This window comes from Falco peregrinus, chromosome 16 (genome assembly GCF_023634155.1).
Source record: "Falco peregrinus isolate bFalPer1 chromosome 16, bFalPer1.pri, whole genome shotgun sequence".
In the NCBI taxonomy this organism is placed as follows: Eukaryota; Metazoa; Chordata; class Aves; order Falconiformes; family Falconidae; genus Falco; species Falco peregrinus.
The window spans coordinates 1,297,426-1,408,470 of record NC_073736.1 but is presented as its reverse complement, the minus strand read 5'-3'; the positions used below and the strand labels follow the sequence as shown (position 1 = coordinate 1,408,470).

The following is a 111,045-nucleotide window of genomic DNA, read 5'->3' as shown; positions in this document are numbered from 1 at the left end:
GGTCTGGTCATCCTGCGCTATCAGGCTGTTACCACCTCTGTGCAACGTTCGATTGTTCCCCACGTGAACCCACAGTGAGGACAGCAGCAGCGATGCTGCGGGCTGGTGACACAGCCGCTGGGGAAGGTCCCAGGCGTGACGGTGGCTTTGCACCTGGAAGGGATGGCGGGCGGAGGCGATGGGACATGCAGCAGAAGGGAGCGAGCGATGCTGAAGAACAAAAAGAACCATCCATGTCTTTAACCTCTTCCCCTGGAAGCTATTGGGACTGTCTGGAAACCCTTCCACAGCCATCAAAGGGTATTTCAGCTTAAAACAGAACAAAAAAACCAAAACCAAAGGTTGCGTAACTGAGGTATCAGTAGCTCTGGGTCGCTTCGACTGTCCGCAGTGCCGTGCCGCGCGGGCCAGCAGATCTTCCTATTTGTTTTTCCCGAGAGCTGCATCTACTTCTTCCTCTGGCTTCAGTGAGTGCCACTGGGCGATGGGCCGCCGGGGGTTGGCCAGCATGTCAGACCAGTGCCGCAGCTCTGTGCCCGTGGAGTTGCAGCCCGTGAAGATCTTGCCGATGGCTTCGTTCTTCCCGAGCTTGTCATAGTCCAGCACCGTGATGACCACTTGCACTTTCTAAAGAAGGAAACCTTCTTTAGAGGGGCAGCAAGGCGCAGCAGCCATGACTGCCCCACAGCTTCCATGCTGTCCCCAGCCCCGGCGGCTCGGCAGGGTACCCCAGGGATCCCCCAAGGCTGAGCCCTGCCATGGCCTGTTTTGGAGCAGGGTCCCCTCTGTGCCCATAGCTTCCTGCACTTCCTTCCCTGAGGAGCCCAGGGCTGCAGAGCCACCAGGGGCCCAGGTCATCCTGGTGTGGCCTCCTGGGAAAGGTCACCAAGGGCTTCTGTGGGGCTCGGAAAGAGCTGTGGGGTACAGGGCTTGATGGGACTGGGGCAAGGGACGTGTGCAAGGGCTAGGGCAGGACATGGAGGAGCAGAAGACACCTACCAACAGTCCAAAATGCCCCTAGGAGTACTGGGGGTCCCTACTACACCTGGGGTGACCACTATAGGACCAGGGGCAGAGCAAAGCTCCATTCCAGCCATGACCTGGTTGGGGTTGCACCTCCCATGGGTGCTGCCCAGCCTCCCACCTCTGCTCCTGCACCAGCTGCCATCAGCATCAGCCCAGACTGGGACTGAACATATTTCACGGGTGACCGGACCAGGAGTTTGGCAGGAGCTGCTCAGGGTGCTGGGAAGGCTGGGATATAGGCTCGGGCAGCTGTGGGACTTCCCATTGCCCCCACCCTGCCTGCCTCCCAGGGAAGTCATCGGACAAACCTGTATTTGCTCAAAGGGGATCTCAAAGCTGAAGGACTCATTGAAGTAGGGGTTCAGGGTCTTCTTCTTGACTGTGGTCTTCTTCTTCTTCAACCTCTTGCCATTCTGCAGCAGGTGGATCTTCACATAGGGATCTGATGGAGGCGGGAGGGTGCATTAGCCAGAGCTGAGGTGCCCAGGAGACATCATCAGCCCAGCCCCGGGAGAAGTCTCAGCCCAAGATGAGGTGCACCATGGGGTGTGGAGACCTCCATGACTAAAGGTGGTCTGAGGTTTGTGGATGGAGACCAAAGCCAAAATATTTGGGCTGGAGAGGATCTGTGGGAGCAACTGGCCAAGGGATTCAGCTCTTCTGCATCCTTCCAGTACCTAAAAGGGTCTACAAGAAAGCTGGAGAGGGACTTCTTGAGAGGGCATGTACTGATGGGACTAGGGGGAATGGCTTTAAACTGAACGAGGGTAGATTTAGAAAAGATATGAATCAATTTGTCACTCTGAGGGCGGCGAGGTGGTGGCACGGGCTGCCCAGAGCAGCTGTGGGTGCCCCATCCCTGGAAGTTCAAGGCCAGGCTGGACGGGGCTGTGAGCAACTTGGGCTGGTGGCAGGTGTCCCTGCCTGTAGCAGGGGGTTGGCACTGGATGGTCCTTAAGGTCCCTTCCTAAGGGTCAGGGGGCTCATCCCATCCCTATGTTCCCTCACCCCCAGCCAGGTCTTGGGCTGCCTCTGATGCAGGAGGTCCCAGGCACTGGAGGGGGCTTCCCCAAGCCCTGCCAGACCGATGGCTGCGGTGTCCTTCCCCAACAAAGGATGCTGAGAGCCCCACAGCAGGGCAGGAGGAGGATGCCTGTGAGCCAACACCCACCTGAGAGGCCACCGACATCCATCTTCTTCAGGTTCTTGGCCTCCAGGATGCAGACAGTGAGTTTCCCAGCTGTGGGCACGTACCGGAGGGAGATGCAGATATCTCCCAGCTTCTCTGGCTGCCAAGCGGAGCAGGGAGCAGGCATCAAAGCCTTGCCAGTGCATCATACTGCAGTGCTGGGACACGGTCCCACATACAGGTCCCCACCAACCCTCTGATGCAGGCAGAAGCTGGCACTCAATGCACCAGCACAAGAGTTTGATCACTTGGGTCTGGGGCAGGCCAGTCCCAGCACAGCACTCAAGAATTTTATACTCTTAATTTTTGTTATAGAAAGTCTTTCGCATGAGAGAACAACAGGGGCAAAGCCCACCCAGCGCTCATGGCCAGAATGTCCATGGAATTCAGGTGAGAGCCCACGGTGATTGCCACCCTGAGCTCACCCCATGGCCACCCCACATCTCCCCTCCAGCCAAGGGTTTCAGCTGGCTGAGGGCCTCACACTGGTCCCACTCTTACCTCCTCCTTCTCACCGCTCTGCAGGTCCCGCCACTCCTCAATGGGCTGGCCCAGGTCCACCGTGTTCATGGGCACCTTCACCTCACCGATAATGTCATGTTTGGAGAAGCGATCAAAGTCATAGATGGCCATCACCAGCGTCTTCCCGCCCAGCTCCTGGTAGGGGACCTGCACAAAGGGGGCCACCAACTGGGCTGGCAGCGGTCTCAGAGGAGCCCATGCCAGGACCACCTACTCCGAGCAGTCAACACACAGACAGAAGGTTGGGAATGGGAGACAAGGTCCCATGTTGTGAGTAGGAAAGGGCTCACCTTGAAGGTGAAGGTCTCGTTGAAGGCAGGGTTGAGTGTCTTCTTCTGCACTTTGGTCTCATACTTTTTCTTCTTGTCAGGGAGCAGGAACACCTTGACGTATGGGTCCGAGGTGCCACCCATGTCCAAAGCCGGCAGTTCAGCAGCTTGGAGGATCCCCACTGTCAGCTGGAGAGGGAAAGGGATGGCTTCAGCAAGGCACTATGTGCTGCAGATGCCAAGGGCTCGTCTCCAGCCCAGCATGGGGCCAGGTCTCCCCATGGCACAGCACCCAGCTCCCCCTCTCCCTCCCATGCCACCCAGGTCCAACAGCAAGACTTCTTTTCTAATGGCCTCCCTGGGCAAATCCCACTCTCCCACCTCCTCAGCCGAGCCCCAGCCCCTTCATCACCTGGTTCGCCTGGAAATCGTAGTCCAGTGAGAACTGCAACTTGCCCAGATTCTCCGGCTCCTTCTCCTCCTCCTCACCTTCCCCCTCTGTCAGACCCATCTCTGCATCATCATCATCCTGTATGTCCTACAACGGCAGCCGAGGTGTCCAGCTCAGTGGCAGGGTCACAGCCCAGCACCCCCACCCCCACACCACTGGGACCTCCGGCACCCCAATCCTACTGGCATGCCAACACCTGGGTTCTCCCTGTCAGGAGAAAGGAGATCCCTGTGCTGGGGACATACAGCACTGACAGAGCAGCCCTGGGGTGGCACCGTCCTGCCCATGACCAGGCAGCTGCCAGGGAGCCTCCAGTGCTGGTCCAGCCCAGATGGCGAGGGGGGGCTGCCTTGGGGCACCGGGATGGGAGGTCAGCTGCAGCGGGGGGAAGCTGGTGCTCGCAGGCGGTGGCTGCATGCCAAGCACCTGCTGCAAAGGGTGCAGGGACACCCCACCCCAGCCCGTGCTTGGGGGAGCACTATAACTGCTGCTAAGGGATTAGCAGGGCCATCTCCAGGCTTCATTGGCTTAGTAATAGAGAAATAACCTAATTCTCCTAAGGCAAAGCCACCCCTTTCCCTGCCTCTTCAAGGCATGGTCCATGGGCTGGAAGCCCTGGCTCCATCACCCCTCCAACAGGTCCCCAGGTCTCCCATCCCACCCTGGAAGCAGACAATGAAGAAGGAGGCTCAAGGCTCGTGGTGGCACCTACCATGGAGGGCATCCCGGGACGAAGAGGGCGCACACAGACAGGGCAGCAGGGAGGACAAATGGTGAGAGTGCCGGGAGGGAAGAGAGCCACGTTACAGAGAGCATCAACAAGGGACCCACGGCAAGGTGGGGCATCAGGGTTTGCGTGGCCCTGCCGAGCCCCAGGGGATGGCAGCCCTCACCCTTCACTGGGGAATCCCACCCCACATCGCCCACTGCTGTGGGGGCGTGTAGATGGGCACACGCTGGAGCATCTCCACTGAGCACTCACCCCTGCCTGCATGCCCGTGGTGCCCACATGGCTCTGAAGAGCAGGAATGGATGCCCCAAATCGCCCACCCCCTCCAAATGGCCCTGGGGCCATTGAAATGGCTGGGATCACCCCAAGCCCACTGGTACCAAAGCCTCCTTCCTGCTGCCCCCCAGGATGGGGAGACACCCCCAGCTCCGCTCTGTGCACCAGCCCCTGCCTCTTGAGCACTGGCTTTTTGGGGACCCCAAACCGGTGGGTGTTTTGGCCTGGCGGTCCTCCCCCCTCAGTGAGGTGAGGGCAACTCGGAGGAAGGCAGGGGGACACAAGATTCAGATGAACATTTGCTGGTTCAGTTGAAGCATTGGCAGGTCCAGGCCAGCTTGAACCTGGTCCCATCCAGGCACTGGAAGAGGACAGTGCTGCTGCCTCAGGTCCAGGTTCGTCTTTGCACTGTCCCATCCCAAGATCCTGGTGGCTCCATCCCTCTCTGCTACCTGAGCTATGAGTGCCCCAACACTGTTCATAACTCAACCAGAGGGATCGTTCTACAAGTGCAGGACAACATCAAGGACATCACCTGGTTGCCTGACTTCATGTCCTTCATGTTCATGGCATTCTTCATGCCTTTGCCTTTCTCCTTCTTGTTCTTCTTCTTCTTGCAGCAGCACTTCTTGCAGATGCAGAAGCAGCAGGTGAGGATGAGGAGTCCAGCTACCACCGCGATGGCGATGAGGGCCCAGGGTGGCACTGCAAGCAAAAGCCACGGTCAGCCCAGCAGCTCCCCCCAGCCCCAGCCACCCCACCACCTCATCCCACATGCTGCACTGGGACCAGAGCGGTGGTGGGGTCATGAGGAGGGTAACACCTGGAAAAGGAGGCAGCTACTCACAGGGGATCTTGTTGAGCTCATTCATGAACTTGTCCCTCAGCTTGGTGAACATGTCCTCCTTGCTCTCACCCGGCCCTGCAGCCTCGGTGGAGTTCTCCATCGTGGTCATGGGCATCGTGGTGGCTGTGGCCTCCGGGGCCATCATGGACGCTTGCTTGAACGTCATGGTGGGTCAGAGGCTCCCTGAAACACAACGTCACCTCCATGGTCACACAGGTCCCTGCTGCCCCCTCTCCTCCCCATGCCCAGGCTGTGTCCCTGAGCAGCCATCTGCACTGAGGACAACATCTGCAGTGGCAGCAGAGCTACAGCAGGGCAACTGATCTTCTGCAGACGTGCACAGACCACTGGGTTATGAGAGACCAGACACTCGGATTCCCTCACAAGGGATGGGAAGCCCAGCTGACCCCCAAGTTTCCTGGCCTGTGACAATTCCAAAGCCACCAGGAGCATCACCCAGGGTTGCAGCAATGCTGGTGCCAGCGCAGAGCAGCCTCCCAGAGACATAGAGGACACTGCTGGGGGGGGGGGGGGGGGGGCGGCTTCGCCCAGTGAGCCCCCATGGGATGAGGGAAGAGAGGTTTCCATCACCAGGAGAGATGAGCGAGGTTCATTTGGACGAAGCCAGCCCCTCCCTGCCTCCTTTTCCCAGGCCTGGGGCACCTGCAGACCCAGCACAGGGCAGCTGCCAGCCCTCGCTTTGTGCAGGGCCCCAGAGCTGCTGTGGGACCCTCAGGACAAACTCTCCCAGCTCTGGGAAGAGCTTCCAAGGAGAGGAGCGACACGCTGCTCTTCTTCCAGCCCCAGGGAGCTCTTGCAGGGCACATTTTGAGGATGGGTGAAAGCAGGGAAGTGCTGGCTCCACACAGCCATGGAGGGCTCAGCGTGCACGTCAAAGGGTCAGTCCTTTCACCATGTCACACATACCATGTCCTGGGTGTCTTGAGGCTCCTGTCCACCTCCTGACCCCCCAGAGCCCAGCTCCCTCGGGCAGCCCACTCACCGATGGGACCCGGGCAAGGTGCTCAGCTCACTGCCAGGGCTGCAGCACAGCCCGCCATGCTTAGCGCCCTCCACCCCAGCCCAGCAGGGTCTGCAGCACCCCCCAAGAATGGGGACACCCACCCCCGACAGTCTTGCAAACGTGGCATTCACTCCTGCAAGCAAACCTGGTGCAAACTGCCCCCCAACCCAGCGCCAGCCGGGACCCAGCTCCAGCCCTGCAGTGCCCCTCTAACCCCCGCAGAAGGCAGCTTGCAAAGGAGAGAGCAAGAAACGGAGGGAATTAATCGTGCCGGTAGGTTTAAGGAGAATAAAAGGCTAGCCAGTGGGGGAAGCAAACAGCCAAGTGGGATTGCAGATAATCGAGGAAGGAGTTTCTGGGGTCGTGTGAGCTCTGGCATGGGGGACTCCGTCTCCTGCATCTGTTCTCCCAGCTCGGTGAAGCCTTCTCACCCAGAGCATTGTCCCCTGGGGCTGGCTGCTCCTGCCCTTCCTGCAGCTGCATGGCAGTTCAAAGGATGCAGCCGCCAAGGTCCTGGATCTCAGGTGCATTCCTCCTCCTCAGCCTGCAGCTCTGAGAACTGCACAGACCATGTTCACCAGCTCCTCCTGTGGACTTATCCATTTTAGAAGTCGGTGGAGGTCAGCTTGCTTGGACCTGCTCTGCACAAAGTCCTCCAAACACGCTGCACATCTAAGATGCTCTCCACACTCTACCAGCTCATCTTCCTCCCCTTGGACCTTGGACATTGCCACCTTCATGCCCCACAGAGTGGCTGCAACTGCTGCAAACACCAGAATCAGCATCACACGGCCAGCTCCCTCTAACTCGGTGGCAGATGGCACTGGGGGGCTGGAGCAAGATGCTGGAGATGCCCCAGAGCCACCACATCCTGCTCCAAGGTGAATCAGGAGCTGCTGTATTTAACCCCTCTGAGGGTGATTTAATGCAGAGAACTACAAGGGCTCCCCAAAGCTGTCCAGTGGCAGGGGACACCCAGCCTCCTTTCATTTTTTCACCTGTTTGCTGGAGTCACCATTGGTGCCAGCTTCTCAGCAACCCAAGGGCCAGGCAGCACTGGGAGCTGCAGGTGTCCCTGCAAGCCAGCCTGCTGGGAAGAAGAGGTTGCTGTGGAGCCCGTTTTTAAGGAGTGACAGAGATGGGGACAGGACGCTGTCCCCTGCTTGCCACGTGGCCAGCAGCTCTCCAAGCCCTGTTACGATTTCACAGTTGCTTGGATGGGAGTTTTTACCTGGCTCAGGGTGGCCGGAGCATTTCCAAGCAGGGCTTTTCCTGTAAGCAAAACAGTACGAGGGGTTTTTCCCCATCACACCCCACACCAGCTGGGGTTTACCAGGAGCAAAGCAAAGCTGCCGGAAAGCTGCAGGCAGGCGAGGCAAGCAGATGCTGCCTGGGGCACTCTGGACACTTTCCAGCTAGATGCAGGTGAGGCAGCAGGTTTATTGCAACACTGGCTCCCTGACCTGACCTGTATTTCTGTGCAAACAGCAATCTCCGCCAAAGCAGGGCCGGGCGAGCTCTGCAGGCAGCCAGGTTTGGGAAGGAGAAAAAGGCCGGGCAGGGCTGAGCGCCCACAGCATGGGATGCTGCTGCCTGCCCCCAGCCCCAGGCGATGGCACCCAGGAGCTGAACAGGGTGATGTCCCTCTCCTGCCCCCCAGGTGCTGCATCCTGCACCCCAGGTCTGGGGCAGGTTCAGTCCTGGCTCTGTCCAGCCCCCACAGACACAGAGCAGGGGGTCCAGGCCACTGACACCCCAAAAGTTCCCATGAGTGCACAGAAAGGACAGGGTGTGCAAAGCAAGGGCGTCAGCGAGGCGTGCAGTGCTGCGGGGTGGGAGGACCCCAGGGGAGCACCTGGCTGCAATGCAGCTGGTGGCACCCATCCTGCACCCAGATGTGCAGTACAGAGTGAGCAGCACCCAATGGGGGCACCCAGCCGAGCCACCCCCCCTCCAGCACCCACATCCTTGGGCACCAAGCTCAGCGCCGCCCTCTGGGGTGCAGGGGGTCCCCGTGCCGCAGGCCTGGGGCTGCGGCAGCCCTGCTGCAGCGCTCTGCTGCAGCACAGCGAGGCACAGGCTGCGATTGCAATGCTGCTCACATCCTGCTGCACGCAACGCCACGGCCCACAGAGCTGCATTCCCTGGGGAGGGGGCAGCTGGGCAGGGGCACAGCGAGAAGCGTGGGGGGGCTCGGCACCTGCAGCGTGCCATGTGCTTCAGCCTGTGTGTGCATACGCGTGCAAGTGTTTGTGCATGGGGAGGGACGCAAATGCTTGTGCAGTGTGCGTGCGCAAGGCTGTAGGTGTGGGGACACGTTTGCAAGTGCTAGTGCATGGGGGGTGCATGCATGTCTGCAGATGTGCACAGGATGTGTCTGCATGTCTGTGCACACGCACAAGTGCTCATGCATGGCTTATACAAGCATGTATAACAGCATGCACATTTACACAGGTGCTTGTGCAGCATGCAAGCATCTGTGTGCAAGTGCTGACAGTTGTGTGCACATGGCCACACACCTGTACGAGCATACTTGCTCAGATGTGTCAGGGTGCAAGCACTTGTGCACGCAAGCAGCACTCGCGTGACTCTGCAAGCACTGTTGTGCATGGGTGTGCGTGTATGCAAAGGTGTGTGTGCCACTGCCTGCAGCCTGTGTGGGAGCCTGCATATAGACATGTTTGCACACACATCCTCTGCATGACGGCATGCACGTGTGTGCACAGCTGCTCACGGGTCACGTGTGCCCGCGGGTGCTTAACACGTGGAACACCCGTGCATGCGGGCATGAGCACATTTAACATGTATCTACCATGCAAACCCCTGCACGCCGCAGGGACGCTGAGGCCATGGGTTCACACACACACACACTGCTGCCGCGAGCAGCTGCTGATTGATTTCTGGAAATAATTTCTAACGCAATAAGGAAAACCCTCCCAGCAGGCGGGGGAGCCCCGGGTGGCAGGGGGGCCGCAGCAGAACGAGCTGCGGGGGTGTGAGCTGTGCTGCAGGCACTCAGCCAGGGGAAATGCTGCTGGGGGGCTACCTGGGGGCTTTGAGCTGCCGCCCAGGGTCGGGGGGCTGCAAGCAGCATCAGACCTCACTGTGATGGCTATTTTTGAACAGGGCAAGCTAATCAGCATCACTAATTGCTCAGTCACCTGCCCCAGCAGCCTGTGCTCTCCCACTCTGCGGTGCTCACTGAGTGCCGGCAGAGCTGGAGCTGGGGGAAACTGAGGCACGGGAGAGGCTTGACCCTGTTGCTGCCCTCTGCCCCCTGACTGGGTACCCTAGAGCCACCTGGGACCCCGCAGTCTCTGATATGGGGGCAGGGGAGGGAGGGCAGAACTTGCCCCCCAAGTGAGGGGCCAAGCTTTGCTCCCCGTCCTGCATGGCGGCTGGACTGCGCAGGGTGTGGGGTGCCTTGGGGCAGATGGGGGGCAGTGCCACGGGGGCAGCCTGGGGGCAGCCAAGGTGCTGCGTGTGGGGCAGGAGGGCACGCTGTGGGGCAGTGTGTCCTTGGGCACATCCCCTCACCTGCCATCCCCATCTCCACTCTGACGCTACCTCACTGGGTGTCCCTGGTCACATCCCAGGTCCCCCGCCACGCACAGTGCTGGTACAAGCCGGGCAGCCCAGCCCCTCGGCTGTGGGTGCAAAGCCACCCCCTGCCCCACAGGGCAGGTTCCCAGGCAGAAAGGCCTGTCCCAGCACCCTGCCCATGTCCCAGCACCCTGCCCCTGCCCAGCACAGGGCCAGGTCACCCTGGTGCTGCTGGGAGGGGGTCAGGGTGGCCGTGTGGCACAGGGGCCTCGGCTGGCAGCACTGCAATGCAGTCCTGCTTGGGCTCTGCATGCCGTGGTTGGGTTTTTTTTTTTTTTTTTCTTTTTTCCAATCTTTCTTTTTTTTCTCCCCCCTTCCTTTTTGCAAGTTGCGGCAGCCACTGGTGAGGGGCTGGGGTGGCTGCTGGATCCATCCCGGCTGGAGGTGGGAAGGGAGCTCCCCCCGCTGCTGTACCCCCTGCACCCTCAAACCCCGCTCAGCTGCCCCCACCGAGGACAGTCGCTGCCATTCCTCCAGGGCTGGAAGTCTCCTCTTTATCCCCCAGCTGCTTTGGAGCTGCCCCCCACCACCCCTCCGCCAGGACCCCAGTGTCTTAAGGACATAAATAAATAAAGAGGGTTATAAATAACCATTTCTATCAGTCCCTGGCCCCAGAACAAGCGTGGGTTAAGGCATCATTAATAAATACTGGCTGGGAAGCAGAGTGTGCTGGCTGGGAAGGGGCCCCCTCCTGCTGCTAACCCCCGGGGACCCCCCAGCGCCTTCCTGGGGAGCAGCACCCCTCAGGGAAAGCTGATGGGTATGGTAGGACCCACCCCACATCCTTCAAAACAGCCAGGAGCTCCCCACGGAGCTGCACAGGGTGGGCTTCACCCAGGAGACCCCACATGCCAGCTGGTGGGGAGGACACCCCCCCAGCACATCACCCACACACCCACATTACACAGCCCCTGCAGCGCGTTGTCCCCACAGCTCCCCAGGTGCCACCCCCTGACTCCCTGTACATTATCCTGCACCACCTTGCTCTGGACCCCCAGGGTGTGACCCCGCACCCTCAGTGCATTACCCTGAACCTCCAACCCATCACCCCCAGACCCCCTAACACATCCCCTCTGCACTCGGCAGCGCATTACCCTGTATCTATCCCCCAATGCATTGCCCCTCAGCTGGTGGCCCGCCAGCTGCAAACATCTGGCCTAGAAGGAGCCACCAGGTCCCATCTCAGCATAGCCCCCGTATCCAGCAAACACCACTCCAGGCTCACCCCCCATCACCACCAAAATCCTACCCTGACCCCCTCCCCAACCGCTCACAATCCGCACTGAGCCCAAAACAAGCCCCGTCGGGGTCGGGGCTTAGCTCCTTGTTGGTGTAAACCCCTCTGGCTCCACTGCCCTTGTGGGGCCTCTGCTGATTTACACCCGAGGGGGAGCTGGCTCCAGAGGGATGAGCCCCCCTTTCCCGTTCGCACAAAGCTGGCTGGGTTTTGTTTGCCAGCAGTGCCCTGAGGTCTGGCGGGGTGGAAATCCCAGGCTGGTGCTGGCAATCCCGTCTTCCTCCATCCCGGGGACGTTTCCCATATTGGGAAAAGCAGTTTTGAGCAGAAAAATCCCTTTCACAAGCCTTTCATCCACCACTCCACCTGCAAAAAGCTCCACCCCAGAGCCCCCCTTGGCTAATGCAGCACCTACCACATCCCACAAGCCAAAAAAAGGGGGATTTGGGGGTTCCCCACTGATGGTCCCTTCGGCAGAGCATTGCGGGTACCCCCTGCCCCCGGCAGAGGCTCCTCCACCCCCGCACCCATCGGCGGGGCAGGGCAGGAGGTGAGTGGAGAGGGGAGTTTATAGGGGATGGGGGTTTTGGGGGACCATGCAGGGAGAAGCAAGGTGTGTGGACAAGCAACAGAGGTCTTTGTCCACCAGCAAATCATCCCCACTGGGTTATGCAAACAGGAAAACAGCAAGGTTTACAGTATTTGCAGAGGATAGATTTAGATAAGGTATTATGGATAAATTCCTCACTGTGAGGGAGGCGGGACGCTGGCACAGGCTGCCCAGAGCAGCTGTGGGTGCCCCATCCCTGGGAGGTCAAGGCCAGGCTGGACGGGGCTGGGAGCAGTCTGGGCTGGTGGCAGGTGTCCCTGCCCAACGCAGGGGGTGGGACTGGATGGTCCTTAAGGTCCCTCCCATCCCCAACTGTTCTGTGAGTCTATTTAAAAAAAAAAAAAAAAAAAAAAAAAAAAAAAAAAAAAAAAAAAAAAGAAGTATTTCACCTCCACGATTGCCCACCCAGGGTCCTGGGGACCCCCTCCTCCAGCCCCCCACCCCTGCACTCCTGCCCTCATCAGCCAAGGTGTTGCGGGAAGGACCAGACCCAGGAAGGGGATCTGGGGACAAACTGGTGGCCCGAGATGTCCCTGGCCACAGCAGTGCCCAGGCGAGCACAGCACTGCTGGGGAGGGTGGACGATCCTGGCGGGGGGGAGGGACATCTGCTGGAAGCCCCCCCAGCTCCTCTACGGGAGCGGCTTTGGCAGCCGAAAGCTCTCCCCTCTGGGGAGGCGAAGCCCACTGTGATGATGGAGGGCAGAAAGCGGCAACAAATCAAGATTAATGAGGCTGAGGCAGCAATTAGTGCTGGCAGCCGCTGCTGGAGCACTGGGTTGAGCTGTGGGCAGGCAGGTAAGGGGGAGGTCGACCCCCAGCTCTCCCAGCCCAGGGTGCTGGGTGCTAGCTTGTCCTGGGAAGACCCCAATCTCAGCGGGAAGCTCGTTAACTAACGAAGGGCTGCTGCTGTCATGGGCCCGCAGAAATGAGTTATTGCTCCTTTACAGGATGGCAAAGCCAGGGCTGCAGCGGCTGTTAAGCCGATGGGCTCTAAGTTGTCCCATGAGGATGGAGACGTGGGGACCCCCAGCCGTCCACGAATGTCAGCTTTGGGAGCTGACCCCAAAACATGCATCGCCCCATGCCAGCGCTTGGGCTTGGATAATGAAAACCCCAAAGTGGTCCCAAAGGGGAGCCCCTTCCCTCCCCAGTGTGTGCCGACACATCCCTGTGATGCGACTGGGCGCAAGCTGGGATTTCAGGGTAGAGCTGAGGTATCGGGCAGTGCCCCAGCCAGATCCTGATGCCAGCAGCTGTCTTGGTCCCGAGGGCAGCAGCACAAGGGCCAGTGGGGGAGACCCCATCTCTGCCAGACCTGCTGGCACGATGCCTTTCAGACAAGCAGACCCCTCAACACTCCCATCATTTTGGGACCATCGCATCCATGCTGGGCCAAAGTTTCAGCTCACAGGAGTGAGATAGGAGAGTCTAATTAAGGCAAAAACATGACTTGGCTTCTAATGGTCATTTAACTAACAGAAAATTTCTGACAAGGGATGTGAGGTGGCACAGGGAGTTGGAGGCATCAGGGAGGAGGGGGATCTGGGGAGGGGTATACTGCAGAAGCCCAGTGCAGAGAAGGTCACAACACCCCAGCCCAGCAAACCTTGGCCCCATTCTTCTTCCTCAGCCCCGGCACAAATCTGTAATCGCTGCATTAGCGGCGCCTGAGCAGACCCCCGTCAGCAGCACCCCAGGCTGGCGCAGCAGCTCCCAGGGCTTGGGGACCAGTTTCCCCCCGGGACCCCCTTGCCGCCCACACCTCCCTCCTGATTTACACTGCCGAGGGCGAGAGGAGTTTCTGCTCCTCCAGCCTCGGAAGGATATTTATACCAGGTTGGGGAAGGGGAGCCGGCAGCAGCACCGGTGATGGGGGTTGGTGGAGCGTGGATGCTCCAGTAGCAGCAAGTGGCATCACGGGACACGACCTGCCAAGACATCACCCATGCAGAGAGACACCCCACGGGTCCCCCCATCCGAGCAGGCACTGTTGGCCAGACCCCCCGAGCCCCTTGCAGCCCCGAATGGTGCATCGCTGCCTGCCACTGGGGGAAACCAAAGTGCAGCACAGGGCAGCAGCACCTTCAAAGAGAAACCCCACAAGCTGAGCTGCCCCTGTGCAGGGGTGAACTGCACCATTCCTCACAGCTGTGCCAGGACCCTGCTAGCCTGCCGCTGCCAGTGCTAGTGACACAGCTGCCATGGTGACACAGCTGCCAGTGCCTGCCGGGACCTGCGGTGCTGCTCACCATCCCTGCATGGGACCAGTGCCGTCCCGCACCCTCCCTGCGAGAAATGCTCTGCTCACTGCCTGTCATCACCAGCCAGCACCTAGCTTGTCTAATTAAAAATAATGATGTACTTGGCAGTCCTGACTGCAGGCCCTTCCCCGGGAGACGAGTAATTTGGCGGGGTGGGATGGAGGGGGACCATGCCGGAGCGTTACATGGTTCCTGTGAAAATGTGATGAGCTGCCTGGGCGGTGGTGAGCATATTCCCCGCATGTCCCTGCAGCCCCACTCGGCCACAGGGTCACATCCAGGTCCCCACCCTCACCCTGAGCTGGAGGCACAGGGGACAGACACTGCAAGTATGGGCAGGGACAGGGACCCCCTGAGGAGCTTCTACCTCACTGCCCCAGGTGCCGGGATCCAGGTCCCTCATCACAAAGCCTTGAGGATGGGGACCTGGGCCCTGACTCACAGGGGAGATCTTGTAAATAAGAAATTAAAAAATAAATGCAAGGACTGGCAGTTTTAGAGGCTGGCACCTGCCGTTGATAGAGGAGCTGCTCTCATGTCACAGCAGCTGTGTTATTTACAGCAAAACCAAGAGACGTCTCATAGTTAAATGCAGTCTTAAAGGTAGCCTTCATTCATCATTCGGATACCAGATTAATGGCTTCTGATGCTCCCAAGGCAAAACCACCAGCTCCTGCTGCTGGAAGGCTGTGCCGAGCACTGCCGCGGCTCCCACCAGTCCAGCTGCACCAGCTGGACAGCTAAGGCCAGTGCATCCATGGTGCTGGGCATGCAACGAGCTGGGATGGGGGCGATCCCATCCTGCCCTCCCTGCTCAGCTCCCGAGCATCTCCCCCCACAGCAGCATCACGCAACCAAGCATCCTGCCAGGTCTCGGGGTCTCTCTCTGAGCTGGTGGGTGCCCATCCCAAAACATTGCACCCACCTGGGGCTGCTCATGGAGCCACCAGGTTTGTCCCTACCTGGGGACGCCTCCCTGCATGGGAACGGCCACTGGCACCCACCAGCATCAGGGTGCCAGGCCAGGCAGTTCAGGGATGCTCAGTGCCTTTGTCTCTAAAATCAGGACAGCACCGAGGTGAAGCAGGGGAAGAGGTGAGTGACAGCACGTAATGCCTGCGCTTGCTTCAGCGGAGATGGGGCCCACAGCTGGGTACTCAGAGCTTGGCACCCATGGGTGCTGGTTTCCCCAGGCCCACCTTTCCCAGAGGGGTCAGGCCCCAACCACCCTCACCTCCAGCGCTGCTGCTGCCCCAGCAGCAGTGGGAGGACGCAAGGAAGCTGAAACGGGGGCTGGTGCCAGGGCTCCCGCAGGAGCCGGGGCAGGTGCTGCAGCAGCCGTTCCCCACCGAGCCAACCGGCACTTCGGTGCCAGCAGCAAAGGGGACGGCGAGCACCTTCTCCCCACTTCCCACTATGGCGCTCAGCTCTCCACCTTCGTCTGGCACTGCTGAAATGCTTTGGAGACCCCACAGAAGGCAGCCACCTTGCTGGTCAGCTGGGAAGCAAAACGAGAGATCACGCGGAGGTACCTGCTCGTACAGCCCCGGAGCTGGGCACCGGCACAGGTCAGGGTACCCCTCCCCCCGGGCGTGCCAGGAGCAGCCCACGGCCTCTCCAGCCCCGGTGTGGTGGCACAAGCACAGTCCCCTGCCAAGGAGGTGATGGGCCACCCACGTCCTTCCTACCCACGGGGACTGCAGGCATTGCTCACCATCAGCCTTTCACTCTGAGGGTTTTGGCGTATGCCACCGCGGCACCCACAGAAAAGGCATCTGATAATCCTGGAGTTCACAGTCCCCTGAGCTGTGTGGATGCAGCCGTCCCCAAGGACACCAGAGCATCCCATACGGCACCAGCTGCCGCAGCCGACCCGGCGACCTGCCAGGCTCACCCAAACACAGCCAGTACCCACAGCCCACCCTTGGTGCGCAGAGCTGCAAACGGCCAAGAAGGTCTCCCAAGAAAGGGGACAGGCGCTGCTGGCACCCAGCCTGCTCCCCAGCGCCAGCAATGCTGCAGCAGCCGCGCCTTGCTCCGCCGGTGAGACCAGCACAGCTAAATAGGGCAACAGATGGTGATGGGCTGAGCTGTCCTGGCACTTCGAAGGCACCACACGGCCGAATCCTGCCCACCCGGGTCAGCACTGCTCTGCCTGCAATGCTGCCCTGCTGCCAGCATTCCCTGGCGATGGTCCTGTGCAACGGTGATGGCTCTTCATCAATATGGGAGGAGAAAAAAGAAGCCAGACAAGCTCATGGGGAAGAGCCAAAAGCCGCTCCAGGAGAGAGCTGAGACAAGGCAGATTGATTTGAGATGGAAGGGGAGCGCACACCCTGCACTGCTCCCAAGATAAACAAATGTGGACCAAATGAGCAGAGAGCCACGAGGCACCATTTCCAGGGGTGAAGCTCCACGTGCCTGTCGGGCTGCAGCCCCCACCGAGATCTCCAAAGCACCCAGCCAAGCATGAAGAGGTGATGGGCTGGTGTTAGAAATCCAGAAAAAAATGGTTGTCCAGCCCCAGGGAGTCCTCAGCAATGCTCACCCTTCAGCACCTCCCTCTCTCTGCCAGCCAGGGCTCAGGTCCCAGGGACTGGCTGCCTCCAGAGTGATGCTGGTGGCTGTTTGCCCAGCTCTGAAGCAGAGAGCCCTGGAGGCAGAGTACAGCCCTGCGTCCTCTGGGGCCACCCACCCTGGTGGCATTTGGGGTGAGAAAGGTGACGGCAGAGGCATGACAACGGTGGCATCGGTGAGGATGCAGCATCAACACCAGCCCAGGGGGATTTAATTGCAGCATGGAGCACCACCAAGGCCAGGACACCAGGAACTGACTCCCATGAATAAACCCTGTGCAGATGGGAAAAGCCACCGTGAGAGCCAGGAGACCAGCCTGGGTGATGGGCACAGCCCCTCCGTACACCGTGGGCACAGCAGGGGCACTGCTGCTCCCCCGCCCCTCCGAGCTGTGTCCCTACATTGCTCCAGGTGTTTCGGGGGCACAAGAGACACAGCGCACACTTCCAGGGCTGCACAGAGGAGCTGCTCACCGGTGTCCTGGGAAGGCTGTTTACCTCCCAAAATAACACAGAGACCCCAGCTGCCTGAGGAGCCGCAAAGCACCCTGGCTCCCAGTGCCCAGCACCCACCATCCCTTCCAAGGGTGCCCCCCGGCCAGGGCCACCCGATGGGGAGGGTCTCGGTCAGGCTCTCAGGCAGCACAACCCAGCAGCTGAGCCTGGCACAGCTGCACCGCAGCTCGTTGCGGCACCAGGCAGCGGCTGCACCAGGCTGCTGGCAGCGGCGCAGGCTCGCACGTGGGTTTTGCTTTCACCCCAGGCACTAACCCAGCTCCCGCTCAGCTTTGGGTCCAGGGGAAAACCTCCTAACTCTCCCGGGAGCAGAGCGAGGCAGCACCAGAGCACTGCAGGGCATCCACCTGCTTGTAAATCCATGCACAGCACTGAAATTTGGGGTTGTTTTCCCTCTTGAATCCTCCACTGAAGGCCGACAGGAGCCGCGGTGCTGCTTTGGGGATCCCCGGTCCCAGCAGCACTCGGTACCAGCGTGTCCCTGGGGACACGGTGTCCCGCAGGAGCAGGCAGGAGATGTCCCTCCCCCCACACCACAACATTGCTAAGCAGTTTGGAGGCTGGTCCCGGCGCAGTTTTGGCAGAATCGCTTCTGTGTGAGGCACCACAGCGGATTCACAGGCAATGTGGACACCTCGCCCCACACCAGCACTACCATGGTGTCGCTGCCAGATCAGCTCTGCTGACCGCCGGTGTATCTCGTATCTCGGCATCCCTGCTGCCCGCAGACACCCACCCACCCATCCTGTGGCTTCAGCCCAGCCCTAGAGCAGCTCCCCAAGCCCCACAGCAGCTGGAGAATCGCCCCAGGCCAACTCCAGCTCAGCGTGGGTTTAGGGGTTGGATGCACCCAAGCACAGCACCACGTCTGCCCCCAGCACCTCATACGTCAAGCATCTGCTTTGCTCCCGGCTTCCCCCTATCCCTTTGGGACGTGCCAGCCCAGCGCCCAGATCTTCTGGGCCCTTGCAGGGCTGGGAAGAGCCTGAGAGAAAAAAACAGCCCAGATAAATTAAAACACACCAGCTTTCCTTAAGATGCGCGACATGAAGGATGCCCCAATGGCACCAGGAGCCCTGGCCAGGCAGGTGGGGATGCAGGTGCCCAGCTGCCGGCAGCAGCAGTGATGGATTTGGTGCAGCCAGACGCTTGCCCATGCCGGGAGAGTGGGATGTGGGTCCAGACAGCAGCAATTTGGCGTAGCCTAGGACTGCCACACACACTGCTGGAGCCAGCTGCAGTTCCTCCCTCCCCAAGTCCTGGCGTGGGGGCTGCAGCACCAGCAGAGCCACCCTGGGGTGACAGGGAGCTTTGCCAGCCCCCCATCCCACTGTCCAGCTGGCAGCATAATCCAGGGGCACCACGACTCCTCCTCTGGGCACCAGAGCAGATGAAACATCTCTTGACTTCCAGCACACAGGGAGCAACGGCGCAGGCAGCCCCACCAGGATGTGGCAGCCCCCGAGCTCAGGGGAGGGCACTGGGATCCCACATCCCAGGGCTGGCAGGGACCGGCCAGTGCCAGCACAGGGCCAGCACCATCCCCACCGCAGGATGACACTGGTACAGGGCATCTCGGATTCCAGCTGCACGCTGCCTAATTTACAGTTTAATTAATAAATGGGGAATTATGTCGAGTTTATCCAATACTTTTGGACGCGTGATGTTATCAAAATCCCATTACTGATGAAGGAAAGCATGAAGAGCAAAATTAGCTTTGGCATCTGAAACACTTCAGTCAATGTGATAACACAATTATTAGGGCTAATAATCAAAGAGCACTTTGGGGAACACGGGCTCTGGTGAGAGCTGAGCCGAGGGCAGCCGGGCTTTCACTGAGGAGGGAAAAGCCGACCGCAGCCAAGGGCAAAAGCATTTTGCCAGACTGCACTTACTGGCAGCTCTAGATATTGGCACAGGCAAAGTGCCGGTGGCTACCGGGCTGAGGAGGAGCACAGCCAGGGACAGCGCTGAGCTGCACTGCCAGGGGCTTAGGGAAGAAAGCAATAGATTGGAAACCCAGCAGGCACTGGGTCCAACTCCAGGCTTCGGGCATCGATCCTGCCGGAGGACATCACGGCTGCCAGCTCGCGGCTCTCCTGCGCAGCCCGGAGAAGGAGAAACTCAAGTCATAATTAGGAGCTGCAGTCATCCGGCTCCCAGAGCTGGGGCTTTGCCAGAACTACCGGGAGCTGGAGGAAGGGCCTGCTCCCATCCCTCAGGGTGTGAGCAGGAGTCCCGGCTCGCTTCGGTGGCCTTTGGCTCAAGCCCAGTGATGGTCCCGGGGCTCATGGAACAGGAGGCAGCTCCCCTGGGAGCAGCCAGCAGCAAGCGCTACCACTGCGCTGTCCCACCGCACACAGCGGGCACGGCTTCGTGCGGACAACCCGCCGGTAGAAAGACAGCTAATTTGCAGCCTCCCATCCCTAACCATACATATAAGGATATATACATATAGGTATATAGAAGGGTATATATGTATATATTCATATGTACTCCCTTCTCCCGTGACTCCGGGCGGTGCCAGGCGCTGTGTGGCAGAGGGGTGCAGAGCCAGGGCTGCCGGTGGCAATGCAGCACAGCCGATCCTGGCTCACTGCTCCGCTGTCACCAGGCTAACGGGCAGCAAGGGACGTGTCCTTGCCCTGCAGAATCGGGGCACTGGGGCTCCAGGCCAGCTCCCAGCAAACAGGGCGCTAGTGCTCACCACAGGAGGTTGCAAGAGCCGGGCTCGGCGTCGGGTGATCGGGCAAGGTCAGACCCATTTCTGCACTTCACCCAGATGCAAGAAGGGGACAGAGCACTGCTCCAAGAGGGCTTTGGGATTTGGGGGGGTCAGTGGGGTGTTTTGCTGCATTGTGCTCTTCCCAAGCAAGACAGGCAACGTCCCGCTGCCACTGCTGGCCTCAATGACCTTGGGTGCATCACCTCCCCGGTGCCCCGTGCTCCCACAACATACGGCCCACCACGAGCCGCACTCCCTCCCACCAAGACCCCGCAGCCAAAAGCACCCGAGCGCAGCAAAGCCACCGAGCATCGGCTGCCCCAGGGGTGCCCCGGGGCTCCAGCAGCCCCCGGCAGCGCAGCCAAGGCTCTGCACTAGCGAGGAATAATGCAGCAGGCAGGAGACACTCCTGCCGGTGCCTGCGCTTCGTACGGCGTGCACAGGAGTGACACAGCTGCAGCAGCACCTCGGCACGCAATAATGGGAGCCTCCGCTCCAGGACTGAAGTTTTCGCTGCTGCAGAGGAGCAGGCGGGGAGTCCTTCAGCACCCTGTAGCCGCCACAGCACAGGGGGGCTTTGCTGCTGGATGCTCCGCAGTGGGTGACACCCCACAGCGGGTGACACCCCACAGCACCCGCTGCCCTGGCTGCTCTCACCGGGAGGACAGGAGAGCGCTGAGCCGGGGCTCTGCACGCCCCTGCCCGGTGCAGGGGGACACACAGGCGCCGGCACTGCTGGGGACCACGAAGCGATGCGTGACACAGAAGAGCGTGTGTCCCCCTCCCCGAGCCACAGTCACCTTGCCATAGTGCCTGTCCCCTGCGCAATGTGCAGAGCTCCCTGGGGATCGCTCCCGCCCCTCTCGGAAAGTAGGCTGCGGGGAGCAGCGAGGTGCGGGGCGCCACTCCGGCACGGCTGGGGGTGCCAGGGCTGCGGCACCCCGGCGCTGACGCCCCCGGCTCCGGGCCGAGCCCCCCCTCCCCGCCGCACCCCGACGGCACGCAGCGGGCGCGGGAAGTGGAGGAGGATCCCGGAGGTGCTGCAACCGCGGAGGGGAAATCCAGCCTGGAGAAGGGACTGGCTGGAGCTGGCTCCGGGCCAGGCCGCTACGGAGAAGCTGCCGGTGCAGCGGGGCCTGCGGCCGCCCACGGCCAGAGCCACGCCGCCCGCACCGGTTTCCAGCGCCGGGGCGCGCTGCCCGCACTGCACCGGGCACAGCTCCGCGCCCCCGGCCCCCCCCCCCCTGAGCCCCAGGGGCCCCCGCACGGATGCGGGACCGGAGCATCCCTCAGCACCTTCGACCGGGCGGCTCGAGCTCGGCTCCACACCCCGGGCGGCCTCGGGAGGGTCCCACACCCCTCGTGCCCCCCGCCAGCTCCGCAGCCCCCCGCACCGCTGGCGGCACCCACCTCCAGCCCACCGGGCTCTGTCCCCAGCGGTCTGCGGGGCGCAGCACCCCGCGGGCAGCGCCGGGCACGGCGGGGAGCGGGGATCCGCGCCCCGGGAGGGGGACCCGAGGGCAGCGCCGCCCCCCGCCCCACTCCAGCCGGGCCAGCCCGGCCGCCGCCGCCGCGCCCGCTCCCCCCCCCCCCGCGGGGACCATCGCGCCCCGGCGGCGGCCCCGGGACGGGCTGGCGGGAGCGCGGGCGGCCCCGTCCCGCAGAGCCCGCACCGCTGCGGCACCGCGGCCAAACTTCGGCGGGAGCGCGGGCGGGCACTTACTGGCCGGAGACGGGGCGCGGACCGGTGCGGAGAGGAGCGGGTCGGTGCGGAGAGGAGCGGGTCAGTGCGGAGCGGGCCGGTGCGGGCGGTGCGGGACACGGCGGCGCTGCGGCAGCCCCGGCCCCTCCGGGCTCGCGTGCGGCGGCTCCGCGCAGCCCCGCCCCCCGCCGGGAGGCCCCGCCCACGAACCGCCCCCCCCCCACGCGGCGGGGCTGCGCGGGGCGCGTGCGGTCGGGACCCCGCGCCCGGGGTGACCTGGCCTCCGTCGCCTCGCCCCGGGCACCGCGGGGACCCGCCAGCCCAGCCCGTCCCTGCGGTGCCTACCGGGGAGCAGGGCGGAGGCGGGGGCGGTGGTGGCGCCCCCCGCCCAGGCCCAAAGGGCTCCTGAGAACCCGCCTGGGTTTGGGGCCAAAACAGCAAGAAGAAGCTGATGGGGTTGACGTGAGGGGCCCGGCGGGAGCTGGGGGCGGTGGCGGCCGGTTCGCCCTCACTGTGGGTCCCCTGTCAGTGAGGTCTCGCGTGGGGACGGGGACCCTGAGGCACCCCTTGCTCCCCACAGATGAGCCGGGGGCAGGGACCCCGCGGGCTGACCCCACACCCACCCCAGCCGCGGGTCCCCCACCTCCGCGCCGCTGCCGGGACACAGCGGGAGGTGACAGGCAGCCCCAGCCAGAGCCACTCGAGGGGACTGGTGCCCCCGCGCCCCCGCAGTGGCCCAGAGCCGCAGCCACTGGCTCTGATGAGCAGGCACTGCCCATTAGTTAAATTAAAACAGAGGCTCATCAGCATTCGAGCTTGGCAACACAGGCAGAGGCGGCTCCAGCTGAAGGTGGGGGCACAGGCCAGCGCCCCGCGCCGAGGGGAGGGGGGACTGGGCCGGGGGGTCCACACGCTGCTGCCAAGAGAGACGGTGCCTGCGTGGGGAGCGGGACCCCAGGGTCCCAGCCCAGCTGGCAGCTGCGTCACCCGAAGCCACTGCGCACCCCAGGCCTGTGGGCACCGAGTGCATCCCTGGGCATGATGCAGCTGTGACACCCCAACTGCACCCCCAAAGTGGGATTGCCTCTGAGCTGGAGGTAAGGGTTTGGTGGGTGCACCGGCCAGTGGATAAGGAACTGGCTGGGTGGTGACATTCAAAATGAAACCAGTAACAAGTGGTGTCCCTCAAGGGTCTGTGCTGGGACCAGAACTATTAAATAACTTCATCAATGACATAGACAGTGGATTCCTGGCACCCTCAGCAAGTTTGTGGATGACTCCAAGCAGAGCGGTGCAGCGAGGCGAAGGATGCCACGGGTGCCACCCAGGGGGGACCTTGACAGGCTGGAGGAGTGAGCCCATGCAGAGCTCATGAACTTCAACAAGGCCAAGTGTAAGGTCCTGCACCCAGACTAGGGCAATCCCTACTATGGGTACAGCTTGGAGGACGGATGGGTGGGTGGGTGGATGAATGGGTGGGTGGATGGATGGATGGATGGATGGATGGATGGATGGATGGATGGGTGAATGGATGGATGGATGGATGGATGGATGGATGGATGGAGTGCAGCCCTGCAGGGAAGGACTTGAGGATATGGTTGATGAAAAGTTAGCTATGAGCTGGCAATGTGCACTTGCAGCCCAGAAAACCAGCCGTATCCTGGGCTGCATCAGAAGAGTGGCCAGCTGGCTGAGGGAGGGGATTCTGTCCCTCTCTGCTCTCGTAAGACCCCACCTGAGCACTGCATCGAGCTCGGGAGTCCCCAGTGCAAGACAGACATGGAGCTGTTAGAGCTGGTCTGGAGGAGGCCATGGAAACGGCCAGTGGGCTGGAGCAGCTGGAGAGGCTGAGAGCTGGGGTTGTTCAGCCTGGAGAAGGCTCCGGGGGGACCTTATGGTGGCCTGTCCATATATGAAGGGGGCTTATTAGAAAGACAAAGAGACTCACGGGTGCTGTTTCCCAAACCGATCGGACCCTCCCCTGCCTGTCACCCTTGAGACATGCAGCTGAGTTCTCCCAAACACACGTGTCCAGCTGAAATGGAAGCATCAGCATCGTCCCCGCGTGGTCCTTCTGCAACCCCCTGTGCCAGGGGACCAGTTCCTCAAGGCTTGTGGCTCTGCACCGTGGCTGTCCAGCTCGAAATCCCTGTGTGTCACCAGGTGCAGGGCCCAGCATGGAACCCTTCTGCTGCCTGCACAGGGCCACAGGCCAGCACAGGCTGGGGAGCACGCACAGGCCCCTCTGCAGATGAGGGGCCATGGGTCTCCAAGTGCAGCCCCACCCTCCAGGTTCAGGATTGCGAACTTACTTGAACTCACCCTTATGGAGAGGAGCCCGGAGCTGCCGGGAAGTGCCCTCTCCTGGCCTCGCCTTCGCCACTGCAGCCTGTTACAGCTTACCACCATCCTGACATTAATCAATGGCTCCTGGAGCATCTGTCCCAGCTCCAGCATCGCTCTCCGGAGTGGAAAACAGCTTTTGAGACACCCAGGGGACGACTGGGACCTCCCTTCCCCTCAGCTGGTATCTGCAGCCTCCTCCTCACCCCCCGGCGCTGCTCAAGGGACACTGTCACGTATCTGTCCCCCTGTGCTGGAGATGTGGGGTGGCACCTGTCACCACCCTGTCCCTTTTAAAGGGGAGATAGGGACTAACCCTGGCGAGGCGAAAGGGGCCTGGGGGGATGCCCACCTGCCCCGAGCCCACCACTGCCCCTGCACACTCCAGGTGCAACCTGTCCCTGCCGCCCCAGGGGGGTGATCCCCCCCACTGTCAGCATCTCGCGGAGCTGCCAGGACTTCAAGCCAGGAGCATTTCTGCACGCTCCAGGCTTCGCAGGAACAGGATCTTGGGAGAGGGGGTCTCGATCACCAAAACCGCCGCCAGCATCTTGCAACACAGCCAAGATTTCAAACCAGGAGCGTTTCTACAGAGCCCCCTTCCCCAGGTCTTGCAGGGGGGTGACCACCAAGGAAAGGGGTGGACGTGTGGTGCTACGAGCACAACTGTCCTACCCCTCTCCCACGCAGGGACAGGCCCACGGTCGCCGGGACACAGGACCAGCAGCCAGGCAGTACAGGAGATAACTTTATTGAATCCAATGGTGTTAGACAGACGACCGAGAAGAGACATGCCAGTTGGTGCGGGCAGCGTGGGCAGCAGGAGCTGACTTGGTGCAGGGCTGGATTTGTTTCTGCCTTTCGTAATATCCTCAAGCCTTTTCCTGGCTTCCTTTTATACTTCTTTTAAAATTTCTTTTAAGTAAAAACAACTAATCGTGGAAAGAGTCCAGATGGTGTTTGTTCCCTATGATTGTTCCCGCAGCTATGTACAACGTGGGGTTGGGTCTCAACATCAGGTATAAAATGGAGCGAGTTTACAAACTTGGAGGATGCAAGGAAAAAAGCAAAGACAAGACAGGCGAGAGCAGTAGAAATCTGGACCAAAATCTTAAAGAGAAATTTAAAAAGTGCTATAAAACCCCTGGGCAGGAATACCATGCAGTTAAGAAACACAAAACCCAGTCAATTACACAGATCATCTAAAACAGGAATTTGTCCATTTTGTCTTTTATTTAATTAAAAAAAGGTTGTTGTTTTTTTAATAGAAAAAAGCTAAAATTGTAAGGTTCAGGCCACTGGGCAGTAGCAGCTCGAGGGTGCAGGAGGGTGAGGTGCTGGCGTCTCCCAGCTCCAGCCCCCTCAGGAGGGGTCCTGGCGCTCCCAGGGGCCACGAGCACCTTTGGAGGTGGCAGGCACCCTTGGGGGGGGGGGGGGTGTGGGGGTGTGGTGACAGGCTCCTTCGGGGGTCACAGGCACCCTTAGGCATGTCGAGCACCCTTGGGGGTGGCAGGCACCTTCGGGGGCAAGAGGCACCCTTGGGGGTGACCGGCTCCTGTGGGGTGACAGGCATCCTTGGGGGCAGCCGGCACCTTCGGGGGTAGCAGGGGGATGAGTTAGTGCAGTCCTTGGACCCGTCCCCCCTGGGACAGAGGGGCTCAGCCCACAGACCTGGCAGCCCTGAGGGACACGGTCCCCAGGCGCCCCAGACAGGTGCCACGCCTGGGGACACGGGGTGCTCGGTGTAAGCCAGGAGGAATCCGTCAGGGCCCATCTCCTCCAGCTGGGTAAGGCCAGTGAAAGCCCCCGCCATGCACCACCATCCCAGCACACGCCGCTGCCATCAACCTTGCCCTTCCTGTCGGGTCTTCCTCCTGATTTACACCAGCGTGCTGCTCGCCTCCAGCACACCCCAGCTGAGCTTACGGGGCAATAGGCAGTGCCACGCTGGGGAAGAATGGGGCAAATCTGCAGGAAATAGGCTGGGGGACGCCCGCAGCACAGCCCCAAGTGAGCCGGTGACGGGGACAGTTTGATCCACATTTTGGTGGCTCTCTGGGCAAAAATCAGGCCCAGCCAAGGCTGCCTGCAGGCCATGCAAAGCGAGGGCGGGTCGTGAGCCCATGGGACTCCTCAGGGCTCCCAGGCACGGGACAGCCCCCAAGGGTGCATCGCGCCCTTCCCTGCCCTGGGCACCGGAGCCCCGAAGGGGGCAAGAGGGGCTGGAGTGGAGAGCTGGGTCCCCACCACCGGCCTCGAGCGGCTGCTAAGCCGGTGTCTTGTACAATCAGAAAAGAAGTCAGCACAGCACAGTTATCACTGAGTACAAAAAGAAAGAAAAAAAAAAAAGAAAGAAAACAGGAAACAAGGAAAGAGGCGCAGAGCAGGGCCCCACCAACTCACGCAGGGCATTCGACTACAGACCTATTTACAGCGAGTCCTTAGCCGACAGCGGCAACGCAAGAGAAGGCGAACAGACAGCCCTAGCGTCCAAGCCCGCATGGGGGGGGACATCCCTGTGCAAGGGGCCGGGCTGGCCGGCCACGGGTGGCAGCGGGAGACGGTGGGGAGGCTGTCGGACAGACGAAGTGAGCACCATGGGGCACACGCGCCACGGCTGGGATGTGCCAGGCGGGATGCACCGGCCGAGAGAGCACCAAGGGCAGCGGTGGCAGCTGCCTCCAAGCAGCACAGGCACGAAGGCCAGGTCTCGGAGGAGATGCCCATTTTGGAGGGTTGCGAGATGTCCCTGAAGGCCACACCAGCCATGGCACCAGGGCGGGGTCTGAGGCTGCCCAGTCCCCAGCCTGGCAGGGGCTGGGGACAGGATGGGCTCGGCAGACCTGGCCCTGGGGGGTCACGGCTCCCCAGAAGGCTCCCCAGGGCCCCAGCTGAATGCGGGAGCTGAGCTGGATGGCAGTGGAGAGGAGGGGGTGCCCAGAGCGCAGCTGGGCTAAGGGAGGGAGGTGCTGGCACCCTGCAGCCATGCTTGGGGCCAGGCAAGCAAGGGGTACTGAAAGCAGCAGCCCCAGCTCGGCCATGCTCAGGCCAGTGCCAGCACCCCGTCCCATCCCAGCCAAGCTGGCTTTGGGGACAGTCACAGGGCAATGCAGCCAGAGCTGTCGCCTCAGCCCCATGTGCCCCCTCCCCACACAGCCAGGGATTAAGGCACCGTGGCAGCACTGGGGCTGATCCCCTCTGTGCCAGGAGCACCCCCTGTGACACTGCAGGGTAGGGCCAGGAGGACATATGGCAGCCCTAGCCGTCCCCAGAGCATGGACATGGGGCACAGCAAGACCCTGCCACAGGGTGCAGGAAGGCACAGGGCCTCGGGGAGCCAAGGGCACAGGGACCACCCCAGGCATGGCTCACCAACCCACCCCCTCTAGGCCTGGCAGCGCTGAGGGGATGGGGCAGGTGGCCAGTTGCCCAGGGATGGAGCAGCAACACCCCTGCCATGGCCAGGCCTCGGCCACGGCTGGGTACCTTGGGGAGGGGATGCCCTGTGGCATCCTGGCCTGGCAAGACCCCACCCCAGGGCCAGACTCTGCCTTGTGCTTTGGGGAGGGGGAAGCTGCCAGGCCAGGGGCTGCTCTGAGAGCATCCCGCTGCCACTGGCTACCAAGTCCCAGCTCAGCCAAGCTGCAAGGCCCCGAGAGGTGGGTTCAGGGACTGGAGATATCCAGTGAGCACCAGTTTCATGACAGAGGTGGTTTGAGTGGTGGAACAAACAGCTGCAAAAGAAACCAAAAGGGAAAGGGAGCTGCCTACAGGGAAGCAGCAGGCACCGGGCCACGGGCTCCAGGCCAGGAGAACAAAGAACCAGAACAAAAAAAGGGACCAAAGTGAAGTCTGGACTCGGCCAAGGGAAAATGGGAGGGGGAAACAAAAGAAAATAACCAAAGCAGGGTTTATTGGGCTGTCCTGGTCGCAGCGGCTGCCATGCAGGTGACATGGGGAACGTACAAAGACAGCAGCGAGCGCCACACTCCTCCTCGGCCAGCACAAGGCAGGCATTCCCTGCAGCAGCGGCTCCGTCGTCACCTGCCCTCAGCTACGCCTGGCTGGGTGGAGAGGGAGCTGGAGACCCTTGTGCCCGCACTCTTGTCCTGCGGCCACACACTCCTCCCGTGCCCCCCAGCTTTGGCCCAGGTGGCTCCTGTGGGGTCCCTGCCCCACGCAGGGGCCTTCCTGCGGCTCCCGGGAGCAGGAGCTCGGCTGCATCAGTCGCCCTGGCCCCAAAGCCCAAGAGTTTGCAATAGAGACAGAAAAAAACAAGAAGAGAAACCAGGATTCTCCTACCCCCAGGGTCGCAAGGGGAGACGGCACCTCGCGCTCTCCCACAGATGAGCTGAGCTTCCCCACGTTCTGCCGGGACGTGCCAGAGCCCTGGTCCTCTGCTCGCACGCCAGCCCCACGCTCCGGGATACCAAAGGAAAATAACAGCAGCCCAGCGGGAGCGGTGGCTGGCGGCGGCTCCCCTCTGCCTGGGCTGGCATGTCTGGGCCTCACAGAGTTGACTGCAGGTCAGGATCCACCATGGTCTCACGGTCCGGAGACTCGATGTAGTTGGCGGCTTCCTGGAGCTTCAGCAGCATGGCCATCTGCAGGGAGAAGAGCATGGCACCGAGCCCCAGTGGGACGAGAGATGCCCTGGGGAAGCCAAGGCCACTTGGCCCTCCCTCCCTGCCCTCCCGTACAAACCAGCCATCCCAAGCAGCTCCTTAGAGGCTAAAGCAAAGCCCAGAGGTGCTGCAAAACCCATCCCTGTCACCAGGATCTTGGCCTTGGGCACAGCTGGGATGCTCACGGCTGAGCATGCCAAAGCAGCGCAGAGGGACAGGCCCTGGTGCATCAGCTGTAACAGCCCGCTCGAGGTGACACACGGGGACACGTACATGCAGACTCCAGCACAGCAGGGACATACCAGAGGGTCAGAGTCCAGGGAGCTGGGGGTCGTGTCCTTGACGGTGCGCTCCTCGGGAGGGGAAACGGTGCTGTGGGGCCCAATAGTGGGTGGGGGCAGGTGGTACAGCTTGGACTGGTCCTGCTGTGCTGATGGCCAGGGCAGGGTGTCCCGCACCCACTCCACGGGGTCCTCCCAGGCTGCCTTCTGCCCGTGGACCTGTACACAGGGAGAGCAAGCAGCAGCCACCCGTTCAGCATCTGCCAGAGCCGGCATCGTGGCACCCCGAGTGTCCCCAAACAGCGCTATGTCCCACTGAAGCCACAGGGCAGGGCAGGGCCAGACAGGTGTCGCCTGTGCCCAAAATCCCAGTGCCTCCCTTCTCCGTGCCCCATTAGACTGCTGCATCAGCACATCCCCAAGCACCGCTGGTTTATTTCCCCATGTCCCAGGCAGCTCTGTGTACCTTGAGCCCATCTTTTGCCCCCTCCTGCAGGTAAGGGATGATGGAGTTGTTCCACAGGTCAATGAACCAGGTCCGGAAATCCTCAATTCCAATGGGGCAGGACAGGAAGAAGCAGGGACCTGCGGTAGGAAGGCAGAGAGCGAAAATGGGAGCTGAGTCCCTTGGCTCCAGACACTGGCCCATGGCAGCACAGCACCAAGGTGGGCAAGCCTGGCTGTGCAGGACCTCCCGGGAGCAGCGTCTGGCAGAGCAAGCTCCCAGGCAAGTCACCAGGCTGCCAAGGTCCATGTACCCCCCAAAAGCAGAGCGAGGCAAAGGGAGACCTGCCTAGGGAAACACGGCTCTCCCTGCTCAAGGAGGGGTGCCAGTGACACAGGTAGCCTTGGTTGACACCATGGTGACAGCTCCCATAGGGCACAGCCAGAAATGCCACCCAGGGAAGAGGAACGCTTGTGTGCATTGCCCACCAGCTTCTGGTTGTGTGGGCTTGGGCAACACAGAGCAGCACAGCAGCTCCCAAAGCTCCTTTGTTTTTTTTGTCCCTGGGGGCTCCCAGCAGTGCAAGGCGCAGGAGGGAGGCACGCAGCAGGGCCGTACCGATGAGGAAGTCAGAGGTGCTGTGTTTTTCCAGGAAGGTGTGCAAGTGGTACCAGAGCTTGGGCACCCAGTCCAGCACACGCAGCAGCTCCTCCTTGTTGGCGTTGACATCCGTGTCTGACTCCAGGAGCTTCCGCCGCAGGTAGCGCACCAGGAAGCCGTTGGCTGGCTCCACGTTGTTCGAGAAGGTCAGCATCCTGGGGGAAAGAGTCAGCTGTTCGGGGCTGGGTCTCTGCCCAAGCCGCCAAGCACCCTCAAGGGGGACCTCCTAGCACCCCCACACTGCATGTGCCCAATGTTGGGGCAACAGGTCCTTCTGGAATGGCAGGCATGGGCCTGGGGATTGATCCTCATCCAGGTTCCCAGTCACAGGATTGTCCCCAGGACTGCCCCGGGGCAGAAGTGATGGCCTCTGTCCCCCGCTAGCCTGGGGATGGTCCCCAGGGATGTACGATAAGCACGTGATAAGTTTAGTAAATCCTTTGACACCATCTCCCACAGCATCTCCTGGAGAAACTGTCTGCTCGTGGCCAGGACGGGTGTGCTCTGTGCTGGGTTAAAAGCTGGCTGGATGGCCAAGCCAGAGAGTGGTGGGGAATGGAGTTACATCCCGCTGGCACCGGTCACACGGGGTGTCCCCAGGGCTCAGTGCTGGGGCCACTCCTGTTTAATATCGATGATCTGGATGAGGGGATCGAGCGCTCCCTCAGTAAGCTTGCAGACAGCCCCAAGCTGGGGGGAGCGTTGATGTGGGGGAGGGCAGGAGGCTCTGCAGAGGGATCTGGGCAGGCCGGGCCGATGGGCCAAGGCCAGTTGTAGGAGGTTCAACACGGCTCAGTGCCGGGTCCGGCACCTGGGTCACACCAGCCCCACGCAGCGCTGCGGGCTGGGGGCAGGGGGCTGGGAACTGCCCGGAGGGAAAGGGCCTGGGGGGCTGGCTGACGGCAAACTGAACGTGAGCCCCCCGTGTGCCCACGTGGCCAAGGAGCCCAACAGCATCCTGGCTTGTGGCACAACAGTGTGGCCAGCAGGACCAGGGCAGTGACCGTCCCCCTGCACTCGGCACCGGCGCAGCCGCACCCCCAACCCCGGGTTCAGTTTCGGCCCCTCACTCAGGAGGGACAGTGAGGGGCTGGAGCGTGTCCAGAGCCGGGCAGCGGGGCTGGGGCAGGGGCTGGGGCACAAGCGCTCTGAGGAGCGGCTGGGGGAACTGGGGGGGTTCAGCCTGGAGAGGAGGCGGCTCGGGGGGGCCCTCATGGCTCCCTACAGCTGCCGGCCGGCCGGGAGGCTGTAGCGAGGTGGGTATCCATCTCTTCTCCCAAGGAACAAGTGATAGGACGAGAGGAAACGGCCTCAAGTTGCACCAGGGGAGGTTTAGGTTGGACATGAGGAAAAACATCTTCACCGAAAGGGTGGTCAGGCACTGGAGCAGGCTGCCCCGGCCGGGGGTGGAATCACCACCCCTGGAGGTGCTCAGAAGACATGTAGATGTGGTGCTCAGGGACATGGTTTAGTGGTGGCCTTGGCAGTGCTGGGTTAATGGTTGGGCTTGATGATCTTAAAGGTCTTTTCCAACCCAAATGATTCTAAGATTCCCACCTGAAGCTGAGATGGAGGCCATGGTTTGGGGTCATCTTCACAGGCTGGTTGGTGGTCCCAATGATGTAGGGGCTGAGCAAGTGACAGAGAGAGACAGAATTCATAAGAAAAGCATGCTGCATGACCCCCGCCTGTGGCAGAGCTGATCTGAGCACAGCAGCCAAGCAGTCTCATCTCTACAAGCCCAGGGACCTTGCTGAGAGCAGCGGGGAGCATGCATGTGCCTCCTGCGCTGGTGGAGGGTGCAGTGGGGCTCTCACCATTTGTGGTATTTGCAGGTGAGCGCGCCGTTGACAAGCTCGCTGATGGAGCCCGCCTCACTGAGGTCGTCCAGGAGGATCACCAGTGGCACATCTGGTGCCATGCCCGTCTCCCGGTCAATCTGGTTGGCCAGGTTGGAGAGGTACAGCTGCAGGTCCTGCAATGAACGGGCAGGGTGTCACACATGGGGCCGTGACATGGCTGCCAACAAGGACCGCAGCACCAGGGTCAGCGGGGACACTTCTGGCTGCAGCATGCCCTCACCTTGCAGGACTGCTGGTGCATGTTGAAGGTGCTGACAATGCCCTCGGTGACGTCCCGACCTGAGCGCTCCACCAGGTACTCAGCCAGGCGGTTGGTCAGGTAGGTTTTGCCGGTGCCGCTGGGTCCCGAGAGGATGAGCCGCCGGTGCTTCAGCAGGAGGCTGATGTAATGCTGCATCATGGGCTTGGGGATGAGTGTCTCAAACACTAGGCTGTCCACGCACTTCTCCTTCAAGCCTGCAGGCAAGGGAGGGCTGAGGGTCCTACTCACATCCCACGACACCGTGAGATAGGGGGAGGGACAGTGACGGAGCCTCGCCATCACACTGACCTTTGAGTGTCACAACAATGCTGGTCAGGCCTCGGCGGCACAGCGGCAGCTCTGGTGGCTCTGTGTCCAGGACCCGCTTGATGTGGCTGATGCTGTAGCCATAGACAGACTCGGTGCTGAGCCCCAGCGTGGAAGCAGGATCCATCTTGGTGATGTAATCCTATGTGGACAAGGACAGGGCTGTTAGTGCCCCTGAGGACCAGCGGGCAGCAACCAGTTCCAGGAGACCCTGGTAAGGACCTGGGCCAGAGAGCATCAGACACAGTGGAGCAGTATAAAAGGCTGGCTCACAGAGGAGCGGCCCCCATGCGCCTACCTTAAAGACCTGGCAGACAGCCTCATCCAGCATCTTCCAGTCCACCTTCCCGCTCACCTTGGTCCAGCCCAGGAAAAACTCCTGCTGCTTGAGGTCCTAGGAGCCAAGGCAGGTGTGCAGAGCAGAGCACTACACCCAGCCCCAGAGAGGCATTCTGTGCCCCTTGCCCAGGGCCATGGCACTGGGACCGGCCAGGCTCCCCGTACAGCCCACACTTACCCCCTTGATGATGTGCTGGGGCGGCATGCGCACCACGATCCGTAGTGTCAGCTCATCCTTCTGGGTGCCAGCGCTGACAGCGTCCATAGGGGACACGTCTAGGGACAGAGCAATGAGGTTGTGCTGGCAGGGAGAACTGAGCCACCAGGCCTGACCAGGACCAGCCCGAGCCACATCCTGCTGTGGCTGACTGTGACACCGGTGGCATGACAGATCCCCATGCACAGCTGCCTCCAGGTGACCAGCAGCATGTTCCCATCACACACAGAGTCTCTGTCCCAGCCCTTCCCCATCTGCCAGCAGCTCTGTCACCCCTACCTGCATCCCCCAGGCTGGGGCCAAAGGCATGGCCAAGGGTGAGACCCAGGGAGCGCCGCGGTGAAGAGGAGGCTGACGTGCTCATGACGTGGCCAGGAACAGAGCCTGGCACTGCCGAGGGCCCTGGAGCCACTTTGAGCCGATCATTCTCGGCCTTCAGGAGGTCCACCTCCAGCTGGGGAGAACCAGTTATGGCACTGGGTGAGGAGCTGGACGCCGGCAGCACAGCTCAGAGCCAGTCAGGCTCCTGGCAGTGGTCCTTACCTGCATGTTGTGCATGGTCTCCCGCAGCTGCTCCAGCTGGTGGGCCGAGTTGAGGGCCTCCAGGCGGATGTCCGTCAGCTTCATCTCCTTCTCCCACAGCTCGGACCGAAGCTCCGACACCTCCTTCTTCTCTGGCTCACCCTCACCATGGGCCTGGAAGAGCCTGGGCCAAGGGAGAGAGAGTCTTGCAGGGTCCAGGGTGGGAGCCTGCAGCCCCCACAACCGGCCCTCCCCATTCCGTGTTGCCCATCCTGGCCCCACGTACTCAGCTGTGTCAATGCCCACAGACGAGGATGTGGAGGATTTGATGGAGGGTGAGGCGGTCTCTGTGGAGCCATGCTGCAGCTTGGGGGAAGAGGGGGCCGACGAGTCTGGCGTGGCAATCTCCTCGATGTCCGAGTAGGACGAGGCTGATTTAGGTCCCTTCTTGATGCTGAAAGCCTTGTTGAAGGAGCTGCGCAGCTACAGGTGACAGAAAGGCACTTGTTAGGGACAGCCCGACAGTGCAGCGCTGAAAGCAGAGACAGGGCTCAGTCCGGCCCTAGAACCACCGTCTGCCCAGGACCCACAGACAGCCTGAGCTGGGACCAGTAACACCGTATCCATCACCGAGGCTGCACTGTGCACTGCCACTGCCCCGGGGAAGGCACCAGCCTGACCCTGCTCTGCTGGCACAGCTGGCGGAGGGGGTGCACAGCCCTCTGTGCAACGCTCCAGCCCCAGCCTGGACGGCGCGCACAGCCCCAGAGGGGGACCCCCGTCCCAGCCAGGCTTCCCCCAGCACCTACACTGGGTGCTCAGGCACTGCACCAGCACCCCGACCCGTCGGGAAGGGCCGACTCCATCCTGACCTTCACCCCCACCACAGCCATCCCAGCAAGTGGTGTTCAGGGGGACAATCCCCCTACTCCACAGCCAGGGTCCTGGTGCAAGGGGACAGTTACCATCCCACCGTCCCACCCCCACTGTGGGGTCCTCCTGGAGGCGCAGCAGGCCGGCCAGCCCTCTGCAAGATGTCACGGGGGTCCCAGCCAGGCATGCAGCATGCACACAGCACAGAGAGCAGCGGGCGGGGTGAGCGGCGTGCCAAGGTCAGGGAGGGTGGACGGACACTGCACGGGGGCCAAACCGGGCCTGGGTCCTGCACATGCACCACCAGCCTGTGGGAGAGCAGCAGGACAGGCACCCCGGGCTCACACCAGGTCCTCTGGAGGGCCAAGACCTGCTCCGAGGGGAGGTGGGAGGAAGAGGGGATGGAGAACAGGCAGGATCCAGCCCAACTCCCACAGGCACCAGGCGGGCTGGTCTGGTGTGACCCCAAAAGCAAGAGTGCTGCATTTCAGCACAAAAAACCAGGTGGGTGTCAGGTTCTGCTGACGATGAGAGAGTAGAGGAGCACTGGGACTCACGTGGGTCCCAACAGGGACAGAGCCATTTGGGGCCACGTCAGGCCAGCCCTGGCAATGCAGAGATAGGCAGCACCACACACCGGTGCCACAGGCAGGGCTGCAGTGAGGTGCCCGTCCAAAAAGATCTAGCCACAGGGAGCCAGGACAATACCTGCCTTCCCCAGGCAAGAAGGGGACTGTCCCCATCCATGGGACAGGTCCCCAACCAAGCCCTTCCTGCTGCCTCAGAGCCGCCTGGGGCAGTTCAGCCCATCCACGTGGATGCATGTTTTGGCCTTAACATCAAATGAAGCAGCCAAGGTGCACGCAGTCCGGCTGGGGGCTCCGGATGGCCCATGCGGGGGGTTAGTGCCAGTGAGATGGATGGGATGGGTAGTGTCATGAGCACCGTTCCCGAAAAATGGAGCAAGGCCCCTGGCAGGGCATGGCACGTGGTGGAAGGGACGGCATAGGACTTACCTCATACACCTGGAAAAAAAGAGTTGAGGTCAGCATAGCGGGAGAGAAACAAAACAAAGCAAGACTTAATTGTGCATCCAGCTTTGAGCTGTCTGGTGCAGGGAAGGGGCTGCCTGGCCGAGGTGTCCGGCCCCCTGCACTGCCAGAGCCTGCAGGGGCAGGAGACGGGAGGAAAAAACAAGGGAGCAGGCGTGCAGGACCAGGGCTGGAGAACTCCCAGAGGGGCTGGAGAAGTCCTGGCCAACACACCAAAACACAATCCATGGTGGCTACACGCTCTTCATCAGTGCTGTCCCCAGGGGACAGAGGAGACAAACACCACCATGCCACGGTAGACCAAGAAGCAGCTGGCTTGTGGGGCTGACCCCAGTCAGACCCTGCCAGTGGCTCCCCAAGCCCCACTCCTGCCAGCGCCCTGCCCAACCCACCCAGCTCTTCTTCTTCTTCTTCTTCGCATCAGCGTCCTTGCTGCTGCCAATGCTGGAGTGGCTGGTGATGCTGTTGAGGCTGGAGATGCTGTCAGAGGAGTTCTGCCGCTTGATGCGCAGCTCTAGGACCAGCAAGAGAAGCAGGAGAGATCAGAAAAGGAGGTATCAGCAAATTGTGTCTGCCCCAGTGCCAGAGCCACCTGCACTCTCCTCCCTGCACAGCTTCCCTGCTCACACCCAAACACCTTCTGAGCTTTCGGAGCCACCTGGTAAGACAACAGGGGGCTCAGACACTACATGGGCGCTGCCTCCAACTCTAGGGAGATGCCCAGGGTGTACATCATTCTGCTCCTGTCCCAGGCCACCTCCCTGCCAGCACCTTGCACTCACATTGTGGTTTCAGGACTAGGAACAGCACTCACGGGAACAAAGTCAAGATCAGCAGCCAAAACTGGGCTGTCAGCAAAGGGCCCAGTGAGGAAGTGCCCCAGGGAGGACAACCACCCCGTCCCCACACCAGTGCCAAGATCTCCTGCAGTGACAGCTCTGGCTGTACAACCCTGGCTTCAGATGCTCAGGGGTCCCAGGAGGGGAAGAGCTGCTGCCCAGGGGACGCTGCCTCCCATGTGAACACCTCATGAGCGAGATGTGCTCTGGGCACCTCCAGGCAGGCACAGCCCAGCTGGGTTTGGGCGAGTAGCTGAGGAAGGGCTACATCCCTGCAGCGGGAGGGCTGCAGCACCTTACCTTTGGGGGTGACATCAGTGCCATTCAGTGCACCCTGGATCACAGCTTGGGCCTCCGAGTTCTTCTTCTTCAGAAAGTCAATGGTTTCTCGCAGGTCCAGCAGCTCAGTGTCCTGGGGAGCAGAGCCAGGAGCTGTACAGTGTGTCCCAGCAGCACAGGGCCCACCTCAAGAGCACCACTGGGATGGGCAATGTCACAGCAGGTTCACCGAAGTCCAGCATCCCCCAGCACCACGAGCACCCTCCGGGACCACCAGTACCCCCCAGTACCTACTCGGCATCCCAACAGTGCCCACCTTCTCCTCAGCGGTCTCTGCCAAGTGCCGCAGGCGGGATGTCATGCTCACCAGGCTCTGCTCAAAAGCTGCCACCAGATTGGCCTGGGAGAAGTGGAGAAACAGGTGAGCACCCACGCCTGGGTGAGCACCCTCTGCCAGGTGTGGGACACGAGAGGCTGGAAAGGGGAACCCAAGGCTCTGGTGGGCGCAGGGCAGCACCAGCCCCACACACTGCAGGGACACAGAGCGGTGTGTCCTGCAGCAGGTCCCACAGGGACTCACGTTAGCAGACAGCTGGGACGTCAGGGTGGCCACCTTCTCCTGTGAGGACTCCAGCTCACGGCGCAGCTTGCGGATTTGCTGTGGGGAGAGAGCAGAGGCAGTGAGAGGGGCCAGCTGCTCACCCTCGCCATGGTGGCAGGGGCAGGCGACGAGCAGAGGGTGCGGGCTCACCTCAGACTGCATCTTCTCCTCAGCCTGGCAGTGCGAGAGCAGAGGGAGACAGACAGACAGAGGCAGGCAGTCAGGAGGGCAGCGAGGCACGGACAGGCTTGGCGCAAGGCAGAGGCATGCACAGAGCCCCCCCCCCTTCCCACCCAGGCCCCCACCAGCCATGCACAAAGCAGCGCAGCACAGAGGCAGCTCTTACGGAGGAGTAGGTGGAGGACGCGCTCGAGGCCAGGGACAGCACCGATCCATGAACTGCAACAGAATAAAACCCAGCCCGTCAGGGTGCCCCGGGCCAGCAGCATCCCCATGGCTGCAGGTGCAGGGCATAGCAGGGTGCAGAGGACGGAGCTCCCAGTGGAGGGGGGCTCTGTGGGGGGGCCGGGGGAGGCAGAGGGTGGGATGGCAGCTGCTCAGCACTGCCTGTTTCTCAGTGTGTGGCTGACGACCTCCCTCGGCACACAGTGTGCAGCAGGGTGTGGGGAGCACCCTCCACCTGCACCCTCCTCTCTGGCTGAGCCCAGGTGCTCTGCCACTCCCCCTGGCTGCTTGGGTCCCTGTGTCCCCAGTGCCACAACACCCTGGGGCCAACCCAGGGCCACAGGGTACCCATGGTGGTCAGGGTGGGCTGTAGCCCAGAGCAGAGGGGTCTACCAGGCCCCTCAGGGCTGCTGTCCCCTCCTCTGATGCTGAGGACTGGATGCACCAACTCATCCAACAGTGCTGCAGCAGATCCCGGAGGAAGGGACAAGTGTGCGGGGAGTCCTGTCGCCGCCCCCAAGAGCCCCCTCCACCTGGGCAGGAGTGCAGCACACTCTCACCATCGTCCACAGGGTCCCGGAAGGAGCCCGAGCGGATCATGCCCTTGGGCTTGTCGGCCAGGGAGAGGGTGCTGCCCATCTGGGACGTGCTGTACAGCTCGAAGGTGGAGTCGTGTGTGGGGATGCTGTTGGAGCGGGTGATCCGTGGGGTTGCGGTGGCAGTGGGGCTCACTACAAGGAGAAGGCAGGGGAGAGGCAGGGTCAGAATCACACCAGGGAACCTGGGACTGGGATGGGGAAGCAGGGCTGGAAGCAATCCACAAGAGCTGGGATGCAGAGAGGAAGCAGGAATCATGGTCCCAAAGCAGGGAGAGACTGAGGGAAAGCTAAAATGCAGATTTACACTGGGAAGATGTGGACGCCAGCACCAAGGTTACCACAGGGCTGAGAAACAAATCCATCACCCCAGGGCAAAGTGGGCACCACCATGCCAGAGCCCATCACCTGTGGGTGCAGAAGTGGAGGACTTCAACACCTGCTGCCCCCCACCAGCAGCCCAAACCTGTCTGCCTGGACCCTCCAAACCCTCCAAGAACACGTAGGTCCTGGCAAGAGCAGGGCAGGGCTGACCCCTTGCCCTGCCAGGCACCCCCAGAGGAGCAGAGAGTTGTGGCCAGAGCCCCAGGATGCCCTGAAGGTGGAGGTGATGAACATGCCTGGCCCCTGGGCACAACCCAGCACCTCGATGGGCCAAAAGCACCAGGCGCTGAGTGTCAGGGCTGCTGGGAGTGTCATGGAAAAAAGCAGCACCCGGGGCAACATCAGCAAGTCACATGGGGAGCACAGGGTGATGGGGAGCAGGAGGCACAGGGCTTGTTGCAAGCAGAAGGGGACTGGCAGCAGAGGGCACTGACCGATGCTGGTGAGCGGACCTTTCCCAACCAGCGCCATGGGGAGGGCAGGGGGCGAGGGCAGCTCCTGCTGGTCGTCCAACTCAGGGAGCCCGCTGCTGATGGCATGCGAATGGCGCCGCTCCTTGGCCTCCTCCTGGGAGTGGAGCTGGTACCTGGGGAGCGGAGCAGAGACAGGCATGGTGAAGTGGACCAGCACCATCCTGGCTCCTGCCCACTGCACTGCAGCCCAGCCTCTCCGGCATGGAGGGCACCACCAGCCCCCTGCAGAAAGCTCCACATGCCCACCCTCCCTCCCCAGCGCCATCCAAAAGTCACTTGGGCACTTTTACCTCAACCCTTTCTTGGGCAACGTGTTCCTGTCGCGGTTGGCACTGGAAGGGAAGGAAAGATCAGTGACATCCCTGCACAGGTGAGGGAAGGTGCCATGGGGATTGAGCTGCGGGGACAGGGAGCTTTTCCCCAGAAATGTAGCAGGAAGAGCCTCCAAAGCAGGCAAAGGTCGCAGCAGGATGGCAGGGAGGGATCTGAGCGCAGGGAGGTGCCCCAGCAGCCCTGTGCCCTCCCTCCAGCCATACCTGTCCAGATGTGCAAGCCGTGGGCTCCCGCTCCAGCCCAGCTCCCCTGCCTCTTCCTCCTCCTCTTCCTCTGTGCTGGCAGGGGGTGCAGCAGCAGGGGTTGGGGTAGTGGTGCTGCCCCCTGAAAAGGCACTGGGCAGGCTCATAGGCATCTGCAGGGACTCCATGCTGCGATGCAGCCCTGAGAGCTTGGGGTACATCCTGCCCTCCTTCGGGACACTGAAGCCACCCATGAGCTCCAGGCCCTGGGAGAAGCTGGCCGAATTGATGTTGAGGATGGGGGCAGGACTGGGGCTGAAGCAGGGCGCGAGGTGCCCACCAGCTGGGTGCAGGTCCTGGAGCTTGGCAGTGTGTGGGGGCTGCAGCTCGCTGGAGGAGGGCAAGTCCAGGCTGTTGGAGTTGACCTTGTCCAAGTTGGCCAGTGAGGGAGGCTTCACATAGGTCTTGGCAGCCGCTCTAGAGGGGGAAATTAGGTAAGGAAGCAGGTGAGACTGGAGTGCTGGGCACAGCTGGGTGCTGGGCACCTGCTGCCCTCAAAGGTGGAAGGATCGTACCTGAGAGGCGTGGGGGGCAGCTCGGCCACCTTGGCTGCTGGCGGGAGGTTGGCCTGGGCTTTCGGTGTGCTCTCAGGTGAGCTGACGCTCTTCAGCGTCCCACACTCAGAGTCAAGTGCCACCGCCTTGGCCTTGGCCTTCTCCTTCTCGCGGTCTGTCTGGTTCACAGGGGCTGGTGTGCCACGGCTGGTGCTGATCTTGGATGGCTCCTTGAGCCGTGACACAGAGATGCTGCCCTGCTTGGTGCTCAGCAGGCTTGGATCGATGCTGCTGCTGACTGGCCGGTTTGCGCCACGGCCACCGGTCACACTCATGGAGCTGGACTTGGCTGGCCGGGGCAGGCTGCGGTACTGGATGTTGGAACGAGCCCCTGGGGCCAGGAAACCAGGCTCGGCTGCATTGGAGACATCCAGGCTGGTTTTCCTCCCGCTGACTGGCTTGACGGGGATACCAGAGCTCTTCTGGATCTTGCCAAGTGTGGCTGAGCCCCCAGCCTGCATCACAGTGGCTGTGCCAGTGGCAGGAGCTGGCTTCTTATAGCCGAAGGAGCTGGAGGCTGAAGGGCGCGTGAGGCCCGAGGGTGGCTTCTTGGCATCAGCAGCGCGATCACGGCCAGCATCGGAGGAGGAGCGCTGCAGGCCTGTGCTCTTCACAGACAGCTTGCTTTTGTCGGTGGCTTTGGTCTCAGGCTTGCCTGGTGGGTAGGGAAGGCCAAGTTAGCGTCCCTGGAGGCTTTGGGGACATTGAACTAGTCCAGATAGGACAGTGGTACTGGAGATGCAGGGGTGTGATGAAGAAGGGACATGCCACCATCCCGGGACTCAGGGCAGAGCCGTGGCCAGGCCTTCAAGCACCCAGCTAGCCTCCAGCCCGGCACGTGGCCACGAGGCCATGGGGCAGGCAGACCAGCAAGCAGGGCTTAGCATGGGGCCAGACCCACAACGTGCCTGCAAGGATGCACAGCCCTGCCACCCGCTCCAGCACACCTCCAGCTGCTGGGTCTGAGCACTGCCTCTGGGAATCCCGTGGCCAGCGTGCTCAGGGAAGGCCCACAGAGGTGCCACCCAACCCTCTCCCCATCAGAGCAGCTGGACCCTGCATGAACTGGGTCTCACCTGCCACTTTGAGGGTGCTCTGGGCCGTGTGGGTGATGGGGGAGGTCACGGCCACGGGAGGGGTCTTGCCCTTTTTGAGGGAGCCAGGAGTGCCCAGGCTGACAGGCTTCTTCAGCTCACCACCCTTGGGCCCTTCTTCACCGCCCTCCGAGGGCTCCCGCCGCCACTTGGAGGAGCCGTGCTCCATCTTGAGGCTGCTGCTGTCGTAGTCCAGCTTCTTGGGTGCCTTGTCGTCGCCCTCACAGTACCAGCTCAGCCCGCTCTCTGCCAGCGAGCGCTTCTCTGAGTCCGTGCATAGCTGTGGGCAGAGCGGAGTCAGGGGCGCTCCTGGCACCCACCCCAAACTCCCCAGAGAGCACCGACCAGCTGGGAGAGGGATGCACTGTCACCCTACGCCATGCCTCAGTTCCCCCACACCAGCACCCTCCATCCCCTCTTTCCCATAGACCAGCGGCATCCCAGGAAGGGTCTGGGTGCCACAGGCACCTACCGCTATGGCCGAGTTCCTGCGCGAGGCGGTGGGGGTGGAGGGCAGGGAGTTGAGCGAGGAGCTGGCATTGAACTCCTCCGAGCTGAGGTTGTCAGAGGCATCGCTGAGGCCGCTGCTGATGGAGCTGCTCTCATCCCAGCTGCAAGAACAGAGACAGCATCAGACCCACCCTGCCAGCCCCAGCTCTGCCCGGCACTGCGGGATTTCCCCGCTCCAGGGGCTGCGGGGCGCAAACCTAAGCTCCCAGTAGCACCTGCTGCAGGGCTGCGGTGGGCTCCAGCCTGGCACAGGCTCGGTGCCCCACCAGCACACCAGGCCCAGTGACCCCGCTGTGGGGGGAGGTTGGACCATGGATGGTGTCTGTGCAACATGAGGAGGCCAGTACCCACGCTGGCAGGGCTGGCAGCACTGCAGTTGGTACCAAGCCCCCTGCAACCTGCCCCGCTGAGCGGATCTGGAGCATCGCTGGAAAGGGCAGGGACTGGCTGGAGAAAACAAACCAGCCGCCCCGCAGCATCCACCCTTCCTCGGGTGGCCCCCACCCACTGCCTCGACACACTCTGCTCCCCCCCTCCAGCAGCCAGCATCCGCAGCAGGCAGAGGCAGCAGGTATGGGCACCGCTGCTATGCCAGGGCAGCTGCTCCGTGCTGGGGGCGCAGCGGACCGTGCGCAAGCCCATCTGCAGGGCCACCAGTCTGCACCATGCCGGGGCAGCAGCTGCCTGCGCACCCCCCCGGGCCCGGCCAGCCCCGCAGCACAGGGCTGTGCCGAGGGCGATCCAGCACAGACAGGCACAGAGCGTTTTCCAGCAGGATGAGCACGGCCCCTTTCAGGTCAGCAGCTGAGTAGGTCAGCGAGGCCCTGCAGCCTCCGAGGGGGCTGCAAGAGGCTGGGGGAGACAAGCAGCGGTGTAGGAGAGGGGAGCAAAGCTGAGGGGCTGTGGCCAGGCCCAGTCGCTTACACTGGGGCCACAGAGATGCAGGAGCCCAGCAAGCACCAGAGCCCCAGCAGCTGGGGAATCTGCTTAGCATCACCCAAGTGACACTGTGACCCCTGACTGAGCTGGGGACAGGACAGTGTGGCCTGGCAGAGAAGAGGGCACCTGCTGGGTGTCCCTGCCAACCAGGGTGCCAGGACACAAGCTGCAGCCACCACCATCCCCTCTGGGACGCCCAAACCCCAGGACACAGCGACACAGGCAGCTCCAGCACCCTCTCCAACCAGCCCCATGTACCCTGTTCTTCCCAGACATCGGGGACTGGCCACAGCCAGGATGGACACAGCCCCCTGCATCCCCACAGCAGCTTTTGCAACAGAGCCCCACAGGCTCTGCTGCTCAGGATGGGATTAATTATGACCACATGCCCGGGATGTGCTGATGGGTTGCCTGGCTCCAAGCATCTCCCACCACCAGCCCCTGGTGCTGAGGGTGACTTCTCACTGGGACAGAAATCTCCACCCTGGAGCATGAAACAATGCTCCTCTCCTGTGTCAGCATCACCCTTGAAGCAGGCAGCACTGGGAGCAAGGCATGGCTCCTGTGGGTGCATGGCTGTGACCAAACGTAGTGCTGCGTCTCTTCAGTTTGGCTTTAGTGGCCTGGCAGGGCAAATCTCAAATGCTCTCCCAGCCTTGCACGGGAAGCCCCTGCCACCCTGCCACCAGGCATCTGGAGAGCTCTGGTGAAACAGGCACAGGGTCCGGGGCTGAACTGGGGCAGGAGGTGGCCCCGGATCCTCCTTAGCAATCCCATGCTAAGGAAGGTCAACACAGAAGGTGACAGACAAGATCCAAGAGCACTCAAGCCCTGGGGTGAAGCCTGGGAGCCAGCTGCCCGCTGTGGGATGTCTCTGGCTCTCTTATGGGGCACGTGGCTGGCACACTGAGGGCTCCTCAAAACTGGCACACATATGCTGTAGCCGGCACAGCAAGGAAAGCCTCAAATCAGGCTGCACCACAGCACTGACAGCTCCTTGGCAAATACCAGTTCTCGGTGCCTGGCACCCCGGTCCCTGCCAGCCGAGGCCACCCAAGTGCCACCCACAGACCCCAAACAGGGGGCAGCGACGCCGCAGTGTTATGCTGGGGGGCAAAACTCAATTCCTGCTTTGTGCTCCAGCCCCTCCATCTTACACAGAGCAATTTCCCACCTCCCTTCAGCCGGCACCGAACCAAACCCACCCTGAAGGCAGCAATGCATCGGGACAACCGCAAGCCCCACACCCCTGACAGCTCCCAGCGAAGGGATGCCCAAGGAAGGGATGCCCAAGGACAGCAGCAGCAGCGAGGTGGGGGCTGCGGCAGCATGACCGTCCTGCGGTGCTCCCCGGCACCGGCGACGCACACCCGGCCCCGGCCCCGGCCCGGGGAGGCGGCTGCGGGGGACGGACCTGGCCCAGGGCCACCGTGCGAGCGGCTGCGCGGGGATGCTCCGCTCCCGCCCCGGCCCAGGCGAGCCCCGCTCCGGAGCGCCCAGGTGGGCACGCAGCACCGCCGCCCGCCCCGCCCCGGCGGGGTCAGCTCCGCCGGCCCGGGGTACCGGAGCTCCGGGAGCCCGGCCCAGCCGCGCTGCAGGTGTGAGGCGGGGGACTGGGCGGGGGGGGTCGCGCCCCGCTCCCGGCCGCGGGGAGCCGCCCCGATGCAGCGGTGCCGGGCGGAGCCGCGCTGCCCGGGTCCCCCCTTCCCCCCCGCGGCGTGGCCGAGACAAAGCACCGCCCGCGGTGCGGCCCCGGGGCGCGCGGCTTTGTCTGCCGGGGCCGGGCTCCGGCCGCCCACCCGCCCGCCCGCAGCGCGCCCTACCCGCCGCGCCCGGTGCCGGTGCGGGGCCGTCCGTGCCCGTACGGTACCTGCTGGCCAGGCGCGGGGCGCGGCGCGGCCTCCCCGCCCGCAGCATGGTGCTGCCCGCGGCAGTGCGGCCCCGCCGGGGCGGGCGGGAGGGGCGGCGGCGGGACCGCCCCGCGCTGCCCGCGCCTTAAAGCGGCAGCGGCCGCAGCCCGGCTATCCCCGACCGCCCCCCGACCCCCGCCGGGAGGGGCTCGGGGACCCGGCCCCAGGGCCGCCCAGTCCAGCCCATGAACTCCCACCCCTGTCCCTGGTGCCCCTCAGCCCAGCATGCCCCCGCCCCCCCCCCCAGTCTCAGCCCGGGTCCCCCAGCTGCCCCCAGCCCACACTCACATCCCCACACGCAGCACCAGTGCCCCCCAGGCCATCCCCCAGCCTGGCCCCAGCGCCCCTCAACGCCCCCCATTCCTCCTCCCCGACGGCACCACCTCCGGCCGAGGGTCCCGGGGAGTCGGCGGCCCCCGCAGCCCAGCCCAGCCCCGGCCAGGGCACCCACGCCGCCCCGCGCCTCATCGACCAAAAAGCCCCTTTCTGTCCTTGTTTCTCTCGCACGCGCAGCAGAGCGGGAGCGCCGCGGGGCAGGGTCCCCGCCGGCCCGGGGACTGCGGGGACACGGGGCCAGCCCGGCCCCGGCGGGCAGAGGGTTAACGGCAGCCTCGGCGGAACAGGCCCGGTCCCCGCGGGCTGGGACATCGGTCATTCCTTCCTCGCGCCCGCCCCGGCGCGGCAAGGCGACGCCTCTGCCCCCCGCCGAGCACGGCCCCCTGCCCGCCCCCCGCCCGCAGCCCCCGGTGCCACTGCCGCCGTTCGGGGTCCCGCGGGCAGCCGGCCCGGCCAGCACCGCCCTCCGCCGCCCCCCAGCCCGGCGCCGCCCGTTCCCTCCCCTCCGCCGCGCCGACAGCGCTCGCAGCGGCAGCCCCGGCTCCCCCGGGGCCCGAACCCGGACGCGGGGCTCGCAGGGTGGCCGGGGGCGCAGCCCCGCACGGCCCGGCACAGCGGCCGCCGCCAAAGGGCAGCTTCGGCCCCGCCAGAGCCAGGGTCAGAGAATCGCGGTCAGCGGCAGCAGCCCCACCGGCAGGCACCGGTACCGAGCCCTGCGCAGGGGGCACCCCCAGCCCATCCATCTCGCCCCGCACGGGCACCTGCCCGCAGGCCAGACCGACGCCCCGCACCAGCCGGGCCCCGGCACTCGTGCCCCTGCCAGGCGGGTGCTGCTGGATCCCTGCCGTTGCCCTGAGGCCCACCCTGGACCAGTGAGGCCCCCTTGGTCTGCCCTGGCCCCTTCCTCCTGCTCTGCCGTGGTCGCTGCAGGGGAGGAAATACGGGGCTTGCACGGGGGGTCTCCACGCCCCACATCAGCGGCTCAATGGCACTGAGGGGGCTCTGCAGACATGTCACCAGCATCCCCCATCACAGCCTCCTGCAGCCGTGGCAGGACCTCACAGGACCTGTGAGGAGGCACAGCCAGGGCTCTCCCCTCCCTCTCCTTCTACTCCACTTAATGGGGCAGAAAAACCAATTAGCTTCATAAATCACGATCGGGGGGTTGGGGACTCCCCGCAGGCATGGGCAGGGGTGGCTCTGCTTCCCCCTCACATCCACCTCAGCAACGGCCACAGGGCATCACAACACCCATAACCTCCCTCAGGATCCCCACAGCTCCCTGCACACACCCCATGCCCCTGTAACAGCCCCCAACCCCCCCCCCAATACTCCTTGAGATCCCCACAGACTCACAGGATACCCAGATTCCTCTGAGTCCTCCTCAGACCCTCCCCAAACCCCTGTGTACCCTCCAGGACACCACCCCCAAACCCCCAGGTACCCCCCCCCCCCCCCAATAGCGCCAGCCCCTGCCGCAGGCCAGGCTTCCCCGACCCCAGGTGCTTCCCGCTTCCATTTTGGGTACCGGGATCTGGCACCCTTCATGGAAGCCGTGCTCAAAGGAACAGGGAGTTGCAAGGACCTTACAGATGGGGAAACTGAGGCAGGGAAGGGGATCTGACTCGCCCAAGCTCACCCAACAGAAGAGAATCAGCGTCACATCCCAGCAGTTGGTCCAGTTCCCTGTCCTCCAGGCAGCACTGCCTCTGGTCCCCGGCCCCCCAGGTCCCCAGGGGACTCCCCCCACGCCAACCCAGAGTGTGCGTGGCTCCTGCGAGGGGGGACCCGTGGCCAGGCTGCACTTCTGCTCCAGCTCTGCGCTGTCAACCACAGTAATAGCAGGGTCTGATTTCCCCGAGGCAGCCAGGCTGATGCCGTGGGGGTGTCAGCCAGCACGCGCCTGCCCGCAGCAATGAGATCAGCCGTGGACCCCAACCACAGGCCTGGCCACCATGCCAGCGGGGCTGCTGAGCTCAGCCAGCCCCGCTGCGGGGCGAGGGGACAACGCAGGGTCACCCCCTGACCCACCCTGAAACCCCGGTGGAAGTGTGTCCCCATGTGGGGATCTCCAGCTGTTTTGGAAATGGTGGCACATGAAGCCTTGCTCGTGGCCACCGTGGTGGCATGGTGGGCTTCAGCGGCTGCGTGCAGCGGCCAGAGAGTCCCAGGGCAGCGCCGGGGTGGGGAGCGGTGTGACTCAGCCTGCTTGCGAAATTCCTATTTTTCCCGTTGTCTGGACAAGCCAGTGGCCTCAGACACCTCTGCCTGCAGTGGCCGGGCCCCATCACAGGCAGCACACGGCAAGCAGCAAAGCCAGATCCTGAGCAGCAAGCGGGTGGGCAGCCAGGTCTGGGGGGCAGACCCCCTGGAGCAGCTCTCTCCAGGGCACGTGGGCGTGCGAGGTCCAGCCCTGGGCTCAGTTCTGCTCCGCGTCCGCACCCAGCCCCACCAGCGGCCGCAGAGGCCAGCAGCTTTCCAAACCCTGGGCGTGCACTGACCCCTGAGCGCCCTGCACCCCCTGAGCCCCACAACCCCAGGAGCCCCTTCCCAAGACATGCTCCATGCAGCTGCTGCCACAGCAGCCCAGCCCAGGCAGCCCCAGGCGCCGGGGGTCACCACTGGGTGCCCTGACCCAAACCCCAAAACAAGGAGCTGGCTGGAACGCAGCGCGGAGGAGGGGTGCTTCAGTGGTGGCGGTGCCCAGCGGGGTGTTGGGGCCCCTTTCTGGGACCATCCCCTGTCCATCCCCAGCTGGAGGGAGGAACCCCACCGAGCCCCAGCACACAGCGCAATGCAGCGAGGATTTATCCAACACCACTTCCCCAGCCGCCCCCCTGCCACCCCCCCGGCCAGGCTGGGGCCCCGCACACACGCCGGGCCACGTGCAGGGCCACAGCCGTGCCCCCTGGGATGTCCCCTCCGAGAAATGACTTCACAGGCTCGCTGGGATGGTGGCAAAGGGTCAGGCCGGAACAGCCAAAGCTGAGTGAGAGGCGTTCGAGGGGAGCAGAGCGCCAGCGCCAATCCTGCTTGAAGCAGGAGAGGAGGGCGTCCGCTCCCCTGCCGCTCTCGGGGAGCCAAGCCAAACATCTGCTCCCGCCTCCGGGCTGCACCGAGCTCAAGTAGCTGCGAGGAAGCCGGAGCCAGGCCAGCCGGAGCACAGCGGGTGCCCGCTCAAGAGCATCCCTCCTGGGGGGATGCGGCTAGCAGCCCCCAGCCCTGCTGGAGGGGACCACAGGCTCTGCAGCGCCCAGCTGCCAGCAGCACCATAGCGGTGGCATGGGACAGTGCCCAGGGAGTACCATGAACTGGACACGCGTGCTGACCCTTGAGCTGCACGGCACCCCGCGGTCCCAACACCAAAGGCTGCTGCCACGGCTCCATTTCATACCCATGAACAGTCAGGACAGTACCCGGCTGATGGGGGTGCAGATGCTGCCACCACTGAGGTGGGCTGCAGTGCTACTCCCTTTCCATCCACAACGAAAAACAAGGCCCAAAAGGACACCCCCAAATCACAGCGGTTCTGGGGTTACCTGAGCACTTCCCCAGAGCACTGAAAGCCCCAGGGGACATGCACAGCCACAGGGATCAGCTCCAGAGCGATGCCTGCATGCCCAAGGCCTTGCAGTGCACACAGATCATCAGCGCTCCTGCAGCCACCGCAGCAAGAAGGCGCTGACTCAGCAGCCAGCCCTGCTCGCTCCCTCTCCACTCTCCCATCCCCGTGCTTGGGGATGGCAGGATCAGGCCTGGCAACACCGTGCCCTGCCAGAGGGGCAGGATGAGCTCAGCCTGGGCATCCCCACAGGATTCTGCCACTGTGGGTATTTGATCAGCTCCAAGGACCAAGGACGGAACCAGCCTGTCCCAATTTGTCCCTGAGGTCCTCACCTGGGGAGCTGCCCATCACATGGCTGAGCTCAGGTTTCGTGTCCTTGCACACCAGAGCCAGGGAGAGGTGCTCCTCCTCTACTGCACCCCGCAAACCCCGCCGCAAACCCCGCCGAGAGCAGCTGTGCCCTGCCCCAACACACTCGCAGCCAGCAGGGTGGACCAAAGGAAACTGAGGCACAGCCAGGGCCACACGGCAGGTCCCTTCAACCCCCACCCAGTGCCCTGCACTTCCCTGAGCATGAGGCACACCATGGGGAGGTGCTTGGACCTGCTAAGCCCTTGGCACTGGGCACGGTGGCCTGCCAGACCTCTCTGGGGACATCCAGAGCACCCCAGGGCCCTTGCAGCTGCATCACTGTTCGTGGGGAAGCGGCTGGGTAACAGGCTGGCTGATGAAGGGTCTGACAAAAGGAGGGTGGCAGAAAGGGTTGCAACACACAGGGTGCTCTCCAAGCCCAGGAGACGTGGTGGAGCAAGGCAAAGCAGAGAAGAACCGACACTCTCGTCATACCCTCAGCCTGGGATCCTGTGCTGCATGGCTGGGGGGAAGCCCCATGACCCCAGGCAGGCAGGGCTGGGGGGGTGGAAGCCAGCACACCCTACCAGCTCCCAACCACAGCAAAGCCTCACAACACCCTGCTCACTCCCCACCGTGTCCCTAATGGCCCCAGGGAACACCCAGGGGTGATGCATGCTCACCCGCTCCTGCGCCAGCACTCAGGACCCGCAAGAGCTGCTCACATCAGGGCCCCAAGCATACACAGCACATGGGAGATGCACCAACCTGCAGCCACACTACACTGCAGGGGGAACGGCAGCTCCACGTGCAGGAGGTGGCACTGCTTGGACATGCAGGACATGGCCGGGACGAAACCAGGCAAAACCTGGCTTGAAAATTCCCGCTCGGGTGCTCTCCACCTCCTCTACCGTTGCCTGATTCACACACAGGTCTGCACATGAAGGCACCCACGCTGCTGCATCATGGGCCCAGCGCTGCGCTGCAGCCGTACAGCCACAGAAGTCCCTCGGCACTGGGCGACCTCCCATTGGGGTGACCTTGGTGGGGTGACCTCCAGGGCTCAGGAAACATTCCCAGCCTGGATGGGGTGGAAAAGCGTCACCGGCAGCACTGCACCCCTCCAGGGACTGGCATCAGGGGCAGGGAACAGCAAGCAGCAAACTGAGCAGTGGTGGGTGGAAACCTGAGCTGACAGCAGCCAAGGAAGAGAGCAAAGACTTCCAGTGCCAGGGAAACAGCCCAGGGGTCGGTGCTGTCCCTGCCTGCGCCCTGCCCAGGCCCCAAGGACGGGCAGGACAGGGCAGGAGAGCAGCACCACCCCAGAAAATGCTGCCATGTTAAGCTGAGCTTGCTGCCTGCGCCAGGCCCTTCGGACACCACGGTGCCAGCAGTGGTGGGGGGCTGCGGGGCTGCTCCCAGCATAGGCTGTGCCGGGTCCCTGCTGGCCAAGGGCTGCCCTGCTGCAGAGCACAAGGAGGATACGGTGACACTGGGAACAAAAGAAAGGCCTCGCTACCAGACAGGGAGGGCAAAGCCAGAGCTTTCCACACTCCAAAACCAGCAGCAGGTTGCTGGTGGAGAGGAGCTGCGAGTGCTGGCCCGATGGATGCAGGCAGGAGGGCATGGCCAGGCAAGGAGGCAGAATGCCGGCACATTCAGCTGATACAGAAATGCCTCTGGAGGCTGGGGTGTCCCCAGCTGATCCCTGCTCACACCACCAGACCTGATCATCCCACCCCCCTCTCTGAGCTGGGCCCTGGGACCACCACTGCCCTCTCAGCTGGGCCCACCCCAACCACCAGCCTGCCGATTCACCCCAGTACCCCCCTGGACAGCCCCCATGCCCCAGCCATGCCTCACCTACCTCAGCCCTCTCCTTCCAGGATGCTTCCCCAGGAAGCCATGCAGATGCCAGGTCCTATCCCATGGCTTCCCGCACGTCTCAGGAGACGTGCCACCGCATCCTCTGAGCTGGCTCTGACCTACTGCCCTACAAGCCTGGGTGTGCGCCGGCGCGGTGCATGAAGCATTGGCCTGGCGGCCGGGGCTCGGGGGCTGATGGCCCCATCTGCAGCACTCGGCTCCTGCCCGGTGCATTAGCAGCACGGGGAGACGGGGCCTGGGGCGGTATTTGCTTTCTAGGTCAGAGCCAGCTGAGGAGGCTGGATGAAGGGCTGCACTGGATGAGTGCTCTGCGTTGGCAAGGCAGCTCCTCGCCCCAGCTGGCTCTGGCAAGGAGGGGATGCCCAGTGCCCAGGCTCCTGGACAGGGCACCTCTGTGTCCCCCAGCACCCAGCCAGGGACATTCCCTGGGTGTCCCTGTGGACTGTGCCACGCTGCCTGCTCCGGGGGACCCTCATCCCAAGTCCTATCATGGGGCCATAGGGGATGGAGCTATGACTAGATCACCGCTTGGCCCCATGTGTCAGCAACATCCTGGTGACGTTGCAGATCCCCAGAACACGTCCCTGCAGTTAAGAGGGCCCTGTGCTGCTGCGGCTGCCCTCTTGCACCCAATCCTGGCGAGGGGTACCCAGCACAGAGCACCCAGTCTGTCTCTGCACCCACTGGCAGGGCACTGGGGATTTCCCTTGCAGCACGCTCAGGGTCACACTGCGGACCCTGTGCAGGAACAGGGACTCTGGCACCCGGCCGTGGAGGTGCCAGCCCAGCTTGCCGTGGCACTGAAAGCCTCACTGGCACTGGGGGACTGTGGTGCTGCCAGGGCCTCGCAAAAGGCTCAGCCACACAGGGCTCCCACCCCAAAGCTTGGCCCTTCCCAGGAGGGGCTGACCCTGCCCACACTCTGCCTGCTCAGTGGCTGATGGAGATGAAGTCATGCTCTGGTTCACCCCTCCCCGCACTGCCTCTGCAGCCAAGGGCACCCCAAGGTTATCTGCCTGCACGAGCAGCTCCAAGATGAGACAAGAAGCAGTGAAGCCCTTCGTACCCACAGCCAGAACCACTGTGGCCCCAGCCATCCAGGGCAGCCCAAAGCCACCCTGCTGCCCATCACACCCCATGGTCCAGTGGCTGGTGGCAGAAGGTAGTGACGTGCCACCTCTGGCTGCCAAGTGATGGGTTACGGTCCCCAGGAGGGGTCCACACTGAGCCAGCACAAAGCACCCCATTCACAAACAGAGGGCAGCCCCTGAGATTCACCCTACATGCCTGTGGGGAGGACAGGTCTGACACTTGTGGTGCCACAGACACTCTTGCCCCCAAGCTGCAGCATCACGGGGGCGGAGGCCTGCACAGGCACCCCTCGGTGTGTGTCCCCTCCAACTGTAACATGCACCTCCAGGGCATGTCTGGGGAGTGCTGGCCCCCAGGATGGGTGTGAAGCCATGGGCTGTGCTCTATCCTGCAACGAGCTGACATGACTATGGCCGCCCCAGGAGGGCCAGAGCAGCACAGTCAGAAGAATCCTCCTGTGCTGAAACAGGAAACCTCCAACATGCTGAAATCCTGGACCCTTGCCAGAGCCAGGGGCACCTCAACAGTGCAGTGGGAGCTGGACACATCTGGAAGGAAAATGCAAGCCCTGGGCATGCTAGGTTGTGCCCACCTGGCAGGAGATGCCCCTGGCCCTGTGGGTGGAGGGACAGAGGCCAGCGGGGGTCCCAGAAGGAGAGGACCCCTGCTCAGCAGTGCACCCCACTCTACTATGGTGCCACCCAATGACACCTCGGTGCGCAGTTCTCACTGGGGTGCTGAGACCTGGCCCTGCCTGCCCCACCACAAGCCACCAGCACTCCCAGCTGGACACAGGATGTCCCTGCAGTGCCAGGGTCAGAGGCAGCAGCTTAGACCCACTGGGAGAGCACTTCTGAAAGCAGCAGCACTTACCCCAGCAAGGCTCTGGCTCGGGGCTCCCACAGCCACACACCATGCACTTTTTTCAGCCCCCTGCTCTGGGAACACCCAGATCAAGCCGGACACTGCCCACATGCCAGAAGAGCAGTACACCCCAGCTCAGGGGCTTGCCAGCCCCAGGAAGCCCTGGCTGGTGTCCAGCACCACCAGCGCTACAAGGGCTACACTGCCTCATTGGTGGGAAAGCACCTTCTGGGATGCAGGGACATAACCCAGATTGGCCGTGATCTATGTGCTCCTCCATCCTGCTGTGCCTGATGCCCCTCCACCGCTGGCCGAACAGGAGGTGATGAAACCTCCAGAAAAGCCGTGGCACAGGCACCTACCCCGGTGTGGGCACTTACCCTGTGGTGATGTCGTCATCCTCTGTCAGTGTCTTCCCCATCAGATCGCTGTCACTCATGTAGCCTGACTTCAGCTCCACATCATCGGTGTCCAGTGCCTCAACCAGCTCCAGGCGGGAGATGTGGCTCAGCTTGCTGGGGCTGCGCATGGGCATGGTGTGCGAGTAGTGTGCCCGCTCGCCATGCATGTACCAGCTGGGTGTGCCCTCAGAGCGGCAGGTCCCCCCGACCGATGGCGCGTCCCCCGCCTGCAGGCGTGGGCTTGACTGCCCATAGCGCCAGGACAGTGGGGAGGAGCGGTTGGACAGGCTGGAGACGCTCCGGGGGTTGGCTTCATCGCTGTCATAGCAGGTCATCTCCAGGGAGCTGCAAGGACGGGATGCAGGGGTGGTTAGGGCAGAGCACAGTGGCCAGCAGAGGTCTATGCCCTGCCTCACCCCCACCCCGAACTGGGGCTGCAAGTGCTCAGAAAACAAAACTGCCCATTTTGAGGCAGCTGGGCAAGGCCAGAGGCTCCCAGGAGTCTGGGCGCAGGGACGCTGTCTGTCCTGGACCCCCTTCATCTCAGCTGGCAGGGGACAGTCCCCTCCTTCCCTGCCTGGTGCCAGCACAGTGTCCCATGTTCCAGGACCCACCGGGACATCCACACCACCAGCCCACTAATAGGCTGCCTTTAGTGGAAAGCCCAGACATGCTCCCCCATGCCCGGGCTGCTCTCCCTCAGCCATTTCCCTTCCCATCTGCACCCCAGTACCAGCCCAGACCCAAAACAGGATGAACTTGAGTGGTGGCACACTGATCCCAGGGGACACAGCAGCAGGTCATGCCAAGGAGTGGAGGTTGTGAGCCAAACGATGATGAAGAGCAAACCAGAGACCAGGTCTCTGCATCAGCATGCCATACCGAACCCCTGAAGAGTGAACCTCCAAGTCTGGGCAGGAGGGGACACCCCAGGTCAGGGCTGCCCAGCCCCACAGGCTAGCCTGCTGCTCTCCAGCCAGCCCAGAGCCATCAAGTGCATCAGGAATGGGGAGTTCAGTTACTCCCTGCACCCCTCAGGGTGTATTTTGGGCAAACAGCATGCCAGGGAGTGATGCTGAGACTAAATATAGACACCAAAAATTATTACTTCTTGGAGCAGCGACTTGGGAACCCACAGCCCTTGACTTGGCTCTAAACGTTACTATCAGCGAACTATTCCCCATCTTGGATTAAATGCTCCTGCAGGAGCACCAAAAGCCAAACCCTGGCTGCAGTATTGAATTTAAAACAGGGAACTACATAAAAAACTAGGAAGTTTGTTAAAGCGGAACTAAAAGAGGCAGCTAAAAGGGTTTAGTTTTTGTCGGCAGCACAAAGGCTATTTAAGGATGTTCTGCCGGCGGCTCAGAGCACATGCAAACCACGTCTCCAAGCAGGACTAAAGCGAGCCCTTGAGGAAGCTCGTGCAGCCCTGCAGCCGGGTGCAAAGGCTGCCAGAAGTCCGATGACGTCTTTCAGGAACAAAGTTGTGTCCTAGTGGGGAAACAGCAAAGGATAAGCCTCCAGACGCTGGGTGGAAGAATACAGTGAGGAGAACAAGAGAAATTTGAGGAATAGTTTGTGGAAGGAATAAAAAGGGAGCCCAAAGGAACAACACCAGCAAAGCGGAGCACATCCAGAGGGCTGCGGATGACATCCGTATTGGACACACTTGTAGGAAACGTTCATGAGAGCAGAATTAGTGGGTATGTGTGCAATTACAACGTACCGGGGAAGAGCTGACACAGCTTTACACAATAAAGGAAAATCCGGCTCACAGCCGCGGTGGAGCTCCTGGAGGGATGCAGGGAGCACGCTGCAAAGGCTGCTGCAGAAGTTGGTGGATGAGTGCCCTCATCAAAGGCAGATTAAGCTTCCAAATAAACTCAGCTGCCATGGGATAAGAGGGAAGATCCTCACATATTTAAGAACCGCTTAAGGGACAGAATGCAGGGGCAGGCATCCCTGGGCTATCAAGTCATTTTTCTCTATGTCAGGGATCCGGCTGAGGCCTCCGCCACGTGATGTACTACGCATCAAGAAAAGGAAGAGATAGTGAAGAGTCAAAACCCACCATCAATGCTAATTTAATCACCCTTAATATCCTCATGCTGTTTCCCTAAGGCTGGGTCTGGCAGAGGATTTGTAAAGGAGTTGAGCGCTGGGGCGAGAAAGCGGTGGGCGAAGCTTGACACAGATGAATGCAAAGCGAATGCAGAGCAAACATGAAGCAGACATGAAGTGAACACAAAGCAGCCCTGACTCGGTGCAAGCAGCACCAGGCTGTGGACCAACTCCCACGCTGAGCAAAGGGATGGGGCAGAGCTGTAATGGATAATTCCAGGAAATGGCCAGCCCAGGGAATATCGCTGTGGCCCCGTGCAAATCCCACTGCCCCAGTGCTCTGTTGCCTCTGGCTCGGAAAAGATCCAGAAAGTGCAGCAAAGATGAGCAGTGTCTAGACGAGCTTCTAGGTTAAGAAGAGCTAAATCATCCTGGCTGCTTCATCCTGGACAAAGCTGATCGAGGGGTGACAGAGGGGAGGTTTGTAAAGATGAGTGGTGGTGGGTGAAGAGCAGGGAGGAAGGTGCTGGGTTTTGCCCCTTCCAACACAGAAATGAGGACTGAGGGAGACCACGAGGTGGCAACAAACACCAGGAGAAGGATGTTCGCCGCATCCTCGGCTTTCCAGAGTCCTGACACCCGACACAGGCCCTCCGCAAAGCCCAGGCTTCATTGCGGCTGCACCAGCAGGGTGGGAGCCGGGAGGGTGCCCTGGGGAGTTACCCCCTCGCACCTGCTGCCCCCGGCCCACCACTGGCAGGGTCCAGGCCTGCCAGCCCCGACGGGGAGACAGGCAGGATGCTGGAGCTGCTGTGCAGACCCCAAGCACGGACAGAGCAGAGCAGTAACCCTGCAGTGGTATCAACTGAGAGACCCGGGGCACACAGGTAGTCCCAAGCATGTGTCACAGAGACCTCTGAACACAGAGGTAGCCACTCTGCTTTGGTTCACCACGCAGCAATCACCCTGTCCCCACTCTCATGGTCCCGCCAGCCCCAGCTGCAACCATGGGGTGCTGCCAGCCCCGGGCTCGGCAGTGTACCCACCTCTGCCCATGGGCTGCCAGGCATTTGGTCAGCTCTGTCTGAGAGTTTCTCTACCGTCACCTCTACATACAGTAGAGAAACTGAGTCACAGATGGGGATGAAGCCTGTGTTCCAAACCTGGGCAGGCGCAGAGGATACCTTCACCTCTGGTTGTCCTTACGGGGGCACCCAACAACTAGGAACAGACCTCACCCCTGCCTGGGGTCTGGGGGCAACTGGCTCCCCTCAGTGCCATCCCTACCCATCCCCACTGCCCCAGAGCATGCAGGGTAGCGTTGGGCCCAAAGCACTGCCAGGGATGGGGCTCTACCGCAGCCCCGCACATGACGCTGCACAGATTTGGGAGCATCTCTCCAAAGCCCCATAAGTAGGGTCCCCAGGCCAAGGGGCACAGCCAGCACCTACATGGCCTTCACCTGGAGTGGCTTCTCAGCCGCCCCAGCCTCCCTTGCTGCCCCAGGAAGGACCCTGGTGGTGGGGAAGGGGTGGGGGGGTCCACTGTCAGGGCCTCACCTGTGAGACACTTGAGAGCCCCTCAGGCTGGACATGGTCTCCTCCAGGTTCTGCCGAAGGTCCAGAACATTCTGCACTGTTCTCTTCCTCTGGGACTCAGGGTCTGTGAAGAGACAAGGTGGTGGCTTTAAAGGAATGAATGGCTCCTGCGTCCTTCTGCCCATGGCTGTGCCTAGCAGCTCTCGCCCTACCTGCTGGGAGGGGACAGGGCAGGGCTGGCACCGGGCTGGAGCTGTACCACCGCAAAATGCCTCCCCAAAGGGCGCTGCAGCTGGGATGGGGATGTCTGGTCCAGAAAGGATGAGCTGGCAGGGACCAAGTGGGGCCACAGGACCCACAGAGGTGGCAGGAGGCCAGCTACAGTCAGGCAACCATGAAGCACTGTGACCCTGCTGCATGGGGCCACACAGGAACAGCCATTCTGGAAGCACATCCCCAAACTCGCCCCTGTATCCCCCAGGCCCCGGGGGTGCCCCAGCCTGGGGACACGGGCACTGCAGCAGCACCGCTCAGTGTGCAGCCAGCGGGAACTGAGGAGACGCGCAAGCCAAGCCCCACTCCTGCCTCATCCCTGGGGAGAGGCGGCTGCTGCTGTTGGGGGCTGGAGCAGCCAGTGGGAATGAGCCCCCCATGGGCAAGGCCCGGGGCTGAAAACCCGCGAGCTCCAGCTGCCCTGGGTCTTCTTCACCATGGCACAGGTATGCACCCCCAACCTCCACGTGTGCACATGCATGTACCTGCACCACAACTACTTGTGCATACACGTACATGCACGCACATCCACACACATGTGCATACACACCCATAAACACACATGCACACACAAGCATGGGCACACACACCCTCAGGGGCACACACACACACACACAGAGGAGGAGATTCACTCACTGCTGGCACAGCCCTGGCAGCGCTGCTGGGCTCTGGGCCATGGCTCCAGCCCCTGCACCCCTGACCCGCTCATGTGCATCCCCGGCAGCTAACAGCCGTGCCACCGCGGCTTTGATCCCCGATTTCAAGCCTTTCAGCGGCAGCTTGCCATTGAACTGCAGTGACAGCGGGCGCCAGGGACGCTGGATGTGGCTCCTCCTAATGTAACGTGGCAACCAGTGCTTCGGGATTTGCAATGGCACCGTGCAAACTGCAGCAGTGCAGGGACCACGGGGCACAGCCGGCACGCACCCGAGCAGGCGCCCCACAACAGCACCATCACACACCCAGCGCACAAGCAGGGCTGATGTCCCACTGTCCCCATCACGCATCAGCCAGTCCTGTAGCCAGCCCCGTGTACCATTTTTATTGATGATCTGGATGAGGGGATCGAGCGCTCCCTCAGTAAGCTTGCAGACAGCCCCAAGCTGGGGGGAGCGTTGATGTGGGGGAGGGCAGGAGGCTCTGCAGAGGGATCTGGGCAGGCCGGGCCGATGGGCCAAGGCCAGTTGTAGGAGGTTCAACACGGCTCAGTGCCGGGTCCGGCACCTGGGTCACACCAGCCCCACGCAGCGCTGCGGGCTGGGGGCAGGGGGCTGGGAACTGCCCGGAGGGAAAGGGCCTGGGGGGCTGGCTGACGGCAAACTGAACGTGAGCCCCCCGTGTGCCCACGTGGCCAAGGAGCCCAACAGCATCCTGGCTTGTGGCACAACAGTGTGGCCAGCAGGACCAGGGCAGTGACCGTCCCCCTGCACTCGGCACCGGCGCAGCCGCACCCCCAACCCCGGGTTCAGTTTCGGCCCCTCACTCAGGAGGGACAGTGAGGGGCTGGAGCGTGTCCAGAGCCGGGCAGCGGGGCTGGGGCAGGGGCTGGGGCACAAGCGCTCTGAGGAGCGGCTGGGGGAACTGGGGGGGTTCAGCCTGGAGAGGAGGCGGCTCGGGGGGGCCCTCATGGCTCCCTACAGCTGCCGGCCGGGAGGCTGTAGCGAGGTGGGTATCCATCTCTTCTCCCAAGGAACAAGTGATAGGACGAGAGGAAACGGCCTCAAGTTGCACCAGGGGAGGTTTAGGTTGGACATGAGGAAAAACATCTTCACCGAAAGGGTGGTCAGGCACTGGAGCAGGCTGCCCCGGCCGGGGGTGGAATCACCACCCCTGGAGGTGCTCAGAAGACATGTAGATGTGGTGCTCAGGGACATGGTTTAATGGTGGCCTTGGCAGTGGCTGGGTTAACAGTTGGACTTGATGATCTTAAAGGTCTTTCACGACCCAAATGATTCTAAGATTCTAACCACACCACTGGACACGCTGCAGGAAGCACCCATGGGTAATGCTGCTGCAACCCCGGGCTCTGCTTGCCCACTGGCCCAGGCAGGAGCACCTCAAACCAGTGAAGCGGCTCTGATTTATGTGTGACCCTGGAAGGTGGTGACAAGTGGTAACAGCCCCGATGAGACAGGTTAAATCAAGCAGGTTAAAGCCAGTGTAGATGAGGCTAAGAGTGCTGGTGAGCCCAGAGGGCACCCAGTGCAGCCAGCACACACCACCGCATAAGAATACCTGGCCCCGTGTGTGCCCAATCACCCTGGTCCAGCTCACAGAACAAGGCTTAGCAGGAGACAAGTTATGAACTCGTTATTAAATCTTTGTTGTGGCCCATGCACATTGGAGTTAATAAAAGGCACAGATCCTCCAGCTGGTGCCCCAGAGCCACAGGATGGGCATGTGCAGGTAGCATGGGCAAAGCGATGGAGGGCTGGAGCAGAAGCGGCTGCACACACGCAGCTGAGGTGCAGAGGAGGCTCCAGGGGCCCTTGCTGTCAGAGGGCTGCACCCACTCTGCTCTGCAGCTGCAGACAAGGGGACTCCTTGTCCTTCTGGTGGGGCAGGCAGAAAGGGTCGTGTTAGAAGATCAGAGGCACCTCAAAGGTGCCAGGCCCTGCCCTTGGGCTTCCTGGAAAGATGGATTTTCAGGCTTGAAATGGTAGGGTAAAAACCTGAGGCCAAGTTCACTGCTGCCACAGGTGCAGTCTGTAGGGCAATAGAACACTTTGGAGGGGAGGCATCTAAGAACCTTAGGGAAGACCAATAAAACACGCACCAGTGCCCCCAGGTGGGTCCATGCAGGGGAGGACTCAGCACTCTCAGCACCTCCACCCTGGCTGCATTCGATGGGTACCAACCACCCTGAGCCCCGCTCCCGCAGATGAAGGCAGCACGCACACCCTGGCAGCACCGTGCCCCCATGGGCTGGGGTGGGACAGAGCAGGGCAGGATGGAAGAGCCACCCTTGTCCCCCGGTGCTGCCAGCATGTCCCACCCTGCTACCAGCTTGGCAGCATGCTCCTCATGGGCACTGCTCCCTCCCCAAAACACCCTGGCTGCCTCCCCTGCAGCCACCCACAGCCATCTCCCCCGGGCAGAAAGCCCGCGCTTGGGCCTGGTGCTGCCACCTCCCTGGGTGCCGCTGGCAGCTGGGCTGCTACAGCCACCCCCATCCCGAGGAGCGGTGGGGCCAGGGCGGGCACTCGCTGTGTCCCCAGCCGCCCCGACAGAGGGGCTGGCACACGGGTGCCACCTCACCTGCACCCCTGCTGCTGCTGGGGAACCCCCTTGCGGAGAGGGCCCCCAGAGCACTCAAAGAAGCAGCATCCAAGGGCGAGGGGCCCAGTGTTTCAAGGTGACAGCACTGACCTGCATCCCCAGCTTCACCTGTGGCACTGCTGGCCATCCATGCCTGGCCCCCAGTTCTCGGGTGACAGTCCCGATAACTCTGGCCTCTGGAGTTGCCCAGGAAAAGCAGCTGCTCTCACCTGGGAAAGGGCGGAACTGTGACTTGAGGAGCCACTTGCCCTCCTCTGGCACACATCCAGCTGGCTGTGTCGCTGCTCGCACTGTCACTGCTTGTCCCCACTGTGCTGGGCCAGAGCAGTGACACCGGCCCTCCGCAGTCTGTTCTCCAGGTGCGGCAAGGGGCTGGGAGCTGTCTCAGGGCTGGCCGAGTCCGCTGCATGCCGAGGCTGAGCCAAAACCAGAGCTGCTGGGAGAGGTTGGAGTGTGGGAATGGCAGGAGCTCACTAGATTCCTCCCCACATCGATTTAGCAAGCTTGCCACAGCCAGCTGTTTCCAGCTGCTGGAGCGAGGAGCAGTGGGGACAGCTTAGCCTGTGCACGGCAGGGTCAGTCGGACAGTCTGCCTTGGCTAGGCTCATTTCCCAGGCAGCAACGGCTGGGACATGTCCTGCAGTGTCCCCTGCTCTGCCAGGGCTGCAGGCTTGGGGATCAGCCATCCCCTCCACCCCACCTCCAGGCTGGCTTGCAGCCTGGTTCGCAGCTTCCCGCTGCTCTTGCAGGCTCCATCCTGCTGCCATGGAGGGAAGGGCGTGTGGCTCCCGCCCTGTGCTCCTCCAGTCCAGTCACGCACAGGAGGGCAGCCCTGAGACAAAGCCACTGTCCCCAAGCCCTGTGCAGGGAGGCCACCAGGCTCCACTGCCTGAGTCCTCTCTCCTGTGCCAGGCTGGGTCTAACCTGCCCTTGCTGGCTCTGCCTTGCCTTTGCCTGCCACTGCACTTGGGCAGCTCTCCTGCTGCCCCCAACCCCCCAGCCCCCACTGCTGCTTCTTTCTTAACCGAGCGCTCTCATCAACGTCAGGAAACGATACGGCTCTGCTTCACACATGGGGAAACTGAGGCTGGAAGTCCTAGCCCACCATCAACCATCCCATCATCCGCAAGCGCTCTCCTGCGCAGCCTCCATCACCACCTCTGTGTTAAACGCCAGGCAGCGCTGCCTGCCACGCGACAGTGGGTGCCAGCACAGCAACCTGGCACCTTGGGTGCCCTGCCCCAACCCACACGCTGCCCATCGCCCCATCTCCTGCCCTGCACAACTGGGGAAGCATCAGATACCACCACCACGAAAAGGAGCATCAGTGAGATGGGATGCAGGGCTGGAAGCAGCTGAGGAGGATGAGAAGGAGGAAGGAGAGAGCTGTGCTGCAAAGGGCAAGGTGCTGAATGCTGTGACCGTGCCATGCACTGCAGAGCCAGGGCTGGAAGAGACCAGGGAGCGCCAGGTTGCGCTCATGTCCAGCCCCTCCAAGAGAGCGGTGGCTGCTCCTCTGCCTGCACGACGGGGCGCAGCCGTGTCCCCGCAGCCGGGTGCTGCCGACGTGGCCAAGTACGTCAAGGAATGAGGAAATCATCAACTCCAAACGGCTCATGACAGCTCATTTCAAAGGAGCATGTGGCCAACAGCTCCCGCTGGGGCCAGGCAGAGCTGCGTCCATGGGACACGTGTGCCCCATGTGCCTTGGCACAGAAACCCACGTGTGTGTGTGCCGCTCCAGCACTTGTTTGCATCATGCATATGTTCATGTGCAGGCCACATGGTAGCAAAAGCCTGCAGAAAGGTGCATACATGCATGTGCACGCCTGTGCCCACGACCTTGCACGTGTGCCCACATGTATGTATGCAGGCACAAGGACAGCAGCAGTTACCATCTACACCAGGACGAGCAGGCTAGGCTTGCATGGATGCACTGTCTGTGCCTGTGTTCATACGCTCAGCATGAGCATGGCACTCTCATCTATGTTTTCTCACCCCCCACAACCCAACTGGTCTCACTTCAGAAGATCAGACTCAGAAAGGAGTCCTGGCGACCCAGTAAAGGTTTTAATGGCAAGCGGGAAATTGCTGTAAAAGGCCTCATGGTGTTTCTGAGTCATTATGGTGAGCCCCTATTACACAGTAGCTGCAACGAATTTCCCCAGGCCATGAAACATTTTTAACTGGTTGCTCAATTCCTTCCAGCGCATTGAAAAATACACTAATAAACTCTGCAATAAAAACCATTCTCCCGGGGCCCTGAGACTCCTCCAGCCCAGCCGAGCTCCCCAGCTCCATAAACCTTCACGCAGATACACGCTTCTCCCACTGTGCTGCCTCAGCCTGCGCTCCCAGCTGTGTTTATGAATGAATCAGCCTAGGCATCGTTTTGCTGGTATTTTCCTTGCAAACCCTCCGCTTCAGCACCCAGAGCCTGCCACAGCCGGGCTGCCGGCCCAAGGGGAGACCCAAGACTCTGAGTCCAGTGCAAGCCTCGCCAAGCCCTGCAGGTTCCCAGCTTACACCCCGCAGCGTGCAATTTGGTTACGGGCATCCTGGCACACTGACAGCAGAGTCTTTCCATATGGAGTAAAATGGCTTTATCTTGCATTACTTACATCCAGCTCTGATTCACGCTCCCAGACGGCTGGGCAGGGGGATGGTCGCAACCTGCAAACCTTCTCCCTGGGGTAAATCTCTTCTTCCCCTCCAACAGCTACCAAACAGGCTACATGAGCAGTGGAAATGGCTAACGGGGCTCTGTAGGGTGACTGTCAGGTCCACAGTGTTTCCTTCCATCATCAGCCTCATTTTCCAGCCCAGCCCCTTCCCTGCAATCCCTGTGCGCTCCCCCCAGGCACATACTGGGACCCCCCAAAACCACCCCTCTCTCTCAGAAGATGCCCCAGCCTGAGTTCCCTGGGAAGAGCACATCCCTACCACTCAGTGCCCCAGGAGGGCATCTTGCCCTTTCCTGAAAACCTGTTGCCCCACCCCATCAGAAGGCAGCGGGTTCGTTAGCACTCGCCATGGTTTAACTGCTCTCATTGCCGCGGCTTCTTGGCATGAGCCAAGGGCTGGCTGCCAACCCTGGGCCTCCTGCAGCAGTCAGGAGCGCATCCTGCTCCCCGAGGGGCAGGAACCAGGTTGGGAGCCCTGTGCCATCCAGCACCCAGGCAACACTGTACCTGGGTACCCAGATGGTTGATTGGCACCTCTGAAACACCCTGGACAGACCCACAGGGAGAAGCATAGCCACCATCCACTGGATGAAGGCAGCAGCCCCAGGGCTGGCGGAGCCGTAGGTGCTGCTCCCTGGCGACATGGAGGCACAGCCTCCTGCTACAGGGGACAGGGGATGTGCAGGGGATGCTGCAGATACGCTGCCCTCATCACCGCAGCCGGCACAGGATGGGGCAGCTCCACACCGTGCATGGGGGCCATCAGCTCCTCGCTGGCAGGCAAGAGCAGAAAATTAGCAGCGGTGACAGGCTGGGACTTCAGCCGAATCAGCACTTCTGGGGCGATCACTGCTGCTAAGCCTTGTGAATTGCTGCTCATAACGAGGGCAGGGCTGAGAGACCTGGAGCCTGAACCCCGTCTGGCTCCAATGAGCCAAGCTTTTAAAAGGGATTCAGACTTTCTCAGGCTAGAGCAGCCATAAATCTACTTAATTGGGTCTCTCCCATACACAAGTTTCCAAGTGAACCCGCTGGAGAGATCCAGACTGGGCCTCCAGCCCATTTGCGGGTTATTCTTTCAATGGATGCTGTGCTTGGCCCCAAACCACCCCACCTGCGCATCCAAATTACAGCTCCTTTTTCAGCAGTGAGAGCCTCTAGCTGCTCAATGTCCTGTGCATCCCACCTCTGTGCTGTCCTCCACTCCCCCACACTGAGCCAGGAGAGCCCAAACTCCCCTGTCTTGGGGCAGACCCCGCTCCTGCATGCAGCATTGCACACCTCCACGCCACAGCTGCCTCCAAAGCTGCTCCTGCAAAGCGTCGGAGGAGCTGGGAGCATCCCCACACCGCTGTCTGCATCCAAGCACTGCAGGTCTCCAAAATAACCCAGAGCAAATGCCTGTACAGCTTGGGAAGGAGGGGGATCGCAGACGGCAGGTGGATGGGCTGGATCCATGCACCAAGGGGTGCCCTGTGCCTCCAGACACCGGCACACGCAGCCACAGAAATGCAGAGTGACATGAACCCCCCAGTTAACAGCCCCATGGCCTCAGGCACATGGAGGTGGCATCACTAGTGGTCACTGCACCTGGGGGCTGTCCTAAGCTGGGGCCCATGCAGAGCGGGGTCAGGCTGGTCACACAGAACTCCGTGCCTCAGTTTCCCCCCAGAGCTTGCAGTGCCCCGCAGGGTTTTGCGTGCCATGCTGGCCAGCAACACGGCACAGCTGGCACAGCCTGGGGATTTCAGGCACTCCAAATGCTCCACACACAACACCTTTAACACAGCTACCAGCAGACATCCAAGGCAACACTACAGACTCTGCACAAAAAAACCCCAAACAAACAAAAAAAACCAAAACAAAAAAAACCCCAGAAAGCAGGGGGAAAGAAAAAAAACCCCAAACCAAAAAAACAAAACCCCACAAAAACCCCACAGCGAGGCAGAAGGCGCAGACGGGCCCCAGCACGGAGGCCCCAGAGCAGCCCGCAGCAGCAGGTTCATGCTCCCCACGCGTCACCAGACACAGGTCGGACATTGTGGAAATTCAAAATTCCAGATGGCTCTTTTTGGGTGGTGGGGCTTTTTTTTTTTCCTTGCCTCATTTCCAAGGCAACAAGACTCGCTGTCATCTGCTAGTTGCCATAGAGATTTCACCTGATTCTGCTTCAGCGGAAGAGAAAGCCGGCAAGCTTGCTGCTGCTGAGCCACTAGCCGCGACCGCCTTCAAACTTACTGGGAAAAGCAGAGATAAATGGGGCTTTATACCACGGAGGCAATGGGCTGATTCAGAGGATCAAAGGAAGGAACTGCGGCTTTCTATAGCACAAATCAGCCCTTCACTTAACTGCTTCGGTGCCCTCCAGATGTGCCCTACATCTGGGGACATTGCCAGCCCCCATTCTGGGCTTTGCCTAGTGGAGGAGGGGAACATGACACAGGGAGAATCCTGCACCGACTTCTGACTGCATCCCAAGAGCCAAGATGGGTTCCCTGCAGGGATCCTGTACCGTGACAGAGGGCACTGGGCCTATGGCCAGTCACAGCCACATCCTTCCTCCCATAACTACCCTCCCTCGCTGTGGACAACCCTTCTCCAAAGCCCCTGTAGCCCAGAAGGCGAGTGAGCCAAGAGGAAGATGGGGCAAACACAGAAGCAGCCAAGGAGGAGGAAGACCCTTGGGCAAAGGTGGAGATGCCCATGGGCTGTGTTCAGTACCGCTCGGCTGCCACAAACATGGGGGTTTAAGCATCACATCCCCCCGCCCCGGGGAGCCGCACACAGCTGGCCACAGACAGCACTTATACCACATCAGGCACTGGCACTGTCTCAACCATCCCGTTACTGCTGAGGATCCTCCATGTAGATAGTGTGGATGTGCCCATGCCCCGAGCCCAGCTGCAGCATGTGGTTTGCAGTCATTCCCTCCACGTTCTGCAGCAGCTTCACAACTGCCTTCCCCCCTCCCCAGCACAAGTGGGCTGCCTGGGACCGGGCACATCACCAGCAAACTACCCTGCACCATTGCACCTCCAGCCACTTGCATCCATCCCCTTCCTTCTCCAGCTGGTCTGAGAAAAAAATCCCAACTGAAAACCCAGTGCCGTGGGGATTCACAGGCCTTCCCACGAGCAGGGCAACTCCCCAGACTCTGGTATGGAGACACCACTCAAGAGTTCCCTGATCTGCAACAGCAGACCCTCAGACTCACAGTCAAATGCCCCAAATCAGCAGATCTGATGACTCAAGGAGCCAGCCCGCCCCGCCTGGGGCTCCCTTTACCTGAGGATATTGAACCCCTTGGCCACAGGAGAAGATCCTGAGCGCTGGCAGACTGCTCACGGGTGGCAGTCACCTCTAGGTACCACAGACAAAGGCAGAGGTCCCCAGGCTCATCCCTCCCCACTGGGTGCCCAGGCCTGGCTGAAAGAGCATTTATCGGACCCAGAAGCAGCCCATACCCTCCGCAGCCCACGTCCCCGTACCCGGGCTGGCGGGGAAGGGCCCGGCCGGGCAGCTCTTGGCTCAAGTTGGCTCTGTTTTGCAGGGAGAACAGAGTCATTAGCGAAGCCAAACTCCCCATTCCCAGCCAGAATACAGCCATGCTTGGGGAAGCTTTATATTCACAGAGACAAACAACTCACATTTGCTTTTTAACTGTTGGAATTGCACCCACTGGGACGGAGCAAACAGGGAGCCTTTTGTCCCCCTCGCCTTGTGACTGCAAGCTTTGTGCAGAGCAATGCGTTGCAAACACAATTCTCCCCGGCCTCAGCTGGGCTCTGGTAGACACTTGGTCTGTCTGTCCATCACCAGATCAGCCAAAGAGTCCTCATGCGTCTCCAGCAAGAATGCAAAATGTCCTCCCTTGCTCACTCGTCAGCCAAAGCCTGCAGGGCTGCTCTGCACTGACCTGCTCATCAGCCACCAAGAACCCAAAACGCAGCTGTCACCAGAGGGTCTTCACCTCGCCGAGGACCTGCAGTGGGAAACCAAAATTGCATGGGGCTATGGGTGGCAGAGCTGCTCACTTGGGTTACAGCTCACCAGGGAGTGAGGGAGGGTAGCTCCAAGCATGGAAAATCCCAGCGTGGCATAGGCACAAAGATCAGGTCATTATGAACCTCCAGGGAAGGTGCCCAAGTCACCCCCGAGATGGAGGTCTCTGGAGACCTCCAGCCCATTGCTGAGCTCCTGAACATCGGAGCTGGCAAGGTACTCACCAAGCTGCCATGGGCACAAGTGCTGCTCAGAGCTGCCACCCTGGAGAGGGGCAAGGGACAGCCCACCTGAAGTGGAACATGTCCTTGAGGAACACATCCAGAACCCCCGTCCTGGTCCAGCAGCATCACCCAGGGATGAGCATCCTTCAGTCCAGAAGGATGAAACCCCTGCAGTGCTGCTCTCCTCCAAACCCTCGGCTTCAGGAAGGGACTCGGTGCTTGCAAGCTCACTCCAGGCTCTCTGCACAGCCTGGCAGATGCCAGCCCATGAGGGTGCCTTCCCTGGGATCTGGTCATCAGCCGTTGCATGAGGTGGTCCCCCAAGAGCACCTGGAGAGGAGGCAGCAGATCACCTCAGGCCCCCCAACCTCAGGGAGCAAACCCAGCTTAAATGAGCTCCAGGCTCGTTAGTGGATCTATTGTTGCCACCTCCCTCGGGAGGAGGGAGATAACAGAGGCTATATTTGCTTCCATCTGGGGAATCGTTTCCCTCCAATGTGTACTGCCACAATGCTAATTTTTAAGGCTGATGATTAATTGATGTCAGGCTCATTATGGGGCCAACGGATCCATCCTCCCCAGAAGCACCAAGAACGGGGCGGGGAGGGGGGGGGGAACACAAACGGACCACGAAGTGTTTTGACAGATGTCATTCGAGCCACATGTGAGTGATGTCCTAACAACAGAGGAAAATAGGAGCCATTACCATGGAAAGCCCTGGAAATGGGAAGGGAAGTGCCTGCACGCGACCCCAGCGCCCTTCCCCGCGCACCCTCTAATCAGCCCTTCACGCTCTGCCCTGACGGTTACTAGGGTTTTGCTCCCAGAGATAAACGGCCATTGTGCAAGTGTGGGGGTAATTGAACCCCCCGCCTGCGGCGAGGGCAGCGGAGAGGGCTCAGCCTTTCTTCTCCCCACCTGCCCCAGCCTCGCAGGAGGGCCAGGTGCCAAATTCACTCTGGCACCAGGCGCAGCAGCCTGCAGAGAGCCAGAAACAAGCCCGCTGCACATATGATCACTGGGATGCCGCAAGCTTAGGGCTCCCCTCCACCTGCAGTTCCCCAGCACTGGGGTGGGCGTGCATTGCTGGGGTGCCCAGGGGTGCTGCTCTTACCAGGCACTGGGGCAAGATTCACCCCCTGAAGATCACGGCAGCATCTGCAATAGCAGTCCAGGTGGGGCTGAGGACTGACGTGACATCACAGACTTTGAGGTCCCTTCAGTCCACCCCACCAGCTGCCAAGGCGATGCTCACCCCAAAGCAAACCCACTGTGCTCTCCAAGTGGCACGCAGCAAGCAGCAGAAGGTTTGCTTGAAGAGGGCACTGCGGCTCTGACGGTGACACACAGATATCATCCTGCATTCGTCCCCAAGGTCCCCTGTGCAGCTAACAGGAACCAGTGGCTCCGAGGTCCCTGCCCAGAAGTGGGATGAGGCATCCCAGTAACTCAGCAGAGAGCCTGGGGTGACCCAAATTACTGCAGATGAACTCTCCTGCTTGCTACGCCAGCTCCCCCAGGGCCACTCCTGCTTGTGGTAAAGGAACACAAAGCATCGTGCCCCTGCCTCACCCAGCAGCATGCTCCCCACCGCACGAACGCTGCCATTACCTCTGCAGGACTTGTTACCTGCTCCTCCGAACCTGCCCCAGGAAGGTGCCTTCCCCTCACTGGAGCCAGGAGCAGTGTCAGCCCCACGTGCCTCTCCCCAGCCTGTGGCCCCCTCCATCCTGCTTCTCCTGCAGCCCCACACCCGGCACTGCAGCTGCAAGGACACCCAGGGTTTCATCCTGCTGCCTCACAGCACCGCCTCGCACCCCCGTGCCGGCTCTCCACTGGGGAGGTCGGCAGCACCAGCCTCCCCCCATCCATCCTCAGCACCGCCAAATCCTCCACCAGCTTCAGAGCCGGTACCGCTGATCTGCCAGCGCTATTATTACAAACTTGTTTTAATTGCTGCGCTGTGTCTCGAGCACCCTTCACAGGGAGAGGGATGCGCATGAATAAACTGTCTATTCTTAGCACTGATAGCTCCCCATGGGGAGCGCAGGGGCAAGGGTTCGGTGCACTTGGCGGCAGGACGCGCACCTCGTCCAGCTGCTTCCAGACCTGCTCTCCCTCTTGCAGAACTCTCGATGGGTCCCCAACACCAGGAAAAGGTTTTCTTGAGCAGCAGTTGCATTCTTCCCACTAAAGGAGATTTGCAGAGAAGGAAGACCCTGTCTCCTCCAGGAAATGTGGCTGTGCCGCAGGATGGAAGGGGATGCTTGGGACCAGAAAGCTCTGTGCCACTATGGTGGAAGCTGCCACTTGGTCCTTGCTCTCCTCCCTGGGACCCCAAAGCCCACAGCACTCCTGCCCAGGCACCCCAGTGGGGCTCAGGGACAGCACGCACGAAGAGTGCTCTTCACCTCAGATCCATCACCTGCGCTGCAGCGAGAGGAGAGACTCTGACACGCTTTAGGATTCGATGCAAAGAATGGCGAGTCCAAGTTTTACTGTGGGCTTGGCAGTGCTGGGGATGGGCAGGGCAGAAAAAGCTCAGAAAAAGGCATTGGCACTGACAGGAGGGATTTCAGTGGACAATTCTGCACCATGTGCCAGCTCCCATGGCCGCCCTCACCATGCACTCATCAACACCAAGAGCTGCGTGACAGGTGGTGACAGCAGCCACAAGCCCCCAGGGACATCAGCTCACTCCGACGTTAAACAGGAGAGCGGCTGCTCGCCTCTGGACCCCTGTGCAGCGACAAGCCCCCATCCCCTGCATGCTGCAGGAACCATTTAAGCACGCTGAGAACATGCCGAGTTACACACCCCGCTTGGACAGTTTGGGATCCCCTCCCACCAAGCTGGAGACAATGCCATTCCCCATGCCGCCGAAGTGCCAAGCACAGGGCTGTCCTGCAGGCAGCACCCTCGTGGGGATGTGACCCTCTGAGAATGGCACGGTGGGATCTCCGGCAGCACTGTCGCTGGGTATTATCCCCTCTAAGATATCCCACCTCTGTACAACGGCTGCCTGTGCTGGAGAAGCCCTCTCCACCGTGGGAAGCAGCACTGCAATGTGCTTTGAGCTCTTCCCCCCACATTTGCTCTGGGGGCCTGTCCAAGCACTGACGATGCACAGCCCAGAGCCACAACCGCTGCAGGAAAAGCCGAGCCAATACTACAGCTTGGGGGAAAGCATCAGCCAAAAGTCACTCAAACAAGGAAGTGATTTGTCTTCTTCTGGCTACGCTTCCCCCTGACAAAGGAGGGCAGAGCAGGGAAGTCAGCTGTGATCACGTGCAGCGCACCGACTGAGCGACCACCGAATCGGCAACTGGGAGTGCTCACACCAGGAGCCTGACAGATAAAACAGAACAGGGGAAAAAGGATGAAAAAAGAAACGCCATGTGACCCCTCGCTCGATCCAAGCCAGGCATCACATCCAACAGTTCTGAATATGAAATACACACAATGAGCTCTAGTGAGTAATTAATCCCTTCAGGAACACTGTAAGTGATTGCAGACAGTTTACCAAGAAAAAAAAGAATTGGAAAGTCATTGAAAAAATGATCATAAAATGTTTCTTTTTCTGCTCCAGTATGAAATACAATGAGATCTGTTAGGAAATCTCTCTGCTCTACAAAATTTAAAGGCGACTGATTTAAGCTGTTTTTCTAACAACACCCAATCTACCTGACAAGCCGACGGCTGTGAGAAACCAGCCCAACCCAGCTGAGAGCAGCAGCAGGAGCAGCCCGTCTCCAACGCAGGCACTCAGCTCTAGTCTCTGCATTGGTGGGACACGGCAGGGGATGAAGCATGGCACAGAAAGGCGTCCATGGTATCTCACAGCTACATCACGGATTCAAACTCTCCAGACTACTTTTGCAGGTCAGAAGCACCTGGCAGCAGTGCCAGGCACAAACCCAACACATGCTGTGCAAGCCAGCCGACTCACCTGCCCCCACCTCCCTCCTCCATCCCCATGCTCCCTCTTGCCTCCTTCACCTTCTTCAGTGTTAAGCAGACAGTCCTCCAGCTGGCCAAAGAGCCGGAGGGCTCTGATTTGGGCCAAATCCTGACCCACTGCATCCAAAGCCCTGCCTCTGCTCACTGCCCTGCACGAATGGGCAAGGAACCACACCTGTCCACAGGCAAAGCCACCACCTACAAGTGACCAATCCTGCCATCCCCCACAGACAGATGGGCAAGAACCCAGAGGTATCTGTGGGGCAGCCTGTCCCACACCCAGGCCTCAGCCCCCCACTTCCAGGGAGCACTGACCCCTGCCAAGGCGAGGGAGGAATTAAAGGGCACAGCGGTTGCCTTTACTTCCACATTTCCCTGCTATTTTTCAACCAACAGCTTCTACTTGTAAAACTGGGGTTTATTAAAAAGAACATTATTGACAACAGAAAATACCTTTCCTAAAGTGACTTAAAATTAGTTGGAATTTTAAAATTAAAAACACACCCTAAACTTTCACTTCCACTTGAAATCACTTTGCTTTTGAAAACAGGTCTTCTTCCCCCCCATGTCCTCTCCTGGGTTTCCCCCCCTCTTCTCCTGTTCTGTCCTTACCATGTTTTTGTTTAAAAATTCATCAGGTCAGGGAAAAAATCTGAGGCAGGGAAAGAGGGAAGGAGGGAAAAAAAAAAAAAAGCGGAAGAAACTGTGGCTTTTGCAAACCCATCTCGGCACAGGGGATAAGCAGAGCTCCAGACTTGCCTTCTTCCTCTTGGAAAGCTAGAGGCACTCAGAAAGACAAGGGAATATCATGTATTATCCAACCTCCTGCACACCCCCGGCAGCGGATACAGCCTCACTGACCCTCCGCAGAGCCCTGCAATCCTCTGTGGACTAACGGCAGCCAGCCTCAATCGGGGAAAAAGGAATGAATGAGCCAGGAAAACCATGCTGCATGTTGGGGTGGGACAGCCTGCTCCGGCACTGACCATAAAACCCAGCTGTGGCTCCCAGCTGAGCTCGAGGAGTACCAAACAGCTCGTTAACAAGGCTCTCCCTCCAACAAGCCCAATGCCAGAGCATGTCCAGCCATGGCACGGCTCTGAGCTGGACACCAGTTGATGTTACGCATGTCCCACATACAACACTGATTTGGGGAAGGATTGAGACATACCCAGATACTGTTACGCAGCGGCAAGGTCACCCCCTACACCAGTGCACCGTGCCCTGCGGCTGCAGACACCAAACACAGGGTGCTACCAAAGGGGCAGGGACATGCTGTGTCCCTGCCATTTCAGGGGTCACTCCCACCCCAGGGTAATCCCATGCCGCAGCTCCAGAGCTTCCCCACTACAGTGTGCATTTTAAGGACAGCTGCTGCACGCTCCACACAGGATACACGTAACATCTCCTTACGAGCAAGAACACTCCGCAAGGGGATGAAAAGCTATATAGAAATGGAAGATCATTACCATGATCTCCTTGGAAACATCCCATCGGAGCAAGTTTTTCTTCCTCCTTCTCTCTCCCCATGTGCATGAATTCTGGCACCCTGTGTGTCGCTTGGCGTTGCCTCAGCACTGTGGGTCCAAAACGCAGGCGTCTGATTTCTAAAGCTATTGTCTAGGATGTGCTATTGAGCTACAAAACATGGATGGTTTGGGATGGAAAACAGGCATCTCTTGCAATACAAAAAGAAGCTGGCAACCCAGATTTGATTTGTCTTTGAAGCTATAGAAAATCTCAACCAAATAATATTTGCTTTATTCCCACAAAGGGAACGAGAATCTTAGCAACAAAAAAAAAAATCAGCACCTCTGCCCCCTGAACGCAACAATGAGTGAACAGAGAACAGAGCAAAGGGAACATGGCTTCGCCCCGCTGGTCACTGCTGCAGCATGGCTGGTTTTGGAAAGCAGCACAGTAGTGTTGTACGCATTAACATGCTCCACTCGGGAATGCGAGGCTGGAAAAGCTGCTTTGCAAATTTACTTTTGATTTGGAGCTCTGGGTTTCTCTCCTCCTTGCGTGCCATTACATTTTGCAAGTGCTCATGCAGCCTGTTCAAGGCAGGGAGGTTTCCAGGAACCTCAGCAGTTTCACCAGGTTTAGCACAATGACTATTTGCTGAGGAAATCACCCCGGAAAAATTTATTACTTGCTCTTCACTTTCAAAAGTAACCAGGGGTGGGAAGCACACAGCAGTACAAACAGCAACTGAGCTGAGATTTAATCCTGCCCCCAGGTTACTGTACTTTCCCCAGGACTAATAAGCTATGTGAGTGGAGGTGACCTCCCACCACAAGCAACACTGCCACGCAAGTTCTGCTTTCAGAGGGTTTTCAGACAGCTTTAAAATCCCACCCTCCAGGCCCCGCTCTGCACAGCCCCAAAAAGCATCTTGCAGGCTCCAGGAAGAGATTCCCTCACTCATCCCCCATGCTGCTTTATGAGCAGGGCTGTTCCCCTCCCCTTGCAGGAACTGGCCACATGTTCTCCATCTGGAAGCAGATGCCCATGAGCCAATAAGCTCAACTTGGAAAACTAACTGAAAATAGCACAAAATTTCTGAGCGCTCTGCAGACCGCGGCCGGATGATGGATATTAGTGCTCTAGCAGCACCGGGACGCCGTTTGGCACAGCGCAGCAAAAGCACAGCTAAAAGGGTTCAGGAAAATGAAAATGAGATGGCTGAAGGTGCTGCTGCCTGAGCAATCTACCCTCTTCCAGATGTTCTTGCCTGTATGGAAGGAGGGTCTTGATTTGCTGGTAAATCAGTCCCCAAACTGCTGCTGAGCTCAGCTTGAAGTGCTGAAAGACACCAGCTCTGTCCCTCCCGCATCCCTGAAACCACGGGGGGACATTCTGGTCTCGGAGGTAAACCTGAACCTGCGGCCGTAGCTCTGTCAGGCTGTAAGGGCTCCCTTGCAGCTGTGCTGGCTGGGGATGTGGCGCGACAGGCTGTGCCCCTTGTGCTCCAACACAAGGCAGGGTCCTGGGGAGAAAGGCTGAGGCCACGCAGGGCAGGAGCCCTCACTGCCCAGTCACAACAGGAGGTCTGGGGTTAGTCCTGGCTGCTGCTGCTCCCCATGGGGTCACGATGCAGCAAGCTTTTGGGTGCACTTAACCACAGTGGGAGCCAGGAGGCCCAGACAGTGATATATCCAGCCTCAAATCAACCCAGGGTGAGCCATCAAAATGGAATTTGCCAAAAGACAACCACTGATGATCTGGATGATCTGTGAGCCCCCAGCTACATGCAGCCTGAGGCACAAAAGACTTAGGTCTGCGGCTGGGAGTCAGGCAAATGCTGGTGCTTCCCCTTGGCCAGTGATCACACAACACATTCTCCAGACTGAGCAGGATTTTAACCCCACGCCAGTCTACATGCATGTTATTTAGGAGAGAAACTACCACTACCAGGAACCAACAGGTCCCTCTGCTCCCAGGACCCCTCGTTGCTGCCCATCCCAAGGTGCAATGCATGGTCTGTCCAGGGTGACTCCGATCGCCTGGAAGGGTTTTTTTACTTTTCTTAAATGAACGCGGGGTCCATGGGAGACACAGGAGTGCAGGGTAACCATCTTCCAGCATGCCCAGCGGTTGGAGAGGCACCAAAGAAAAGCCCATGGTCTGTCCCCACTGATTCTCCACTGGCAGAGCCAGACAGTCTCAGGTCCTAGACACAATCTGTAAAACGCCTCTCCTCTTGCTTTGAACATGGAGGGGGACCCAGTTGTGTCCCCTCCCTCAAAGCAGCACTTCCACCTTGGAGCCTGCCGGAACACCCCTGCCTTGCCCAGCTCCACTGCCACCAGGCTTGGTCACGATGCTTCGTCATGGCAAAGCTGCCTCCAGCCGCTGAAACACCAAGGCTGGGAGAAGCCTCGGGATGTGGGACCAGGTGCCTGTGAGGCTGACGTGTCCCCCATGGCACCACACTGAGAACCAGCCGGGGAGGGACACGCTCGTCCCATCAAATGACCTGCAGCATGTTTTCTGCTAGCCCCGGCTCACCTCGGGGAGCTCCCGCACCACAGCAATCGATGCGAATTAGCTGCTATCTATTCTTCCACTTGTTTGCATCAGCATGGAAATATAATACCAAGTCAGAGATAAAGAAAACTGGAAACACCCCAACAGCATCTAACGCTTCCAGCCCGAAGGGTTCATTAAGAGATGAGTTTCAACATCGCAGGTCCCAGCCTGAACAGCAGGTTCCTTTGCCTTGCTCCTCAAGCACATCCCTCCCTGCCAGCATCCACATCTCCCCATACACTGGGCTGTGAAAGGGAAGGGCTGCTCTCCATGGGGTGGGTTTTACAGAGCCCGAACTGTGCCCACACATGCAGGGGTCACCACCATGCTCCCCGCAAAAGGCTGATGGTGTCCTGCTGAGGACACAACCGTGCAGCCGTGCCTCGACAAACCAGCAGACCCCCCCCAGCCTAGAAAAAACATCAGGGTAAACTCCTTTTTGTGTCGATCCAGGCTGGCACGGGACCAAGACATACCCTACACTGACATGTGAGAAGCCTGAGACGACGATGCTGCGCATGGGCAACAGACGTGTGATTTTGAGAAGTGTCTCATCAGCGAGTTATTCTCAGTCCACAGCTACGCTGAAAGCTCACACAGCTATAAATAGCTGACAACAGAGCGTACCTGAGTCGCAGCTTTGAACGTGCTTCACGGCTGCTCACTGAATCGGGAGTCAGGCTGCTCAGCGCAGTGGCTGGGGCAGTGCCGGTGCTGGGGACACTTCAGTCCCACTGAAAAAACATAGAGGTCTAAACTTCTCAAAAGCTCAGCTTTAGCCAGTCTGAGCTCCCAGCAGAGCCAGTAAGGACTGGGTTTGGCCAAGACTGTATGCTTCCTAAGGGCGCTACTGAAGAAGCTTGTCTGGTTGCAGCTTGTCTCATTGCCAGCTTTGTCACGCTTGGTGAAACAACCTTACACAAGATATGCAGAGGTGGGACGAGCAGCAACCCCACATCCCAATCACGCAGGCTGGCACGAGACATAGAAGCAGTTCAGCCCTTCCCTGGTACTAAAGGCACAGCGCTGCCCCTCTGCCATACTGCAGTTCCAACATTCTCCTCCAGCTCACACACCACAGGCTTCAGCACCCACAGCATGGCTCTTCCCATTTTCCTGGGTCACACAAGAACAACTACAACCTCCAGCAGCTTCAAGGAGCTGTAGAGGACCTCAGCCACGAGCCATCCTTCCAGCTCACTGAGCAGGAGAGGTTCCCAACCCACAGCCGAACCCAGCTGACTGGCTGGTGAGCCAACAGAGCTGGCACAGAGCCCAGCCCTCCCACCGCGTCACCTGCGGCTGCGAGTCAGGCTTGCAACCTGCCGAGGGAACTGCAGCTTCATGAGCATGGCACAAAACCCTCAGTTTCAGTTCCTGACTAAAAGTCACCTCCTGTGTCCCCTTTAGTAGGTCACTCCTAGCCAGCTCACCATCCTCTCCTTACCTGCACTGCCACTGCACAAGATTCAGCCTGGGGGAAACACAAGGACAGAGCAGCCCTGCCTTTACATCTTCAGAAACTAATTCCTGGATTTGCCACAAAATCCTTCTGTAATTTCAGGGGGATGCTTCACACCTTGCAGGTACATTAGCCAGGGGAGGGCTGCAAGGCACTTGCCTCTTGATGACCAAGAGCGCTCTAGCACAGGGATAACACGGCTGACATGAAACCAAAGAGGGATGTGGAGTGAGTAAGAATCACCGATGCCTACACCAGGTAGCTGGGGAAAACCGTGTGCTCCCTACAGCACTGGCACACTCACATGCTCACGAAGGTGGAGGCACACGTCCCTGCTGCAGGGTGCGCCTGCGTGTCGCTGGGCAGTGCAGGGGCACACACCTGCCCACGGTCTGCCCATGCAGCGCCTCCAAGGAGCTCACACGCTGTGCTGGCCCCCACGCTGCGGCCACAAGGCTCTCAAGCCGCCTCCCTGCTGCAAGGCTGCTCCCAGGAGCGAGGAAAAGGTCCTGCCCAGCCACACTGTGCTTGAGCTAAGCTCTCCTACGCAGATTCCAGCAGCTCCTTCAGCAGGAGATGAATCTCAGCCCTTCTCCTGAATTAATAAAAAATACATTACTGCCTCAATTGGAGAAGACAAATAACAGCATAAGGAATGAAAGAAATGCTTGAGCAAAACAAAATGTGGAAGAAAAGGATTAGAGGAAAGACAAGCAGATCAGCGGGTGCGCTGGGCACTGCTATTTAGTGTCACACCCGCCTTGACACAGGCACATCTCCATTTGCACAAGCTTCTAATCTCAGCCCTGCAATGCAGCATCCCCTGCCTTCCCAGCTCCCCTCCGCGCTCAGCTCCCCGGCTCTGAGCTGCAATGCAGCAGCGTGGGAAAGCCCTGCTCCCCCTTCGCCCCACCACGAGGCAGCACCCAGCCTCCCTGGCTGGGCTCCTCACCTCACACAGGCTCTGCCTTCCCCAGCTCACTGCCTCACAGCCGGAGAACCGGCAACCCCTCCCCTGGCTCCCCCGGGAGAGCTGCTCCGGGCGCCCAGAGGACGTGACTTTGCAGGGCAGGGGACATGGCAGAACTGTATCTGATCTCCCACAGCCCTGCAGGACACCCTCAAGGTGTGAAGTCTAGAGAGGACTAAGCTGCCCCGAAGGATGGAGCCATCCCCGCTCCACCCAGCCAGTGGATCCAGACTCAGCAGCTTCACTGCTGGGCTCTAACTGCAGCTGCCACCGGCCCCAGGAACACTGCACACACGCACGGCCCCAGGACGCTGCTGCCACCGCACACGCAGGGCACCAAGTGCCACAAAGGATGCTCTGGACTAGACAAGTGACCAATTTGGAGGATGTGTCAGCAGACCACCTGACACCACAGAGCCAGGTGAGCGGTATGGGCTGACCCTGAGGCCACAACCCTACAGAAAACCACGTGGTCACCCCCAGCAGGACCACGGCTCAGCCAGGCAAGCTGGGAGACACACGCTGGCCACGGCAGGTGGGTCACTCACAGGTTGTGTCACTCACAGGTTGCTCACCTCAGAGGGTGCACGCTCTGGCTCCACACTGAACGGGAACAAATCCTCCCCCAGGCAGCAGGCACAAGCATCAGCCAAGTGCTGTGGTCAAATGCTCGAGCAAGAGTGTGCAAGGAGGACCAGTGAAATTGTTGTCTGGCACCACAAGAAGCTGCATAGGAAGGCAATGAGCTGGTAACCCAAATGGACATACCAGGACAATGGCAGAGGGGGCACTTGCCACAGCATAAGAAGCTAAATATGCAAAGCTGGGGACAGGGGGCATCAGAAAGGGACTCTCTAGAAGGACCCTGAACTGCCACAGTTCCCCAAGTGCCACCCAAGCTGGAAGCACATTGCTCACAAGGCACCTGGACAGAGCAGGACCCACAAGTGTGTGTCTGCAGAAGCAAACCATCCCAGGAGCCCTCAGCAGTTGCTCTCAGGGGACAGCAAGGCCTTGAGGACACATCACCCAGGTGCCACTGTGGTCACATCCCACCAGCAGATCCCAAATAGCATTTCCAGAATCACACACAATTTTGTATGCATTTACATATTTCTCAATGAACAAATGTTAGATTTGGGGGCAAAATCCAGGCAGTCACTGGGAAAGCCCCATTTGAACAGCAGTCTTCAGGTTCTTTGGGGGAGAAATTTGTTTCAGCAGTGCATCCCCAAATATTTTTGTCTTCAAGTGTTTGCTCTGCTACTTTTACATGGGAAATTTTGAAAGACAAATCTGGATTATTGGGTGGTTTTTTAGCACTTTCTCTGTGCTGCCATTATCACTGGGAACATGGCACAACCCAAACAGCTTCAGCAGAAAGCTCTGGGGCCCTCAGGCCACGTTTCCAGACCTTCTATCCAGTCACTGCAGCCATCTCAGCCAGAGAAAAAAAGAGGAGACATCTACCACTCACTGTCATTTCCTGGGAGCTGGCTGGAAGGAGCAACACCACTGCATGTGTCTCCTCTTTCTCCTCACCTCTAGCCCAAATACAGGAGTCCAGCTCCGCAGCCAAAAAGAAGTAAATCCCCTCTGCAATGACCTTGTCACATGAGTACTGTCACACAAGGGCCTTAAAAGAGGCATAACGTTAGCGTGACAGTGATATCAGGACAGCCGCACTGCTTTATGAGGCAATAACCCGCTCCCATCACTGTGAAGAGCTATTTGGTCTCTGACCTCCTTATGGTCTCCTGCCAGGGAGCCTGGCTACTGCTGCACAGTGCTGCAACGGGCCTATTAGCGCTTAATTAAGCAGCCAGGAACGCCATGGGGCAGAGGTGTTCCTTTTAATCCCATAGCACATGCCTGGCCAGCAAGGACGGTCATCAGGAGGGGATCTTCTTGGGAAGGGATACCTTGGTGAGACCATCCCCACCAGAGCTGGGAATGTGCTCACATGGGGCGTCAGACAGCAGCCAAGCATCTCCTGCGCTATGGTTTCTTTTTTAAACAGACCAGTCAGATGCAACGTGAAGCTCCTGCCCTTCAAGGAGCCCATCTGTCTGTACCAGCCCCTTGGCTCTCCTCCCCACCGACAGGCTGCTGGCACCCGCTGCCCAGCCAGCCTGAGCATAGCCGGGGTCTGTCCTGCCTGCCTGTCAGCTCCATGGAGGTGCTGGGTCTCCAGGGACACATGCTGCCCAGCGAGGACATCCCTGCTGAGCCATGTGGGGAAGGGTGGCATTGCCCACCCAGTGCCAGCCAAGGGCTGCAGGACTGAGACAGCTTATACCTGCAGCTGCAGAGTTTGGCAGGGCTGCAGAGACTCCTGCAGTGAGCATTTCAGGGAACACCATCTCCCCAGGATCACACATGTGTCCGCCTGGGCTCTGGCCTGTGCAACACCCACCACTTACTCACTTATGTGAATTAGCAGCCACTTAAGAGGCACCTTACACAGCAAGAGATGGCCAACGAAACGGCTGCAGAAAGTAGCTGCAGGTTCTCGGAGGTGCTCTGGGGACCTCTAGGTAAGTGCAGCAATCATGCTGGGCACCACGTGCCAGTGCTAACGAACTCGCATGCAGCCTGTATGCGCCTCTGCACCTGCACGTAGAGATGAGCACGGCGAGCTTTGTACAGCCAGCTCTTCCACCACGCTGGCCACATGCCCTCCATACCCTTCATCCCATGGCCAGGCCCTGGTGTAATTAGCAACCCCAGCTGCCAGCCAGCTTTGATGAGAAGCCTCAGTCTTTGGTTGATGCGAAATGTATAATTTGGATGATGGAAATAGCCTCTACAAAGCACATGTGGTTGCTGTGTCCCAGTGACCTCTCCCATCTTGCGCAGGCTGCTCTGCTTTAAACGTGGTTATGTTTCCAGCAGCTCTACAAAGGCTTCGGTGCCATCAAACAGATGACACAGCGGCAGCAACCGAATGAGAGGTAAAATTTGGCCACTACTAAATTTTTGGCCAGCAGAGGCTTGGGAGTGCTTCTGGCAGGAGAAGCATGAGGTGGAGATGAGAACTCAGGTGTGCAGGCCAAAGACGCACAAGGTCTCTGCAAGCCATGGCGTCTGACGGAGCAGGGAGCTCAGGTTAGGCAGAAGCAGCACAGGCTTCTCAACACAGGTCAACAGCTCAAGAACAAGATGTGCAGAGGCTGAAAGTCCCTGCAGCTCCCGCCTTTTCCTTCCCAGCACAAACTAAGCTTGCGAGTCTTCTTGTGCCACTCTGGATAAGGTGTCCTCCAGCAGACATAGCCAACAGCTCTGACTGATGTTTCACTTGCCAAAGGAATCCATGAAAACAGCAGAGAAACCTTCCCTCCCTCCCAAGCACCTCCTGCAGCAACCAGGAGAAAGACCTTCTCCTGAGCAAGCGGGATCCTGTCCGTTCTGGGTCTATCCCAACCACAGGAACAACCTATGCCTTGAGAAGCCAGGCTGTGGAAGGCACTGTCACCCCTGGAGAAGGTTTCATCTGCCTGGATCGCACCAGACCGCAAGCAAAGGCATCAGGACCAGAAGCTCAGCATGTGTCCAGGCTCACACACCCCCAGCCACAGTTCTGCCACTGGCACATAAGAAGTGATGGAGTGGCCACCACCACTGTCACACTGCTCCCTCCTCTGCACATCCCCAAGCTCCTCTTGGCATGCCCACGACACAGGCTGTCAAGGATGTGCCAGGTCATGGTTGACTTGGTTAAGTAGGTTGACTCAAGAGCACAACTCCCATGAACGTGAGTGAGCTCTATGGAAGGAAAGCGACATTTCAGCAGGGTTAAGCTTCTGCCCTGTCCATCCCAGGCACTGTCTCCACTGACACTGGACAACCAGTCCTCTAGTCCCCACCACAAGAAACTCAATAGTCCATACATCTTGGAAACTTTATCTATTTCAGCAAACACACAGAGCAGGGGGTTAAGAGGACAGATTCAGTAGAGTTTGGTCCTCACGGGCCAGCTGACCAAGCTTTCAGATGGTATGTTGCAGTCCAAAGGGATGTTCCACACCTCCCAAGGTCAAGGTCAGCCCTGTGTCCCTGAAGCAGGTCTTGATGCAGGCAGGGGGGGGCTAGGCAACCATCCCAGAAACCAAAGCAGGTGTTGGGGGCACTTCTGCAACCCATGGTCTTCCTCAGCATGCGTACAAGTCCCTGTCCTGCAGGCAGGATCTCTGGTACTCCAGCAACTGCTACAAACCAGGAGTCACTCCTACATGTGCCAGTCCTGCACCCTCAAGAAAGGTGCAAGAATTTCTCTTGGGGGTGCTGAGGAAACTCCCATCTAAGAGCAGAGCATCACAGGGGGACACTGAGATACCCCAGGCATGCCAGCACTAGGAGGTGGAGATCTGTTAGTCCCATAAGGGACAGATCCTCCCACAATCCTGTCCTGCTCCCATGGCATCTGGTGTTACCGCGGCATTAGAGCTGAGGATGGATGTTCACATGCCCAGCTGCAGGACCACCAGAGCAGCCTGAGCCCCCACAGCCCCTGCTGCGAGGCTGACCTCACATGTCCAGCCTGCTCATCCCCACGGTCTGCCTGCCCACAGCTTGAGCTTGCCCTGTGGCTTTCCATGAGCTGCTTGTGCAGCCCCAGCAGGCCCCACGATGCTCCAGCAGCTGGGGGAGACCCCTGTCAGGGAGAGGATCAGGCAGGGTGCACACCACCGCTGCTGTTCCCTTGGCTGTGCACAGCCAGGGGACTGAGGGCCACAGTCTGGGAGGCTCCACGCCTGTGTGCCAGTGCCCACCAGTGCACATGGTGCCAGAGCGCTGCACTGGAGCGGGGGCTGCGACACCCCTAAGGCTCCTGCAGCAGCAGGGTATCGGACTCGTAAAGCTGCGTTTGCCAAGTGCCTGACTCCAGCACATAGTCCAGCTCGCTCCACCTCTCCAAACCTCCCCCACAGCCGGAGCAAATCTCCCCCCTTTCTCCCCACGGCAGAGCTCTGCGCATAAAGCAGCTGAGAAGGCATCTAAAGCCAGCTCTCCAAGCACCAGAGAAGTTCCTGGCCACCTAAAAGGGGGTCCCAGGCAGGGAACTTGAAAGGACTTGACACACCAGGGCTCCCAGCCCTGCCTGTAGCACTGCTCACCCCGCCACCAATGACCAGGGCTTTAAACTCAGCGAGCCTGGACACCGGGAGCACCGGGATGGCTGTGCAGAGCTCGTTTGCCACCTTCTCACACCAGTTTGCCAGACCAAACCAGCTCTTTGGAGCCACACGCCCCCCATGGCCCTGGCCCAGCCAAGCCCACGGGCGCTGCCAGTCGGGACACGGGGCAGAGTGGGCTTCGGCAGGAAGCAGGGGGCTCCCGCAGCTTCGAGATCAGCACGTGGCCACGAGGGGAACACACGGGCTGGGCATGCCTGTGGCAAGACCCGGCGCCGCAGGCCACCAGCGGGGCAGTGGGTCCCAAGATCAGAGACAGCCATCGCCAGGGGCCGGCACTCCTTGCTCAGATGGAAACCCACCATGCACACAACGCGCTCCTGACCACGCAGGCTCCGGGACCAAACCCACCAGGCCAGCAAAACGCAGGCAGCCACGGTCTGGAAGTGACTCACGCAAACCCCACAGCAGCACCCTCAGTGCCCTCCTCAGCCAGGGCCCCGGGCCCCGGAGCAGCTCTGTGTGCCAAGCCTCCGGCCCAGAGCCCAGGCGCAGCAGCAGCCGCGGTCAGCCCGGGGGACGAGCCTCCCCGGTGGCGGCGGGCGGCCGCAGCACCCGGCCGGGCAGCCTCCCTCGTCCTCGGCAGGGTGCAGCGACAAGGGGGCCGAACACCGCGGGGAGGACGAGCCCAGCCACCAGCTGCCATTGCTCCTGGCGAGGAGGCCGCGGCCGAGGCGGGAGGAGGCCGTCGGGTGGGCAGATGGCGCCTTCCCCCCGGCGAGGCCGGGCCGGCCGCTGGCCCGCCGTCCCGTCGCCGCAGCCCCAGGGACACGCCGCGGCCTCCAGCGGCTCCTCCGCGGGTGCGGACCCCGCCATCACCCACCCCGGGCCGGCGGGCCGCACTCACCCAGCATCTGGCTGAAAAGCAGCTGCTCCAGGTCGCCCAGCACCGTCACCACCAGCTCGGGGTCCACCTTCAGGTAGGGCTTCTCCTCGGCGCCCGCCGCCACCGCCGGCCCCTTCCCGCCCAGCAGCTCGTCGTCGCACTTGCCGCCCCCGCCCGCCTCGGGGGCCTTGCTGAGGGGCTTCACCTCGGCGTAGGGCCCGCGGGGGATGCGGCTGGGCTTGCCGGCGGGCGGCGGCTTGCCGGGGCCGGCGGGGCGCGGCGGCAGCAGCGAGTGCTCGGAGCGGGACAGGCTCCGCGACATGGCGGGCGCCTCCCGGCCGCGGGGGCCGCCGCCGCCCCGGCCCCCGCCGCCCGCCGCCGCCCCCGGTGCCGCCGCCTTGGCCATGTCGTCGCTCCAGCGGGGCTCGTAGAGCTGCCGCTTCTTCTCGGCATCGGTGAGGAAGGCCAGGTTGGTGAGCGACTTCTGCTTGCGCAGGTTGGAGCCGGCCGGCAGCCGCCCCTCCGCGCTGCTCGCCTTGAAGACGCGCAGCTCCGCGCCCCGCGGGCCCGCCGCCGCCGCCGTCGCCTTCGCCCGCTTCGGCATCACCGCGCCGCCGTCGGGGCCCCGCCGGTAGCCTCGCTCCTCCTCGCCCAGCTCCACGTCGGGAAGGCTCTTGAGGTTGCTCCCCAGCATCCCCGCGCTGCAACCATTTAACCCGCCGGGAGCTGCTGTTGCGGCACCGAGGACACACCGGGCGAGACAGAGAGAGAAGCGCCCTCAGCGCCCGCCCCACCGGCGCGGGGCGGGGCGGGGCGGGCGGGCGGGGGGGGGGGGGGTGAGCGGCACGGCCCCACCTCACTGCTCCGCCGCCAGCGGGACACTGCGAAGCAGCGGAATGTCAGGGGCAAACAAAAAGGGCCCGCCCTCCTCCGCGCCCGGCTGGCGCGGGCAGGGGGCGGGGCGCGGCGCGCGCGCCCGCGGCGGGGAGGGGGAGAGGAGAGGGGAGGGGAGGGGAGGGGAGGGGGCGCGCGCCGCGGGGCGGGGCGAGGCGGGGGCGCTCGCCGCGCGCGAGGACCTGCAGCGCCGAGCACGGGGAGCGGGACCCCGCGGGACACCCGGGCTGCGGGACCCCGGGGCGATGCGGAACCCCCGGGCTGCGGGACCCCGCGGGACCCCGGGAGCGAGGGGTGAAGCCGGTGCTGCGTGCACCCCACGGTGCCGGGGCGCTGCCCCCCACGTCACGCCGGCCCGCGGCCCCTTGCAGGCAGGGCCGGGCCGGGGGCTGGCTGGGAGGGGGCTGCAGCCGGCAGGGGGCCAGGGCCCAGCACCCTGCAGCCCGGCCCGCCCGCCGCGGCCCCCACCCGCAGCCCCGACACCGCACACCCGGCCCCAGGGGCGTCAAAACTTCCTCACCCGGGGTGGCCCCGGGAGCCCCCCGAGGGACGCTGTGGCGGCCCCCAAACCCAGCGGAGCCTCTCCAGTGATCCGGGGGAATTAAGGGGGGAGAAAAAGAGGGGGAGCAGGATCTGGTTATCATCATTTTTCATTAATTACCCGTCCCTTGGGAGGGGTGAATTAAGTCTATTTGGTGACCTCACGCGGGCTGCCATGGCAACCGCCAGAAAATATTGCATTAGAGCCCATCACTATGTGCCGCGATACGGAGCTGGGAGGGCCAGGGGCGGCGCAAGCCCCCCAGCCCAGTCCCCCACGCTGGCCTGGCTGCCCCGCTGCTTTGGGGTTCAGCCCGTGGTGATGCCGAAGAGCCCCAAAATAACCCGGCCTGGATGGGACAGCAAAAGGTGGCCAAAAAAAGGTGTTCTGCACCAAAAGGTGCTGCTGGTGTGGGATGGGTGCACAGGGCACCCCACTGCACCCCAAAGCTGCTCTGAGGTTGGGGAGCTGTTACAGTCCTCGCCAAGTTACAAGGCTATTGCCTGGGAGTAGGGCCCACTGCAGGGGTCGAATCTGGGGTGTCATGTCATTCTGGGGCTGGCAAGGTGACTCTTGGGGCCTTCCAGTGTCCCCTGTCCCCTCTGGCTGGGCCCGATGGAGCTGCAGAAGGTGTCAGAGGCTGGTGGCTGGCGGAGGCGAGGAGCAAGGGGAAGGATCCGGCCCCTTCCCCAGCACTGAACCCGCTCGGCCTCGTCCCAAAACCTCCCGCAAGGGAAGCGGGCAGCTGCGCTGGGAGCATGCCAGCCCTGCTGCTCCCCTCCCGCTTTCTCCCGGAAAATCCTCCTGCTCGCTGCCAGTTTCAGCACTTCCAAAATCGGGGCTCAGTGCTGAACACCACTACCCTCTGGCTGTGTGGCAGCAGCGCTGGGACCCCGCTGCAAAGCCGGGCTGTGCCGGCAGCCACCGTGGCTCTGACCGACTTCTGTCCCTTCAAATCACTCGGCAAAGCTCCCGGCTCTGTTTTTTTCCCCTTCCCTGCACATCCCTGGAGCATCCCACCATCCTCCGCTGCCGCTGCCCTGGCAACCGCCGCCCCAGCACCCTCTCCAGCAGCCGCCCCCCCAAAATCTCCCCCCAAAGCAAGACCGGAGGGGACCGGGGTGTCCCCGGCACTGCAGTGGGGAGCTCGTCTTGGGGTTTGTTCGGCCCCCCAGAAAGGGAGTGACCCCGCGGCGGGTGTGTGGAGCCAGTGGTGCCTCGGCACCCGCCTCCGCGCCGGCTCTCTGCTGGCTCCCTGGAAATGGGTCATTCCTGGAGCTCGCTGGGAAACTGGGAAGAGGAGGGAAAGGAGCCAAGCAGGGCGATGTCGCAGCAGCAGCACCAGAGGGGACGGTCCCCCTGTGCCAGAGCCACTGTGGGGGATGCTGACACAGCTCCTGCGCCCGGGTGATGCCGCGCTGCTGGAGGAAGGTTTTTGGCTGGGGGGCTCACCAGATGCAGCAGCTGCAGCCCTGCTGCTCCTGGGGGGCTGGGGCACCTCCAGTGTGGGGGTTCCCCCCACCACGCCACCAGCCTCCCACCCTGGCTCTCATTCCAGCATGGGGCTATGGGGGTCTGAGCTCCGGCATGAGCCTCAGCCCCCTGGCACCATCATGGCAGCCCCCCAGCAAGACACCCCCATCCTCAGCAACCCCTTTGGACTCACTCAGGCCTCTGGGTTTGCAGTTGGGGTCAGGTCCCTCCGCAGGATCAGAGCACTTGTCACCCGGGGACGTGGCCCTCTCCTCCTCCTGGTCCTGCAGCCTGCGGGCAGAGGGGAGTGAGGGTGGGGGAGCAGCCAGCTGGGGACTTCCAGGAGACAGGAATACAGCACCCTGGGCTCTGCCAGGGTTTAGGAACACTATTTTCATGGCAGAGGGGGTCCCAGGGCACCCTGTCCCCCATTGAGCCCATCCCCTGCCCCACACTGGCTCCTCCCGTGGGTGCTCCAGGAACCCCCAGCACCCCAAACCCATCAGGAACTCTCCTTCCAGGGCAGACACCCCAGACCCAACCCCACCATTCCCCACGGCCAACCCCACAGCGCCCAACTGCTTCCCCCGTCCACGTGGCCCCTCGTCACCACGCCCACCACAGCCCCATGCCCCCCATCCCCAGGGACTCACCGGTACTGGAAGGGTGCCACGGTGGCGGTGACAGGGTGGCTATGGGGCAGGCCCGAGGAGAAGTTGATGGCCCCCGATCCAAATACTGGGCCTCTGCCCTGCGAGCTGCCATGGGGCTCATCCCCTGTCCCTACTATGGCCGCTCTGATGCCCTTCCCCGGCCGCCCCCCACCCCTGCCTTGTGTTGGGGGAGCTTTGGGCAGCCCGGTGGGCTCCCCACCCCTACCTGCCCCTCTCCTCCCACAGCCTGCTGCCTCTGGCCACCTCCCGGGGGACACCAGGGGTCTTGCCAGGGCTTTCTGCCCCCTGCGGTGGGGGCTGCCGGGGCTGCCCTCCCTGCCCTTGGACAGCTCATGGCTGGCAGCTCTGCCAGCATCTTTGGGCTTGAGGGTCTTGGGGCCGGGGGTTGGTGCCTTTCCTGGCTGTGGGGATGGAGCCCTGTGGGGAATGGGGGACCCCGGTATGCTTGGGGGGGCTGCAGTGTGTGGCTTGCCATGGGCCACAGCACGGGGCACCGGGATGGCAGAGACGTAGTGGCTGCGGCCAGCAGGGTTGACGTTGGCTGTCCCGTTCATCCTGGCAAGGTGGCTGCCGGCGAGGCTGTGGGGGGAGAGGAGGGTTGAGCAGGGCCTGGCATGACGAAGGGGTAGGCATGGGGGGCATCTGCATCCCCTCAGCCACACCAGACCCTGGTCTTGGCCCCCATTGACCATAGGTGCTCAATGTCCCTATACTGGGAAGAGGTCACTGCATCCCATGACCCAGGGTGAGGACACACATGATGTCCCTCCACAGGCACATGGGTCCCAGGGACCCCATGCAACCCCATCCCTGTGTCTCCAGGTCCCTATGGCAGGTCCCTGCAGCAAGGCTGCATGGTCACAGACCCTCACCAGGTAGGGTTGCACCACAGGCAGGCTGGGCCCCTCCTGGCCACACAAAACCTTCTCCTGATCCCCAAAACTACCTCCTGGTCAACCGAGACTGTGTCCTTGTCATCCAGGACCAACTCCTGGCTGCCCAAAACCATCTCCCAGACACCCAAGGCCACTCCTGGCCACCTAAGACCATCTCCTGGTCACCCAAGACCACCTTCCAGTGCCACAAGGACCAGCTCTGTCACTCCATCCCTCAGGCCGTTGCTGGTGTCTGGGCCCCATCTCTGCCCTCCCCATACCCAAATGTGCCTACATGGTGCCAGCTACCCCACCTCTCCACGCTCCTGCTCTCATCTCACCCCACGGTGACTCTCCCTGGCACCACCCCCCAGACGGTGCCCTGTGTCCCCTTGCCTTGACATTTCACTCCATGTGGATGAGGACAGGGACTCGGCGCACAACCCCATCCCACCCAAAGTACCCATGGGCAGGCAGGCCTGTCTTTGTCACCACTGGTGACAGGGACATCAGCACAGTCACAGTGAGTAGAGAAGCTCATCCCTCCGGCAGGCTTTGCCCGGGCTGGTAGAGCAGAGCTCAGCAAGAAAATCAGCTGTAGAGCAAAGCTCCATCTCCAACCACCTCCTGCTAGCAGCTCTCCAGGAAAAAATCCTCAAAACTCAAACAACAAAAAGGTTTTCTCCAAGGGGCTGGAGTGGTCTCTAGAAAGATGGGCAGATGTGGCTCCAGGGGCACCTGTGCCAACCTCTGCCCCTTGTCCCAGTACAGCTGCAGCAAACCAAAAGGCAAACAGGCCCCAGATGCCACAAATCTCCCGGGATGCACATTTCATGGGTTGCTCCAGCACATTTCACTCAGCCTCCTTGAAGGAGAACCTCTGGGGAGGGAAACAGAAGCTTTTTGGGGTCCCTGAACTTCCTAGGGGAGACTATCAGCTCCAGGCTGGCCATCCGCGGTCACCGTCCACGAGGGGGGTCCCTCTCCCCCGGTGCTGGCTCGGAGCCGGGTGGGCGCAGCGAGCACAAGTGGGTCTTTGTGCAGCAGCTCCAGCAAGCACGTTCAGAGCCACGCTGGAGCCAACTGAAGCCATTCCCAGCGGGATGGGGGAACGCTGCTGCCCAGGTACAGGGCTGCACACAAGTCGCTCTTTTTGCAGCCCGGGGCCAGCAGTCTGGCCACCTTTCAACCCACCCAACCAAGACAGAGCTTCTCCGGAGCTGGAGAAGGTTTCTTGGTAAGCCGTGGGGTACAGGGGGGTGGCTCCCATCACCCCAATGGGAACAGCACCCAGCCTCAGCCCTGCACCCTTTGCATCTCCCACTGGAGGGTGTTGCATGAGCAAGGTCCAAAAATGACCCAAACTGCCCTGTTTTGCCTCTTCCCCAACCTACAGCTGCCCTGAGCCCTGCTCCCCTCGGGCTTCAGCAAGTCTGCAAGGACCAAGCCTTGCCCCATATCCCCCCCAGTGAGCACCCCCAGGGTGGGGGGCCATGTCCCTGCCACAGGCAGCGCTCCGGTGAACACACCCAAATAACCTTTTGCCAACCACATGAGCTGGATCACTTGATCAACAGAGCCGTGGGTCACGGGGAGAAGGGCTGATGCAGCAAACGAGATCTAGGCGTCACAGCACTGACTCCAGTGCCAGCCAGCAGCTACAACGGCCTTTTCAAGACAGTTTTAGCCAAGGGGAAGAGGGAACCGACACACACAGCTCTGGGCTTGCGCTTGCTGAAGCCTTTGAAATGGCCAGGGAGATGTTCCCTCTCCCTGCGTCCTGAGATGTCTCTGCCTCCACTCGCTGTGGCCATGGCCCCACGTCATGGCACCGGTGGATGGAGGAAGCCCTGGGACAAGGCGCCTGGGGGGTCTCTGGGACAGATCCATCCCCGAGCCACCGCATGGGGTGGGGTGGAGACATGCACTGGGGCTCTGCCACCCCCGTGCTGGCAAACAGGTCTGGGCCCGGCTCCAGTGGGCAGCCACAGCCCCCAGCAAGGGGCCCTGTGCTGGCACCAGCCTGCACCCACAGGTGCTGCGGGGCAGGCAGCAGGGGCCCTGCAGGGCTTCCCCTGCACCCGTGGGATTTCCTCGCACCAAAGGCCATTCCAGGGAGCACAGTGGCCAGGGCTCAGCACCCAGCACCAGCCAAGAGCTGAAGACCAACCATCCCTGGGGGTACAATGCTCCCAACCTCTCCTTTGCAGACCACCCCGCAGTCAGTATCAGCAACAACCAGTTCTCCTCAGCCCTTCCCCCGTTTCTCAGGTTGTGCCCCACAACCCACACTTACAAACCCCAATTTTTCACTTTTTTTTCACTCTCTTTAACCCAGTCCCTTGCCCCAGGATCGCTGTGCCTGGGGGCAGAGCAGTTCACAGCATTGAGCTGCAAAATACCTTGTGCAAACACAGTTGTGCTGACCTTCTTCCCAGTAAATGTGAGGATGCCTAGGATGGGGCCAAGAGCAAGCAAAGCTCCAGCCTCATGGACAGGAGTGGTTAAACCACTGGCCCCAACCCACATATTTCACCCTTGAGGTCCCTTGCACAAATACCTCCAGCCCCAGGGCTGCTGCTGCTGGGTTTTCTCCTAATGCGGAGGAAGATCATCTGCCACGGCCTCTGTAAACCTGGTTCCGGGCTCTTCTTCAACCAGCTCAGAGGTGAAACAAACTCATCTAGGTTTATGCTGTGACCTTACCTTCACCAGCACCCTCTGAGCATCATCACAGCATGCAACATCCCTTCAGCCCCTCCTGCCTATCAGGCATCTAGCATGAGGGCTGGAACCAGGTTTTATAGATTCTTTTTCCCAATCAATTCACTTTGGATTTCTCTCTTTGGACCCAACTTCAATTTCTCCCCTCTGAGCCCATCAGCAGCCACTTTTCTGTGATACCACGGTGCAGCAGAAGCCAAAGCTGCCACATCAGGCACCAAAAAAATCAGTCCTCCTCTTGTGCTCACAGGGCTGAGGTTTCCCAAGAGATGCCAATCCCTGCTGGGAGCCAGGGTCTGGAGCTGTCCCCCCTCCACAGCACAAAGCTCAGGGATCTCTGAGGAGATCCATCACTCTGTTGCACCCAGCTAAGCATAGGGGACCCCTCCTCAGGCTTCCCCTGCTTTAGAGATGCCGAGGGCTTTCCTGGGGCTGGGCCAGGGGAGATGTGGATGCGGCCCTGCTCCCCTGGGCCATAACACCAGCTGGACCCTTGGGATGTGGCCCTGTACCCACAGATGCCACCGAAGGGCTAAACCAAAGCAACTCCCACCAAGTCCCCATTTCCCCCCATTAGCCCCAGGAGGAGCCGCTCCTGCACCAAGCAGCCCTCCTACTCATCCCATCATTTTATTAGCATGAGCAAACTAAAACCATTCCTGGGAGAGATCTGGCTCATTCTTCTTCAAAACAAATTCTTCATTTGCCTCCAGACTGATTTCTAGACCATCCAAACTCTGTCCCCAAGGACCGGCTCCCCCCTGGCACATGCCCCACGTGCTGTGGTGGCAGGGGACCAGCACGCACTGTGTCACGCTGGCACCCTGCCGCTGCTTTGCCCAGGTAAAGTGGGTTACGGCTTGACCTACATAGACACAGGTGGCTCCTTTGCAATTAGCTCGAAAGGGAAACACTTTCTCCTTTAATGCAACCTGGCCACAAGGCCTCCATATCCACAAAGCAGCTCTTGGGAACCAGCTCCCACTTGCCCCCCGGGTAATGTGAGTGCCAGACATTTGCACCCAATGCTTTAATTTTGCAGCTTCCAGCCAGGTGGGTCTTTGGCCCTGTCCCTTCCCCGGGTACTGGCTTGGGATCACTGGATCCTGTGGTGGTGGAAAGCAGCAAATAGACACAAGGTATTTTAGCACCAGGGGGTATTTTGCAGAAGCCACAGCAGTGCTGTGAGCGGCAAAGCGCTACCTGAGTGCCAGGACTGGGCCTCCCTGAGCAGCCAGAGATGCTTGTCTCCCAGCCAGGGGAAAGGTGCTCATCCCAGCTACCTCCAGAACTCAGGTCTGGAGCTGAACACAAGTTTTCCCCTAAATTAAAGACTTTTAAGCCCAGAGACAAGGTTGTTTCTGATCCCTTCGGATTAAGCCATCTACAGAGACATGGGTGTTCACACTGAAGAAAAATTAAACAGCCTTGGCTGAGCTGTGTCCTTCATCCCAGGACAAACACAACCCAGCACATCCCTCAAGGCATCTCCTTCAAAGAGGCGTCTGTTATGCTCTGAGCTCAAGCTACTTCCTTGGCCCAGTGTCCAAATGCATCTCACATGCCATTTTAGCAGCCAGAAATGAATACAGGGACCTGGAGCCCCAGTCTCATATCATGTCCTCATTCTGCCTGTAAGGGGTCACTGGAGCATCCCCAGCACCAAAGCAGATCCATTTTGGAGCCATCCATCACCTGAGCAGAGCTGGAAACAGCTGCTCCCCCTGGCTCTTGGCCCTTCTGACCCTGTGCTGGGGCTACACCAAGTGGCTGAAGCCCCTGGCTCCCCTGCAATGCTTTGGAAAGATCCAGCCTCTGGCTCTTCCATGGTATAAAGAGAACAGCTAATGGCTCTGCAAGCATTTTGCTCTGCTTCTGAAGCATTTGGGGGTGGCTTTTATAAACCAGAGTAAACTTGCTTCTCTCTTACCTCTCACAGCTGAGACATCCCTGCTGGGGATGAAACTCCACCCTGTGCCCCTGGGATAATTGGTGGCAGGTGGTATTAAACCCTTCAGCCTGTGCTGGTGTCCTGCTGCTGCTCTGTTCCTCAGTTTCCCCACCCTGACACAGCCTCTACTAGGGGTCAGGGAGCTGAAACCAGGCTGATAAATAGGAATAGAGGAGGATGGATCCTTTGCTGGATGTACTGGGCTGCAGAGAAGCTCTGTAATTTGGGAGCCGTCCTTGAGACACTTGCAGGACCAGCAGCATGGGGATGCCAGGGACTGGGGCAGAGCTGGCTGTACCACGTGTCCCTGGGGAGATGCTCGGGGGCTGCAAAGCATCCCCTCTTCCTAAGGGTGAGGATGGAGGGGGGCAGCCCAGGGGTGAACCCCAGGGGGTAGACAGCCTGAGGAGCCGAGCCCATGCCAAGGGACAGATCCTGGGCTGTGACGTGGCTGCCACTCAGAACTGCTGCACGCACCTTGCAGCCCAGCATGGGATCCAGCCCCGAGCTGCCTTTGAGGATGGCTGTGCTCCAGCGCAGCCTCCTCCCCGGCACGCTTGGGAAGGATGACAAAGAAAAGGCTCCTTGTGACACAAGGGACATAAAACTTTCCTAAGAGAAACAGAGGGAGCAGGGGCAGAAAAGAGCCTTCAGAGGAGAACAAGCTGCCAATTCAGCCACCAGCCCCATCCCTCCAGCCCCCACACCCTGGCCAGGACTTGGCCTGTCCGCCAGCTAGTGTCACTGCCTGGGACATTGCCACCGCCTGCACTCTGGGGCCCTGGGCTGGGTCCTTTCCCAGGGAGGTCTCCCTGCTCTGTGCCCCTCCGGAGGGGCAATGCCGGGGTGGCTGGCTCAGTGGGCTGGGTGCAGGCAGGGGGGTCTGGGGACGGACAGCAGATGGGCAAGCGGGTGGGAGGGGAGGCCTGGGCAGCTCTGCCCACCCTGCTGGCTGCTTCCCCACGCACCGTGCTGGGTGCTCAGGGAGCTGTGGGAGACAAGCTGTGGGCCAGGGCAGGAGAAGGACAGAACTGCCTGTTGCCAGAGCAGGGGTGCCCAGTGCCGTAACCACTGTGCTAATCTCTGCTTTAGCTACTCCACGGCAATCCCATTAGGCACATTAGGGTTAACCCGCTTTAATAAACCCTGCTCGAGCAAAGTTTAGCTCTCAGCTGGGCAGACTGCAGAAGCCTCTGCCACTAAAAGCCCCACACACGGCATGTGTGACCAAGCTCTGCCCAGGCTGGGCTTTGCTGGCACAAATCCTGCTGCGGGGACCAGGTTGGGTGCTCCGGGGCTGGGACAGACGCCGGGCGCTGCGCAAGGGGCTGCACGAGGGTCTGTGCAAGGAGCCCCGATGCCGAAGGTCTCCCTGGCCACAGCACGTGGGGACCCCCGGCTCCCCACGGCCCCCCCCGTGTTCCGCCATCCCGCCCCCGCCTCGCGGGGCCGGCTCGGGCAAAGGTGTCACCTCCGCCGGGCAGGAGCCCCCGAGGAGGGTCATAAGGGCTGGCGGGGCCGGGGCGGGGCGGAGGAGCCAGCCCCGACCCCGGCCCCATCCCGCGGGGGCAGCCGGCGGGCAGCGGGGCGGCGCTGCCCCGCGGCGCTGGGGACGTTCAGGAGGCGCCGGTGCTGGACAGCTCCGCCCCGCGCCCGCGGCGCCGCCCCCCGGCCCTGGCACCCCTGGCCCGGCACCGCCCCCCGCCCGCTGTCACCCCCGGGGTCACCGCCCGGCCCCCCCCGGAGCCGCCACTGCCCCCCGCCCGCTGTCACCCCCGGCCCTGTCACCCCTCCAAGTGCAGGCACCACCCCCCACCCGCTGTCACTCCCCGGGGTCACCCCCGGCCCTGTCACCCCTCCAAGTGCAGGCACCACCCCCCACCCGCTGTCACTCCCCGGGGTCACCCCCCGGAGCCGCCCCTGCCCCCCGCCCGCTGTCACTCCCCCCGCGGGGTCACCCTCCGGCCCTGTCACACACACACACACCCCGGGTTACCCCCCAGCCCGGCACCGCCCCCCGCCCGCTGTCACCCCCCGGCCCCTGTCACCCACCCCGGGCGGTGCCCCCTCGGAGCCGGTGCCGCCTTCCCGGACCGGTGCCGCCATCCCCGGCCGGTACCGCCTACGACAGTCCGTGCCCCCAGTGCCGGCAGCGCCACCTTGCCCATGGCCAGGGGGAGCCTGTCCCCTTTGGGTCACCACCACCCGCCTGGGGCCAGCAGAGAGAGTCCCCAGGGACCCACCATAGCCCCTCCGTCCTGCAGCTGCCTGCTGGGGGCAGGTACCATCTGTCTGAAGCCTGGTGCCATCTGTCCCCCCGGAAGTGCTGCCTGCCATCCCCCAGCGTCCCCAGCACCCTTGGGGACCAAGATAGGGCTGCCCCTCCACGAAGTGACACCCCCCTGAACCTTCTCCCGATGCCCCCATGGCCAAGGTCCACCTGGGAGGAGACTTTGGGTTGTGCTTGGGGGTCTCCCACTCCACCTGGCCTCCCCGCTCCCCCGTGCCGTCCAGCAAGAAAAGCCATGAAGCTGTCAGCAGCCCTGTGGCCAGCTCGTCCCAGCACACCGCTGGAGCCACCGGACACCACAGAGCCCAGGGCCGCTCCAGCATCCAGCACCACAGCCAAAAAGCAACATCTCCCATTGCACCTCCCGAGGGTTTCAAAACCTCCCCCAAATCTCCCCAGAACCTCAGCATCACCACGGGGCCACTGATCCCACAGCACCATGTCCCGGCCAGAGCAAGCCCTTGGCCAGGGGTCATCCCGCGGCCCAGGTGCAGGCGCTCAGATGGGTGACATTCAGATGAACTTCTGCCTGGGCCAAAACTCTGCGAAGCCAATTGCATCATGTATTTAGCCCCGTGTTCCTGCTGCATCACGGACCTGGCCCTTTGCTCCTGGGACTTTTGAGCAAGAGCAGATGTCGCAGCGTCTGCATTCGCCTCTGCTGCTGCCATGTGGAAACAGCCCCCCTGGTCCTCAACCCCTGAAACCTGGAAGCCCTCGACATGTTTTGGCTTTGCTGACAGGGTGGTGGAGAGAGGCAGCTGCACAGCGGGGCTGCAAAATGCATTAACTCAGCAGATGCTGTTGAGTACGTGTGGGATGGTCGGGGGAGGGGGGGCTGGGCTTGTCTTCCCCCATCCCGGCACATGCACTCCCTCCCCGGCATCCCCAGACCCTCACTGCCTGTCTGCTCCTCCCAGCACTTGGCTCTCCAAGCCCACAGTGGGTTGAGCAGGGCCTTCAGGCTACCCAAAAAAGTATTTTTTCCCAAAAAAAACAGGTTAAGGATTTAGAAAATGCTGCAGGGAGTGTGGGGTGGGTAACACTGGGGACACAGCAAAGAGCTGGCCATAAACATTGCCCAAAGCGGGAGCTTTAACCCCAAGAGCAGAGACAGTGCCTGGGGTGGGGATGTGCCATCACCACATCCCCCCTGCAAAGCAGTTGAGCTCAAGCTGGGGCGTTTTTAGGTGCCCAGTCTGCTTCGGGTGATGAGGTGAGGGAAAGCCTCCAATTCCCAGCTGAATCCCCCTGGTACAGACCATTCCCACCATAAGCAAAACTCCCCGGTCTGGCCTTACCTGGGCAAGTGGGACAAATCTCCCCTCAGCCTGATTATCCCTCATATAATAAATAAATCCGCTGCTCTTGCAGCCAGGACTCTTCCTGGCAACGTTTGCCCCGAAAGCCCCAGACGCCCAGTGGCACCCCAAGGGAGTTTCCCTTGGGACAACCAGGTATTTACAGTGGAAAGCGAACACCACAGGGAGCCCTTAATGGGATGAGTGGATTTTCCAGTGAGCTGCAAATCCTCAGTGGCTGCTGGCAAATACCTCCCTGTTTGGGTCTTGGGGGTTGCAGCGGCCTCTGCTCCAAGCACAAGCAGGCAGGCTGCCCCCCTGCCACCAATGCCAGACTCAGTGACCGGCAGCCCAGGGGAAGCCACATCCCCCTGACGTTTATTGGAACAACTCTAAGTGTGTCCCTGATGCTAACATCCCCAAAGAGCTGAGGACTGCCACTCGGGGACTGGCAATGCCACCCCCCAAGCACCCCAGAACAGGCAGCAGCTCTGGTCCCACCACTCTCTTACACCTGAAAATCAACCTCCTGCCTCCAAGGGATGCGGCTAATGGAGCCACAGTGGGTCCATCACTCCCAGAGGATGCCTGGCTTTCCTGGAGGGGAACCCCAGCACCCCTTGAACAGCCCGAGCATCCCTCAAGCATGCCTGGAGCACCTCTTGAACATCCCGCCTGCCCACAGCGAGTAGTCCATGTGAGGATGGCAGCACTCCTGTCTTCCCCCTCGCCCACCCTGCGGTGTGTGTCCCTTGAGATGGACACCCCCGTGGGGAGCCAACTCCCCAGGGGCCAGCAGTGGGGGAGGGCACAGAGCCCAGTGGAGCAAGGGGCAGGGTACCAGAGGGGGAAGGGGCGAAGGAGAAGCCGTGACTTATCACCCAGCCCTGAGCAGGGGGAGTTTGTGCTGCTGGCGGTGATGCTGCCTGGCCACATCCGCATGGGCCCAGCGGCCATGTCCAGTGGGAGCTGAGGATGAGGATGGGGGGATGAGCACAACCCAGTTCCTCCAGCTCCCCACTCCGCTCCTCCGTGAGAGTGGGGGAACCCAGGGAATCCAGGCAAATACTGGGAGGCTTTAACTCGGGCGCTGGCTCCCACCCAAACCTGTTCCCTGCAGCACAGCTGAGACCTCCGGAGCCCAGTTCCCACATCCTGGCAGTGAGAGGGTGCCAGGACGCCAAGTCCCTAAACCAGAAGTGGCTTCACCCCAGCTGCTGCCCCTCCCATCCCCACCAGCACTCTGGGACAGAGCAAAGCTCCAAACCTGCTCTGCGCCACTCAGCCAGGACCTCTCCCCCTGGATAATGAAAATCCTGCTTTCTCCAATTATTGTCACTTCCAGTGGCAGTGGGTGCCAAGTGCTGAGGGCTCCTCCAGCCCCCCCCCCCCCCCCCCCCCCAACACCTTTTAATCCAGGCAGTTAATCCAGCAGCTGTGCCCAATGACCATAACACCACGCAGACCCTGCAGCATGGCCAGGCAAAGCTTGTTAGAGCTCACTTGTTAACGAGCAGGGCTCGGGGTGGAGGCAAATGCAAAAATGCTGGAGCCAGCTGGGACCAGTTGCTGGTTGATCTGTCACCTGGAAGGGTTTGAGGAGGACCCACAGGTGTTGGCAGTTTTCCACTTTCCTGCAGCCCGTGCCTCAGTTTCCCCATGTGCTCCCATCGTCCTTGTCACCACCTGCAGCCACTGACTGACAGGTCCCAGCTCCCCAGAGTGTTGCTGAGGCTGGCACTGCTCTGGGCTTGGCTACGGCCTGGGGGCTGACCCTGCCCAGCAGGGACAGGCTGGTGACAGGAGCTGGGGTTTCCCTGGGGACACACTGGTGGCAGGCAGAGCCAGCATGGTCCCAGCTGCCCCATCCCTGGGGACCCATCCCTGGCACTGCCTGGTCTCCCCCCCTGCACCAGGTACAAAGGGCTGCAGGAGGACAGGGGGTGCTGTCCCCAGCTGCCACCCAAGGGACACCCCCACCCAGGTGACAGGGGACTGTCACCCATTTGCCAGCAGCATGGTGAAGTGGGGTCACCACAGTGGTGGGAACGGATGCTGAGTGCTCCCATCCCAGGCTGGTGTCCCCATCCCACGTTGGTGTCCCCTGGTCACTTAGCTGGTGCTGGAGTGTGTGAGACCTCCCGGGGGAGGGAGCGCAGGTGAGGGGACACCCCGTGGGTCAGCGAGCAAGAGTGGTTCTGCAAGGGCCACAGGCATGGCGAGGCACCCTCCTCCCCACAGCACCAGCTCCAGCTCTCCCAGCTCCACACGGATCCTGGTCCAGCTGGGAAGCAGGGACGTGGCTGGTGGGTGGCTCAGCCCAGGGGTCCTGCAGCCGGGCTGGGGCCCGGGGGCTGCAGCAGCCCCAGCGGGGACAGGGGTCCCACCAGCCCCTGGCTCAGCGGCTGCCCCCCAAGCAGCAGCCCGGGGGGGCCGCCTGCCCCCCCGTACCCCTTGCCGTGGCCTGGCCCTGCGCCCCCCCGGCCCCGCTCCCGGCCGCAGCAGGAAACACCTTTTTCCTGTCCGTGGGGCTGCAGCGGGCCGGGGAGGGGCAGGAAAACACCTCGTGTCTCGCGGGTTATTTATAACCTGCCGCCAGCGAGGCTGGCCTGATCGCCCCCCAGAATCCCTGCCTGCACCCCGAGCCCTGCCCCAGCCCCTGCCAGCCCCAGCCCCGTCCCCATTCCCATCCCACCCCAGACGTCATCCCCATCCCTCTCCCCACACACCAAGACTCAGCCTGGAGATCCCTCGGCAGAAGCAGGCAGCCCAAATCCTGCCTCAGGGACCAAATCCTGCCCCAGGGACGTCCTTCCTCTCCCAGCAAACACCAGGGCTCACCCAGCCCCACACTCCCCATCCCACCACATTTCCCCCAGTTCAGACCTGCCCTGGCCCCCCAGGAGCCGGTTCCGTGCCCAGGACACGTGGTGGGGCTGGATCCAGCCCATGCCCATGGCCCAGGAGCATTTTGCCCCATCTGGTCCCGGGAAGCCACTGTGGGGGGAGCTGAGGCACAGGGCTGGCAGGGCGAGGAGGGCACTGAGGTGGCGCAGGCTGTGAGCTGGATGAGGCCAGGGCCATGTGCCGGCAGCTCCTGCCCACCAGAGAGGCCGCGGGCAGCCCTGCACCCCCCCAGCACCGCATGGGCAGTTACTCAGCGCCTGAGAAATGACTCAGCCAGGATCCGGCCAGGCCAGCCGGGATTTCCTGACTCAGCTTCCCTGGCTGCAAAACTGGGGGGGTCTAACCCCACCTTGCAACAACACAGACACCAACACATCCTGTCACGGGGTGCAGGGGGCTCCCCCCATCAGCACCCCGTGACAGCACCCCCCTGGGAGCACCTGGACATTTGCTGGCACCAGGAATGACGGCATGAGCAGTTACGGCAAAGCCCTGGGGAGCAGAGGCAGCACCCCAGCAACTGTGGGCAAACCCTGCTGGCATGGGGGACACGTGCTTACCGCTGTGGGCCAGCCGTGGCACCAGCAGGACCACCGTGGCACCGGCAGCCCGGCACACCCAGGCTCTCTGGCTTTCCTCCCAGTTGTTTTTTTCCTAGGTGAAACCCAGGGAAACAGAAGCCCCAGCACATGCACACTGCAGGTCTTCACTGCTGCCCTCCCACGAGGTGATGGCACGTTAATGTCCCGTGGGGGACACAGCCCGTGCTGAAGTCACCTCTAAGATTTCCCCCTGTGCCATCCCAGTTTGGCTGCAGTGCCGAGCAAAGCCGGGCTGTGACACCACCGGCTCCACGGGAGCCATCCCACACGGGGCCTGCGGATGTTGTTCGGGGTGGCCGAGCATCTCCGGGGTGGTGGAGCACCCCTAGGGTGGCCGAGCACCCAGCAGGGAGAAGCCATCGGGCTCCCAAGCCCCTTCACTACTGGTGAAACCAGCACTTCAAAAAAGCCCAAGTCTCCACTGCCCTCCTTGCTGACCCCACGCCAGCATGGGGACATGGAACATCTGGAGCTGCACGGCCCTGGGCACCATCCAGGGAGCAGCCATCCAGGGAGCACCTTCCCGTACCCGAAATGAGGGCAGACACCACAAGCTGCTGGCACCAACCCGTGCTGCCTGCAGAGAGGAGATGTGGGGCAGCAGCACAGGCCAGCTCTCTGGAGAGCCGCCACCCCTTCGGGCAGCCCCCCTGCCTCAGTTTCCCCCATCGCCCTTCGCTGGCGCTGCGGTCCTCGCCGGGGCCGGTTTGGGGAGGCAAGGCAGCAGCAGGCAGCACCGGCACCGGCCCCAGCACCGCAGCGGCTCCCCACAGACCCCCTCTGCCGGGGCCGGGACCGGGGGTGTCTGGGGGACACGAGGGGCTCTGGGACACGGGAACTGGCCGGGCCAGGCTGCTCTTGGGGCTGCCCGTGCTGGGGCTGCCCGTGCTGGGGCTCCCACTGCTGAAACGGGGCCCCGGCGGAGAGGTGGGGACATTGGGGGGCACAGGGGAGGGGACGCGGGGGGCTGCCGCCAGTGTCAGGCAGTGACAGCCCCCAGAGCCGCTGCCTGTCACCCCAGTCCCTGCCAGGGCATCCCCCGTGTCACCGCTGGTCCCCTCAGGGTGGCCCCATCACCTCGGTCCGCACGGGGGTGCCCCCCATCATCTGCCGTCCCCAGCAGGTTGCCCCCCGTGTCTCCCCGGTCCCCACCGGGGTGCCCTCCATCACCCCATGTCCCCGGCGGGGTGCCCCCCGTGTCTCCCCGTTCCCCCTCGGGGCGTCCCCCCCGCCGTGCCCCCGGGGCAGAGCCAGGCGGCCGGCGCGGCACTCACCGCTCGCTGCGCCCCGTCCCGTCCCGTCCCGCCCCGCCGCGGGCAGCGCCCGGTGCCGCCGCCGGTGTCAGCCCGGCAGAGCGGCCGCGGGACCCCGCGCAGGGCCGGGCCGCCCCGGGGAGGAGTCACGCAGGCCCCTGCCCGGCCCCGCCGCCCGGGGGTGCCCGCCCCTGCCCCCCGCTCCCCGCGGGCCGGCCCCGCCCGCCTTCAGCCCCCCCGCTGCCGCCCCGGCGCGGCGCCCGGAGACGGGGGCGAAGCCGGAGCCGAGGGCGCCCCGGAGCCCCCGGACCCCCCCCGGCCCGTGGATTCCTCCGACGGATCCCTCTCCATGGACCCCCATCACGGATCTCTCTCCGGACCCCTTATAGACCCACCCGCGGATCCCCTCCCTATGGATCTCGGCGTGGACCCTCCCAGGGATCCCGCTGGGCTTCCCCAGGGACCCCCCCGCCCCAGGGATCCCGCCCCGGGGCCCGCCCGCCACCGCCCCTCGCCCCGCCCTGTCCCTGTCCCTGTGCCCGGCCCCGGCCCCGGCCCCGGCCCCGGCCTGCCCCTTCCGGCACGGCGCGGCCCGGCTCAGCCCGGCGCAGCCCAGCTCAGCCCGGCCCGGCTCGGCTCGGAACAGCCCGGCACCGCTCGGCCCGGCGCAGCCCAGCTCAGCCCGGCACCGCTCGGCCCGGCGCAGCCCAGCTCAGCCCGGCGCGGCCCGGCTCAGCCCGGCCCAGCTCAGCCCGGCGCAGCCCAGCTCAGCCCGGCCCGGCCCGGCGCGGCTCAGCCCGGCACCGCTCGGCCCGGCGCAGCCCAGCTCAGCCCGGGCGGCCCGGCTCGGCCCGGCATGGCGGCGGACGCGGGCTCGGCCAGCAGCGCGGCGCTCTGGGCGCTGCGGCACCTGCACCTGGACCTGCACGTGGTCTTCGGGGCGGGGGGCGCGGGGCGGCTGCGGGGGGCGGCGCGGCTGGAGCTGGAGCCGCGGGCCGGGGGCGCGGGGCCGGGGCCGCTGCGGCTGGACGCGCACCCCAGCTTGGCCGTGCGCCGCGCCGTGCTCCTGCCGCCCCCCGGCGCCCCCCCGGGCCGCGGCCCGCAGCCGGTGCCGGTGGAGAGCCGCCCCTTCGCCAGCTACGGCAGCGCCCTGCACGTCGCCCTGCCGAGCGCCCCCCCCGCCGGGCAGCGCGTCGCCCTCGAGATCGAATACGAGGCGGGCGGGGGGCCCGGGGTGAGCGAGGCGGGGGGGTCGCACCCACCCTCCCCCGGGAGGAGCCCCCTCGCGGCTCCGCCAGGCGCGGGGGGCGGCCGCCTGACCGCCCCCCCCCGCAGGTGTGCTGGCTGGCCCCCGAGCAGACGGCGGGCAGGCGGAAGCCCTTCATGTACACGCAGGGCCAGGCCGTCCTCAACAGGTCCTTCTTCCCCGGCTTCGACACCCCCGCCGTCAAATGCACCTACTCGGCCACCGTGAAGGTAAGCAGTGCCCCCGGCCCCCCGCGCCCAGCGGCAGCGAAACCCACCGGGTCCCTCCCAGGGTGTCCCAAAACATTGGGCGTCGCGGCAGTGATGCCACCCGGGCCCACGACACCAGCGCGTCGGAGGCGATCCTCGTCATGCTCACCTCAAATCCTCCACCACGGGCCCCTGGCAGCGAAGGCACCCAGAAATAATTCATTTGTGCTCCTGTTTGTACGTTCGCCTCCAGACGGGTGCCAGCAGCCTGCCACGGTGGCCCTGGCTGCTCCCCAGCCCCACGCTGGCTTGTGAGCCCGGAGCACGTGCCGGCACCGCTGAAGGCTCTTCTCTCCCCGTGGGAGGTGGCCGAAATACTCGGTGCTTGAGGCCAAAATACTGGCTAACTGTCGGGATCAGCGCATCGTGTGAACCTCCCCGCTCTGCTCCTGCTGCTGCGTTTCTCTGAGTAATTCCTCCAGTTACCGGAGAAAACCCCGGGTTTGCCCCGTGGCGGCTGAGGGCAGCGAGATGCTCTTGGTGTGTGTATCAGCAGGAGGGCAACTGGGACGAGCTGAGTCTGGGGGGCCACAGCCGGTGGGTGTGGGTGACACTGGGCTGTGCTGGGTCCTGGCGGTGGTGCCGGGGCTGATGAGCTTCCAGGATGGAAGAAACAGCCGCTGGTCCCCAGGTTTTGTACAGAAACGGGATAAATAATCAGATTCCCTCTTGCGTGTGTGCAGGCAGGCATGCGGCGGCACCGGCACTGGGCTGCCCCAGCATGCTGGCTGGCCACGGGCGAGGGAAGCTGCATGTCGCTGTGACACCAAGCCAGTGCCGATGGCACGTAGTGGCATCAGCTGGTGAGGCCGGAATGTATCTGATTATTTTGCCTCTTGCTCCGACTTCCACCCTTCAAAGTTTCGGCACAGTGCCCTCGCCAAAGGGCGAGCACGGGGCTCGGCTGTTGTACAGCCCCGGAGTGATGCTCTGTGCCAAGAGACCCGTCCTCCCCACGGCACCGCAGGGGCTTGCCCCGTGTTCGGAAGAGGAGAGACTGGATCAGCCTCCCAGGGCTTGGCCCCGGCCACTGGGTCGGCTGCAGGTTCTACTTTGGATTGAGAATGGGAAAAACAAGTTGTGTAAGAAACGGGAGGAGAGCCAGCGTCTGAAGGGCCTGCGTCCTCTGCCCTTCCAGCACCTGTGACTCCAGCGTTTATCTCGCACGCAGCTCCGGCTGTCCCGGTGTTGCACCCAGCTGATGTCTGAGCCCAAGTGCTGAGTGACGCTGTCACAGGGATGTGGCTGTGATCCCGCGCTGGAGCTTGGGGCTTTACTGCTCTGCACCCCAAAACCTGCAGTGCCCACGGACCTGGCCACCTTCAGCGCGCTGGGACTTGTTCACCATCAGACATTGCGGCGTCCCTGGCTGGGTTAACTGATGTCCCGCTCCATACGGTATGGGTCTAATAGATGTTTTTATCTATGTGTCCAGGTCCCCGAGGGTTTCACGGCTGTGATGAGTGCCACAAGCTGGGAGAAGCAGGAGGATAACACCTTCGTCTTCAAGATGTCCCATCCGATCCCCTCCTACCTGATCGCTCTGGCTGTCGGGGACATCGTGTCTGCTGAAGTTGGCCCAAGGTAAGTGGCTCTGGAGGAGACCTGAGCGTTAAGGCCTGGCTGTGGGAGCCACACGGTGAAGTTCTGTTGCTGTGCGGCCCTGTGACAGCTACCTGCTGCCTCTCCCTGCTCCGCGGTCTCTGGAGAGCAGGCAGTGCAGGGATGCTGCCGTAGGCGTGACCTGGTCAGTCCTGTGCCTGCTGTGCGCGTGGCGCTGCTCGTCAGGCTGCGGGCCCTGCGGGGTGAGGGTTCTCGCTCTTGAGAGAAGAGCAGCCTCCATGCTAGGTCCCCTCGCCTTCGAGGGTGTCCCTGGCTCTGCTCGTTTTACCCCCGTGCACGTGAATGAAAGCAGCGGGTCCCCATTCATGGAGGGTCCCGCGTCCCTTCCCAAGGCCGCTGGTGTGCTTGGGCTCCCAGCTGTCACAGCAGCCATATAAAAGCCCTTTGACATTTGGACAAGGGAAGAAATTACAGCAGTTTGCACTGTCAGCCTCATCAGCTTCCTTTATCAGCAGGCTTTTATTTTGCTGTGTGTGCAGTATAAATGTGTGCAGGTTTTGTCTGGTGGAGCAATAGGGTGAAAGTCTGCTCGCGGTTAAAAGTTCCTCTTTTGCCACTTGGCCAGGAGCCGTGTCTGGGCCGAGCCCTGCCTGATCGAGGCTGCGAAGACGGAGTACAGTGGGGTGATTGAGGAGTTCCTGGCAGTTGGGGAGAAGCTCTTTGGGCCTTATGTGTGGGGCAGGTACGGCCTCCTGGCCCTGGTGGACCTGGTTCTCCAGGGCTGGGGAGGGAGCCCCCCCTCCGTCCCCAGTCGCATCCAGGGCCGGAGGTGGCTCTGACCCAAGTGTCTGCGCTTCCCCGGCAGGTACGACGTCCTGTTCATGCCGCCCTCCTTCCCCTTTGGCGGGATGGAGAATCCCTGCCTCACCTTTGTGACACCCTGCCTGCTGGCCGGGGACCGCTCCTTGGCGGACGTCATCATCCACGAGATCTCCCACAGCTGGTTTGGCAACTTGGTCACCAACGCCACCTGGGGCGAGTTTTGGCTCAATGAGGGCTTCACCATGTACGCCCAGCGGCGCATTTCCACCGAGGTCTATGGTGCGTGGCCTTGCCTGGCTGCGGGTTGCCGAGTCCCCGCGTGCAGCCGTGCTGTCGCAGCGGGACCCGCATGGGTCCGGGCTCCACGTGCTGCAGCTCAGCGCATCCCTCCGCGCGCTGCTTGCAGGGACGGAGCCTGTGCTGCACCTCGGAAGAGGGGAGGAGCAGCAGCCTGCGACACCCCAGGGGTTTGGTGTCAGCAGCCACCCCCCTGTGCTCTGACATGGAAGGAGCCCCTGCAGCCCTGCCAGGGCCGTGGGCGCTGCGATCCTGCCCACCCTCACCGTCCTCTTGCTCCCGCAGCTCCCTGGCGGAGCTGATACCAGCTGCCCTGAGCTCCCCCTGGACACGCAGGCGCATCCAGCAGCTCCGGCACTCCCGGCATCGGTTCCTGTTGTCAGATAAACTTAAATGGCTCTAAAAACCTCCTGCTGAGAGCTGGGTTGTCGTGCCTCTTTGCACTTCTACCACCCCAATGCCTTGGTTATCGGTTTTCTCCTCTCCCAGCTCATACACTAATGCTGTTTCCCTCCTGCAGCACATCAGTGTGCCCGAGGCGTGCAGGGGTCTGCTGGGGGTCTCTGAATGCCTCCTGGTTGTCTCTGCCCAGGTCTGGCGTACACCTGCCTGGAGGCTGCGACGGGAAGGGCCCTCCTGCGCCAGCACATGGACAGCACCGGGGAGGACCATCCGCTCAACAAGCTGCGGGTGGTCATCGAGCCAGGTCCGTGGGGTGTCCCTGTCCTCCCGCAGCTGGCTGGGGGGGAGCGGGGGGGGGGGTGAGGTGTGGTGCTGGGGGGAGGAAGCCCTGCCACTGAGGTGTTTCATGGCTTGCAATAAAACTGGCACTGGTGGTGGGACCTGAGCGAGGCGATGGCTCCAGGAGGGATGCACCAGGCTTGCAGCTGGCAGGGAAAGCAGAAATCTGGGCACACATGGGAGCTGGTTTGTTTTGCAGATGCACAGCCAATTCCTGAGGGTTTTCCCTTTTTCTAGGTGTCAATCCAGATGACACGTACAACGAAACGCCGTACGAGAAGGGGTACTGCTTTGTGAGCTACTTGGCCCATCTCGTGGGGGACCAGAGCAAGTTTGACGCCTTCCTCCAGGTTGGTGCGAGGAGCTGTGGGGTGCAGGTGCCTGCGGTGGGAGGCTGGAGCGCAGCGGGACCCTGGGAAGGACGGGCTGAGCAGGGTGGCTCAGGAGAGGAAGAGATGGGAAATGGGTTCCTGGGGGAATGAGATGAGGGCAGTGTCATGGTTTAACCCCAGCTGGTAACTGAGTCCCGTGCAGCTGCTTGTCACCCCCCTACCCCGAGGGAGGGGGAGGAGAATCAGGAAGGAATGTAAAACTCAAGGATTGAGATAAGAACAATTTAATAGTTGTAATAAAATAAACCCAATACCACTACTACTAATAATAACACATATATAATAATAATAATAATAGTAGTTAAACCATTATAATGAAAAGGAGGGAAAAGGGGAGAGGAACAAAATCTGAAGAGAAGGGAGAACAGAAACAAAGTGATGCACAGTACAGTTGCTCACCCTCTGCTGACTGACGGCCAGTGATCCGCTGGCCCCGGCCAACTCCCTCCAGTTCATACGCCCAGCGTGATGTCCTGTGGTATGGAACATCCCTCTGGCTAGTTCGGGGCAGCTGTCCTGGCTGTGGCCCCGCTCAGTTTCTTCTGCCCCACCAGCCTTCCTGCTGGCAGGGCCTGAGAAATGGAAAAGTCTCTGAGTGAATATAAAGATTACTTAGCAACAACTGAAAACATCAGTGAGTTACCAACGTTGTTCTCACACCAACCCCAAAACACGGCACTGCACTGGATACTGAAGAGAATTTGCTGTATCCCAGCTGAAAGCAGGACACAGAGCTCGGCCAGTGCTGGCAGCAGGCGGTGGCAGCACTCGGAGGTGTCCAGGGGATGCAGGGGGCTGGTGGGGGCTCAGCAGCATCCTGTGAGATGGAGCATGGGGAGGGCCGGGCAGCACTGCCGGGGTGGGCACGTGTCAACACGCCCTGGCCGTCCCTGCAGGCCTATGTGAACCGGTTCAAGTTCCAGAGCATCACATCCGATGATGCCCTGGGTTTCTTCCTGGAGTATTTCCCGGAGCTGAAGGAGAAAGGCGTGGACTCCACCCCAGGTCAGCACGGCGCCCTCCTGGCCAGGGCACAGGGTGTCGCTTTGCAAACCAGACGCCCATGGGCACCGGAGCTGTCCCCGTCCCCCGCAGACCCTGTGCATGCTGGTTTGTGCATTTTCCTGGAGACACTGCCACCACCGCTCGCCTCGGCTACAGCAGCAGGGGCTCAGCACCGGCTGGCCCAGCATCAGGCACTAACCTGGGCTTGGGTGCTCACCTGCTCAGACTGATGATTTTTTCCCCTGCACAAATCCAGCCCATGCTTCGCGCTCGGGTGCCGTTTCCCAGCGAGTCTGTGATGTTTGCCGGCGGAACCGCTGGCGAGTGCTGGGATCAGGCTGAGCCTGCGCCCCAGGCTTGGTGCGGCCTGGCTGCGGAGATCCAGGCTTGGCAGGAGCTTTCCGTGCTGGTGGCAGGGCTGTTGCTGCACAAGCACACACCGAGCCCAGGGTGGCTCAACGGCCTTACCCCATTAGTTCTGCTTGTCACCATCCCCAAGCTGGGGTGCTGGGGACACCCTCGGAGGAGGCGGTGGGATGTATGGGCAGCAGCACCTGGTGTGGGGTTCAGAAAACCAGTCCCAGCTCTTCCCCCCTTTTCCTTGCCACAGGCTTCGAGTTTGACCGCTGGCTGAACACGCCGGGCTGGCCGCCCTACCTGCCCGACCTCTCGCCGGGGGAGCAGCTGATGAAGCCGGCGGATGAGCTGGCAGAGCTTTGGGCTGCTGATGGCTTGGACATGGAGGCGATCGAAGCTGTGGACATCATGGCCTGGAGGACATACCAGCTGGTCTACTTCTTGGATCAGGTCCTGCAGAAATCCCCCCTGCCAGAAGGTGAGGGCCAGGATGCCCGGGGCCCTGGTGCCTGCAGGAGGTGCAGGGTGATGTGTCCAGGTCCAGCCCACTGCCTGGGGATGTGAGGGCACGTTGGTGGGACACATGGGTGCGTGGCCATCAGCCCACCTCCGCCACAGTGCAGCAGTGTGGATCCTGGTGTCTTGGAAGCCTTGATCAGTGCAGCAGGGGGAAGTGTGTCCCCAGGCGCATGGGGACATGTGCAGTGGCAGGAAGGAGCCCTACTGTCCCCAGGCTGGCTCATCCGGGTTGTCACCTCCCCGTGTCACCTCCTCATTCCTTGCACTCTGCTGAGGGACCTGCCCACCCTTTGTGCTGGCGCCCTGAGCTGGGCACGAGGTTCTGGGGGGCTGCCTGGCCCCAGGCGCGCCCAGAGCTGGGGGTGCTGGCAGGGTCGGGGGACGCAGGTCTGGCTGGAGGAGGGCAGGATCCCCGAGGAGCTGCAGCGCAGTCAGGAGGAGCTGGCAGGGCCCCCCCGGCGCAGGGGCTGGGAGCTGGAGGTTGAGCCCCCTGGGGGATGGTGACCATCCCCATCTTGCAGGCAACGTGGAAAGGCTGAGCGCAGCGTACCCAAAGATCTCCAAGGCCCAGAACGCCGAGCTGCGGCTCCGCTGGTGCCAGATCGTTCTCAAGAACAACCTGGAGGCCGAGTACAGCAAGGTCAAGGACTTCCTCCACAGCCAGGTTGGTTCGGGATGGGTTCGGGGCACAGGACCTCCTGTGCCAGAGGGCCGGGGGCTGGTTCTTCTCTTGGTAGCCCCACCGAACGGTCTGGGTTGGATGGGACCTAAAAGACCAACCAGCCCGTTCCCACCCCCCCGCCCTGGGCAGGGACACCCAGGACAGGGCCAGCTCTCCGGGCTGTGAGCACTTGTGGCCAGTTTGTCACCCACCAGTAATCACCAAGCCCTCCCCCCCCAGCCTGTGTGACAGTGGGGACTTCAGGAGCTTCTCGGGGCCCCCTCCTCCTCCAGGGTCACGGGCTCCCCTCTCCCAGTGCCAGGGGCTGCCCATGGTGGCATTGTTCACCCTGTCCCCCAGCAGGGTGATGCTGGAGGTGCTGTGCCTGGGGCTGGGGGGGGGTCCTGGGTGTAACCCCCTGCTCCATCACTGCAGGGCAAGCAGAAGTACACCCTGCCCCTCTACCGCGCCATGTGGGGCGGCTCAGAGGCGGCGCGGGCCCTGGCCATGGAGACCTTCTCCGCTACGGCCCCGCAGCTCCACGTCAACGTCCAGAACTATGTCAGGAAGGTCCTGGGGCTGGGGGGGGCAGAGGCTTAGCACAGCCAGGGCTCCCCTCGGCCGGGCTGCGCTCCCTCGCTGCACACCTCATTAAACATGGGGAATTTTTAATGTCTCTTGTTGTGCTTTTCCCATTCCCAGCAACCCACGGGCAGCCTTAGCGTGACTCCCTGCTCCCGCCGCCCGGGAACGGGGCTGGGGCGGGAGGGGACCTCGCCGGTCCCCCCAGGTGAAGGGGCCTGGCGCTGGCCCCACCCACGGCCCCAACCCGCACCCATCCTGCCCGGCTCCTGCCACACTGTCACAGGTCCCACACAGCCTCAGCACCCCTGGGTGCTGCAGGAGGCAGGGGGCAAGCTGGGGAGCGCACCTCTTCCCTCTTCACACGACGACACGTCTGCCCCCGTCGCACTGGGGCTCCCTCTGGGGTGGGGGACGCGGGTGCACACAGAGGCGGTGCCACACGCTTACCTCCCTCGCAGCATAAATCCCAGTGCGGACAGTGGTGCGAGTAAAGCACGACTCCAGGGCTTTGAAGAGCCAGCACGACCTACTATGGCAGAGACTGCAAGACAAAGCTGGACAGCCGTACTGTCACTTACTCCTCACCAAACGCAGGCGTATGAGCACACTCCCCGAAATTCCTGTACAAAACTGCCCCAAGGCTGCACTAACACCAGTAACCCCGGGGACCTGCTGGCGTGGCCCGCCGAGGCGCGATGAGCGCACCCATCCCCAGACCCCTTCGGACACCCGGGCTGGCGGCGCCGGGTGCCCACCTGCCCCCACAGGACGGTCGGCCCGTTTCCCCCAGCAGCCCTGGCACTTCTCCCGAGACGCGGCCCGGCCCCGCAGGGCCAAGCTGTGGGGGGACTGGCTGCCGCGCTCCCGGCTGCGGGGGGCACAGCTCTGGCCACAGGCACCGGGCAGGTCCCCAGCTGCCCTCGGAGTAGCGCACGATCCCAGCACCCTGCACAACAGCGGCCCAGAGGCAAATCACAACAATGACGTAACGGTGCCACGGCCCGCGGTTTTTTCAGACGATAAATCCCACGGATGCAACTGACTAAGCACCCCAGTCACTAGAGCCACAGCTACGCCAAAACCCCTGCAAAGTGAAGATGGCCGCAGTGCCCCGGCTCGGGGGGTGCAGAGGCTGCGCATTTCCTCCCAGACGGGCTCAGGAGTAAGATCCAAACCCCAAACAGTTTGAGAAAACAGACCCAAAGGGTTATGGCATGGGTGGAATCAGCGCGTTGTTCCTTACTGAGGGAACAAGGCTGCACGTTTGGGAAATGGGTGTCCTCTAGTGGAGTCAGCATGGCTGAAAATAACTTGCAGTATTCTTACAGGTTGTAGTGTACAACCTTTCTCCATCTGCAGATGATCTGTGTTCCCAGGGGACATGCAGGCTGATAACCCCTGATAAGAGACTTCATTACCTATGAGGCATCTGGAAATAATCCCTCCACGTGAAAATGAGCCCTTGGCTCTCAGATGCATCTGCCACCTCTGGTCTGACTCACCTGAGCAAGCCATCAGCTGGGAGACAGATCAGTGGTCCCTAAAGTACTTTGCTTGGATCAACTGACACGACACATTCTCCA

At 61.5% G+C, this 111,045-nt stretch overlaps 3 protein-coding genes across 5 annotated transcripts; 1 reads left to right on the top strand and 2 right to left on the bottom strand.

The window, feature by feature from the left end:
* Positions 1-225: 225 nt before the first annotated feature.
* SYT2 (synaptotagmin 2) lies at positions 226-21,716 on the bottom strand. Its single transcript, XM_055820037.1, has 9 exons — positions 21,588-21,716; positions 5,311-5,493; positions 4,999-5,168; positions 3,419-3,535; positions 3,028-3,195; positions 2,717-2,884; positions 2,198-2,315; positions 1,335-1,468; positions 226-627 (listed from the first exon to the last, which is right to left on the bottom strand). The coding sequence occupies exons 2-9, from the start codon at positions 5,474-5,476 to the stop codon at positions 421-423; spliced, it is 1,248 nt and encodes a 415-aa protein (XP_055676012.1). The 5' UTR covers positions 5,477-5,493; positions 21,588-21,716; the 3' UTR covers positions 226-420.
* Positions 21,717-24,644: 2,928 nt separating this feature from the next.
* Positions 24,645-101,156, bottom strand: NAV1 (neuron navigator 1). 3 transcript variants are annotated; one of them, XM_055820030.1, is made up of 32 exons: positions 101,027-101,156; positions 87,082-87,681; positions 86,622-86,719; positions 83,542-84,249; positions 56,632-56,734; positions 52,988-53,353; positions 41,626-41,764; positions 41,136-41,433; positions 40,021-40,714; positions 39,467-39,922; positions 39,221-39,262; positions 38,892-39,043; positions 38,038-38,208; positions 37,419-37,471; positions 37,223-37,246; positions 37,052-37,129; positions 36,788-36,871; positions 36,493-36,604; positions 35,746-35,867; positions 33,715-33,911; positions 33,450-33,612; positions 33,186-33,360; positions 32,868-32,965; positions 32,649-32,744; positions 32,333-32,492; positions 32,003-32,238; positions 31,738-31,895; positions 31,478-31,549; positions 29,879-30,075; positions 29,282-29,400; positions 28,837-29,034; positions 24,645-28,513 (listed from the first exon to the last, which is right to left on the bottom strand). In XM_055820030.1, the coding sequence occupies exons 2-32, from the start codon at positions 87,654-87,656 to the stop codon at positions 28,418-28,420; spliced, it is 6,240 nt and encodes a 2,079-aa protein (XP_055676005.1). In that variant the 5' UTR covers positions 87,657-87,681; positions 101,027-101,156; the 3' UTR covers positions 24,645-28,417. The 3 variants fall into 3 exon arrangements, with proteins under 3 accessions (XP_055676005.1, XP_055676004.1, XP_055676006.1); XM_055820029.1 differs by lacking the exons at positions 37,223-37,246; positions 101,027-101,156 and having other exon boundaries at positions 87,082-88,923; XM_055820031.1 differs by lacking the exons at positions 52,988-53,353; positions 56,632-56,734; positions 83,542-84,249; ... (1 more) ...; positions 87,082-87,681; positions 101,027-101,156 and adding an exon at positions 44,473-44,561.
* Positions 101,157-101,826: 670 nt separating this feature from the next.
* Positions 101,827-109,549, top strand: RNPEP (arginyl aminopeptidase). The gene is made up of 11 exons (XM_055820047.1): positions 101,827-102,239; positions 102,341-102,481; positions 103,956-104,104; positions 104,709-104,825; positions 104,949-105,184; positions 105,795-105,908; positions 106,181-106,293; positions 107,232-107,340; positions 107,951-108,175; positions 108,738-108,880; positions 109,313-109,549. Exons 1-11 carry the CDS (start codon positions 101,862-101,864, stop codon positions 109,475-109,477), a joined length of 1,890 nt encoding a protein of 629 aa, XP_055676022.1. The 5' UTR covers positions 101,827-101,861; the 3' UTR covers positions 109,478-109,549.
* The last annotated feature ends 1,496 nt before the right edge of the window (positions 109,550-111,045 follow it).

Excerpts from the sequence above, each read along its gene's own strand:
- RNPEP (XM_055820047.1), top strand. The coding sequence starts at position 101,862 with ATGGCGGCGGACGCGGGCTCGGCCAGCAGCGCGGCGCTCTGGGCGCTG. Across the intron at positions 102,482-103,955 it reads CCTACTCGGCCACCGTGAAG|GTCCCCGAGGGTTTCACGGC; the intron begins GTAAGCAGTGCC and ends CTATGTGTCCAG. Across the intron at positions 107,341-107,950 it reads AGGCGTGGACTCCACCCCAG|GCTTCGAGTTTGACCGCTGG; the intron begins GTCAGCACGGCG and ends TCCTTGCCACAG.
- NAV1 (XM_055820029.1), bottom strand. The coding sequence starts at position 87,794 with ATGGTCAATGGGGGCCAAGACCAGGGTCTGGTGTGGCTGAGGGGATGC. Across the intron at positions 31,550-31,737 it reads ACCTGCAAATACCACAAATG|CCCCTACATCATTGGGACCA; the intron begins GTGAGAGCCCCA and ends TCACTTGCTCAG. Across the intron at positions 30,076-31,477 it reads GGCCTCCATCTCAGCTTCAG|GATGCTGACCTTCTCGAACA; the intron begins GTGGGAATCTTA and ends TCTTTCCCCCAG.
- SYT2 (XM_055820037.1), bottom strand. The coding sequence starts at position 5,476 with ATGACGTTCAAGCAAGCGTCCATGATGGCCCCGGAGGCCACAGCCACC. Across the intron at positions 3,536-4,998 it reads ACATGAAGTCAGGCAACCAG|GATGATGATGATGCAGAGAT; the intron begins GTGATGTCCTTG and ends TAGGACATACAG. Across the intron at positions 2,885-3,027 it reads ACGAGACCTTCACCTTCAAG|GTCCCCTACCAGGAGCTGGG; the intron begins GTGAGCCCTTTC and ends CCCTTTGTGCAG.